This window comes from Brachycentrus maculatus, unplaced genomic scaffold (assembly GCF_059751285.1).
Source record: "Brachycentrus maculatus isolate JH-2025_06_01 unplaced genomic scaffold, ASM5975128v1 h1tg000012l, whole genome shotgun sequence".
Taxonomy (NCBI): domain Eukaryota; kingdom Metazoa; phylum Arthropoda; class Insecta; order Trichoptera; family Brachycentridae; genus Brachycentrus; species Brachycentrus maculatus.
The window spans coordinates 69,419-195,000 of NW_028280766.1; the positions used below are offsets into that span (position 1 = coordinate 69,419).

Consider the following 125,582-nt stretch of genomic DNA (forward strand, 5'->3'; position numbering starts at 1 on the left):
GCGCTTTGGGATACAAAATATTGTAACAGAATAACTGAACTGGCACTTTTTTTTTACTGAAAAAATTTCCTTCTTTGTATAGGTTCCTATATCCTATTATCCGATTAATATAACGTATCCACTAGTCTCTGAAGTTTGTGCGAGGGTTTTGTACCACTATATTTTTTCCAGTTCCATCTCCAACGCGAATATACCTGTGGTGATGTGTTTTAAATAAATATCTAAAATACATTTCTAAAAATTTCTCTTAAAACAAATTACTTTAAAAAAAGCCAAATTTTATTTAAACCCATTGAAAATTAAAGGGATTTGGGAAAAGTAATTAAGTACGATTTGAAATAAGGGTGCTTATTTTTATTTATATTCTGCTAAAATGTTATGTTTATTTCTGCCTTAAAATCTTGTTTACGAATAAACGCAATTACAATTAAAAACAACGTGGTGAGGTTAAATTAAGAATAGTTTTGGTCATGAATAAACGAGGTCACATTTGATAATTAAACGTTTGGTTGATAATTATATTTCTGCCAAACAATAAGCACACCAATACAGATTAAACTACATATACTATGATTTTTAAATTACTAAATAAAACATGCCATAATATTACAATTTTTTACCATTTTTTCCATATTTTAATTGATGTTAATAGTTTTCTAGAACAATACCTGTTTAGCAATCGTTATCGGTCATAGTTCATAGTGCAAGACTAAGTAGTTTTGACATTTCTGCTTCGTAAACATGTGTAATTGACCTTGATATTTTTCGTGGCTAATTTACACTTTACCCTTCATGAAACTACACAAAAAGAAGTTTGGAGTCATAAAATTGAGTAATATTAGTGACTTCTTTATGTCCCTAAACAATGTTGGTGGGTAGTTCATGTTGCTAAAAATAAAATCGGGTAAAGTTAGTGATGTGTTCATGTTGCTATATAATACCGGGTAATATTGGTGGCTAGTTCATGTTGATATTGCAGAATTTCATCATCTATTATTGATTGCACGGGAAATTGTTTTTTTCAACACACTTTGATATTTCTCTCGTAAGCCAAAACTCCCGTTACTAAAATAAATAAAATAAAATCAAGAAAACCACAAATCGCGTTTTGATTTAAAATAATAGTAGGTTTTTTTTACATTAAACATAAAAAAATAATCAAATTACTCTCTTTCTCGAATTAATTATTATTTGTTCCATTCTCAATTCATAAGTTATTGATAATTTTTCCAATGTAAAATTCCTTTTTTTTTGTTTAAAACGGTGCATAATATTAATATCGAACTTATAAATCGAGCATGTTTAATGGTATTTTTAATTTGAGCATATCTCTTAATTCAAAATAACATAAACAATTAATTATATCATGCAAAATTGAAAGCATTTAACTGGCAAGTAAATGCTGCCAATAAATAATGTGCAGGTGGAGGAAGAAATCTAACATTTCTATGGTTACTTTTAAAAAGTAGTTTGAAAGTGCACTAAATAAAACAACTCGTATTACTTTTTATTGGCAGAAATGAATATGTTCATGATAGGCGCCCGTAAGTGAGTCAATGCTTTTACATAATGGGATTTTTCAGGTTATATATGTTTATACAGCATATATCCAGAAGGTTCTTCAGTGCTGATGAAATGCTTAAAAATTTAGGCTGCTATTATTATTAAGATAATAAAATTAATAAATGGTTATACCCTTAAATTAAAATGTAAACGTTTGATTTCTATACGTCAATACCTTATATTTACATACATCTATCTTATTAACCTAAGTTTTTGGTGTACAAATACAAAATCTATTATCTACTCGTAATTCTATTTTTATTTTTTTTATTCATTTAATATATTTACATTTTTATTTATAACATAATACATTTGAATCATTTATACATATGGAGAACTTTTATATTTCGATTCGCTGTGCCTCTCCATAAAAGATTCTGTGCTCTTGTGCTTGGAAAGGGACTTACACTCGTGGTTTAATGTTATATAATAAAAGATATAATAGTTTTTTTAAATATTTTTTAAAGATTTAAATGTATAGAGCTTTAATTTTTTTTTTTAAGGATTTTTATATCATCCATTTTTTTATTTCTTTAGGGAGTTTATTGAAATGTTTGATTGCCAAATATTTGAAGTTTTGCTGAAATTGCTTGGTGTTGCATTTTGGAGTAGAAAAATCGTTTGAGAATCTCGATGATAAATTTTTTGTTAAATTGAAATAGTTGTCACCCTTAAGTATTTGAAAAACTGCAGTTTTTTTTTATAAATGGATTCTATATTTAAGACTTGAAATTTTTTAAATAATAATTTTGTTGGAAATATGTTTTTTTTTTTCAAGATAACTTTAATTTTGGTTTTCTGTACTATTTTCACTGAGTTCAGTATGTTGTTGTATGAGCCTCCCCATGCAATAATGCCATACTGCAGTATAGAAATAAAAATTTAAATGTTCGTTTGTTTGAAATCTTTAGTCTCCTAAAGTAATGGTATCCTTGAAATTTTTACACAACATTGCATTACACATGTTACAAAGTGACAAGTAAAATATTTTTTTATACAAAAAACAGTTCTTTAGACCGCAAAGTAACAGCAACACACAAAATACTAAACATTTCTCATCGCGGAAAGCATGCTTCTTGACACCTGCTGTCATTAAGCATTTTCAATGTGTTTCATAGCACTGTTGTTATACAGATTTTAAATATTCTCATTGCTTCAATAGCATTGTGAAATGAAATGTGTGTTTTCTATTTTTTTTTCTTTTACATTTAATTCGACTGAGCCAGAGCGACCCATGACCGGGTACAGCTAGTTACAAACAAAACAATGTGTGTTTTTTTTTAAATTTTAATGTTTTTAAAACATTTAACTTTGTAGAATGCCAAATAATAGAATGCCAATGTATCTTAATTTGTATAATTAATGAAAAGAAAAATATGTATCATTAAAAAATAAATAAACTCTAGTTACGTAATCTAAGTTTCAAAAGAAATATGAAAATATGAAATATGTGTCGGGTTGTGGTCCTGTGGTTAGTGTCGCGGACTCAGAAGTCAGAGCTTCTCGATTCGAATCCACTCTACTACAATTTTATACCTATTTCTAATAATGAGCCGCTTAGGCTCACAGAAATAGTATGAAATTGAAATATTTGTGTAAATAACACAAATATTTCTTTAAAAAAAAAGGTGATGAAGAACACCCGTCATAGTCTGATTAACTTAAACCAGTATATGAAATAAATTAAAAATAAATCCATATTACTATTGAAAACTTTTATGAGAGTTATCATAAAAATGTTGTTGCATAATTTTTTTTCTGGCAACGTAATTTTCTGTTTTTACTAGTTTATACTACTACTACCATCACGCCGTTTCCCCGCAGGAGTAGGCTGAGAGGATGGAACGCCACACTCTTCTGTCCTGACATACACTCCTCGCCTCCTTTACATCCATACATCTAGTCATACATGCCCTCCGATTACGCAGACTTTTGACACCGCCAGATTGTAGGTTCTGATTGATCTGATCGTGCCAAGTCTTTTTCGGTCGTCCACGTTCTGTTTTTCCTCTCACATTCGTCACATATACTTTCTTAGTCATTCTCTCGTTATCCATTTGCTCCACAAGTCCATACCACCTAAAAGAACTCTTCCTAATCTTTTCAATTATTCCTCGTTCAGCCTTACATTCCTTTCTTATATCGTCGTTTTTTATTCTGTCATACAATGATTTTCCACACATTCGTCTGAGGGAGCGCATTTCAACAGCGTTCACTCTGCTTTCATCCTTCCTTGTGTGCACTATTTTATAACTTTTTTAATATTTTACTTTTTACTATTTCTTTACTTTTTTATTTTTTTTTATAACGCAAAAGTTTTGTGCGTATAAATGTAAGTAAACATTTTAAGGTTCGTCATATATGATTATTATTTTTTTATAGGAAGCGCGTATTCTACAGAGACAGATGAAGACGAGCGATAATAACAGTCATTTCGGAAATCGGATTTCTACGGGAGAACGTATCCAAGTGCGCTCGTACTTGGCTCATCAGAGATTGCGGTTCGCTACGTCGCAACAGGTAGTCCATCCATCATAACTGACAAATCATCATTACACTATTCCCTAATTGATTGGACGATAACATTTTACGATTCCGCTTTCTTCATCACGAGCCAAACCGCAAGCGGTAAGGCGCACACTGGCACAGGTCCCGTTCGGATTTTGGGTGGACATTTTAATCGAAACATTTTGTAGCATGATTTTAAATATTTATAAAATTAAACATATTTTTGACCTTTATCCGTACCCAGTGGTGCATAGGGAACTACATCGGATCGATGCGGTCTTAATATGATTACTTATAACATTGTTTGCGGGAAAAGGCCTAGAATTCGTTAAATAGCAATTTTCTTTAAACCCAGGTAACATTTGACGTAATTGTTTTTTTTAAACGCCGTTTTTGTATGTTGAAAATAAGTTTTTCTTCGAAATAAATATGTGATTTTGAAAAGAAAAGAGTTATTGAATGGCAAAGAGTTAAATATATTTATTTTCTTATAAATAAAAAAAATATCCAATATATTCTTATTTAAAAAAAATCGTGCATAGACATGTGACCTTTCCAGTGGAATGGATTCTGTATGTGCGAATATCCCCTTAATATGATCGCTTAAAATATTATTTGCGGAAAACGCTTAAAAGCTTCTTTTACATACAGTAAAGAGTGGGAGACGCTTATAAACGATTTATGTGATTACTTTTGGCAGCGCGAGAGAAGACAAAAAAAATATACAAATCGGAATTGGGTTTGCGATTACTTGTGCTTGTGTTACTTGTAATTAGTATACGAACTTATTAGTATACTAATTATGGTTGGGGTTGATACAAAAAAACCTTTAACATATCGGCTGTCCAAACTTAAAACACAGTAAGGGACATTTTTTTGTAGTACGTTTTTTTTGCATTTTTGGACTAAGTAGAATCTACTTAGTCCAAAAATGCAAAAAAAAACTACTACAATAAAAATGTCCCTTACTGTGTTTTGAGTTTGGACAGCCGATATGTGTTAATATATGGAGGCAAGATGATTTTCAAAATATATTCACAACATTTTCAGTGTTGTTTAAATTCTTGATCACAAATCTGGGTTAGACCAATAAGGAGTTATTTTTAAATTTCTTTATTTTTACAATTATTTATTTAAAAAAAACTCAGATTTATGAACAAGTATTTGGACACAGCCAAAACGTTGTTTGTAAAATCAGAAGACGAAGAAATATTTAAATAATTTTTGTTTTCACTTTATTTAATATTTCGATAATTATTTTTATGATTCTTAATAATTCTAAAAAATAGTCTTTTGTTTAAAATTTACTTATGTTCATCTCAAAGCTGAACGTTGCCTGCGTGTGGTGCGGCCGCCTAAACATTCGGATGATTTGGTGGGGGAAAAAATAGTGAACGGGGAATTCCCGCCGAAAATTGACCTCCTAAACACATCACTTCATCTCACAAGAGCATAAATTAAATTTACTTCCACGTTTCTAAGGCAAGTGCTTATTATTTTTGTGAATTTTACTTCTGAAAGTCGTATGCCGTGTTGGATTTTCTATACATGTTCGATTACTAACTCTACTACTACTACTACTACTACCATCACGCCGTTTCCCCGCAGTTGTAGGCAGAGAGGATGGAACGCCACACTCTTCTGTCCTGACATACACTCCTCGCCTCCTTCACATCCATACATCTACTCATACATGCCCTCCGATTACGCAGACTTTTGACACCGCCAGATTTTAGGTTCTGATTGATCTGATCGTGCCAAGTCTTTTTCGGTCGTCCACGTTCTGTTTTCCCTCTCACATTCGCCACATATATTTACTTAGTCATTCTCTCGCTATCCATTCGCTCCACATGTCCATACCACCGCAAAGAACTCTTCCTAATCTTTTCAATTATTCCTCGTTCAGCCTTACATTCCTTTCTTATATCGTCGTTTTTAATTCTGTCATACAATGATTTTTCACACATTCGTCTGAGGGAGCGCATTTCAACAGCGTTCACTCTGCTTTCATCCTTCCTTTGCCAGTTCCATGTTTCGCTTCCATACATTAGTGTCGGTACTAGCACGCCGTTGTGAACCGCTAGCTTGGCTTCCATGGACATATTCTTATTCCCAATCACTCTGTTAAAAGCACCATTTATTCTATTCCCTATGTATGTATTTATTTAAAGTTGACAAATTGAATTAGATTTAGACAGGCGCCGTGTCGTAGTTGGGTAGACGCTCGACTGCGAAACTGGCGTTTTGGGTTCGATTCCCGCTAAGTGCAAAATAATTTCATGAAAGATTGGTCTGGGTATTTGTGTTGTATTTTTCATATTTACCTTCCCTATCCTTACTATCCTACCTGCAGACAAGCCTCTAGTAGAGGCTTAACGACTTACTCTTTTATAAAGATATAAATTAAAAATTGATCAAGAGAATGGAACTGAGAAAATGAAATGAATATCTTATAATTAAGTTTTACAAAAATTGTGCCAATTCAGTGTGGTACCTTAGAGAATATCATATTGAAAATTTTGCAACCTTGTTCTTAAAAAAATTTTGAAACACTGATTTTTCTTATTCAAATTGTTTTAATGTCAAAATATTGTCAAAATATTTTTTTATTTTTATCGAAAAAAATGCCAGATTTAAAAACAAGATTGTATTTATCATAAGTACACACTTTTATTCAGTTCTTTTCTAATAAAAATTCTAATATATTGCTAGATTTTCAACATCGACGAAATTAATTTACGTCTGATGGCGGTCAATGTATATAGTTCCCTAGCAGTTGTCGTACACATGTTACAAGAAAGTTACGTATATAATTTCATGTTCGTTAATAATCTCTTTGGGGTGCATTCAAATATAAAACATGCATTTATTTTAGTCGCCAATGTGGAGTTATGTCACTTCGCGTTGGTCCCTCTCTATACTGAAGAATAGACATTTTAAAATAGGTATCTACTTACCAGTGCCCAACCGGGGGCGGTATCGCCCCCTTTGAGAATCTATGGTCTTAATCTTAGACAGGAAAGTGTTATAAGGATAGTGTTATATGATGAATATAGTATTTATTATATTACCATACCATAACGTTAACATGCGTTTAATGTACAAAATATAAATTGTTGAGCTGTGCCCTTGGGATGTTTAAGGATGAAGAGGGGGTAGAAGCTATTTCTTACTTTATATCAGTGTGACGATAGGGGTGAAGTATTGGTCTTTGTCAAATTGTTAATGATGTATTTATTTTTACATTTTTATTTGTTTAAATGGCTTAATTTTAAAATGTTGAAGTTTATGTCGTTTTTCACATATAAGGATGTATGCTAACATTATTGTATTAACCACTTCGTTACCATGAATCAATCTATCAAAAATATTTATTTTTACAAATTAACTATTAGAATATAACACTCTCGAAATCATTCATAGCTCACTTTATGTCATTCTACTTAAATGTTGTGTTTTTAAGTGGTATTACAGTGAATGATGAATGATAAGGAGAATACGATATTACCATGCCACGAAGATAACAATAGTTTTAATATACAAAATATTAACTGTGAGATAATTGTTTGTGTAAAACCAATTCTTTATTAAAAGTGACCTGAGAAGTTAAACCATTATTATACGGAAAAAAGTATTTTTATATAGTGATTAAGGCGACCAGAATATTGAGTAATTTTGTAAGTCAAAAAATAACTCAATATTCTGGTATATCAAATACCCTTTTGGCATTTCGATTTAGTGGTGTGAAAAAATACATTTCAATAATGCTGTGATCATTTAAATAATACTGTAGAAATCAATGAACGATAAATGATAATTATTTCATTGAATTTCTTGAATACGAACCTATCTTAAATTGTCAATTGTACAGACTTTAAAAATAAATAAAACAAAATGGAACACAAAACATTATAAAAAGTTGAAAACAATAATATCAGAGTTGACCCCAAAACCATATGCACGATAGAGGCGGATATGTTTTTTACATACTAATATTATGCATTTTATCATTGAAAAAAATGTAATTCAAAAAAATATTATTTCACTTCAACTTTTCAATCTGACCTCATCTCTTTGAAAAAAAAGAGAAGGGAACATCAGATACTATTACATATTGAGTTACAGCCAATATTATGAATATAACACGTACAACTCGTTCTAGAGTAGGGAGCCATAAAACTAATTAATCACTGCTAATGGATTAATTCATCTTAACACCGATCGAAAATTCCATTTCAAACACAAAACCTCTCATTATAGATACGCCGGATTAACTAGCTGATGGGAAATAAGATGACAAACAATAATGATGACGTTACTGGATCGAAGTGAATGATAAAAAAATCAACCACAAAACATCCACAGCTATGGCCATGGTGTTAAAACGTATTTGAAACGGTACCTCCTATTTGGATTAAAAAAATGTTTATACTAAATAATGTAACAAGATCACTAATTATAGGAAAGATCACAAAATGCAATATTTGGATTCAGGAGAATCTTATTAGAAGAAATGCAAGTCTATCTTTTGAAAACTAGTTATTACACGATATAAGTAATACTGCGATTCGATAATTAAAAATAAAATAAGTTTAAATCATATTATTTTATTTATTTTTATCACAAATACATATATTTTTAAATATATAAATTGCTGCATCTGTCTTGATAGGCCCAACCCACCCGTTTCAAGCAAAACCGAATTATTTACGCACATAAATTCATATGATATGCACATAAACATATAAATACATGTACATAAACAAAAAATATATAAACATTCAAAATGCCAGGTAATAAAAATAAAATTAAACGTTGTTATTATATACGAGTATATTATATATAGATGATATAAATTTAATCGAGTGCTAGAATTGATCCATAAACTAGATGTTTTTAATTATTTTAATAATTAATTTGTGCATATATTTATTTAATTATTTATTTGTTTAATTATTATGTCTGCCTCCGTGGTGTAATGGTGTAAAAAAGTGTATTTAGCTACCGTGCTAAAGGTCCCGGGTTCGATTCCCAGGGGGGTCAAAATAAATATGGGTGATTTTCAGTTTCATATTTATTTACTATCGCCGTGGGCTAGTGCAAGAAGCGCAGGGCTGCTCTCATGCAATTAATGATCAAGATAACACTGCGTCGCTATATTGCATTACCCTATTTACAATTTCATGCGGATAAAGGTTAAAAAATATTATGTAAGACTTATGTCGAATTTGAAATTATTATAATTAAAAAGTTTGTTTTAAAATCATTCATTTGATTAAAATAAAGGTCTAAATATATTACACACATGCAATAGAGGACTTAAATTAGATTACATAGAAATATAAGAAATTTAAAAGGCAACTAATAATATTTTACAACTAATAAATACACAAGTAAATGATTTTGCTAAAAGTCCGTTATTAAATATCTTTCAAATCGCTCATCATCCCTGTTCCCTTTTGACTGTGACTGCCAATCAACACAAAAAAATAAAGCCACTTGAGATCTACCTAAGCTTCTTTCCCTAACCGTCAAAATATTTTGAATATTGTTTAGTAGTTAGTGTTTTAGTATTAATCAGTCTTGATAAAGAAGCGGTTAGCTTCGAAACCGGTAGACATTATTAAGTTATAATAAAATATTTATAATAATAATAATAAAACCCTCGTCCGCACCCCTGCGTCATATAAACGCAGTGTTATCTTGATCTTTTACCCATGAAGGAAAGGTGATCAGCCCTCCGCTTCTGGTACCAGTCCGGGGTAATATTGAATAAATATTACAGTGCAAAAATCACTTGTATTTATTTGCCCCCCCCCCCTGGGAATCGAACCCAGGACCTTCAGAACGGTAGCCGAGCGTGCTGACCATTACACTATGGAGACGGACGATGATTTTAAAACAAAGTTACATTTAAATTATACAATGGAAAATCACAAAGTTAGTGCTTCAAATACAAATTATATTCAAATTATTAATTGTTCAAAATCAGGTAGATGCTCGTTGTACTATAAATACATATGAATAACTGTACTGTTTCAGTGAAGTTTAAAATCGCATTTTTAGTGAAATGAATGTAGAGTCTCAGCATTCAAAACAGGATACATCGACGCCAATTAATTGGGTTTATGTTGTATTGCAGATGTCTGTGGGCGTACGGAAGAGTATGGAGAAAGGAATCGCTTGATTTGCGAGTTTAACAGACTTGCATGTTGCGTTATTATTTTGTAAATTAAAATTTATGAATTCAATTTGTAAAACATCTGTGTACTTATTAACTGCGTCGTTAGAGTTTTAATAAAATAGCAAAAAGGTGCATTATTTACGTTCAATCTATTTGTTGATAAAATACCGATAATTTTTTAAACATGGTTTTAGATGTGAAAGTTAATTGAAACATGCTTTTAGTTATTGGTGCGTTTGAATAACAAACAAAAAAGTATTTTGGAAAACAATTACAAAAATAATGTTCTGGGTGGACATTAACAACTTTGTCGGAAATGAAAATATTATTAATATATTCCTTGAATACCGCGAACAAAAACGAAAAAAAAAAAAACTCAAACTTTGTTTTCTACCATTTGTATTTTTTGTACTTTTTTCAAACTGGTTTCGACAAGCACCTTCAGTCATGTTTAGGGATGGATACGTACTCTCTAGTTATCCATCCCTAAAGATAAAAAGACGCTTGTCGAAACAGGTTGGAAAAAGTACCAAAAATAAATGTGGCAAATTTTAATAATTGAGCTTTATTTTTTAAAGAAAAAAAAAATCGTTATTTTAATGAAATTTATTTGAAAATTCTTAGATTGGTATTTTTTCCCATACAATAAAATAAATGATATTTTAAAATATAATTTAGGGGTCAGTATTCACAATTTTTTTTTTTGTGATAATTCCACACACTTAAACGACATGAATTACTATGATTATAATTAACATAAAGTAGTCAATGATAATCTTAATGATATTTTTCAAATCATCTTAATGCAAGTTAAAGAGTCAAAGTTAATATGCTTTGCTGGTAAGATGAATTAAAAGCAAAAAATATTAAAAATACTTTTTCGTCTTATAAAGAAAATTCCAAATCTGTTGTAAAAGTGCACTTGAATTCTTCTTAATAAAATGATGAACACAATTTCACGCACCGTTTTTCAAGCCACGAAATGTTTCCTCACTAAATGTCCGGTCAGCAACTACTGTTTAATAGTTATCAATCAAATTTGTAAAGACACAATTACTATGGTACATTAAGTAACACGCGTGAGGTTGTCATTACTGTGAACTGTACCTGACTTCCATCTTCATACCTATTTACTATATAACGTACTTACATATGAGTGGATAATGTGGAGTGACTCAGCTTCATACGGAAATCTCAAATCTGGGTTTTAAGAAATATCAACTCCAAATTCACTATAATCAAAAGAACGTGATTTTAAAATTACCAATCATTTATATAATAGTAATTTTCATTCATTTTTCTGTCGTGGGCTCGATTACCGCCAAGTGTAAAATTGATTCGAGAAATACATTTTTTAAATCGCTCTGGGTGTTTGTGATGTATTTTTTTACATTTAATTTCCGTATCCTTAGTATCGAACGTACAAAAAAAAGCCTCTAAAATAGAAGTTTCGCGGGTTATTACTTTAAAAATAAAAATAAATTACACAATTGTAATAATTTAAATATACAGTGGGAATTCGGTATTCTATTATATTCAGTGTTAAGATAGTAAAAATCCTTCCAACGTTTCAGTACTTATTATCAAATGTTAATCATGCTCGAATCTATACATATTTTCATTCTTCTGTTTTATCATATATTATGTCCAATTCCAAAAAAAATTATAAAACTATAAGTACTACATAAGAGTAAAATCTGTCATCTGTAACGGCAGCCTAAAATCTGTATCAATACAGATAAATCTGTATATATGGCAACACTGCTATACCTATACAAGACGGATATCAAAGACTTATTCCTAATACGTATATCGAGGTACCACTATATGTACGTAAGCGTGAATTCAAATAATTTGAGTGATTCTGCCTTCTTAATCATATTAACAAGTAGTAATCCACGGAGTTATTTGAAATGTGGTTACAATAGTAAATATTTTATCAGTGTTTGAAAAAGAAGGCATTCAAAGAGCATGATATATAAGTGTGTAATAGCTTCCGTATTAAACTAGATGACTAGGATTTTATTAATGGGAGATAAATAGACAATTTAATAACTACCTCCAAACGAAAGTAGAACACCAACTTTTTCCTAATTGAATGGCTAAAGAGCTATAAATATGCATGATTATATTATGCGATGAGAAGATGATTATAATAAATTTGAATATTATTTATATTAGGTGGTATTCCAGCTTGAGTAAGCTTCATAATAAAATAAAAAAAACATTAAAAAGAATATCTTAACAACTAGTCTAATAGATTTATATTATCCACTGACACTTCGTGGAGGAATTGCATTTTTAATATATTATTAGATTAAAACCAATATTTTTAGCTTTTCCACTTTATTTTTATTTGACCAGCGACCGGGTTTCGTCGTTACCGACATCATCAGTCTGATGATGTCGGTAACGACAAAACCCGGTCGCTGGTCAAATAAAAATAAAGTGGAAAAGCTAAAAATATTGGTTTTAATGAAATAATATATTAACAACTAGTATTTTTTGACATCTCATCAAAGATGAAGAAGAATATGGAAGTCTGGGCATTTACGGGTCTGACGACCGTCATAGGCTGGTTAAGTGTAAATCACTTTACACACGTGTAACATTCACCAATTCTACCCATTATTGACAACCACACTACTCAAATTCTTGGAAATTCTATATATATGAACCAATTTTGAAACATTGTCCTTGAATCACTAGAACTTCAGCCCCCGTAAATGCCCAGACTTCCATATTCGTCTTCATCTTTGATGAGACGTCAAAAAATAATATGAATATAACTTCTGTGATTGGAGATAATCCAGATTTTGTGAACAAGAATTCGGACAGACTCAAAATGTTGTAAACTTAACAACTAACTAACTAACTACCATTGAGCTGCTTCCTCGCAGGGGTAGGTAGAGAGAATAGAACGTCACACCAATCTGTTATTTTACACAATCTTCGACTCTTCCACATTCATACATCTTCCCATACATACACACCGATTATACCGACTCCTGGACTGATCACTTTCGAGTATTTGAAAATTTGATCATGCCAAGTTTTCTTTGGTCTTCTTCTGCTTCTATAACCAAGCACATTCGCCTCATAAATTTGTTTAACTATCCTTTCTTGACTCATTCGATTCACATGTCCAAACCACACTCTCAACATGTGTCAACACACATTTCTTAATTTTATAGATAATGCTTATCTCAGTCTTGCATTCCCTCATTATATATCTATTTGAATAATAAAAAATAGATATGCCGACACGACGATGAAATTTGAATATGTAATTATCATTGTGGATATTCTTCTTCGAACCTTCATCCGCACACGATGGTGCATAGGGCACCGCACCATATTAACGCAGTGTTATCTCGATCGTTAACACATGAAAAAAAGGTGATCAGCCCTCCGCTTCGAGTACCAGTCCGGGATAATATTGAATAAATATTACAGTGAAAAAATCACTTTTATTTATTTAACCCCTCCCGCCCTGGGAATCAAATCCGGGACCTCCAGTACGGTAGCCGAGCGTGCTAGCCATTACACTGCGGAGGCGGATAGCTTCTAGATATAAGCGTGATAATCATATTTTTATTCTGGTTTTTCGCGGTCAAGTTTGTGCATTCAATCAGCGTCGTTCCAAGTGAGCGTCATTTGGCACTTGACCCTTCCCGCGCTGACCGCGTCACCAGGCGACGCGTCAGTTCTCCCGACTCCACGCGAGAGCCAAGCCCCTCCTCCCGTGTCACTCGGCCTCCATTAAAATGCCACTGCGACAAAAAAGCCGCAATTACCGGCGTCCGATCCGTCCCATTCAGCCGGAGGAAGCCAACGGTATAGAAATAATTTGAAATTCGGCAAGTCGAGGCGTGACGCGGCCACGGAGTGACGCCACGCACCGTGCTGAATGAGGAAGCGTGGATAAAGTGCGGCCAAGTCTTCGGAATCACTTCCATTGTGGCTCGCCAGCGTGACGGATGGGCCCGCTAGCCTGGAGACGCCCAGTGCCGGACGACTCAAACCCGATCATAAAGATTTGATTGGTCAAACTCCCTAAACCAGATCATAAAGATTGGTCAAACTCCCTAAACCCGATCATAAAGATTGGTCAAACTCCCCAATCCCGATCATAAAGATTGGTCAAACTCCCTAAACCCGATCATAAAGATTGGTCAAACTCCCTAAGCCCGATCATAAAGATTGGTCAAATTTTGTTAATAGGTCAGGAACTGTAGTTAGAAATTTGATTTTACGTCAACTTTTGGTCTCAGGATTTGCGTACCTACTATATACTAAACTCAATCATAAAGATTGGTCAAATCTTGTCAAAAGGTTAGGAACTGTGGTTAGAAATAATTTGATTTTACGTCAACTTTTGATATTTAATAGGTCTCGGGATTTGTGTACCATATACTATAGAATCTGACTTACCAAATTGACAGTGGCAACCATAGAAACATTATCTCAACCAGATTCAAATTCTACCTCGAGTGATAGCTTATACTGTCACCGGTTCTAAAGTCAAATTTGGTGAATAGGCTAGGAATTGTAGTTGGGAATTTCAATATATTAAGGAAAGGTAGTCCTGCGCTTCAGATACCATTTCAGGGAAACATTAAATAAATATGTGATAAAACACTTATGTTTATAATGACCCCCTTGGAATCGAACCTGGGACCCCAGCACGGTTCCAAAATAACTTTAAACTTGTATACATCGATGTGCTGACTGCGGCTCTGTTTAATAAGAAATAAGAGTCTCTTTAACAAGATGCCAAATCGACATCAGCACAGTTGACGTCTTGAAACAGATCACTATAAAAAGAGATAAAAATACGTTTACGAACGTAATTTCGATCGAGACGAATCAGATCGTTTTTATGGCCCCCTCCCATAGCCACCACTTCATCTACTGCTACTGCTAAATTGACTTCTTAAAATCCCAATAAAAACGCGAAGACATCATTTTTGCCACCCACGCAATTAGAACTTATTTTTAAAAATGTCATTAGTTAAGTTTTCTTTACCGTGAGTAGTTTCCACTAACCACGCAAGTGATTAAATCACTGGTCCTTCGAGAGTACCATATTTGAGAAAGAGTTTGAGAAAGGTCCCTAAATCTTTCCATATCACTGTGACGAAACCATTGTTGTAAATTGTAAAACGTTAGAGTAAACAATGTGTATATTGAATATTATGTTATACTATATACATTCAATACATTGCTCTATATATAATATTATCAGAATCAAGTAAGATGTAAACGGAAAGTTTCTGTATAAAAATTGAAGGAAAATTCAAATAATTCAATATTTGTACTAGGATTGGCTTTCAGAACTGATTACACTTGCGTTATCTAATTTACGATCAGGAGTAGTTCTACGTTGGAGAAAAATTGAAAAGAAAAGTGGAGAAAAAAATAAGACTTTATTTTCAAAAAGCGATCTCAATTATGAATTATTTTGTGTGTTCTTACACAAATATATTGACATAAAAACATGTTTTATCTCATTTTGAAACAAGCTTCAATGTCTCATTATGTGTGATTGGCATAATAACCCAAAAATCGCTATGAGCATACATACATGTATGACCGGCCGTAAAAATCAGAAGTTTAATGAATACACTAGTGGAATGATTTATGATTTGCGATTGTTGAATTAATTGGTGCAGTTAGTTTACACTTCAAATCATTTAAATAAAAGAATGAGTTTTTAAAAGATCCACGAGGTCCATTAAAGATTGAACCGAATGACAGATACTGTTAGCTAATAAAAATGAGATATCTACATGGGGTAAAATTAATCCAAATATATGTAAAAGACCTGTGTAGAGTAAAATGTTACTATAGTGAGTGCTGCTTTACAATGGTGCAATGCATAAGAGATTCATCATAAAAGAGAGAAAACTAGCATATTCAAGAGCTTTTGCATTGTTATGTACTCGCATTTATTTATTAAGTAAGGAAAAAAGTAAGGTAGTTTTGCAAAATGTAGTAACAAATTCCATATCCATGACATTTAACTGTTTTTATAAAAGAAACCTGTAAAAATAATATTTTATCGTACTTAAGTATTTTTTTAAGTGTCATACGTTTTCATCCAATTATTTAAATAAATGTCCGCCTCCACAGTGTAGTGGTTACCACATTTGGCTACAATGTTGGAGGTCGCAAGTTCGATTCCCAGGTGGGTTGAAATAAATATAAGTGTTCGCTCTAATATTTATTTAATATTACCCTCGACTGGTACCCGAAGCACAAGACTGATAACCTCGCCTTTAGTGTAATAAAATGATTTTAATACATCCATAGTGACTTAGAAAGCCTACAGTGACATTTTGACTAAGTTGTTGAGTAGATATTCGATTGTCACCAATTGTAAAATTAATTGAAAAAATATTAACCTTTGATATAAAGGTTATTTTCAGTTGGTCTATGTGTTCGTGATACGTGAATTTTTCATATAATATTTACCTTTTTTATTTTTATTTATTTAACATAGTTATATTTTTAAGTACAACATAATACATTTTCTAAACATTTATACACTAAGCAAACTTTTAGTTTTAGATTCGCTGTGCCTCTCCAAAAAAGAGACTGACTTCTTGTGCTTGGAGAGGGACTTACACTCATGGTTTAATGTTTTATATAATTAATGGTAAAATAGTCTTTTTTTTCAATAATTTTTTTCGAGATTTATATGTAATGGACATTAATTTTTTTCTCAAGAATTTTTATATCTTCTATTTTTTTAAATTTTCTAAACATTTATACACTAAGCAAACTTTTAGTTTTAGATTCGCTGTGCCTCTCCCAAAAAAGAGACTGACTTCTTGTGCTTGGAGAGGGACTTACACTCATGGTTTAATGTTTTATATAATTAATGGTAAAATAGTCTTTTTTTTCAATAATTTTTTTCGAGATTTATATGTAATGGACATTAATTTTTTTCTCAAGAATTTTTATATCTTCTATTTTTTTAATTTCTTACCTTCCCTAACTACCCTATCACAGAGAAAGCTCTTAAAACAGAGGCTTTGCAGGTTATTGAACAAAAACTTGTGTAATACATATACATATTTTTTACAAACAATGAACTTTTTTTTAAATTATGAGATGCATCAAATCTTTAATTTTATTATAAAAATTTCATCCTTTAATAATGAACACCAAGCCTTCTTATAAAATCTCACCTATTGTAACAGGTTAGTGACCTTAGCTGAGGCACGATATTAACATAATGTTTTAAGGGTTAGGGATCGATTGGAAGGGTTTTAGTATACCTGGAATTTAGTACCGACCAATAGTACAGCGATTTGAGGGTGGTATCGATTAGTCCCATATTTTTTTTGTAAAAGTTACACCCCTTTTAATTATATATTTATTTAATGCAACGAAGTGTGCTTGATCTTCAATCTGAGATAAAAATGGAGCAATTTTGGTTTAGTCTGATGATGTCGGTAACGACGAAACCCGGTCGCTGGTCAAATAAAAAAGTGGAAAAGCTAAAAATATTGGTTTTAATCTAATAATAAATTAAATAAACCATTTATGGGAGAATTTATGGATTTTAAGTTCATTCAGAATTAACCCAGAATTAAGTTTTTAAGCTTCCGGCTTAAGTAAAAAAATATTATGCGCCATTATGGCTCGAATCTCTATAACACATTGCATCTTCCCAGTTTTCAATAAGGAAACGATGCTGCTTACCTCTCACTAATTTTTATTGAAAAATCAGTATCTATAATATATTTAAACTCAAATGATTTTCAATAGTAGGAGGAGGACATTTATTGACAACTTTTTTTATTATTATTAATTGTGATTGCAATTTTGTATAATTTGAATGTATAAATCTTTATTCTTAAATAAACTAATTCTTTACAATATTTTGAGTGTGTCCAAATACTTGTTCACAAATCTGGATTACTTCGTGTATTTTTTTATAAACATGTAATGTATTGGACGCGTCGCGTGCGCTACGTGCGCGAAGACACTTTGTGATCAGCGTACGCGAGCACTCGATGACGTCCACATTGAACAGGACACTTTAGTCCCCTTTTTGTCAGGAGGTAGGTTGGACTGAAGCGAGTATTAAATAATAACACGGTATCGACTATTTATATATTTGTTTATTTAAAAACAACAATACGGCAGTCAATACTCATGTGCTTCCAAACAGCTCTGTTAAGTTATGTTACACCCGACTCTCACGAAATACCAAATTAGACTATTTTAAAAACCCTCTTGCTTTAGGGTAGAGAATCATTAAATGCTGTACCGATTTATGGCCATGGGAACGCATCTCGAACCAAAGGCCGGACAACATATTGCAAGCAAATAACGAGTCCCTCGACTTTCTAAAAAGGACAATAAAAGTGCGAATGAGAAATGGCAGGGCCATTACAAACAAGAAATAAATACCTACTAGGATCATTTTATTTTTATTTTTAATTGATAGATTTCTGTTTAGTTTAAACTTGAAGCAAGAATAATCAAAAATGTTACACGAGTTAATATCTCCAGAAGCGAGAGTAGATTAAGTATCCGGTTTAAGTGCTCCTTGCAATACTTCATCTCCTGAGATTTTTCGTAACATAATACTGTAAGGCCCCTTTATGTTGACTACACTTGCAGGTTCATTGACTGTCTGCTCCGCTAGGGGGCTGCTTTACTTTTTATGTCATCATCATTATGATGAATCGATGTAGATATCTTTCTTACCCCCTCATGTTATGTTTACCTAGCCACTTAAGCTGTGATATAATCAATTCTGATTTTTTTTTTACGAGAAGTAGGTACCGTAGAACGGGGCTACTTGAACTTTGATGTGTCACTTGAGCCTTGAGATTAAAATAAAACAAAGCAAAAATTAAGATGACACTCTCCTTGTCATTTATCGTTCACTTTGTGTAATACCTTTGTGTAATATTTCGTCCGCCTCCGTAGTGTAATGGTCAGCACGCTCGGCTACCGTTCTGGAGATCCCGGGTTCGATTCCCAGGCGGGGTTAAATAAATATAAGTGATTTTTCCACTCTAATATTTATTCTATATTACCCTGGACTGGTACCTGAAGCGGAGGGCTGATCACCTTTCCTTCGTGTGTTAACGATCAAGATAAAAATACACATTTTTTACATGGATAATTTAGACATGAATGATCGAATAAAAACCTTAATTAATTCAATACTTTAAAAAAAAAGATTTCGTTACTTAATTCGGTTTTAAGATCCGATCATTTAAAGATAATCATGTCCTTAGGAGTTTAAATTTGGTTGAGCATTGCATATTTTTTGCTACAATTTGACAACAAAAATTTAAGCTAGAAATAAACAAAAACTGAAAAAACTAACGAGCATCTCAATCGAGTAACCGAAAAAGTAACGGTTAGCCACTAATCACATCTCTACTATCATCAAGTCACTTTTACAAAGGGGAGGACAGAGAATTTAACCACTCGTGCAAATCCTAATGTATGGTACATGTGGTCCAATTGTATTAAAGGTGTGCCCAATAGGTAACTGTTACTTTTTAGATACCTAATGAAGATTGAAGTTACTTTTTCTCAGGTTATATTTCTTTGTAGCTTAAGTTTCAATGTCAAATTGTCAGATATATTGAAGCTTTATATATATGCGATATAAACTTGTGCACTAATTTGAGTTATTACCTTTGAATAGTCCAATGTAAAAATCGAATGAAGTAACCACCTTCCTCACATAGATGCCTAAGCTACAAGAATAATCTCTATCAGAGGATTCCTTCAGCTACCCTCGTTTGTCAACGAGCACTATTTCTAGCACTATTTTTTAGTCGATCTAGCCTTTCCCATTTGCACTTGCTGAATACACTATTTTACTTATCATTTTGTCATCGTCCACTCATTTTGCTTGGCCAAACCATCTAAGGCACTTTCTTGGTCGTTTCAATTGTTTTAATGCATTTAATTTTTAAGAATACTGAATGAATTTTAGTTGAAAATGGATTAAAGATATAGTCGTATGTTTATTCGATATATATTTTCTTAATTGGTATGTACGAATATTTTTAGAAGGGTGAAGTTGTACATTTTACTCTCGTTCTCGAGGCATACTTTATGAAAAAATAAACTTCCATCTTTCGTCCTTGTATCCTGAAAAGCCTGTCAGAGGAATCGAGGCAAGGACTTAGTATGAAAATATTTCACATAACAAGTGTGGATGGAAAAAACATTTTCATGGAAAAACATGCGCTACAAAGCCAGCCCTAGAAAAATAAAGGATCTCTCCCTCGGTTTTTATTTCAGAAATGGTGTTTTTTTTAAACACTCCACTTCTATTTTTACAAGCCTGAAAAAACAGACTAATATTTTGAAAAGGAAAGTGAATGGTATGCGCCAATCCAGAAACGTAAAGCATTTCGTCTCTGTGTGTGGGTGTGTGAGCAGTGAGGACAATACATATACAAACGACTACTTGTGAATTATTGTAGTTTATGCCCAAAAGTATACAGTATATCTAAGTGGAAGTTCTTTTTTAAATAAAAAAATACTTTATATTCAACAATTTTGCAGACCAAACTAAGGGTCCACTAATATTTAAATGAAAAAAAAATTATAGTTTTGCATACTAATAAATATGATAAAATGAAATAAGTGTCACAATACAGGGTAATAATTACTGACAACAGTTTTGCGTCTGTCCAAATCCTTGTTCAAACGGACAAATTGGTCCTTGGTCAAATTACAAGCTGCATAAAAAATGAAAGTCATGTTTTTAGGCGTCTCCCAGTATGTAAAACAATTCGGTAAAGATCTTGAATTCATCTAAAGAAAAGGATGTCATTAATTGATTATGCAGTCACTTTGTGGTAAAATCTATCCATTTTTAATTAATGCTTTACTGAGTAAATACCACTATTTTTTAAAATCTACTGTGACACGTGTTTCGATGCATTCCGCATCACTAAGTAAAACATTAATTAAAAATGAAAAGGATGTCTGCTAAATAAAACCTTTCTTAAACCAACCATAGATGGTTCCCGTAAACTCAAACATGAAGCGTCGTGAGATTTATGATATGATATGTAAAAGTTATGTTTTAAAAATGATGTTTGACATTGTACGAAATAAATCGTATTGTGATATTAATCGTATACTACTATAGGTATTAAGATAATAATATTTTTTAATTAATGTTTTACTTAGTAAATACCACTATTTCTTAAAATCTACTGTGACACGATACGGTGTTTGAAAATGATGCGGAATGCATCGAAACACGTGTCACAGTAGATTTTAAGAAATAGTGATATTTACTACGTAAAACATTAATTAAAAATGCATAGATTTTACCACAAAGTGACTGCTGAATCAATTAATAAAATAATAATAGTGAATGTATATCTTAAACAAAATAATAAAAAAAATAATAAAATTGTGTTGTTAATTGTTTAAAAAAATAATAATTAAGTCAAAACTTCCCTGCACAACCACTTGAAGTTCGTTCTTCAAGTAGAATAAAAAAATATATAATGTCTGTTCCCTTTTTTGTGTATAAAAACCCTTGCGGTTCAACCCGTCTTATTTGTGCTGAGTTCGTGGGAGAAAAAGAGAAAAAAAATCCTAACATGTCTATGCATATGGAAGATGCACCTGTTTCTTGTAACAAGTTTAATACAGGGTGGTTATAATTAATTTTTATCAAATTTATGAAAAAGTTTATTTAAACAAAATACCGAAAAAAATTATAGCACTTACATACGTTAAAATCATTTACCTACATGGACTTGATACATTACTTATGTTATTTATTATATTAAAAAATATCATCGCTTATATCAATTATGAAAACTCCGTATGCACCAATCAGTTCAGATAAACGCATAAAAATAATTCAAAAAGTTTCACAATTTCTTTTTTCCATTTTCTACTTTTTTTCCTTTTTTTTACTGGTGCAACGCCTAAAGTTTTATCAATTCTTAAATGACATTTATTTTCCGGGTTTCTTTTTAATCCGAGAACGTACCTTAGGCGTTCAAATTGAGATATGACATTTCCGGATAAAAAATTCAATTCAATTTAGCTGAATTCGGAGCGTTTGGCGTTTTTGTTTGTCCTAAAATCGTTCTTCTTTCGACATTTTTTCATTTATTTCAAACGTTTAAATTGCTTAAAACTGTTGCACGTGACAAATTACAGATTTAATATATGGTTTTCAGTCCAAACTAAATATATCAAATAAGCAAATAAAACACTCGAAAAATACCACATTTTTTAGTTAATGTATACACGACTAATTTCGTCAACAAGGAATGCTCTTATTTTCTCAACAACAAAAAAACAATCTGTATGTTTACATGTTAATTATCAATTATTAATGTTTATTCGTTACATTTAAACGCTCTTTTAAAAGTTTTTATTTTTTTTATGTGTACATTTATATAAAATATATAATACTATTATTCCATCATGTTTATGCTAAATCAATTAGTAATATAAATATATGAATATTATTTTAATTTTAAATTATTATATTTGTGTATTTTCTGTCCAGGCCGAATTTGGGAATACTTCAAAACGAAACGAAACCATTTTTTTATCATTCATAATGTGTGTACAGATTAATGGTATATATAGGTTCCGCAAATATGAACCAAGGAATAATATAATTTGTTTATAAAATACTGTTATTTTTACTGTAATAATAAACATCGTTTATCTATATTTGCGGAGAAAGTAAAATATCATAAATTCGTGATAATAAATAGAATATTAATTGTTTAATAAAATTCGAACCACCCTGTTAATATGCGAGTCATCGTGCACCTAACTCTTTCAGTCTCATTTTTTGGGTTCATTAGTTTTTTTCTTTTATTTCAGCTTTTTTTCTTTCATTTTTAATCCTTTTTTATCGATTATGGAGAGGGAATGAGTACGAAAGGTTTATGAAGTTAATTCAAATTTATGTGTGGGAAAGGAATTAATTTATTCCGTTGACTTTTTTACGCATGGCTTGAAGGGTTTATCACGACCATTTGTTTCGGGTGCGAGTTTCATACTAGAGGATCACATGTGCTGCTAAGCTGCAGGAACTCAACCCAACTTCAGCTTTAATTCATTAGGGATGCGTTTATTTATTATGAGCCAAGAATGCAGTCATCTTAAATTTAGTGCAACACAAATGTACAAACATGTGTTATTCTTTAAACGATACAAATTCTTTTGGATGATATATATCTGCTTCAGTGAAAAATGATACTTTAATTTAATAAATATTATTTTCACAGGGAACTTATAAATAAAATTTCATTAATTACACTCGTTTGTACGAATACGGGTGTGCAATTTCAAACAGCTTTGCCATTGCTGCTATTTTATTTGTTCTATTTGGTTTTCTCATTCACTTCCTTTTCCGTATAACAGTAATGTTCATCAATCTTCTGCTCCTTCACATACGTCATATCGCTCACTCCTTTCAAGACGTCATTAATCAAAAATCGTCAATTTTCAGTTGTGCATGTTTTCGGATGCCCAGAAAATGTACTATATCCCAGCAACAGTGTCATATTTTAAACTTAATATTTACCCGCTACAGGGCAGAAAGTGTTGTTTTTGCATTTTGAAGAAAAGGTATTCTTTAATTATATTTTTAAATATACTAAATATTTTTCAAATAGAGAAAAAACCTTCAGGTTTTACCTAAAAAGATCTGCTGTACAATAAAAAGTTTAATAAGTGGCTTGATATTTATTTTTAATACATTGTATTATATTATTGAACTTTAAAAACGTTCTCCTGAAAATCAAGTTTTTTGATTTATGACGTTCTTGAAAGGAGTGGGCGATATGTATCCTATTGAACATACTCCATCCCTAGACACATGTATCTCAAGACTGATCACAACCTCTTTATAAAATCAATTCACAATATTTTTTAAATTTGAATTTTACTTTGTAAATACCACATTATCTTAAAATGAATTGTGACACGTGTTTCGACGCATTCGACATCATTTTCAAACATTGTTTGTTGATAATGATGTTGATTTTATCGAGATACGTGTCGCAATAGATTATTTTTAAATTATGGTATTTACTGGTTAAATTTAAACAAGAAAATGGATAGAAATGGGCACCGAATCAATGAATGATATAATAAATATTCAAGTAAACACCACATCGATCCGATGCAGTGCCTATTCTATGTACTATTAGGTAGATGTAAAATGTATGTGGGTAGATTATGAGTGGAAAAAATACCTTTTAGCTTTATCTCCAAATTTAAAAAATGCATCAACGTTTTAAAGTATAAAGAACCTTTATTTTAAGACTTTAAAAGTAACATTGAAAGCTCTCACTGCACTCCCAGATCTAATACAGAAGCTTTAGGCTTTCCAACAGACCACTTTTGTAAAAAAAAAAATTGTTGAGAAATTTGTGGAGAAAATTTTAAGAAAATGCCAATCAAATTGTATCCCTATTTAATTGTGAATTTACATTTCATAACTTTCAACATCTCTGTCACTGCCAATCTAAATATTTAAAAATAAATTTGGAAAACCACCAACGAGTTTCTAGAAGTACCTTAGTATAGGCAGTTAAAGGGAATAATAGTTAGTAATTTTAGTTAGTTAGTTCAGTCAGTCAGCTATACCAGCACTTTAAATGCATTATATAAATTTAAGAATAAAAAATAATCTCTTGTAATTATTAAGACCCACGGAAAATTGAACCCGAGACCTCTAAACACGGTGCCCAAACCTTCTAACCACTACACTATGGAGATGGATTAATACGGAGCGTTTTAAATTCATAACGCAAATATTATAGTAAATTTGTAATTCAATATGTTGCATACATTTACATGCATATTTATATATGTACACACCATGATCGTATTATTAGTAACTACACTACTTATGATTACATATTACATCTCTTAAATAAATAACGACTTAAGGTCGAACCTGCTTCCTTTCTCAATACTCTGCATACTCATCTGTGTAGCATCACTATACGGCCTATATTCACTTGGTCAGTACAACTCAACACGATCGTAAACCTTTTATTCAAATATTATTTTTTCTTCATGAATTTTTATTTTGAAATCATATCTTGTCTTTAGTTAAAAGCAAGGACCAAATACAAAGTTACAATAATTTAGAAACATTTCAAGATTGATGACCTAAAAATATTAATATGCAAACTATTCTTCCGGTTGTGTTTTTTCCTTAAATAAAATAAATGTAGGAAATATAACAGGGATTTCTTGTGCGTTGTTGCTTTCATTGCTGCATTTCATTGCATTTTCGAGAGAAAATGACTACATTTATTTTTGACTCCGCTGGGAATCGAACCCATGATGTCTAGTACAGTAGCTAAAGGCGGAAACTAATATTAAGATAGTTTTCAGAATACATATACGTATTTACAGAGGTCCCTTTATATAAAAAACAATACCCAGACTTCCATCTTCTCTTTTTTTTAAATTAATGTTTTACTTAGTAAATACCACTTCTTAAAATCTACTGTGACACGTGCTTTGATGCATTCCGCATCATTTTCAAACACCGTTCATACGGTGTTTGAAAATTTATATATGTATATAAATATATTTAAAAAAATATATTTATATACATAAATATATATATATGTATACATATATATATATATATATATATATACATATATATATATATATATATATATATATATATATATATATATATATATATATATATATTTAAACATATTTATTAGTTACTTTATTAGGCTCTTTTCTAACTTATTTGCGTGTTTAGCCTCGTAATGCTGTTTAATGTTATACTTTTTCAAGATGGAAACGGAATCATTGCATGATAGAAACGGAATCAGGCATGTTGGCTTTGTTTTAAATTACACAAAAAATATTTTATAGTCCATCGGTCTCAAAAACTTCTCAGTTCATCTGTTACTCTTCTCTTCTTTAGTCCAACGTATTTATGGGTCTTGAAATTTTCAGGATAGTGAAATACTCCCATATATGGGATATGATACGAACTACGCACGATGGAATGTTCTTTTGGTGGTTTTGTGTACACTAAAGGAAAAAATGTATGATTTGCTCCGCGGGCCGCAAGTAGACACCCGGCGGGCCGCACGAGGCCCGCGGGTCGCGGGTTGGCCACCCTTGCATTATATTATGTTGGTATTAAGCCTATATTGGTTCGCGGTGTTGTGGGATACGCGAGCGCCGACCGCGGCTTGCGGGGCATGGCAGACCTTAGGGTAGGCACCGGGGAGCGAGTGCGGCACCTACCCAGCCCCAGGTAGAGCCGACCAGAGGTCTGTCTGAACTGTGAATGGGGTTCAAGGACGGCACGGAATTCAACGAAAGTGATTTTAAGCTCTGTAAAAGCTTCATCAAGCGCATTCGATCTGCGGCGAAGTATTATTTTATCACATACAATATTTAACATGATTTTACGTATTAAATATTAAATCAAACATCGATTTTTTGAGTATACTAAGTTATATTTTATTGTTAAAAAACATATAAAAATCAATTTCGTAACAACTGTTTCGCCTAGTTATGGCATTTTTAAACGAATGTTACATATGAACATTCGTTTGAAAATGCCATAACTAGGCTAAACAATTGTCACAAAATTGATTTTTATGTGTGTTTTTAACAACAAAATACAATTTAGTAGACTCAAAAAATCAGTGTTGGATTTAACATGTAATACAAAAATTAAAATGGATTTCTACAAATTAAAAGCCAAATCTTTAAATATACATTAATTCAATTTTAAATTTAGGTTTTATTTGGTAAATACCACTGTTTCTTTTTATTTTTTTTTCAATTTGTTTGGCAGTCACCCGGTGAAATCATGTTTCTTCCAATTTTAAGTATTATTTTTAAATTCAAAATACATAAATAATGATAAAAAAAAATAATAACAGTTAATACAACATTTCATAGTTTAAATGCGTTTAGCTTTATCATTTGGGAAATTACGACCGCAATTCTAGAAGCCAAGTACAAACAGTTTAGTAGCTTCAAGGAATAGTAGTATTTACTAGTTAAAATTTGAATTAAAATTGATACATATTACCACAAAGTGACTGCCGAATCAATTAATGAAATTATTGGAGCTAGTACGGTTAAAAAAGCAAAATATATGTTTGAAAATGATGCGGAATGCATCAAAGCAAATTTGGACTTCAAGAGAGGTTGGTAAGTTTTACCATGTAAAATTTAAAATAAAAATTAATAGATATTACCACGAAGTGACTGCCGGATCGAATAATGAAAATATCAATTTTAGATCGTTTTTTTTTTACTTGGACCCTCTCTACACCTAGATGGTGCATAGGGTATCGCATTGAATCGATTCGGTGTTAAGTTGATCGTTAATTATACTAAGGCAATGTGATCAGTCCCTCACTTCAGATCAAGCCAGAGAGCTCGGGGTAAAAAATATTAGTTATATGGGAAATGAAATGGAAGAAGAATAATAGGTGTGAAAAAGATATTAGCAGTGTTGGCTGGGGGTAAATAAAAAATAAATACAAGATTTTAATTTATATTTTAATTGCGTCGTAGATTTTTTTAAATGGGAATATGCAGGTTAAAGCGTAGAAAAGGTATTAAAAAACAGCCGCGTCTCACAAATTAAGAAAATTGTTTACACTGTGCGTTTATATTTTCATCTGAATGGAATCTTTCATCTTTTTATTTACAAATTACAGTGCTGCCATCTGCTAAAATTCTTAAAAGTAATTTGTCCTTAAAAATGTATTTACCTATATCATTACTTATTATTACGGATTCATTACTACGCGATATAAATATATACTTTTACATAAATCTAAACTTCTTGGCATACTTGTATCATGTTGTCATCCTCATAAAACATTAAAATTAAGTTGTTATTATTCATTAAATAAAATATTTTCAAAGTTTTTATTATTTATTTCAGAGATTGTCATAAAAGTGGTCTTGAAATTATTTATTACGCTGACTAGTTTTGCAATTGAATAGACTACAACTGCACTAGTTTTGAAATTAAAAAGACGGTAATGTTTTTATTTTTATTTTAGGCAGATTTATAACAGTAATCATAAAAATGTCTCGTGATGTGAAATTACCGCAGGTAATAATTTGATTTATTGATGATAAATTGCCATTATTGAGTATTGTCATCACAGTCTTGTTAGTAGTAGATTTAATTAATAAGTTATGTTCTCCTTAACTTATTGGTAATATTTAAAATGTTTAAGAATAAATTGATTATTTTCGCATATACTTAGGTATATACGAATTGTATCGTAAAGCAGTGTTATTGAGTATACAGAGAAAAAATAAAGATTTATATTACAGGTGTCTGAATTAAAACAAGTCATTTTTGTACGAAGGGAAGATGAAAGTCTAAGTATACCAGGGCTTATGACCTGTCGTTCGACTGGTTTAAGTGATCACTTCACTATTCTGATCATTATTGAACATCTATATTGCATAAATGAAATTCAACATCGATCAAATTTTTCATCAAACATTCTAAAATTTTTATATGCACTGTTGTAATATTCCTTTCGCGTGTTGGTTGAAATTTGGTAAAATGTTTTACAGAATTATTTATACTAATGAATGTAAATAATATTTTATTTATACTAATGAATGTTCGTTGGTACGTATTTTGATAATATCGACGGCCCCTACGTAAAGTACTCCATCTGCAAATCTGTTACTTTACAGGAGAGAGCTTAGAAGATTTTTTCAACGTATTTTTTTTATTAATTAACGGTTGTATCCGAAATTCTAAACTAGCATTTTACATTAAAAACATTAAGGTTTGTGATACGTGTTAAAATTAATACTTAATGTCATTAAAATTATTTGACTTTATAGACAAGTATACAAAAAAGATCGCTCGAAGTCATAAACCGATTTTTTTGAAAATATGCAGGTATAAGTTAAAAATGTGTCGCCTGGATTTAACATTTTGGATAACCGATTAAAATTGTATTAGTTACTTTTTCATAATTTATGTTTCCTTCTAGCTTAAGTTTTTGATGACAAATAGTCGAATATGTCAGGAGCTAGAAATATAGAATAAGAATAAATCACTTACCGCACCCGATGGTGCATAGGGCACTGCTTCATATAAATCTGTGCATAGGGCACTGCTTCATAAAAATATAAATGCTCGATCGATTACACATGAAGGAAAGGTGATCAGCCCTCCACTTCAGGTACCAGTCCAGTGTAATATTGAATAAATATTAGAGTGAAAAAATCACTTATATTTATGCACTTATTTTATAGAAAAATGCAATACGAAATTAAATTTGTGCTTCGATAAGCGTGATTAGTTTTAAGTAATCGAACCCAAAAACCGAATTAATGAACTACATCTTTGAAAGAAATCATTATTTATTTATTTTTTCTCTTCTTAATTCGATCGCCTATCGCTTATATAAACCAACACTCCTTACTAAGAGAGTTTACATGACATTCTTATTTAATTAAACGAACAACCTGTTTTTTTTCCACTGCATTATTCGCAATATTTATCACCATAATTATATCTCATTGTCAAAATTCAGAATCGAAATTGCCAATCAATTGTGAATAAGTTCAAAATGCCATAAGGCATCATCTCCATAACATATAAATAACGTTTTTATCTGATTAGAAAATAGGCAATATGTGTGTAATAAATTTATTTTAGGATCATATAAATAATATTATTGTCAAACGATTGTAATTCATATTTGAAAGTTTTCAATGTATACAAAAAGGGAATAATACAATTTTTTATGACTTTTATATGAAATAAATTGTAATGATATTAACATAGTACGAGTAAAAAAAACATTCAGAAAATATGCATAACATAAAATAATAATGCAACATTTTGAGTGTGTCCAAATACTTGTTTACAAAATCTGGATTATCTCCAATTACAGGAGTTATTTTCATATTATCATACCAATAGATGTCTCTAGTAAAGTTCTAGTGATTCAAGAACAAGGTTTCTAAATTGGTTCATACATTTAGAACTTCCATGAATTTGAGTAGTGTGGTTGTCAATAATGGGTAGAATTGGTGAATGTTACACGTGTGTAAAGTGATCACTTAAACCAGCCTATGACGGTCGTCAGCCCCGTAAATGCCCAGACTTCCATATTCTTCTTCATCTTTGATGAGATGTCAAAAAATAAATAATAATGCCTTCGAAACAAAATATTAAATAAAGCTTAACTTAAATACAGAAATATAATTTGTTTTTCAATGGAGAGAAAATTCATAACTCTCTCATTCTGAACATATAGTGCATTTTTTACAAAATTTTAGTGTGTTCAAATTTTTGTACACAAAATATAGATTCTGGTCCACTTGGGAGTTATTTTTATCAATATTAGATATCTCAACAAAGCTGAAAATGAGTTTGGAGTTCTGGGATTTACAAGGCTGACGCCATGTCGTAGGCTGGTTTAAGTGATCACTTAAGACACGGTTATCATTCGCCATTATACTTATAATTGATAATTTAAATACTCAAAGTTTAATATAAAAATTATACAGTGACATATAATTTTTTCATTGTACAATGCTGGTGAAGCATTGAAAATTACTAAATAATTAAAAAACGATTTTGAGTCATGGTATCTTTATTTGGACCTTTAAATTTTTTTGTTAAGTGGAAAAGATGATTGATATTCGTCAAGTGGGTGTCGCCAGTGTCGAAATACATTTCTGCCCATTTTAAATTTTTTTGTATACTGCAGCTGTCTAGTTCACAAATTTCGAATATGATTGACGTACGACGCCATTTGCAAAAATTAAAACATCTCCCGATAGGGTGCTTAATTTTGCGCCACCTGTATATAAATTCTTACCAATAGACAGCTATTTACAGTACTAGTTGGCTCATAAAACCCTCTCCTTTCCTGGTATTGTTATGTCAGACTGCATTATTCTCTCGGGGTTCTCGCCCGACCTACATACCCATGTATGGCCGAAATAAAAAGAGGAAGACGAGAAAATAAACACACGAAGCCGTTGGCGGGAAAAACAAAATAATAATAAAAGCGTTTACGATGCAATGCATTCTTTTTATTTTTCCTGGATGTCTTATTTTTGTTTACCGTTTGGCTGCGATTCTCCTTTTGCTGTGAGCCGTACGAGGAAACACGGGGACTATTAACATTGTGAGTTTTGTTTTTTATACTTTTTCTTCCTTTTACTCAAGGCTGATTGAAGAATATGCGGTTGTGAATGGTTCCACGTGGGCTAGAGATTAAATGGAAGCGACGGGATTCCGCACATGAAGCGAACGGATGCACCCTGTTTATTGTTTATTGTACCCGTTCAAAAAGTGTGACGTATCAATCTAAAACGGACCGTTAATTATTTTTTTAAATATATTTAAGGCAAATTTATATAATATGATAATTTTTATACATTCGTACCCTTTTGGTTTTACAAAAATGAATTTAAAAAAATGATTAAGTAGATTTTTTCATCGAAAACAAAAGTTTCATTTTAAGTGGTTTAAAAATATATTATTTATTATATAGTTAAGATAAAGATATATCTATAAATAAATAATTAAAATAGCAAGTAAGAAAACGAATGAATCCGAAATATATACGTATTATCATACTAACTTTATCGCGTATCATCAAAAAAGGTTTCTTATAAGTATTATATAATTTACTTTCACGGTATTTATTTTAACTATTATCGTAATGGCACTGGAAATGGGAGGTCCTGAAAGTCCCATAAAATTAGGTATTCTAATCAAAAGTTTCTTATTTAAAATAAAATAATAAATTAATGTATGAATAAGAAAATAAAAACATTTACTTCACTACTTCGTATCGAAGTATATTAGAAGCGCAGTACTTATTACCTTGCCAAAGTTTAATTAGCGATGGAGTCACAAACCTGTGTTACGACTTGAATTTATAATATATGTAAAGTTTTTTTATAACTTCGAATAATATATGTTTATCAATTTTGAGTGCGTCCAAGTCTTTGTTCACAAATCTGGGTATGTCCAGTATAGGTTTATTTTTATATTAACATCTCAATAAAGTGTATGATTGTCGCGGACTCTTAAGTCAGAGTTTCTCAGTTCGACCCACTCTAGCACAATTTGACAATTTTAATTTTCTTTTTTTAATTTTATTTTTTAATTTTATTTGTTTCATAAAGTTACATTTTCCGCCTCCACAGTGTAATGGTCAGCACGCTCGGCTACCGTTCTGGAGGTCCCGGGTTCGATTTCCAAGGGGGGTAAAATAAATATTAGTGATTTTTTCACTGTCATATTTATTCAATATTACCCTGGACTGGTACCTGAAGCGGAGGGCTGATCACCTTTCCTTCATGTGTAAACGATCAAGATAACACTGCGTTTATATGACGCAGTGCCCTATGCACCATTGGGGTGCGGATAAGGGTTTTATTATTATTATTATTTAACATTTATACATATGGCAAACTTTTACTTTTAGATTCGCTGTGCCTCTCCAAAAAAGAGACTGAGCTCTTGTGCTTGGAGAGGGACTTACACTCATGGTTTAATGTTTTATATAATTAATGGTGTAATAGTATTTTTATATATTTTTTGCAAATTTATATGTAATGGGCATTTTTTTTCTTAATAATTTTATATCTTCTATTTTTTTTAATTTCTTTGGGGAGATTGAAATATTTAATTCCCAACTATTTCAAGTTCTGTTGAAATTGCTTAGTATTGCATTTTGGAGTTGAAAAATCAATTAAGAATACTTATTTTCTAATAATGAACCGCTAAGGCTCATTATTAGAAATAACAAAAAAAAACAATATTTCTTTAAAAAAAAGACGATGAAGAACACATCGCTCACTCCTTTCAAAAACGTCATAAATCAAAAATTGTCAATTTTCAGTTGTGTGTGTTTTCGGAATGCCCAGAAAATGTAGTATATTCCAGCAAAAGCGGCATATTTTTAACTTAATATTTACCCGCTACAGGGCAGAAGGTGTTGTTTTTGCTTTTCGAAGTAAAGGTAAACTTTAATTTTTTTTTTAATATGCTAAATATTTTTTAAATGGAGAAAAAACCTATAGGTTTTACCTACAAAGATCTGTTGCACAGTAAAAAGTTCAATAAGTGGCTTGATATTTATTTTTAATACATTGTATCATATTTTTAAACATTAAAAACGTTCTCCTGAAAAATCAAGTTTTTTGATTTATGACATTCTTGAAAGGAGTGAGCGACATGTCAAAGTCTGATTTAAGTGATAACTTAAACCAGCAATCGACAGGTTTTAACCCTGTAAATAAATACTCAGACTTCCATATTCTTCTTCAACTTGGTTGAGATATAAACACTAATAGATTTATTCTCAATATTATTAATATTTAAAGCATTTACTTTGTGGTTAGTCATTTTTACTTATTTATTTTTTTACAAAAATGTTAATAAAATTAGTATGTAACCACTCACCGTGAGTGGTTATATACTAATTTTATTAACATTTTTGTAAAAAAATAAATAAGTACTAATAGATTTCTAAACTATCGCCAAACAATCGTTTCCGTGCTTTCTGCTTTCAAGTATCGATATTCATTGTAATACACATAATACTTTTTATAACACGTACTGTATATATACACTCGTAATTTGACTAAAAAGTCGGACAAAATGTGAGTGGCTAATTACGGCTGTAATTGTCTCGTCAAGAGTCCATGTGATGGAATGTCGGATAGTAAAAAAACGTGCAATTTTAGGCTACTTCCATTCCTCCGCGCTGCTTCCTATATCTCGACCAGTCCGACTCGCATCTAACGGTTGTGGTTTTTTTGGAACGCGGTCCGAAAGTAACACTTATCCAACTAACCCCTCAAGGACCGGTAACTGATTATATTCTATCTAACATTACTCATTGGTAAAAAAAATTGAGATGTCCATTTTAATCGCACTTGACATTTAGTATGGATATTTTGAAGGTTTAAAATACTAGCGCACATAAATTTAGAAAATTAACAATATTTTGAGTGTGTCCAAACACTTGTTCTTATCTCTAATTATATGAGTTATTTTTCATATTATTTATTGAAATCTCATCAAAGATGAAGAAGAATATGGAAGTCTGGGCATTTACGGGGCTGACGACCGTCATAGGCTGGTTTAAGTGATCACTTTACACACGTGTAACATTCAACAATTCTACCCATTATTGACAACCGCACTACTCAAATTTTTGGAAGTATATATATGAACCAATTTAGAAACCTTGTTCTTGAATCACTAGAACTTCACTACAGACATCTATTGGTGAGATGAAGAGAAGCTTTTTTATTGAGCAGAAACTTTAATGCCCAGACTTCCATATTCTTCTTCATCTTTAATGAGATGTCAATAAATAATATTAGAATTAAGTGTAATTAAACTTGCGTTGGCGGTATTGTTTTTATTTTTATTTTTGTATATTTACTTCTGGTCAGCTACCGTACTGCAGGTACCGGGTTCGATTCCCAGGGGGGTCAAATAAATATAAGTGATTTTTTCACTCCAATATTTATTCAGTATTATTCTAGACTGTACCTGAAGCGGAGAGCTGATTTTTCCTTCACGTGTTTAAGATGACACTGCGTGTATATGATGCAGTACCCTATGCACCATCGGGTACGGACAAGGGTTCGAGAAAGATGTTTACTTCTTAAAAAGTGAGCAAATAAAATTTAAAAATAAATATAACAATTCTTTACACATACCGTATTCAATAGGATGATAGTAAAAATAACCATAATATAACCAAGTATTTACCAAGTGAAATTTAATTGAAAACGAAGAGAACGTTAGAGGGTTGAACTTGTAAGTTGTAATACTCGTAAATCTATAGTAATGCGAGAATCGTCAAAAGGCCAGCGAGGGCAAGAGCGATAAATAAATACTATTCGGACGAGTAAAAAGCGGTTAAGTGTCTGCGGAGCTAAATTACTACCTTTGTAATCTAATGAAATTGTCTCGCTGCTTAGTTTAAGATTGAATTCCGTACACATTTTGATCATCCAACACGATTCCATTCGCCCCCTAGCCGGGCCGAATTACGGCAAGGTAGGCGTGAGACTGCACACTGAGATACTATTCTTATAATTCAGTTACGACTGTAAATATATTCAATTATATTGTATGGACAACTCGAATCTTTGTTTATTGAAAGATAATTGTTATTAATAGTCCACCTTTCATTCGGACGGAAATTATATACGCAAACGGCGTTTGTACTATTTGTATATATGTGTGTCAGTCAAATTATTTTCTTGTTTTGTGGCCCACCTTCAAAATACTTGTACAATACTTTTGTATTGAAATACATCTCACTCATTTTGTTTTTTTATTCACACATTTTTATGTATTCGAAAAATACAGAATTTCGCCAAGGAATACCATTTTCTGAGTGAGTTCAAATCTTTGTTTTATATTTATTAAAAATTATATATTTTTTATATTAATATCTAACTAACTAAACTAACTAACCATCACGCCGCTTCTCCGCAGGGGTAGGCAGAGAGAATAGCCTTCGCCTCTTCCACGTTCATGCATCTCCTCATACATACCCGCCGATTTTTACGACTCCTACCTAACCTGACCACTTTCAAGTATTTGGCATACTTGATCGTGCCATGTTTTTCTCGGTTTTCCTCTTCTTCTTTTCCCAATAATATTCGCCTCATAAATTTGTTTTACCGTTCTTTCCTCACTCGTTCAACTATATTATATTAATTTCTCAACATAAAATGGAGAGCCAAGTGTTCCTCTCATGAAACATGGAACATGGAGCATGGACGCCTACAAATATTATTAATCTCATGACGCTTTACATATATACACATTCATCAATCCAACATAGATGGCTCTTGTGAACTCATATTTACAGCGTCATGATATTAAAGCCCAATATACGATAAATCGCAACTTAATTTTTTTTTAAACCCAGGCAACATTGCACGTAATTGAATTTTTAGCTTAAAATAACGTTTTTGTACAATTAAAACAAGTTTTTCATCGATATACATGATTTTGAAAAGAAAAGAGTTATTGAACGGAGAGGAGTAAAAAAATGATTAAATTAAACATTTTCTAAAAAGAAAATTAATTCCAATTTAAAAAAAAAAATCGTGTTCTGAATTCGAACCTCAGATCTCAGCCTTAATGATATATTATATACATATATAGAAGTTTCAAAATTTTGAGTATTGTGGTTGTCAATCATGGGTGAATGTTGCACGTGTGTAATGTTGCACTTGTGTTGCACTTAACCAGCCTATGAAGGGTCATAAGCCTTGTTAATATCTAGACTGCCATACTCTTCTTCATCTATGTTAGGATGTCGAAAAAATTCAAAATACACTGATACATGTACAGAATATCGACATACACGTACGTATATCGCTCACTGCTTTCAACAACGTCATAAAAAAATCGTCAATTTTCAGTTGCGTATGTTTTCGAAATGCCCAGAAAATGTACTGTATCCCAGAAAAGGTGGCATATTTCAAACTTAATATTTACCCGCTACATGGCAGAAAGTGTTGTTTTTGCATTTTGAAGAAAAGGTTGACGTGGTGAAACCACGTTTATCCTTTCAGGCTGGCTAAAAAAATCAATCGTAAATCCATTTAATTAATTAGTCTTAGGTAAAAAAAAATTCTGTGCGCGCAAATATTTTTTATGGCTCCGACCTTTTATAATTTACCTGTCGTAAAACTAAAATGTATTTAAAAGGTTTGAATCATAAAAAACTGTCGCCAACCCGCTGGCCTTTATAAAGGGATGTTTGCCGGTGGTCTTTATTATTATTATCCTAAGAGCATTCTTTATTATATTATAAATAAAATTAAGTTTGCTAATTGAAATGTCTAGACGTTGAAAATTTTGGGGGTGGATACAAGCGCACCGTCAGCCAATGAAAAATGGTTTCGAGGGCGTGATCTTCAAGGAGAGAAACCGAATATAACGGGAAGAAATCAGTGGGATCGGGGACTTGGAAGCCGGCAGTTGGTCGGAAAAGAGTTGGTCGGAATAGGGACTTGGAAGCCAACAATTGGAAGGATCAGTTGGAAGGGATCCATCGGATCAGAGAAGACCGACCAGTCGGACTGGTCGGAATAGTCAGTTGGAAGAATCAGTCGGGAGAAATAAGTTGGAAGGGCATTTGGGAAATCAGTGGGATCGAGGAGTTGGAAGGAGCAGTCGGGAGAGATCAGGGGGATCGAGCAGTCGGGAGAAAGGAGTTAGAAGGAGCATACCTACACCAGGTTTTAAGACTTAAGTGAGGAGAAGAGCGGGAGCTCTACGCAGGGAGAGAGAAGATAGAAAAAAGGGAGTTACTCATCCGGAGTATCAAAAGCAGACCCACGCCGGGTCATAAGCCTCAAATTAAGAGCTGAAGCTCTACTAGGAGAAGAAGAAGACAAGAAGCAAGAATCATCGCACGGCGGCCCGTCATAAGAAGAACCTCATCCCAGCATCCAACGGCGCAGCTTTTTTTTCACAAAGAATCACGGCCACCCCAGCATCACGGCGCATCCTTTCCACCAAAGGTTAGAATAAGTTTAATTTAAGATAGGGTTAATTAATTTTAAGCTAATTTAAGATAGCAATTTAAGATTGGTTTAAGTTGAAGTCGCCTTCGTATAATTTTGATATTTTTAATTAAATTAATTTAAGTATATTTTTTGTGCTGAATTTTCATTCATCTCCCTATCTCTCCTTCTAATATTCCCAAGGTTTATCAGCTTGATAAGGTGGGCGACGTCAAGGTATTGTTTAATTATTTTTTTTTAAATATACTAAATATTTTTCAAATGGAGAAAAAATATTCAGGTTTTACCTAAAAAGCTGGTTACACAGTAAAATTTTCAATAGTGTTTTGATATATGACGTTGTTGAAAGAAGTGAGCGATATGTAGGTGAGATGACTTCGGTATTCGTGCACTTCGGGTACGTGCAGCTAAATTATTTACTCTTCAAAATAAAGCATGAGTTTGCACAAATTAAATCATGACTTATATTGTAAGTACCTCCTTCCCGAACGATACACATTACACTTTTATCGCATCCATAACAAAGTGACGTTAATTATTTAGGTTCTCGGAAATCAATTTGGTTCACGCTTTGTCAGTACACAACTGATATTGAAATTCAATTTAACGATCCCGTATCGGACGCTCTGATGGAGACTCAATTTTGAGATTGAAAAGAGATGAAATGAACTGTCATCGACTTGCACATTGACGTTATCTTCACAAAAGATTCAATCAAATTAATTTTATACGAGGCGTCAGCGGTAAAAAGTGACGCGTAATGAGGCGTAATGTGTCGATATAAAAAATGTGCTCCATATTTGCGTCGCTGAAGAAAAAACCGGTAGAACAAATAACTGTCACTGTATAACACACGTATACAAGTGTAATACATTTAAATTGAAAAGTTATCGAAATATTTTGAATGTGTCCAAATACTTGTTCACAAATCTGGATTATTTCCAGTTAGGAGTTATTTTATTTTAGGAGAAAGGTGTGTTGAAATGGTTTGGACATGTAGAACGAATGAGTGAGGAAAGAACGGTAAAAAAAAAATATGAGGCGAATGTAAGTGGAAAAAAGAGCAGAGGAAGACCGAGAAAAACATGGCACGATCAGGTATGCCAAATACTTGAAAGTGGTCAGGTTAGGAGTCGTAACAATCGGCGGGTATGTATGAGGAGATGCATGAACGTGGAAGAGGCGAAGAATGTTTGCAAAGACAGAGTGGTGTAGCGCTCTATTCTCTCTGCCTACGTTAGTTAGTTATTTTATTGAATTTTTTTTGACATCTCATCATAGATGAAGAAGGATATGGAAGTCTTGGCATTTACGGGGCTTACGACCGTAATAGGCTGGTTTAAGTGATCCCTTTACGCACGTGTAACATTCACCAATTCTACCCATGATTGACAACCACACTACTCAAATTCTTGGAAGGCAGACTACCAAAGAGATGGATTAACAGCTGGGAATCGACATCGCAGGAGGCTAATCCTTCTTAAAAACAGGCCAAAAGGCTTACACCAAGCAGAAAAAGAGGAGAAGAAGAAGAGTTCAAATGAGAATAGCTTGAAATTTGATTATTAAGGGGGTTATTTTTACCATAGTAATAACATTTTAGTAATAAACTCTTCTTGTTGACAGAAGTGTAAAGTTTATTGACTCGCAAGTTAAAATTATCTATAATTAGTGTTTTTACATGGTCAAATTATGCATATCGTAGTTATACAGGAGAAAGTGACCAAGTGCAGTTTTTACAAAAACGCAATCCCTGACTATTTAATATCTTACTAGCTTAATATTGCCCTGAAAAAATCCTAAAGGATTTTAAACTTGAAAGTACGATATTTTGACGTGCTAAGAATGGCTAACTGCATTGATGTTTATTTTTTTGCCAAGCAAAAGTGACTTAAATGGCCCTCCTGAACATTTTACGTTTTGTTAGTTGGTTACTTTCTCCTGTACGACTATGATATGGACTGTTATCGACGTTAGAAATATGGACTGTTATCAACGATAAATTTTACTGCATAAATTCCGCCTTAGGGAACTTCATAAGGGAAGAGATTATTAGCAACTTTATTACTGAATTACCACTGCGGTACTTTTCTGCTGGTTAAATTAGCCGCGTTTATAAAACTGGGAAAATATTATTTTATACATATATATCGGATGCTGCGATCTCCGGTGCCGGGAATCACGAAACGGAAGTGGGCGGTATTTTATGCTCGTTGCAAGATGCTTCTGGATACAGCTTGTCGGATTCAATTGTGCATGCGAAGTTTACAAAAAAAAAAGTTTTGATATGGCAACTCCCCAGAGAGATTGATTTAAATTGTCTAATTAATTAAATCAACGACCACACACGAGAATGATGTTTCTTTTTTAAAACATTATTCATAATATTATTACAATATAATAAAATTTGAAAGTGAGATTTATATTTATAATCTTCAGATTTTACTTCAGGTTTCTATTTGAAATCGCAAAATCGTTTTAATTTTTTGGCTCCTGATATTCAAATAAATTAAAATGTTACAACTAATATTTATAATGAACAATGTATTGATATAAATATTTCACGTAAAATAAATACCAAATATTATTTCCAATAAACAGGCTGCATTTAAAAAATCTTAGCGTTAAAACAATCTAATGCTATCCCTGATTTCTTATAATAATACAAATACAAATTTTTAATTTGAGTTTCACTTGCTACATACCACTATATATTTCTTAAAATCTATCGTGACACGTGGTTCGATATATTCCGCATAATTTTCAAACACCGTATGTAAATACGGTGTTCGAAAATGATGCGGAATGTATCGAAACACGTGTCACAATAGATTTTAAGAAAAATGTATGAAATATGAATTAAGCTTAAAAGCTAAATTCATTTATTCGGTCTAAATTTTAGAGTTGTGTCCTTGGGACGCTGAAGGATGAAGTGAGGGTAGCAACTATTTAATATTTGTTTAAATTATAACATTTTGATTTTTCTTTGATGTCAATATATTCGATTACTTGATTTTTGTATACAATGAGCAAATTTTACAGATAAATCTACCTTTCTATATGAAAACATGAAGATAATTAGCAACTGCAGTAAATTTGTTTGAAAGTTGTGGTCACTGGTAAAACCTATCACGTCGAGCTATAGTCTGCTTTTCCCTGCGACTGCAACCTGCAGCAGCCTTGGACAGCAATTACTACTGCAGCGGAGACTCGCATCAAATTGTTATGATTAATATTCGTGTGTGATTTAATTGGCCGTATTCTGTGGTGCGTACTCCGGTGCTGTATAATTAGATGTAAACATGATCGATACCAATCGGTTACTTAGTATGACCAATATTAGATTCAAACCTTCTACGTGTCTAAAGAAAGCTAATGTCCTCACTTACGAATAATTTGGCATTTATTGCTTTATCATACAGTTGTAATATAATTATTATTCACAATAAATATTGAATCGTTTTAAGCAATATTTTCAGGTGGTTTCATTGGACGATGAATGCATTACATAGTTTTTTTTCCATCTGGACTCGTCAGAGTTCCAATGAGAACCTAAACATATGATATATTTATAGGATATGAGACACTGAGTCTCTGTATTGCTTGTGTAACATTCGGAATATGTATATATTTTAATTTGTAATGAAACAATATTTGTACATATGTTTCTCAATTACAATTAATACTTACAAGAAGTGTAAATATATTTTTGTAATCATTTTAAATATTTTAATAATATAGGTAACTAACTATACACCATAAATTAACCACTTTTTCATTAAATCAGAAAGTTCATTTTTCCTTTTTTATAATAATTTACTTTATTAGAATACTATGTATTAATGGACTGATCTCACATTTAAAATATATTATCGCATAATACAACTAAATAGCGATACAAATTAAAATAAAAAGAATATGAACTAAGTATTTTTTAAATGCATACCGAAATCAAAAACATAACACACAAGGTGGCTTGATGGGTCTCTGAATTAAAAAATAAATTCTTTAAAATTGTGATTTAAATAAATGTATACAATTTATGTAAATAATAAAAAAAAATAGAAAAAAATATTTTATTTTTTTCCCTTTATCAATGTTACTTCGAAATCATTCCTTACAGTGATATGTAAGTCAAAATATATTAAATTTTGTATTTTCGTTTCTTTATCTGTATACAATTGTACATAGGGCACTAAATTGCCTAATGATTCAACTTTAAAAAATATTTGTCAATAGAAAAATTCGGGGAAAGTAGTAGATTGTTTTAGCCGTAAGATTTTCTTTAATGCAGTTTTTATTCATGGAAATGATATTTGGTGTTTATTCTACGGGCAACATTTAAATAAATGGTTCTTTTTAAATCCAGCACCATATATATAATATTAAACATCCCTTCATTTCAACAATGAAATGTTGAAACAAAATCTTGAAATCAAAAAAACTAACTAATCTTCCATGCAGGGGCAGGCAGAGAGGATAGAACGCCACACCCATATGTCTTTGCAAACAATCTCCACCTCTACTACATTCATGCCCCTCATCATACACAACCGCCGATTATTCCGACTCCTGGCCTGACCACGTCCAAGTATTAGAAATACTTGTGAATTTTTAAATATTAACGCAGAGTTTGTTACTCTTGGTGTAATACCAGCAAGTTGCATGAACTCATGACGAATCGTTATTTCTGCACTAGTACCTACGAGTGCACACATCGCTCACTCCTTTCAAGAACGTCATAAATCAAAAAACTTGATTTTTCAGGAGAACGTTTTTAAAGTTTTAAAATATAACAGAATGTATTCAAAATAAATATCAAGCCACTTATTGAACTTTTTACTGTGCAACAGATCTTTTTAGGTAAAACATGAAGATTTTTTCTCCATTTGAAAAATATTTAGTATATTTAAAAAAATAATAAAACAAAACCTTTTCTTCAAAATGCAAAAACAGCACTTACTGCCCTGTAGCGGATAAATATAAAGTTAAAAATATACCTCTAGGATATAGTACATTTTCTGCACAACTCAAAATGGACGATTTTTGGTTTATGACGTTCTCGAAAGGAGTGAGCAACGTATTCATTATACTCCTGCGAGGGGTCACACTACATAGCAATGATTTGTCGTGTGCACTAACTAGGCTTTATTTGTTTTGTCTACGACTCCACGAAATGACCATTTAGCCGGCTGCCTTCGCCGTGAATGCATTTACAGTCAATCATTTGTATAGTGATTTGGTATTTTGTGTTATTTAGTTGCTGCAGCTTTCTGCAGCCAGATGCGATTTTATAAAGTCAGGAGTAGTCAACACGAGATCATCATGATTAAATTTAAGTATTTTACATTGAATAATTTTCACAATTCTCGTAAGATGTAAGATATAAAATATTCAAAAATTTTCAATTAAAAAAACACCCGAATAGAAGTAAGCTATATACATATCGAGTTTAGTTACCGTACTGGAAGTCCCGAGTTCGATTCCCAGGGGGGGGGGTGAAAATAAATATTAGTGATTTTACATAGTAATATTCATTTAATATAACACTGGTCTGATTCCTGACGCGCAGGAGTGATCACTTTGTTATTACTACTATTACTGGCCCTTATCTCTATTCAATGGTGCCTAGGACACTACATCAAATTAATTCATTGCATATTTGATATTCAATTGCATGAAACCAAGGTGCTTAGTTCTACGCTTCAGATACCAGCCCAGTGTAATATTAAATTAATCAATTAATTAATCTCCAGGATGGTAGCCAAAAAAGGTAACCACTAGACTATGATGCGGATAAAATATTAGTTGTATAAAAAAAATCGTTGTTTAAATTTGCCCTTGCAACGATAAATCTATATAAAAAAATGAGATTGGGCAGATTCCACCCTTTGTATTCTACCATCGTCCAGTTAAAATCATCATATTATAAAGCAAACTTTATTTTTAAAAAAAATGCAATGAATTACTAGCGCAATTAATCCCAAAGCGAAACCACAACGAGATATTTAATGATTATTTATTTCCGTACTTACCTGCGCTTTAATTTTTCCGTATTCAAAGTTTATTCGCTTTTCTATTGGCGGATACATTTCCTTCGCTTTATACATGACTAGTACACATTTATTTTATTAAAGTTAATGTTAATTACCCAAATTTTAAGCTTATGACGTGCTAAATAATTAACGTTTCAACCCTATTCATTTATTGTCTTGATAAAATATCATTTATTGACTTCTATTTATTCACTTTTTTGGAATTCCTGACCAGTATTTGATTAAAAAAATCACTTTATTGTCTGAATACATCGGATATTACGAAAGATTACGCACGTTGTCATCAGCTGACTATAGAATGATGGTACTAGGATGCATTTTAAAAGAATTTCTAATGTTAAAAACCAATATTTTTCCTCCAATTTCGTTTTGAGTATTAGCCTAAATATGTTCCCCTGCTTCAGAATCTAGCAAAATTGATTGAAGATATCAAAGATTCACTAACCTGTTTCTTGCTGATTACTGTTGTGGCTGATAATGACTGCTCCCGGTGGAGGCTGCGATGAGATTGGTTGTGATGAGAATCCTGATTCTGATGATGATAACTTGTGTTTTTCCCGATGAAGCTTCTGCAATATTCTTAATGGTGATATTCCTTTTGTGGGGCTGTTAATGCTTGTCGAGCAGTCGTGACTTTCCCCATGATGACTTTATGTGATTGTGATTATATCCTTGTTTAATATCTGCGTATCATATTGTTTATGTGTTTTTTTTGTTGCAAATTGATGATCATTCGCGATTTTTTTTCTGATGTGCATTCGAGATTTGTTTTGTTTGAGACTCCTGATTAAATTGATTCTTCTACTGTGGTATCAATCTTGTAGATTGGTTTGCAGCAACAAATGACACCTCATTCGCCATTCCGGTCTATATGCGCCACCCTCTTAGTGATTATAAAAACATAAAGTTATAAAGTATTTATGCTGATAATAACTGTTCACTTTTCCCAGAATTAGACCCCCGTGAGTTGACTTCTGATAAGCACATTTGATATTCTCCACTGAACACTTCTTGACCCTTCAAAATGCGTATGCTTTTCTTTTAATCCGATTTGAATGATGAAAAAATAAACAGAACTTTTAAAACGAATTTACTCTTAACCTCTAATAAATGCAAATGATTGTAGCTGAATGACGAAATAGTACATTAAAAACACGCACACAAAAATATGCAACAATAATATTTTTCAAGACAAGTGTTGATAATGCTCGTAAAATTAATTCGTTCATAAAACACGCATTTATTGGATGGGCAACATTGTAATCAGTATCATGTAAGTGACCACACAAATATTTGTCACATCAACTATTCGCATTATTTTTTACACCTCAACATAGATGAAGAAAAATATCAAAGTATGGGCATTTACGGGGCTTACGACGGGCATATACTAGTTTAAGTGATCACTTTACACACGTGTAACATTTACCAATTCTACCTATGATTGACAACCACACTACTCTAATTCTTGGGACTTCTATATATATTGTTCGAAACATAGTGCTTAAATCACTAGAATTTCACTAGAGACATCTATGGTGAGATGTAAGAAGCTTTTTATTGAGCAGAAACCCTTTCAATTGTATGTGTTACAGCCTATGACGGTCATAAGCCCCGTAAAAGCCCAGACTTCCTTATTTTTCTTCATCTACGTTGAGATGTCAAAAATATTACATAAAATAACTGTTATTATTGGAGATAATCTACTTTTATAAACTTTGTATTCTTTTGAAATATTTGCATGCTTCGCTATAATTAGAAGTTCAGAGCCATCAACGCCTCTTTGAAAGTGCATTATATTTATTTACCGCGCGAAGCCTTTATTATACCTAATAATCATTACATTTTATTACTTTGAAAATTTACAAGCCAGCGTAAGATAATAGTATACTAGCCGAAAATTAAAAGTAAAATTTGCCGGTAAGTTAAAATTTCAATTTAACTTCTATAATAACAATAAAAAAACGAAATTCTTAATGCGGGCAGAGTTAGAAAGATCAAATTCTTTACTTAGAACGATTTAAACGGTTGAATGATATTTTAAGCAGGCGCGAAATCAATCATCGGAGTAATGAACGAAATTATTAACACGAAAAACGTTACGAAAAATAAAGGAGTTCGAATTAATAGGTGAGGTGAAAATAATTTTACTCTATTTTCACTAACAAGGAATATAATTTTAATGTTGGCACCTTCTTAATCTATATTTAAGTATTTTTGTTAAGTTCGTGTAATTTGAGATAATTACACAGATGTTAAGAAGTTATAGATAGTATTTTTAAAACATTTCGAGGCTTTAAATAATTATAACAATGTACTGGTACTTAAAGGTTAAGACTAATTTTTATTTAATTTTATTTATGATCAAGAAAGCAACAGGCAAAGTAGTGTCCTATGTACCATTGTATACAGATAAAGAAATGAGAATACTCGTACGTAATAAATACAATACATTTTTACTTACATATCACTGTTTGGAATAATTTTAAAGTAATATCATCGAAAAATAATTTATTTATTTATTTATTTTATTTATTTTCATAATACATAGATACATTCAAATATACATATTCATTTCATATATACATTTATTATATGTATTACGGCTCTTTAGGCATGGCCTGTGTTGAGCCGAATACTAACATGTTAATACAATTTTTATATTATTTTTTATTTTTAATTAATATATATTTTTTTAAATTATTAGATTATAAATATAACATACAGGAGATACAAAAATAATTTCCAGTATAAAGGTTTTTGAATAAGATAATTACACCTGGACATTAATTAATTCACATTAATTTTTTTATTTTTAAAAATAATTTATTTATAAAATAACTACGGATTTTTTAGGTGTATTCATACAATATGTATTTGGAAGAGCATAAATTGCTAAACAGTAGACGATCTTATGTACCGTTAAATACAATACATACATATTGTTCTTAAACAATAATTTAAAAACATTTTTTTTAATCAAAGATGATTTTAACATCGGAAAAATTATTCGTTGATTTTTAGATTAGAAATTTTCTCGTCATACGATTCACTATAAACTAACTAACTAACCATAACGACGCAAGAGTAGGCAGAGAGAATAGAACGCCACGGCACTCTTTTTTTGCAAACATTCTTCGTCTCTTCCACGTTCATGCATCTCCTCATACATACCCGCCAATTATTTAGACTTCTAACCTGAACGCCTTTAAGTACACGATAAACTATACGAGTATATCTAAGGAAGGATTCACGATTTCATCAAGATGTTTGTGTAATGTTTATACTTAGGTACATTACAGTCAGCTATCTAAAAGATCAACACTTAGCGACTGTTTTTGCCTAGAATTTTCACTCATGAATTACATGAAATTATAGTAACTTTAAACATAAAGAGTAAATCCACTCACGAGTAGGCATAGGCTATGAAACTTATAAAGTTGAAGCCTGAGTAGGGACATGATAAACGGTGTTGCATAAGCCGTAGCTAGATTTCAGAGTCACTTGGACGTTATAATAATAATAATAAAACCCTTATCCGCACCCCAATGGTGCATAGGACACTGCGTCATATAAACGCAGTGTTATCTTAATCGTTTACACATGAAGGAAAGGTGATCAGCCCTCTGCTTCAGGTCCCAGTCCAGGATAATATTGAATAAATATGACAGTGAAAAAAATCACTTATATTATTTAACCCCCTTTGGAAATCGAACCCGGGACCTCCAGAACGGTAGCCATTAAAACTTGGACGTTAGCTAATTAAAAAAAAAGAGATCAACACATTCTAACGAATAGCCAGTTTTGTACTCTAGCATATTATGTTATGCACGGATATGTATTATCCTTGTCTCCTCCTGTCCTTTCCAGTTGGCAACTCCTGCGTCCTGAGTTAGTAGATCCTGCAGCTCGCGGCCATTTCAAGGTCGGCCATGACTGAGCCATCGTCTGGGATATAAGTGGAATCGAACAGGGAAGTCTCGTGCTCTTAAATTATTTATCAAATGGAAATAACACTTAATTCCATGAATCATGAAAATATAAAAAATATAAATACATACCCCTTGTATGGATGGTGGTATTAATTTACATACGTCGCTCACTCCTTTCAAGAACGTCATAAATCAATAAAACCTGATTTTTCAGGAGAACGTTTTTAAAGTTTAAAAATATAACACAATGTATTAAAAATACATATCAAGCCACTTATTGAACTTTTCACTGTGCAACAGATCTTTTTAGGTAAAACCTGAAGGTTTTTTCTCCATTCGAAAAATATTTAGTATATTTAAAAAAAATTAAATAATACATTTTCTTCAAAAGTATTTTTAAAAAAATAATTAAACGATACCTTTTCTTCAAAATGCAAAAACAACATTTTCTGCCCTGTAGCGGGTAAATATTAAGTTTAAAATATGCCTTTTTTGCTGGGATATAGTACATTTTCTGGGAATTCCGAAAACATGCACAACTAAAAATTGACGATTTTTGATTTATGACGTTCTTGAAAGGAGTAAGCGATGTATGGTTCACATAAAAAAAAATTAAACTCATATCTAATGCAAATTGGATTAATTCCACTTTCAATCCTTTAATCATTTCATTAATTCTTTCTAAGTTGTAGTAATGGGCAGGATATGTTACAAGACGAAACATCTCAAGATGGACACCTAAAATTTTAAGATGAAGACCTTGGGAGAACAAAAGAGGCGTCGAAAGACCTCAAAAAAGATGGTCTGACGACAAAGCCGCTGTGGGGGTAAAAACTGGCTGCAAGCAGCAACAGACCGAAAAATATAAGAATACAGAAGAGACCTACAGTATCTACTCAATGAATTAGGGCCACCCATTATTTTTTTGAATACTCTGAAATCTTTTGGATTATTATATTTATTTGACATAAATACTTTAAGTTTTCTATTGACATCTAATACCATGTATATTACCTTCAATAATATGTAAAATATACCTGGATTATTTAAGCCTTTACAAAATTTCAAACCCTTTTTCTGAGAAAGGTCCCTAATTAGCACAGGTAGACAGATAGTTGAAAGTTAAAAAAATAGTCCTATCTCATTTATTAGTGAAGTTTCTTGAGTTCTGGTTGTTGTTTTGTTCAGAGAGGTTATATAGTTATCGTGTCTTGTGAAAAAAACTTAATTTTTAATTTTAGTTCATAAAGTATAATTTTTTTTTGTAAACACAAGTGTTTTTTTTGAAAAGGACAAAATGGGAAAAAGTAAAGACATTTCTGAGGAAAAAAAGTCTAGTGTTATGGTGCTACTGAAATCAGAAATACTATCTACTAGAGAAATTTCAAAAAAAGAAAACGTTTCTCGTTAAACAGTGGCCAGAATTTCAAAATCAATAAAAAATCAGTCACCCGCCACCAGCAATCGGCGAAAGAACTGTCGTAGGATTAGAAAAACAACACCGAGGACTGATCGAAAAATCATTCAAAGTGCCTTAGAAAACCGTAGTGCATCAGCAAAAACATTAAAAATAAAATTGGAAGAAGAGGGTATAAATATATCGGTATCAACACTGAGGCGACGTCTTTACGAAGTAAATCTGAAATGCAGGCGCCCTGTAAAAGTACCAAAATTGACACCACGAATGAAAGCGGATCGATTAAAATGGGCCAGGCTACATCGAAATTACTCGGTAGATGATTGGAAAAAGGTATTTATTTAAATTGAATTTTCAACATATCATTTTAGTAAAAAAACTTATATTTTTGAATTAAACTCAATTTTTCATTATTTTTCAGGTCATCTTTAGTGATGAGTGCCGGTTAGAAGCCGTGACAGAGAGCCGTCGATTCGTCAGGAGAACACCAATGGAACGTTACAATGAGGCCTGTGTGGTAAAAGTTATCAAACACCCCCCTGCAACAATGATATGGTCATGTATTATTAACAATTTACCTGGGCCGTTGTTTTTCGTGGAAGGAACAATGAACCAAAATTCCTATAAGCAGGTCCTCGAACGAATTTTATTGCCCTTCTACCATACACTCGACCTAACAGAAGGTCCATACACCTTCATGCAGGATGGGGCACCTTGCCACCGGGCTAAATCAATAATAAAATTTTTGTCTAACAAAAATCTGCCTTTGCTCCCCTGGCCTGGAAATTCTCCGGACCTTAATCCTATAGAAAACGTATGGAGCATGTTAAAAAATAAGTTATACTCATTTCCAAATCCGACAGTAGACTGTCTAAAAAAAATATTCAAAAAATTTTGTTAGAAGACGAAGAAATAAAAAAACATGATAAAACAGTGCATTTTAACTATGCCAAAAAGAATTGAGGCAGTTATTTCTGCCAAAGGTGGAAATACTAAATACTAACTATATTTACATGAAAATATATGCAAAATTTAAGCGTAATAAAGTGTTCATGTGTAAATAAAATTCAATGTTGTTTTATTCAAGGTTTTCTCTGAGTTATTCCTGTTTGAATTGAGAAATTGCGCGAAATTCTGCGTGGCCCTAATTCATTGAGTAGATACTGTATATCCAGCAGTGAAGGACAGAAGTCTAAAGAAGAAGAATTTGTCCTTAAATTAAGGTGTAAACCTGCAGCCATAAGTCGAGATGCCAAATACCGACTAGTCGATTATTTTTTTTTAGCCGACTAATCGGCTTACACAATCGTTTAAAAAAAGGTTCTTTTCATAAGCAAAAAATATATATTCGTATTGTTTACCTGCCTCTCCGAATTTATTATTTTATTCTCATAAATGATAAACAAAGGGTTAAATTATGTTGTAGCTAAAATATGTCGATGATCTCGAGACGCCCTTGGGTTCGGCTAAACTAACCCTTGAATGCCTAGTGGCTAGCGGCCGCGGTCGGTCCGCTGCGGCCGCCACATTCCGTGTACCCGAATGCATCCAGCATGCATCTCGTCTCGCGACAGCTTCACGTGTGCATTGTGCATAATACGTACCTATCATTAGACTTGACTAAACTTGACAACTGCTCCGCTGCCAGATACCGAATATTTGTTTTGCCTGATTTATCATTCACGTGGGGTATAAATCAAATCTCGCAGTTTCACGGCCGCTAAAGAATATCAATAATTATTTATAAATAAGAGGGAGTTCAGGGGTCTAGGGAGAAGTAGCGTGTGATATGAAAAATATACATTATTTATTAATTGATTACCGAACTGGGTGATTTTAATATAGAATTTTTATTAAAATTTATATTACTGTTTATTTATAAACGTATTCTAATTCACGAATATTTTTTTAAAACTTGAAAATAAAAGATGATACCAGTCATGAATTGCGCCTCTCGTGATCAGACTGTCGTTAGGGAGAAATAACAAGTACTTTGCAATTTTTTTTACAGGAAAAACATGTTGGAATGAATTCAAGCGAAAGTATTTTTTTTAATTAACAAATAAAAACAGCTATAAAAATGTTTTTTTAAACGAGTTATAGACATAGACATTATTATCGTTAAATTTTTATTGTTATTCTGGTGGAAGTCTTAGCATCCGTCTGAGTTCAGACTTCCATCTCTTTCATATAAAAACGATAGATGTTGTATCTCAAGTTATGACACCTTTAATATTGACATCACCTTATAGGTGAATAATCCATATCTGATTAATAAGTTAAAATATTGTTTTTAAAACTCTTATCAGCACCCCAATGGTGCATAGGGCACTGCGTCATATAAACGCAGTGTTATCTTGATAGTTTACACATGAAGGAAAGGTGATCAGCCCTCCGTGTCAGGTACCAGTCCAGGGTAATATTGAATAAATATGACAGTGAAAAAATTACTTATATTTATTTTACCCCCCTTGGGAATCGAACCCGGGACCTCCAGAACGGTAGCCGAGCGTGCTGACCATTACACTACGGAGGCGGACAATATTGTTACAACATGATTAATGTATACATAATATTTATCCATATTTATAGTAAATTCCATTTAAATATTATATTCACAAAAAAAATATTAAATGCATTCTCTTAAATTTATTGCAGTACGAAAAAATATTTCTTTACCTTTAGGTTGATGTTCGTGATTTCCACTATACTTGTTTTTGACTTTTTACTACAGAGAAAGTTAAGCTTTTTCATTCGGGAAATATAACCGAATAGAAACCTCGTGTATCGAAGCAAGTTCCGTGTAAATGGACAAGTAAAAGAAATTAAAGTTCTACAGGTGTCCATTATCACAAAGCACTAATTCATTTCGATTATCATTCCAAAGCAACGATACGAAATCATCAAAAGAAACTCTTCCGCTGTACTTACTTTAAAATGTTTGAAAAATAAACTCGTTGGATTTTCGCTCTTTGAATTCACGTCAGAATCTCTGATTGTCATTTCCAATTAAAATTGTCGCTTGGTGAACGAACAAAAAAACTTATCGTAGGTCGCTAAAATGTTTCTTTGGCGATTTCGCGGCTTTGTGAGGTTGATAAAGTATTATAATATTATCTCGAATCTTGTCTCAGCTCTGGTTTGTCTCCTCTTTGTGTTCTTGTCTCTTGTCTAGCGGCGATCTTAAATTACATTATGTTAAATATATAAGAATATCTACGCCCAGGAAGACAATGAAACTATGAAACGTATTTTAGATAAAATGTTTGCGTTATGTCCGATTGTATTACAATTATTACTACCTCTTGTATCGAGAATTGAGACCGGTGAAAGATTCGTGCAATAAATTGTATTTGCTCTCCATTGTCCGTTTATTAAATTATCCTAGATACCAATGAGCTACCTCTTACCGGGAATTTATATTATTTTAATAACAATATACTTTGTAAACAAGTATGGTAAATTATATTATAAATATTATTATTATTAATTAAGTTTTATCTTCAGGCCCTATCCTTACCCGAGAGCTGATAGGGAACCGCATTAAAACGACGGTGTGTTAACTTGATATTTGATTTTGTTAGACAGAGTGATTAGTCTTACTCTCCAGATTTTTGAATCAAGGATTGGAATATACCTGATGATAACATGGAAAAACACTTATAATTATATCGTATAACACCAATTTGTTAATTGAGTTAAAAGTAAAAATCAAGAAAAAAATATGGCAAAAGTTAAAAAAAGCAATTTAGGCAGACTTAATTTAGAGCTAAAGAAAAAAAAGTATTGTGGTATTAAACACATTAAATGTAATATGTGGCATTTCTTTTCTTTCTGTTCCATTTAACCATACTGAGCCACAGCTCTTTTAAAAATCATTTTGACGTCACAAAGTATTTTTCCCCGCCTGATGTAGGGATTTTTTTAAATAAAAGTTAAATGATCAATAATTTTTTGAGATCTTTACTTAGTTGTGAGAAATTTTATTTCTTAGATGCAAAAAATACGGCATAAATAACAAAGGATATAAAAAGTGAGAAGAAAAAATAGCTACGAAACTTTAAAAAAACATTTGTAATTTCATCACATATTTATATAAGAATAGTAATAGTATATGTTTTTATTTATTAATCTACTTCCTTATAAAATAGTCATAATTCACTATTTTCTGCGCACTTCTTAAATCTTGGTCATAATTTTATAGAACAACCAATATAATAAATAGTACTTATACTTTTGGACATCAATATTGAACTTGATTTTTAAATCTTAATGTGTTTTTTGTGCAATATATAGAGACAGATAATGTATTCTCAAAACAATTGAAAAAGAAAAACTTGATATTCTACCGTTACAATAACTACGAGTGGCATTAACTCAGCTCCGTTTGTAATGTAGGTTTAGTCGTACTTACTGAAAAAAGGAGTAAGTTTTTAGTGCCTATACTTCCATCCTCATACATAATACAATGCTAACTGGAAAGCAGTCGTGAGCTTCTCGAGTGAGATAAAACAAACCATAATATTAAACGGATAAAAAATATAAACCACGATCGCACAACTTACCTATAACTATAAACATATGTATTCGAATGATATTATGCATCATACACTAGCACAGGGATCCGCAACCTCTTGGACCAAAAGATCCAAACGTGAGTAGCAAAGCGATTATTGAATTTATTTAATATTTATAGAATGTCTAGAAGTATTTTTTTAACATATTTTTTCTATCAGTGAGACTTTTTTGTGCAGATTTATATACCTATCATAAATGTATAATTGACGCCCTTCCTATTAACCTTTAGCTACTGAGGTACTTTAGGTGACGTGGGGGCTTCAGAGGTCCGTATATATATATATTTGTTTATATTTAAAAATGTTTACGTTTTTTAGGGTTAAGTGTTTAATGATTAGCTTTAGTGGATACATTTAAATTAAATTAAATTATTTTTGTATAATATTTTATTTCAAATTATCTATTATTTCAAAATTAAGAAAACAGTAGGCATTTTTGGCAAAAATCAGATGAGATCATAAAAAACAAAGTTTTTAAAAATATATATTTTAAAATATCAACAAATTAACTTAGAATCTTAATTTCTAATAGTTTTTCTAGGAAATGGCAAACAAACAGTTTTGGTACCATAGAACGGGGCTACTTGAACTTTGATATGTTACTTGAGCCCAGTACAAAAAAATATTTTAATCTGTATTTGGTCTACAATTATGAACGTATCGACATGATTCATTGTTTCCCTGACAGGCGACACTTATTGTCACGATACTTCGATAGATACCACGATCTAAATATTTTTTGTACTGGGCTCAAGTAACACATCAAAGTTCAAGTAGCCCCGTTCTACGGTATGTATATTAACTTTCCAAGCATGAGAATGGTTGTCTATAGTATAAATAGGTATGTTTGCTAGCAAACTAGGTTTTTATTGGCATATTGAACATGAAAGTGGTTTGAACCTAGTGTGATTTTTCAAAGATTGTTTTCTTTTTAATGTTTTTATTTTTAACAAGATAAAGGTTTTATGAGGGCTCATATGTGCTTAAACGGCACTATCCACCCTTATCCAACCGAACTAAAAATGAATATGCAGAGATTTAGAAAAAAAATCCGTAAAAACATCATTTTGAATTTGACAAAGAAAGAACCACACAAATTGCTTACAGAGGCACGTGTGGCTCGCGAGCCAACCGTTACCGACCCCTGCACTAGTTCGACTACTTTAATGTATGCCCGAAGGTTCGGAAGCATATATTTTATTTGATATTATTATGTGTTTAGTAAAATTACATGGTTAGAAGCTTATTCCTTCTACCATAATTTATTATAAATTCCAATATATTACATTAATGATATCATCATATACTTTGATTACTGCGAGTGCCTGTAATTCGTGTGAAATAACCCACAAAAAATTACAATTTTGACATCTCAACTTAGATGAAGAAAGTATGGAAGTCATTTAAAGCGCTTACGAACGTCATAGGCTTGGTTAAGCGATCACTTTACACACGTGTAACATTCACCAATTTTAGCCATGATTAGCCATGACAACCACACTTTTAAATTTTTGGAACTCCTACATATATTGACACAGTACATGTGAGTTTATCCTGGATTAAATTCACTTACTTGAGACCTGCCTAAAAACATGATAACCTTTTTATGTAGCTGATAGTGTAGTGGTTAGCGCGCTAGGCTACCATGCTGGAGGTCCCGGGGTCGATTCCCAAGAGGGTCAAAATAAATATTAGTGATTTTTCAGTCTAATATATATTTAATATGACCCTGGACTGGTACCTGAAGCGGAGGGCTGATCACCTTTCCTTCGTGTATTTAACGATCAAGATAACACTGCTTCTATACGATGCAGTGCCCTATGCACCATTGTGGTGCGGATAAGGGTTAGAAGAAGAAGAAGAATAATTTAGATGAATTAAAATAACTATTCACAATTTAATTGTACCTTCACAATTCTGACTTAGAATGGGGACTATCGTACAAAATAAAGCAATGTAATAAAAATGAAACATAAAATATAAATATAAAACAAAATAAAACAACCCTAGATGAAGAAAGAGATTTTCTCTTTATACCGTATAATTCCACAGTAAATTGTTTACAATACCTTTGTTGATGTCATTTGAATATTTGGTAAATTTTCAAATAATTTTTCGATACTTCAATGTCATTCTAATAATAATAATAAAACCCTTATCCGCACCCCAATGGTGCATAGGGCACTGTGTCTTATAAACGCAGTGTTATCATGATCGTTTTTACTTATGAAGGAAAGGTGATCAGCCCTCCGCTTCAGGTACCAGTCCATGGTAATATTGAATAAATATTACAGTGAAAAAATCACTTATATTTATTTTTACCCCCCTTGGGAATCGAACTCGGGACCTCCAGAACGGTAGCCGAGCGTGCTGACCATTACACTACGGAGGCGGACTATTATGTCATTCTAACGGATAATTATTTACATGTTTTAAATCTCAACATAGAAGAAGAAGTATATGGAAGTCTGGGTATTGACAGGGCTTATGACCTGTTAAAGACTGGTAAGATATCACTTAACACACATGCAACATTCACCAACATAGATGGCTGTTGTGAACTCATATATACTGTGTCACGAGATTGATCAATATATTGGAGTTCCAAAAAATTTAATAATGTGGTTATCAATTGTGGGCAGAATTGGAGAATGTTGCACGTACGTAAAGTGATCACTTAACCAGCCTTTGGAAGATCATAAGCCCTGTAAATACCCAGACTTCGATATTCTTCTTCATCTAATATTTTGAGAAGTAAAAAAAATGTAAATATTACTCCTAAGTGGAGATAATCCAGATTTGTGAACAAGTATTTGGACACTTTCGAAATGTTGTATCTAATTATTCAATTTAATATTTCACCGTCAGATTCAAATACATAATATGAAAATTAGTTTTATCCAATGTACCTATTCTCGAACACCGTTCACTTACCTACTCGTATCCGTATATTATATTATAATTATTATATATTATTATATATTATCATATTATATTTTGAAAAAATTACTTTCTCCATCCGATAAAAATATTTTAATTCATATAATTAGGTACAGCATTTTTTCATCGATTATTGAACTATACATTTTTTTTCGATGGATTCACTTAACTAAGCTTTACTTAATTGAGGGCAATGGAGCAAATCGTATACAATTTAATTAAATTAATAGCGCGAAACAATAAAAACAAGCTTTTCAGCCGATTTATTGTTGTATTTAATCGTTATAAGATATTCCATTCAGAGATTATTGGGCTATTAGATTAGACTTTAATTACAATATCGACTTAGTTCGTTTGTTAATCGGAAAATTGTAGTAGAATACGTTTATATGCATGATTCTTTTTTTCTAAATAAAAATAAGTTAGTTTTTAGACATTTAGACCTTCCTTATACCATGGACGGAATAAGAGTGAATAAATGACGTATTGACTGTAAATTTTTGAGTGTGTCCAAATACTTGTTCACATATTAATAAAAGAGTTTCTGCTCAGTAAAAAGCTTCTTTTCATCTCACCAATAGATGTTTCTAGTGAAGTTCTAGTGATTCAAGGACAACGTTTCGAAATCGGTTCATATATATTTATATATAAATAGAACTTGCTAGAATTTGAGTAGTGTGGTTGTCAATAATGGGTAGAATTGGTGAATGTTACACGTGTGTAAAGTAATCACTTAAATCAGCCTATGACGGTCATCAGCCCCGTAAATGCTCAGACTTCCATATTCTTCGTTATCTTTGATGAGATGTCAAAAATAATACGTATTAACTGTGTACAATGTACCTATGATAGTTTTTTTGTAAATGATACTTTGTGGCACATTTTATAAACATAAAATAAAAACATCAAACAAACATTGTTTTTAACCACTTTTATATTTGAAACTTTTCCCAGCCGGTCTCGACAAGCACCTTATCATCTTCAGGGTTGTATGTACATATCCATCCCTCAAGATGACAAGGTGATTGTCGAAACCCGTTGGAAAAATGTACCAAAAATAAAAGTGATTAAAAAAGCTTGAGTTTTATTTTGTAAAAAGAGATAGCATTCACTATACTTCTGTTTTGTAAAAAAATGATACTGCAAATTTTAACTACCTGAAAACAAGTTTAGAAAATTTGTTTAAAAATACAAAGAAGATATAGATATAAAATTCCAGTAGAAAGTTTAAGCATTAACTTCCCTATTTATAACATCCAAAACTACAGTAAGGTATCAGTATCTAAGGTTATGATTATTTAAAATTTTAATAATCGTGTACAGAGTACATCATCTTCTCATTTTATAAAAGTGAATACTTTCCGAATGATTGGTAATAAACCAGTTAAATTAATTTAATATTCATTGTTTTTTTTTCAATTTTATATAAGCATTTTAAAAAATCCTGTTACAAATACAGGTAGCATTAACTTCATAATGTATTTGAGTAAGTTCAAATACTCTTAGAAAAGTTTCATATCTTGAAAACAAACTACACGCCCAATAAATTGGAATAATTCTGTAACATTTGGCGTTTTGCCTATATTGACGCTATAATATTCTAGCACTAGAACAATAAAATCATAATTTCAAATAACATCATTGTCTACTCTTCGTTTTATGGATTTGTAGTTACGCTCTTTATTGTTATTTTATTATGACATGTCGCTCACTCCTTCCAAGAACGTCATAAATCAAAAATCGTTAATTTTTAGTTGTGCATGTTTTCGGAATGCCCAGAAAATGTTCTATATCCCAGCAAAAGAGGCATATTTTTAACTCAATATTTACCAGCTGCAGGGCAGAAAATGTTGATTTCGCATTTTGAAGAAAAGGTATTTTTTAAATTTTTTAAAAATATTTTAAATATTTTTTAAATGGATAAAACATCTTCAGGTTTTACCTAAAAAGATCTGTTGCAAAGTAAAAACTTCAAAAAGTGGCTTGATATTTATTTTCAATACATTGTGTTATATTTTTAAACTTTAAAAACGTTCCGGTGAAGAATCATGTTTTTTTTATTTATGACGTTCTTGAAAGGAGTGAGCGGTGTGTAATATAATCAAATACTTTACCATAATATAGCGTAGAAATAAAAGTTTGACTGCATTGTAATTGCGGGTGAAAAGTACACATTAACGCCATCTATAAACACGCAGAGAAACACTACAAATTTTCCGAAATAAAAACATTTTTATTAACCAAAGGAAAAAAACAAAAACAAAAAATTACTGAAATTAAAGAAACGTTTTCCTTTCCAGTAGATCTGAACATCTAATTTTGTATATATGACGGCATTCAATTGATGTAATATAAACTTGTTACAGACTGCTTGAAATCATTTTGTTCTACCAGTTTTAAAAAATACATCAACATCAATATTTGTTGAATAAAAAATAAATTGATGCCTTATTATCTTGATATTAAACGATGCAAGCCTAGGAGATCCATCCTAGCTAGGTATTATGCCTTGGGTATCAAATAAATTATTATAAGTTTACACATCTTTTTAATCATATGTGTGTGTGTATACATGCATAAATAATGTTGTTTCTTGGAATGGGTAAGCTTATTGAAGTGATATACAAAATTGTAAGTGTATAAAGCTGTGTTTGTACGTGTTTGCCATATATATCTTCTCCTTGGAGTAGACCTTGTGGCCTGTTTTAAGAGGGATTATCCTCCTGCGATGTCGATTACCAGCTGTCATTCCATCTACCTTGGAGTTGGGCGTGCAATGCAATGTGGGGCAGTCTGGTTGGTTTCATTCTCCTCACATACCTTGTCTTCTCCGTTGCCTTCCCCAGCTAATGACATCTGCGATCTCGCATATTACTCTTACCCTTGTGTTCCTTATTCTATCTCGTAAACTCTTGCCAGATATGCTCCTTAGACTCTTCATTTCTGACACTCCTCAACCCCCCAGTTTAGAAAGTGAGCGTTGCGAAATTTTGCCATTGAGTCTGTTGCATCTTCTCTTTCAGAATAAGAAGCTTCATAGATTTGAATGAATGATTGCCTAGGCCAGTCCTTACCTATGAATGCGTCATGCTTAAAACATAATCTTATTGCACTGACATCAGGCTTGTATGTGTGATAGTGATCAGGGCTGTGATATTGACTAGGATCTGATTAGAGCAAATTCTAGTGTCATGTTATGGGTAAAAAACAAACTAATGTATAACATACACAGTAAAAATTCTCTTCTCGAATAACTTTTAAGAAACATCTGAGACATTACTATTTATCATTAGAATCCTAGCTGTCCATCAATCCTCCTCCCTTAGATTTTTCCTCTACCTCCTTCCCTATACTCCCTTTTTTTGCCTTCCTTATTATTATCAATTTGTAATATATGTTTTTTTAAATGTTCAAGTACTATCTACCCCTTGATTGCAAACAGCTATATATGGTATTAAACGTTTTTGACCAATATCACTAGTCTGTTTTTGGTTGATTGGAAGATATTGCTTTTTAGCAATAAGCCCACCAATGTGCGTATTTCATTTCTGGGCATGAAATTTTAATAAATAAATAAAAATTATGCCTATTTACACTGCAATCTTCTTCCACAAAATGGTATAATATGGGTGGTAAAAAATAAAATAGTAAAATTAATGCAACAAATATATATTTTATTGAAATAAATAAATCACATAATATCAACAACTTTCACAGGGTCACAGTTGTTTGTTCTTGTCTTATAAATATACAATATATAAGGTAACTCTTAAGCCGCGGTCACAATGTGAGCACTGAGCGATGGAACGACAGGCGAAGAACAAAATAATGAGCACTGTCAACACTGAACCATCTTTTTTGTAATTACCAAATTCGCTCATATCACGACTGGGGCTATAAAAACGATTACAAATAAAGCTAAATCAAAAATAAACTTCTTTTTATTGGACTTAATTTAAACTCAAATCACATCCCCAGTTTTACATTAAATATAAATAAAAAAATATTTCTAGACAATTGAATTTGAAACTTCTCTAAGAAACATTTTTTTACTTGTCTTTGTGTAAATTTAAGGGTGGGATTTTTATTACTATACCACTTGAACTAGTTGTTTTATATGAAATTAGTTTCAACACGAAAAATGTTTATTTTTCAATTTACCGGACACTTGGTAGACAATAATTAAATATGGGGACAAAAATAGGAATACAAAATAATCTTTGGTTGATATTAATACTTTCTCAGATCTATGATTCAATTATATAAATTTATAATAACCGGTGTATGTTGTTAAACTACAATTGTGAATTAAAATTAACAAAGCTCATTAACAGCAAAAACATTCAATAAACATACATGCACACAATATTATTATTTAAAATATTCAAATATGTATTTATGTTCAAATCCAATGGAGTCAGATCAGTAAAAAAATGTAAAAAAGATTTATATTGGTAGTATTTGAAAAAACATTTAAGTATAAAAATATTAACTCCTTGATGTCTTTCATATATGTATTTCATTCAACTCAGATATAAGATAAATTATTTATTTATTTAGTTAATGACAACATTTGGACTTGGTTGAAATGTTCATGTACAAATGTAACATTCGCCATTCGCTGATAAAAAAACACGGTATCTATAAAGGTTACGCCATATTACTTTAACAGGACAATGCGTCCATTAAAAGGTAAACAAAATGGGCGATAAAACTGACGAAAATTGTCTACACTTTTTTTTCAAAATAAGCTATAATTGTTACATTTCATAAATATTAACTGAATTGCCATCTTGTAAAGAATTGTTTCTGTTAAATCCACCTTTATCCATTGGACTTGTAAGCATAATCATATAATTCAGTTGTACATAATAACTGATGCCACCCACAACATTGGCTACAATTTTAATAAATGGATGAGAGAATATCATCTCTGTCACCATTTTAGAAATAAAGTTATCCCTCAGTGTTTGCGTTTGTTTTGTTTCTAGAAATGGTCACAAATAGCAAAATACAGAATATTGGACTATTCTCATCTAACAAGTCACCTTTTATAAACACAGACCACATGAATATTGGAAATATTTAAATAGAAAATAGCATTACTAAAGTAAACGATAAAACTGAAAAATCCTAAATACCGATGTAACATTATCGTACAAGTTTGCATAATATTTCCAAAGCAGACAGATTACTTTGTTCATTTATCAATATGCAATATTTATATGTTTTTTTATATACACATAAACAGATGTATGGTTTTTCAATAATTTTATATACTCAATGGAAAAATAATTTTACTTAATAGCAATGACAAATATAGTTCAAGAAAAAAAAACATAAAAAAGATAATAGAGAAACAATATGTAACTCGGAAAGAGATATTTCAATGAAGCTACATTTTGCCTGGTTTTAGAGAATATAATGTCATGTTAAAAATAAAATGGCCAATTTTCATAACCCTATTTTAAGAAAAAAAAATATATATTTAAATTTAAAACACAAATATAGATCTAACTGATTTTAACTTGTATGTACCGTGTTTTCTGTACATCATTTTTTAAAGTATTGTAAATATGTATAAACAATAATAAAATAAAAATCTTTAGTGCATCTGTTACACAGATAACATGTGCGTGATTATATATTATTATTATTGTACATTAGCAAACAGCAAAATACATAAATTGAAATTACTTATTCTTTATTCAAATTTAAAAAGGTATGTAAAGCTATTTATTAGTATAAATGCATTGAATCCCCGTAAATATGCGCAAGAATTTTATTTTCCCTTATTTATTGTGCTCAAGACATTCAAAGATTTTATACACAATTTATAAACGATGAATTAGAAACATTTGAAAATAGTATATAGGTGATCATTTTTATTTCATTTTTAATAACTACCTCTAAATATATTTTGCATAGAATAAATATATTTGGTTATATGTTTATACTTAACATAAAACAATTTACTGCGCATAATAATATGGAATACGTACAATATTATTTTTGTAAATAAATACTATTTTTGGCCTTGTATTCATGTAACATCTTAAATCCGTAGTTAACTAACAATGAGAGTAAATATATTTTCTCGCAAGGATATATCAAAAGCACTAATTTATAATATATGCCTTATTTTATCGATAGTATTTTTATTGATATTTTAATTATTAAACACACTGTGAATAGTTTACAACCTATTCACAGCTTTTTGAAGAAATTGTCATACATATGCGCATATTTTATATGCATACTAATGTTTCACAAAAGTAAGTATCTGAAAATAGTTGATAAGATAGTGTCTATAAAAAGGAATAATATATTTTTCAATCGTAAGGAATTTTAAAGCCATCTGCACTAAATTCATAGTCTTAGGCAATATTAATATTTTCATACAGGGTGGCACAAAATTAATCACCCTAACGGAAGATGTAAAAATTTTTGCAAATGGCATCGTACGTCAATCATATTTGACATTTGTGAACTAGACAGCTGCAATATACAAACAAATTGATAAAACGGGCACAAATGTCAATCAACACTGGCGGCAGCCACTTGACGGACACCAAAATGTTTCACTTAACAAAAATAATTGTAAAAGTCCATATAAAGATTTCCATCACTATTTTTTTTTAATTTAGTAAAAAAGTAATTCAAAAACAAAATTGGATGATAATTTTACGCCACTCTAAATTTGTTTATATACTGCAGCTGCTTAGTTCACAAATTTTAAATATGATTGACATAAGCATTTTCAAAAATTATAACATCTTCTGAGAGGGTGATTAATTTTGTGCTACCCTGTATATGAGTGTATCACAATTAATTAATCTATAAGCACATTTTTACATAATGCATATTTTTATAAATTAATAGAGGGTATATGGATGGATCATGCACTGTAGATGCCCGAATTACGATCACAGAAGCACAAATTTTTTAGTAAGTATTTTATTTGCAAACCCCGATGATAAAGAATTAAATGAACTCACTGAAAGAAATTTTCAGGGTATGATGTGTCTGTAGTTTACACTCCCCCCCTTATCCCTGACATATATACGTACTGTATATTTGATTATATACTGGCATATATAATATTTGAATAAATAGTCTACATATAATTTATCCCATTTGAGAAATTAAATTTTTACTAAATTCAATTACAATTTTTTAAGTATATGAAACGGACCTTCATGAATTATGTCCTGTCATAGATATTCCTCCCTTACAGCAGTTCTGCTTGCATACATTAAAAATCACACATAAGAACTAATGTCCAGTATTTTAACAGTTTGTAAATAATATTGCAGTAATGTGACATGTAACATTAAATTGATTACGAAATACATATCGCTCTTTCCTTTCGAGAACGTCATAAATCAAAAATTGTCAATTTTCAGTTGTGCATGTTTTTGGAATGCCCAGAAAATGTTCTATATCCCAGCAAAAGCGGCATATTCTTAACTTAATATTTACGCGCTACAGGGCAGAAAGCGTTGTTTTTGCATTTTGAAGAAAAGGTATTGTTTAATTATTTTTTTTAAATATACTAAATATTTTAGAATGGAGAAAAAACCTTTAGGTTTTACCTCAAAAGATCTGTTGCACAGTAAAAAGTTAAATAAGTGGCTTGATATTTATTTTTAATACATTGCATTATATTTTTAAACTTTAAAAACGTTCTGAAAAATGAAGTTTTATGATTAATGACGTTCTTGAAAGGAGTGAGCGATATATTACATACAATCAGAAGCAAATGCACAAATTACATTTACTTGAATAACTATATTAAAATAAGCTTTATAAATGTGAATATTACATACACCGTAATACTCTCTTTATATAAAAAGTGGCCCATCTGAAAACATCAAATTTGAGCACTTTTCAACAACAACACAAACTTTAAAAAAACACAATCATTCTTAAAGTATTAAAATACTTATTCTTAAAAATTTTATATTTCAAGGTTATGATTTATAAAAAAGTATTTAAAAAAATCAGTGAGGTAGACAAATTTTGAAAAAACGGATACACTGGTAATTTAAAATAAAATTTAGCAGCATATTTTGCATTCATGGTGTGATAAAATTATTTTTATTTATGAAGTTTTTTCATGCTTAAAACTAATTAAACAATTCCTTAAAAAATAAGCTGTTTCCAATATTTATTTCACAACATTTAAATAATACTGTAGTACATAAAAAATACAAAAATAAGACGCTCTAATAAAAATAAATATATGCTCTACACTGACTGGTAGTTTGCCAATAAAAAATCTCAATGAATTAATTTGAACGAATGAAAATTTGTGCTAAAATTTATTGAAATAGCTTAAGGCAGAAATAGCTAAAATTGCAATAGTAAAATGGACAAATTTTAGTATTGGCATTTAACGTGTTAAATGTTTTCAATCACAAAACATTAATTTATGCTTACTTTACACTAATTTGAGCCTTGATAAGAAATATGTACAAAGTGTAAATATGTTCTGCGATATTTGTCACAATTCCACCAAACAAATCACATAATCCATTAGTAAATGGGTGAGTCCGCTGCTCACGGTCATAGTTGCTAGGAAAGCAACCTTAAGTGACCGATAATTAAAATTTAGTACATGGCTTGTGACAATGCTCAAAATATTTTTTAGTGTAACGATACACAAACGGTAGCAGAACAGTAGCCCAACAGCTACAACAATTTGAAACATCAAACTAAGAATATTGGTCTACTTATAGGAATTAAAACTATATTTCGACAGCCGAGAAAAAATAAAAAACTTAAGCTAAGGATAAATATATTAATAAATCACAATTGCGGTAACATCCAAATTAAAATTACACAAAACATACGTAAAAACTTTTATCACAATCATATAGGACCATTTGATTACAAAGATGATTTCATAAAAAATAACATACAATTAGCTTTAATAAAATTCTAAAATCCTTTTATATAAATTCTAAAACAGTGATTTTAAACTAACCGCTTTTACAGGTTATAAAATAAAAAATCACAAAGTTTGTGTTGATTACTTCTAACACCTTCAGATATACAGATTTGTATCTAGAAAAACTAAAGGTTTTAAACAAAACTGGTATCAAATTGAAATGTGCCAGAGTTGTAGCAAAAATATGTGCATTAACTAGGCTAAAATAATAATTATAAAGATAATAATCATTGGTAGATAAAGATAATTACACATTCGCAGACATTTTTTATACAGGAGTCACTTGTAAAGACATATATTTAAAAAAAATTAAACAACTTACATAGTGGAGCATATTTATTTGATAAAGGAACCCAAATAACTTCCCATCATATCATTGAAATAAATTATAACCACATTTCCTATACAAAACTAATGTTTGGCTGGTGGCTGTAGCTGTCAATTCCCAAATGAGAGATATGAATTCGACCGCTTCAATAGTGATAACTGTTTACGTGTTAAATCAATGAAATAAAAACATAAGAATGTACTTTTGGTTTACCTAACATTGTCACTGGCACAGACAAATTTGATAAATATTTGATAACGATTCGGTGGCAATTTTATGAAAGTTCAATCAAAGCGCCGTTAATTACTTAATAATAAGTAATCATAGTTTTTTTTTATTTGCTTGCTAATAAGACGAGTTTATTTCGAGAATAAAAGGTGTCATATTTTAATAAACGAAAAATTAAAACAAATATCTGAAACCTACTGACGGTGTTATAATTTATATTTGCAAATAATGAGAATAAAACTACAGGATATATTTGAAATTGACGTTAAAAGTGAACATGTTTGAAATCGAGCATTGTATGTTTTTTAACCACCCTACCTTCGGGTTATTCTCAGGCATATTTTTTATAAACAAGCAACAAAATCCCAACGTTTGTTGTTAAAAAAATATTATCAGGTATGAAACCTGACAAAAATTTGTCAGTGTATCCGGTACGCATGAAATATTTTTGGAACAGAAATATTTTCTCGTGCGTGTAGGCATTATGGGTTAGCGCGGCGTGGTGTAGAAAAACCGCGCGTATCACGAATGTTCGTATGTGTAGGGCAGTTAAGTGCGTATTATATATTGTAGTGCCTAAGCGCAGCTTGAATAAAAAACACAAAATCCCGCGTAATACAGCACATGTTTTTCTAAATTAAAATACATAACAAATGAAGAAAAAAATCACAGCATGAGAACTGTTCTCTAATTATAAAATGTGGACATTTTAAAATTGATATTTTTTGGCATAAAAAAGATGCCTATCGTCTTTTGAGCAGGTAAATTAAATAAATTAAACTCACCTGATACTTAAATTCACAAGCTAAAGAAAATCTTTTAAAAGTTAAACAAAAGTATACAGAAGCGGAGAATCGTGGAAGTGATGCGCGTTATTAATGTGCGCAATCAGCCTTCCTTCCAGTAAGTGGCGTCCGTACGTAACCGCCTCTGCAGAATCTTTAGCCAGGCCTATACTGCATATCCAGTGCACCAAGCAAGAACCTCGGAACACTCCCCGGTAGGTCTTCATGCGCCATCTGAATAAATTTAATTTCATTAATTGATTCGGCAGTTACTTTGTGGTAAAATCATTCCATTTTAAATTTTAAGTTTTATTTGGTAAATATGTACACACTATTTCTTAAAATCTATAAAAAATTATCAAACCTTTAAAACTAAATTTAAAAAACATATAAGACTCACCCCTACCTAGACTCCATACCAAGGAATATTTTTTATTATTTTTAATTTACATTGTTTTAATTTACTTTGTTTATAAAATTTTTTTTTAAAACGAACTCCCTCTCTAAACACAAGTATCTAATTTATTAGAGAGGTAGAAATGTTATTTTTTAAATGTTTAACTATTTTATATTGTTTAAATATGTACAAATTTTGTGAAAAAAAATTTTCAATAAAAAAAAAATCTATTGTAACACATGTTTCGATGCACTCCACATCATTAACATTACATTACGGTGTTTGAAGATAATGCATTGAAACACGTGTCACAATAGATTTTAAGAAAAAGTAGTAATTACCAAGTAAAACTAAATTGAAAATAAATTAATTTATATCACCATTATTTAAACCCTGACTTGATTATTAAATATATGAAGCCAAGGTGCTCAGTTATGCACTCTGAATCTACAAGTGGAATATATTTCATGGAATACAGATGAGGACATCGAAGATGTCATTAAATGGGGAAGGCAACAAAGAAGACAATCCTATGCACATGTGAGGAGAATGGAACCATCCGACTCACTGGATTTCACAGCCAATCCTAACGTAGACAACTTCCGAGCAGACCACCTAAGGGATGGATTGCCAGCTGGGAATCGACATCACAGGAGGCTAATCATTCTTAAAATAGGCCATAAAGCCTACACCAAGAAGAAAAAGAAAAAGAAGATGAGATTGAAGGATCTGAGGGTGCAGGGCAATACTACCATAAAATAATGAAAAGGGAGGAATAAAAATAGGAACCATGAATAAAAAAGAAAAAAAATAATAGAAGCTATTCGACTGTCCAAATTTAAAACACAGTAAGGGACATTTTTTTTGTAGGTCTTTTTTGCATTTTTGGACTAAGTAAAATGTCCTTTACTGTGTTTTAAATTTGGACAGCCGTATTGTTGCATACCATACTTATAAAAGTCACTGGAAATTTATAAAGAGCAAGTAAAGTATAGTATCGTCCGCCTTCTTTTGTACAAACAACGAAAACTTTTGTGCAACAAAATTATAAAGTTGTACTTTATAATTTTGTTGCATTGACAAGTAAATTTGTCAGTGCAGGAAATTGTCACCCACTAGTGCAGGTTATTCAATAAAAAAAGGGTTAATATTTGACTCGGGTAAAGCAGGACTGAAGAGTCGGAATACAACTTACCTGAGCAGTGCTCAGGCTCGTCAAATTCAATATAAATTCTTTGCATGAGTCAAGTTCGGGCGAGTCAGGGAACTGGTTAAAAACACGGATAAGTCCATAAGAAAAAAAAACAAACATACAAATGCAACATTTAAACTGAAAGGTTAAAAGAAAAGTAACCATGTCCTTTATTTTCATCTGGGATTGTGGTAGGTTACTTGAAAGTTTTGCCAGAAGATAAAGTGAAAAGGCAATATTTGAAGAAGAAAATATTAGTAATGTTAATATGTAATAAAGTGCAATTTGATGATACCTTGTGTCTTTGGCAATGGCGTCTTTGCATTTTTCTAAATGATGAGTGATGAACTGTTCACAAACATGCTTAGTTTCGAATGACAATTGATCCACGGGTGTTAATGTCAACACATCGGCTCCGTACCTAAACAAAAATTATCATTCAACAAACATCGTGAAAATGTGAAAGGCAACGAGAATTGCGATAATAATTTTGATCAGCCCCAAAGGTATTGAAGCAATACGCGGATTCTCCATTCTCGGCTGTTGAAAATAAATAAGAGAAAACTGCGTAACAATTTATATAGAGATTCAAAAGTGATTTTAAATCTTCCGCCTCATGTTGCAATGAATATCGGTAAAAAAAAGTTTTATAAATGCTGCATTGCATGGAAACAAATAACAACAAAAAATATTTACCATATGCGTCTCCAAAATTTGGTCAAAGGCACAATAAGTTCTTGCGGATCTATACCGAAAGTTGCCCAAAGGATTAAGCTTTGCCCGTAGTTTAGTATAATATCCAAAAATCGGAGCTCTACATATATTCCAGACATTTCATCCAGCAATAAACTCCAAGTAGTGTATCCTAGACCCTGAAAATTTATACAGAATGATAAAATTGAGATTAAAACAAAGTATTAACATTATTAAAATACTACATTTATGTATTTAATTCAAACTGAAACTAAAGAAGGGGGTAAACAAAGTTTCATCAATGTAATTATCAGTAAAGCTATTTTACACATGCATGAATTAATAATAAAATAAAAAAAGTTTTCAAAAGTTAGTTTTGATATGGCTGTTAACCCATTGCACCACTAATAAAGATGACGTAATTTGTTCATACCACACACTATTTAATTTTGACACTTTTTTTTTATTATAATAACATTAAGATTCAATTAAAACAAACTAAACACACAAAATAAAAATGGTAAAACATAAAAGCATAATTTTACTGTCGTTTGTAAGTTAGATCATTATGGCTGATCCCAAGGTAGTTTTGGAAGAGTGTGTTCAGTTCAGAATTGTGAAAGTTACTGACATTCAGTTTTGATGTAAAAAAATCAATTCAAGGACAATCGCCAGCTTAATGAGTCAGTGACAAATTGACCTTGGCTGGCAATTTGCCGGCTTTGCGTTGCAATGGGTTAAAGCTGGTGATCCTAATATAGATAGTGGGGAATCAATCGGATGCACCATTAGATGATGATAAGAGAGACATTGAAGTAAAAGAAAAATTACCAGGAACATAGAAGCGGTGTAGGCCACAATGATAACAGTGTGTCTCATCAGTTGCCCGCCGCGGCCTTCCGACTGCTCTGGGGGCGTGAGGCCGAGGGCCCCCGCATCCCTCTCCACCCCCTCCAGGTAGGGGCAGGGCTGCGCAGAACCAGGAGCACATGATGCGTTGATACTACCAGGGGGGCAATTGCAGTCGCTGAAAATAAAACAAATGGGAATTGTGTCTAAACCGTGACATCAATTTTAGTATTGCTTTCCTCGAGAGATGATAACATTCTTAGCATCATACTGCCACTGTTGTAGCAACTCTGTGCGAGCAAGCTGCTAGACTATGAATTGAAATGGTATTATTAAAAGTATCAACGCTAGGAAAACAGTAGAAAAAAATTTAACAGAGTCTAGCCATAAAACATAAAAAGGTAATATTATTTATTGATTCGGCATTAACTTTGTGGAATGACATGTTAATTTTTTATTTTTATAATTAAACACTTGTATAACCACTTAATGAGATTTATTGTATTACACATGACTAGTTTTGAAAACTGACAGATGTTTTCATCTACATGATTAATTTTTCACCTGTCTCAAAACTAGTCGTGTGTAATGAAATATAACTCATTTAGTGGTTATACAAGTGTTAAATTATAAAAAATACTTAAATAGGTAATAGTAAAAAATAACTCATTTTTAACTAATTTGCCAGAGTTTATGGGGTTTTTTTACTTTTCCAGTGTAAGTATCAAATGAAATTAGTCAGCTCTGACCGGTTCATAAGGAAATATCTTACTAAACCTCACCATGTTTGTGTGATGAGAAAAATCACAAAAGTGTTATGAAGAAAATATATGTATTTGAATGAAATATAAACCTTGTATTTTTTAATAAATGAATAAAAGTCAGACATCTAACTTTAAAAAAACTTCAGTGCTGTTCATTTAAAAATATATTTTATTATGTGCTCGAAAATTGTGTCATTACCTTTGCACGGGTGAAACCAAATCTTCAATGTCGACAGTTCTAGACGTTCCTGGAGTAGGAAGACCAGCATTTTCACAATTAGCATTTCCTCCACAGCAGCTAGTTTTTGTAGGTGTTCCGGTTATAGTGCCGTATGTAGCAGCTGCAGATGAAAGCGCATTAAAGAGATTTAAAAAAAAAAACAAAAATTAAAATGTAATAAATATGTATGAAGGAATGAAAAAAAATGTACAAACCATTGCCATTATTCATGGACCCCGCGATGTTAGGAGTTTTAGAGACCTCTTCAATATTCTCAATTAAACTTGTAGTCTCATTTTCACAAGGGTTGATCAACTCTTCTTCGCGCCCTGACACATCAGCAGAAAGTGACATGTATCTTGCGTTGCGTTTCCAATAACGAACATAAAGGACAAGGCTGATAATGGATACTGCAATAAAATATATACTTTCATTAATTGATTTGGCAGTCACTTTGTGGTAATATGTTCTTCTTCTTCTTCTGACCCTTATCGGCACCCAATGGTGCATAGGGCGCTGCATCGTATAGAAGCAGTGTTATTTTGATCGTTAAATACACAAAGGAAAGGTGATCAGCCTTCCGCTTCAGGTACCAGTCCAGGGTCATATTAAATAAGCATTAGACTGAAAAATCGCTAATATTTATTTTGACCCTCTTGGGAATCGAACCCGGGACCTCCAGCATGGTAGCCTAGCGTGCTGACCATTACACTACGGAGGCGGTATGTATCCATTTTTAATTTAAGTTTTACTTGGTAAATACCATTTTCTTAAAATCTATGTTCCCGCTGATAAAAAAAATATATATCTCCTACCCCAGTTTCAATGTCCCAAGGACACAACTCTAAAATTTAGACTGAGGAATACATTAAAATACGTGTCACAATAGATTTTAAGAAATAGTTTTAAAAAATGTTTATATACTTTGTCTTACAAACGTAAAAAAGACATGGTGATAATCTATTACTTAGTAATTCTATACATATAAAATATTTTTAAAGTAATACTTGTAAAAATTATGTCACATTTATTTTATTGTTATAATAATGTCAATAAAGTATGTATACTATAAATATTGGCGTTAAAACTTAATGCTTTGTTATTATTTTACATACCTGATAGACACAAAGCTAACCAAAATACCGCAACTGCATTCATTGCACTCCCTTCGTTCAAATCGCCGGAAGATCTTTTGACAATAATCATAACCGCAATGATTATTAGTGGCAGGCCCCATCCCGCAATGCACAGCAATGGAAAAATTTTAACAACAAAACACGGTCCACGACACTAGAGAAAAAGAAATTAAACATACAAATTAGGATTTAAGTAAAAAATTTACAAAGAAAGATTCAATCTCGTATTTTTACAATACTTACTTGTAAAAACACAAGAACTAATGCCAAAATAGCAGTCCATGCGCGGCTTGCCATAATTCCAAAATATTTCACAGCTTCAAAGGATATTTTTGCTAAAGGGAGCGCATTTTTGGGAGTCAAACCACCCCAAATTATTCCAATCGACATTATCAGCTAGAAGAACGAAATATATACAAACATTATTCATACTAAACAATAAAATAGAAGTAACAAAAATATAATATGCTGATGGTATTCATGAGTGGTCTTTTGGTTCCTACGCAGACTCAATAATTATTCTAGTAATATTGGACAGTCAAAAGGAAATCCTTTTCTGTTAAAGGTGTGTGAAATAAAGAAACATGATACACATGTATGTACTTTGTGTGTATACGTATTTGCTAGATATATTATACCATATAATAAATAATAATATAATAAAAACCCTTATCCGCACCCCAATGGTGCATAGGGCACTGCGTCATATTAACGCAGTGTTATCTTGATCGTTTACACATGAAGGAAAGGTGATCAGCCCTCCGCTTCAGGTACCAGTACAGGGTAATATTGAATAAATATGACAGTGAAAAAATCACTAATATTTATTTTACCCCCCTTGGGAATCGAACCCGGGACCTCCAGAACAGTAGCCGAGCGTGCTGACCATTACACTACGGAGGCGGGCATCTATACCATATACCGGGATCTTAACTATAAGTCATCAGAATTAAAGAAACCCAGTATGTATTTTTTTTTTATAATTTGCATATATGCTACATGATAATATTTTATTCCGAATTCCTAACCTGAGTAACAGCCAAACAAAACGTGATTCGATGAGGCATTCGATTATACTTTTTAGTTATGATGAAGAAGATTATCATCCACAGTGATGCAACAGTTGCGACAATGGATACATCAAAACCAAAAGCCGAAAGTTGTGGAGCATAATCTTTGGTAATGGTGACCATATGCGCTGATATAAACATCAGGGGAGCTGATATAAATGTACACGCGACCATGCATGAGGCAATCTGAAATAAAAACAGGGTTTTTTAAGTAAAATTGTAAATATAAAGTTAAATACTTTATTATATATGTATGTACTATTATTTCTAAATGAGATAGCACTGCATTAGTAAAATTTCATATAGTAACAAATATGCATATCTAAGTTGACAGATGTGGAAAGATGAATTCTGATGGACCAATATAAACGGCAAAATTGAGAGATTCGGATTTTTTTTATAATTGTGGATTCATAAAATTCTAATAACCACTGCAGTAATATTACACAGTATCAGAATGCAAATATTAAAGTTGCTATTTCAAGAGATATAATCAAAGCAATTTTCGCTCATATTTCCATGCATAATTTTTGCCGATATAACATTCTGACATCAATGTTATATCGGTTATATGTTATATATATATATATATATATATATTAGGAAAAATTTCGTCTTTTACCTAAAGAGTCAATATAGATATGGAATCATAAGAAAATCTGCGAAAAATTCCATTTGAAATATAGAAATAATAAAAGATATTTGTTTGTATTACCAGATCAACATCTAAGGAGTACTGTGAAGCAAAGACAAAGACAGCCGGAGCGGAAGGGAAGGTTCCATAAAGAAAGCCATACGTGGCCAGTTCCTGCGTGTCTGTTGTATTTACTCCAGGACGCAATAGACTTACAGTCTCGCGCATTATTATAGGTAAAACCATTCTGAAAGGAATATTCCAATTAATACAAAATTTGCGATTTCCTTATAGGAAAAGTAGAGATCTCTCGGGATAACTTACAATTTAACAATGATGAGAACAACTGGTAATAAAAGGGCCGGTCCTCTTAATCGGTGAACTTTTCCCACCATACGAAGCCCAAGCAAAAATAGTGCAGTCCCAGAAAAGGCAGAACCTAACACCTAAAAAATCAGATTGATACACATGTCAGAAGAAGAAAAATAATTGGATGAAATTATTGATTAGAGATGTGAATAATGGCTAAATGTTACTTTTTCTATTACCCGTTGGGACAGAATTCATTATTTTATCTCGGTCCAAGTTTCTTTCTAGCTTAACACACTGTTTACAGTGTGTACATATTTGTGCATTTAAGAAACCTTATGTTCTAGTGGTGTGCATAATTTTGTGTATTTCTGTGACCTTCGACTTCACAAAAAACAAGTACTTAGGGTCTAATATCTTATCATATTTGTTTTGTTGTGTAGCAGATAGGTGCAAAAATATTATTGATTAATTTCTGACATCATTCTTTCAATGCAATCTAAAAATGCCTGCATCAAATTACATTTCATTGACAAACTTCACCGTAGCCAATGTGTCAAGTTTTTTATGTCAAACATATTAGTAATTAAAAATTAACTACGGAACTAAATTTGTTCAATGATTGGTGTTATCATCTTTTAACGATTGAACCCAAAAATTAAATTTAGTTACGACTTAATTTAAAGAAGTCATTTAATTGTGCTTTTCAATTTGATCACCGATGTTTATTACTGAAACAGTTTAATTCATACTTTTTTTTGCAAATTGTGTGAATCTGACAACATTGCTACATTTTAGCTATCAAAATTTGTCTCATTCTAAATAATTAAACGATTTTTGGATATACATATATAAAAAAATCATGTATTGGTTTTTCCAAATAACCAGTTGGGAATAAAATGAGTAAAAATCAGTCAGGATAAAGTCAAAAAATAATATTAAGTCAAGGATTAAGTCAAAAAATACTTTTATTTCATATATGATCTTTATTTCTACTGCTTCAAAATGGCATTTAGAAGGCGAAACCATTGCTTCGAAAATTAATAAAATACATGGAAAAAAATAAATGCCATCTCGATCAGTGAAAACGAAATACCTTTAATATTCCTGACAGAAACTCGGGCAATGTATGTTTGAAGATTGCATTTCCAACTATCCCAAGCGTGGTCATGAAGACAATAGGGTTTGTGGCTATTCCTTTCAAAACTTTGCAAGCCATTTTGATGTTAGAATGTGGAGGCTTTGGCGTTAGATCCGATTGGGTTGCGGCATTAATTTCTCTCTCTTTTCCAATTTCCATCATTATGAAAGCGATTGGATTCAATATAGCGAGGGAAATAGGGGCCATTAGGTAAAGATAAGCTGCATACTCCGGATGTGTTTGTTGATAAACAGCGACGACTGGGGATAAAAAAAATCAATACTGATAAGTGAATTTATTAGCCAATAAGTTAAGCAAACAGAAACTAATTTGTAGATGTACAAATAAAAGGTGCTTAACGTAGGCTAATTATGCACTTTTTTAATAAAAAAATTTCCATGCATAGTATGAATTTTATCATAATACATCAAATAAAAAGTATGATAAACTCATAAAATCGTTCTTAAAAAAGAAGGCAGTAACTGCTACAGAATTAAAAAAAAAAAATAATGAAAATAAGAGTAAAATCATAGTTACAGTAGAATGTAATGTAAGAATAGCATATTGCAACATCAATCAACTGCAATGTGGTCAAAATTAGCAAAAAATGTACAAAACATCACAAAAAGATTATTGACTGGATTTGATAATTGTGTACATTTAGTTAAGACACAGGTATTTTAAAAAGACTAATAAATATTTGTCCGCCTCCACGGCATATCCGTTCCCAGGAGGTCCCAGGTTTGATTTCCATGGGGGGGTCAAAAAAATAAAAGCATTTTTTCACTCTAATATTTATTCAATATTACCCCGGACTGGTATCTGAAGCGGAGGGCTGATCACCTTTCATTCATTAGTCAACGATCAATATAACACTGCGTTTATATGATGCAGTGCCCTATGCACCATTTGGTGCGGATAAGGGTTAGAAGAATCAAATTAATACCTTTTATTAATTAACAAAATCAAATATTGGTGACTAAATATCACTTAATAAATAATATTTTTTAAAATTACATATATCTTATGAGTATTATATAATTACGAGTATTTATTTACTTACCTATAGGATATCCAATTGCAAAATCATTACTTTGTGTGCAGAATATTGCCAAGAGACCTGCCCTTCCCAAGTTCATAGGTCTAGCTACAATAAGGCATACAATGATAACTATGAAAAACACAATGGCTTTGGCAACTAGCATCGCTAGCAGGAACCACCAGTTGACAATTCCAAAATTGAGTTCAGCCAGAGACAAGAAAATCAGCGACGGCAATGCGAAGTTGCCGACAAATGTACCGAGGCCTTTGGCTTCGGTTTGTGAGATGACATTGAATCGGCCTGCAATATATCTGGAAATAAATAAGAGATAATTATTAGTTTTTTTAAATTTAATAATTTCAATGTATTTATTTATTGATTTGGCGTTTTATTTGTAGAACTCCATTTTATTTTTATTTTTTATGTTTTTTTGTTAATAAAATGCAACTTAGTAGACTCAAAACATCTGTGTTTGATTTAAAATGAAAACATAAATTTCAATGTATCTTTATATGGGGTCAAGGAATAAGTTCGAAGCGATTTGTTTTCTGTTTGGCAAAGTATTTTTATGTATTCAATCTTTTGAAATAGATAAAGATATATAAATTAAGATAAATAAAGTATTTTGTAGAGCAAGAAGAGCTCTTGCTCTTTATGCTCTACAAAACTGTGCTAATCATTTTCCGAAAAATTGGGAGCCTCAGTGCCGCATGAGCTAACCGAGACAAACAAACAGAGTCGCCTTCAAATTGCTTCATCTTGCCTACCACCGAGCAAAACATGGACACCAGGAACATTTTTTATACCGAATTGTCAAGGGAGATGAGAAATGGTGCCTATATGTCAATGCGGAACAGTAAAGAGTGGATGTATCCAAGAGATACGCCAAAAGGTGAGGCCCCATTAGTGCTATGTACTGCGTTGCGTCGTCGCAAAAATATACAGGGTGGCCCATTTAGATTGGTCAATGTGGGCAAGTCTGAAAATATAGCACATACGAAGATCTGTTATCAGGAACCATGTCATCGATTTTAATCACAAGAAAAACTACATTCATGGATTTAAAAAAAACTACTACTCAGTTCGGAAATCAAATCTGGACCTTTTGAAAAATAAAACTTATATCATTTCTATTTGGATATTGATTGTTGTCTGTCTGTCTGAAACTGTTTAAAATTCTGTTATATTTATTCAATCTATTGATTATATCCACAGAATATGTACCGTAGAACGGGGCTACTTGAATTTTGATGTGTTACTTGAGTCCAGTACAAAACAATTATTTAAATCTGTATTTGGTCTGCAATAACGAACATTTCGTAACAATAAGTGTCGCCTGTCAGGGAAACAATGAATCATGTCGATACATTAATTATTGTAGACCAAATACAGATCTAATTTTTTTTTGTACTGGGCTCAAATAACACATCAAAGTTCAAGTAGCCCCGTTCTACAGTACTGCAGATGTACTCCATACTGAGTTATATAATTACTAAAGATTTAGTAACCAAATATTTTCGAATGTTTTATGTACATAAAATATTGATTACAAATCCAACAGAGTTAACATACATAATTCACTATCAGAGTGTTAGTAAGTATTGAATGAATAAACAGACAAATGTGTTACAAAAGCAAGTTTTCAGAACTACTATTTGTGTTTATCATACAAGAATCAGCAATATGATGTACATATCTAAAATAATACATTAAAATTTTTAAAAATATATATTCAAATTGCTAATCAAGTCAACATGATTATATAAAAAATAGACCCGATAGACTCTTAAACCACTTTCGTCACTTAAACCAGACTATGACGGTCGTAGGCCTGTAACTCCTTGGTGCGAAGTAGACTCGATGATTTGGGGGGCACATGAGCTTAAGTACTCTTTTATGGTAGAGAAAGTCCAAAAGAAGTTTCTGAGGTATCTCTACATGAGAGAGTACGGCTATTATCCTTGGCTCTACCCAACCGAGTTTCTCCAGGGTATGCTTGGCTAAAATAGTTTAGAGACTAGAAGGAATGTGTATTTGATTATGCATTTTTATCGATTGTTGCGCGGTATGATTGATAATCCTAAAATTATCCAGAGCATTGGTCTGTATGTTCCCGATAGTTACCTAAGACAGCGTCGGAATAGATAGTTTCACATTCCTATACACAGGACCAACCTGCCGATGGTTATGCCTGTAGGAAGAGCTACCGCTATGTTGAACAATATCTCATTGGATATTGATCTGTTCTATGTGTCTGAAGGAGTTTTCCTAAGCGGGACTCTTCTACACCTTTAGCAATAGTATTCTTGCATATTTTCGATTTTAATGATTACGCTTTAAATTTTAAGTTTGTAATGTGTATGTTAATTGTAAATAAATTGAATTGAATTAAAGGCTTAGACTTCCATATTCTTCTTTATCTATGTTGAGATGTCAAAAAATATTATGAAAAATAACTTGATTGGAGATAATCCAGATTTGTGAACAAGTATTTGGATACATTCAAAATGTTGTTAATAAATATCAATTTGGAACACTTATTATGGGATTAAAGACGGAGATCCATGAAAAATATTTAGGGATACCCATGTTATGCAGTCTGATGGACAAGTTATGAATTCAGGGTTAGTTGACTTAGACACTATCACCACAAGTCATTTCCATTAAATGACAGGAGTGCAAGAAAAGGGAAAACTGATTAGTAATAATAATTAGTCCAAAAGACGCGCCGAATGGATTGGCCACATGCTAAGACAAGAGGGGTTCCTGGACCAAATAAAAAAGGAGACGATCGAGGGAATAAACGTCAGAGAACGCCCACGCCACGAATACCTAAGCAACTTATACGAAGACATGGGCTGCTCGACGTATGAGGAGCTGAAGAGGACTTCCGAAAATAGGCGAGAATGGCGAAAGAGATGTCATCTATTGCTACAGACCAATCCGCAGGATTGAGACCAGAGAGAGAGATTTTATAGATATTCTATTGCATAATTAAGTATAAGAAAACATTTTTGGAGTTCATTTCTATGTCTCTTTGAAACTTCTTATTGGAGAGTTTTAAGAATTTTGTAAAAATTTATTACAACACGGTTTAAACTTACCCGCATATGATAACTGTAAAGCATTCTAGTAAAGCTGGATACAAGTTGTCGGTTGTATCATCAGATGAAACTGGAACTTCCATCTTGAAACTAAAAACCACGCAGCAAATGAGCACAGAAGTAATCTGATATAAATTTAGTAGAGTTAGAATAAAAGACTATATTTCATGACTTGCATCGCAGATACATACTTTTAATGTCCGGCAATATTGATGGCGAAAATACAAACTATCTTAAATAACACCATATGAAGTCAACAGGAGAAGAATGAAACTCTTTTTACACAGTATTAATTTGCGAAATCTAGGATGTAAACCATATAAAGCTTAAAATAATGTTTAATAACAAAGCACAAAATGTTTCGTTTAATGACGCATAGTCACAAATGGATTTGAATTTCCGATTAAATAAACATTACTTGATATGATTTACATTCATAAAAAAAAAAACAATTTTAAGAGTAAATAATAAATTCTGTAATACTTTAATTACCAGAAATATAGAACGCACTACTAAGAATACAGTTCACTTTAATTTTATTCAATTTTTAGTAACTGACATCGCCAAATTACTGATAAAACGTCAACATATCGAAAAGATGACTGACAAAAGATCGCAATCAAAATTGATCATGAAACGGAGAAACTGTGACCGTGTGACGTATGGCTACCCAAGGATAGTGATGTCAGTGACGATAATGACAACCTTTTTGAATTCATAGTCTGCAAAAGAACGATGAAATATCAAATCTAATGATAAATTAACCGAATGATTTCATGATCGAATAGTCAATATCGAAATATTATTCGAATAAAAATACTTTTTGAATAAGAATATGCCTTCCACCGAAAAACATGAAACTACCGCCGGGTCACATAGTCAAGCAAAAAAGAAAACTTACCTATTCCTTCAAAAACTTCTTCCGAGCTTTTTTTAATGTTTTTTTTTTAGAAGTTTCTAGCGACGATCAAACAGTATGTTTGTTTTCGATTTCTAGTTTTAGCCATCAAGTGAATAATTTGAATAAATTGATCGAAGAATATCGAAGATCATGGTTTTTCAAAGAGATGAATGTAGATTTGAGTGTGAAATATTGGTTTATGGGGAGATTTTGGAACTGGTAGATAATTTCGTTTATTTGGGTAGTATGTTTTCTAGGGATGGAAAGATTGATAAAGACATAGAAAGGAGATAGAATGCTGGGAACAGAGTGAATGATGCACTGAAATCAGTTTTAGCAAATAAAAATCTATCAGCGAAATCTAAACTGGCAGTACACAACGGAGTTCTGGTTCCAACCCTTATGTAAGGGTTGGAACCAGAAGGGTTGGAATAAGAAAATAATGTAAGACTGAGATAAGCATTATTGATAAAATTAAGGAAGGTGTGTTGAAATGGTTTGGACATGTGGAACGTATGAGTGAAGAAAGAACGGTTAAACAAATTTATGAGGTGAATGTAGTTGGGAAAAGAAGCAGAGGAAGACCGAGGAAAACCTGGCACAATCAGGTATGTCAAATACTTGAAAGCGGCCGGGTCAGGAGTCGTAATAATCGTCGGGTATGTATGAGGAGATGCATGAATGTAGAAGAGGCGAAGAATGTTTGCAAAGACAGAGTGATGTGGCGTTCGATTCTCTCTGCCTATCCTTGCGGGGAAGCGGCGTGATGGTTAGTTAGTGATCGAAGAACCCGCCGAAGAACAGCCGAATATTATTGAAACAAATGGATTATTCGAATCATTCAGGCTGTCAAAACAAATGGAAGTGACTCACTCGTTCGTGAAGGAGCTGGGTTATTGAATCGGGTTTGCCATTTTCATGAACCGGTTAATTTATTTCAGTTGACCATAGATATTTTTAGAAAAAGAGCAACTTGTCTTTAGAAAGCACAACAGAATAATCTATGGAATCCGGATGTACTTTTTTGACTTTGACGTTTCTTGTGCGGTTTACCGCATTGTAGCGTGTTCTTTGATTTTGTTGAAATATTGATCTTAAAATTACAAACAAATATGAAGCTCATAACCCATAATATGCTGACCTCCAAGTGTGTCAAAGGTGTAATTAATGGCTATCCGCTCACAATCAAAGCTAAGGAATGCAAAGTGACAGAAGTAGTTTTTAATCCAGATTTCATATGCAGATTCATACCGAAATTAGATTATCCAGTTTTATGGAACGCGGCAGACAGTCTCGGTTACAGCGAAGATCTCCCCAAAACAGTTGTTGAAAATTTCGAGGAAGATGAAGGATTTCTCAAAAAAGTACACAGGGTTTTGATGGAAGTCGAAGTTATAGAAGGATCCCTCACTTGTCCTGAGACTGGAAGAGAATTCCCTATTGTCCGAGGAATACCAAATATGCTCTTGACAGAAGCTGAAGTTTGATTTGGATTTGAATAAAATAATAGACAATCTACAATACAATGTTTTAAGCTGTTTTAAGTTTAATGTGATTAATAAACAACCTGTTATAAAACTAATGTATTTTTATTATATCACCTTATTAACCTAACACCATTGAAGTTCCTTTGATAGGTTTTAGCACACCAACCGGTTTAAATTTTAAAAAAGCAAAGAACTTACTGGAAAAACATCAACGTTTTATATTTAGTTTGTCACAATTGTAAACATGGGTTGTAATCATTTGTGTTTTGAGAGGAAAATTAAATTAAACATGTTTTTATAACACAAACTGGATTATCTGAAATGTTACTCGCTTGGATATATAAGGTTCAGTGCCTTAAGCCTGCGTTTTATTTTTACTTCATGTATAGAAAAAAATATTACATCAGCGGGCTTATTGCTAAGAAGCAATATCTTCCAACTAACCAAAAATCTTTTGTAAACAAAAACTGTGTTTTAATTCCATAAACTATTTCCCAAACATTTTGTGTAATAGGTAATGGAAATCATGAAAGAAAGAAAAAACATGATAATTAATAATTTGTTTATTTCAGATGTGAACAATAAATTATTTTAACAATATACAACATAATCACATGAATATTTTCATCCTACAGCATACATTTTAATAATAAAATTAAAATGTGTTTCGGAAATACATCAATCTAGCAACATTCCTTTATAAGATGGAGAAAGGTTTAAAAATAAAATTAACTATTGTGCCTTCTTACTAAGCAGGTATATTTACAGATATACAGTTTATTGTAATTCATCCACATATGGCACATTAACAAGATTGCCGGCAGCTCCCATGGACATTTTTCCTCTGCTGATTTTGCTAGCAACCTGTAAAAAGTAAACGTAATTGTAATTCGGGGAAGATATTATTCACAATTTGTAATTTATTTATTCTAAAAATGGATTTTTCACCCCACGGATGATATATCAATATATAAACATGTAAAAGTAGCTTAAGCCAGCCAAATGCCAGGTCGTAAGCCCTGAAACGCTTAGACTTCCATCTTACTTTGTATGAAAAAACAACAGATGCTTTAACGCAGTTTAGGAATCTGTAACATATATGAGATATTATTCAAATTATAGTATTTATTGGGAAATCTGAGATTTTTTTAACAATGTATGACGGGATGAAAAGATGCTAATTACCTTTTTTACACGACAAATCATACTGTATGAGCTATCTTTATTCTATCAAATTATTTAAAAAAAAATGTATTGTCATTTTATTACCTCAATTGGGCTTATTTATTTAAAATGCATCAATTAATTTTACATATTTATAAAAAGTAAGTTTGAATGTATCACTATTACTTTTGAACCTATATTCCCCAGCAGAAATGAGTCCTATCATTTATTAATGAATCTGTTGATTTCGGCGCCTTCTTAATGCTATGGTAGACACCAGTTTCATGCATGTGATGTGCTTTCACGGTAATGCTGCACTATTCCGATCCACCATCTTATTATATTAGATTGAGTGTAAATAAATATATAAGAATAGCAAAATAGGTACACAATTCTTACATTGTTGATTTCGCCGTCTGTAATCTTGCAGATGATATCTGCGACATCGCAGGGTTTGTTCAGTCCCCCGGTGAGCAGGCCTTGGAGAGCCAGGTCTTCAGCTTGAGCGTACTGCGTGTCTCCCATGCACAGAACTTCGGTCAGCAGCTGGGCGCGTCCACGCTTCAGGTTATCAGCTCCCACCGACGAGGCCTTTGAGAGGACCTTGGCCGCGGTCTGAACAGCCTGAAAAAAGTATTAACTCATTGTAAAACAAGTAACTTGGTTTGCGTATCGGCTGGAAAAACTGTTTTAGCCGTCTTGTGTGGCCACTGATGTAGATAGGCTGCTTGCTAGGAGGTTTGTGTGGTGGTTAAGTTGTTTTGTATACTCCACTTAATTTCCTGACCTTCTCTCTCAGGTAGTCATGTTTCTGGTTTGGGTGACGTTGTAATATTTCAATGTTGGAGACTCGCTGTGCACCATAATTGATTTATTGGTCCATATGCAGTTTTCTGACTAACTTATAGATAAGAAGTAATTTGCTATGTAGTGAGAGGGTCGAATATCTTCCTATGAGCTAATGGAGTTGCGAGAATGAAAGGTTTAGTTCATCTCTTATGCCTTTGATGTATTGGACAGCTTATCAAAATAGGATAATGGGAAAAAACATAGGAAAATCATGTCTGGAAAAATCCAAACAATTTTTTTTTCTTGAGAAAAGGTGATTGCTGAGGGGTATGTCTAAATAACGAGGTTCTCCCTCACACAAGTTCAATAAAATATTTAAGAATACACACCAATGCGTGCAAAAAAACACAAAACAATTAAGTAACTTTTTCAGTTAATTATTTATTCGATATACCTTCCAGAACAGGTATCTAAAACAAAATGGCAATTCGTGTCTCCAATTTATGGTATAAAACCGTGATATAAAATGACATTTCTAATGCTTTATATGTAAAATGCTTACTTTTCCTGCTGAGCACTTGGGGGCAGAAATAAGAACTCCAAACAGGCCATCGTCAGAGTAGGAAATGTTAAATGCATTTACGGCAAATGGCATGTCACCGAGCTGGGAGGCCACAGCTGCACCAAGGGGAGATGCATCTGTTCCCCATTTCACTTTTGGTCCACTTCCGAGAGCTATAAAATAGAAAGGATATTAATTTCATAAAACAAAACGTCCATCTTGTGTATACTGTGAGAGCTAACAGAGTCCATGTGAGTAATTCGAAATAAATACATTTAAATGTATGAATATTATGCAGGTTTAATATACACTAAGACCCCACTTCGGGGTCGCAACGCTAATTGAAATTTACAAAACGGGAAATTACCTTTTAGAAAATTTTAAAAATGATTCTCTGAATAATAATAAAAAAAACGCAATTTGAAAACACAACAACGCACAACAAAAATGAGTTTTAATTCAGTAACGAAGCAATTTCGAAAAAACGCAAAGTGAAACGACGCAAAGCGAGGTCTGAGTGTACTGAATTCTTAAAATCAATTGTGATATTGCTGTGACATTACAATAAGGTCTTAAACTTTTTCGTAATCTAAATTATTTATTTATTTCATGTCTCTTTTCATTTGTTTTTTACATGATCAATTTTGCAGTATGCTTACTGCATACATAGCACTACATAAATGGCACGGTAAGGCACTTTGAAAACTGGTGTTCAGATATAATGGCTATTTTACAAGTATGAAATATGTTATAATTTTGTAAAACTCAAAAACTAACTAAATTGTCATATAAATGACGATTTTAACCCTTCAACTGCCACACCCATGTTAAATTTTTGCAAAATAAACAAAAAAATTGCACTTTTCAGTGATTAAAATAACTGGAGAGCAATGTTTCATGTATAAAACTGACTCTTGAAAATAGTAAAAAAGGGTGTTTTTAAATAATCCACGCCCCTACCTGTCGTAGGTCGGAATAGCAGGTAATAAGTAGTAGGTAAAATGCATCAACATACGATACAATCCAAAAAAATTCCAGGAATTCAAGAATCGTAGTATTTAAAGACATAAACCAATTCTGTAGGGGGTGCCTAATACATATGGCCAAGGCTGTAAGTGATTATTTCACAAATATCTTTTATTATTTCTATATTTCATACGCCTCCGTAGTGTAATGGTCAGCACGCTCGGCTACCGTTCTGGAGGTCCCGGGTTCGATTCCCAGGGGGTCAAATAAATTTAAGTGATTTTTTCACTGTAATATTGATTCAATATTACCCTGGACTGGTACCTGAAGCGGAGGGCTGATCACATTTCCTTCATCTATTAACGAACAAGATAACACTGTGTTTATATGATGTAGTGCCCTATGCACCATGGGGGTGGGGATAAGGGTTTGAAGAAGAAGATCTAAGGGTACAAACCTCTGGCTAGGATAGACAGGGCGATGGCATCCTTGGCGCTAGTGAGTGCGGAGCCCTGAGTTGCCAGCGCGACATGGGCTAGCTCTCCTCCCATCTCCTTCCTGGCAAGACAGTAATATCAAGTTAATATTTGATAGCGGTCCATCACCAGGAGGTCCTTCAGGCTTTTTTCAGATGGGAAAATATGGTTGAATGTAGCTATTAAAAACAACAAACTATAATGATTTTAATTTACAATACATAATCTAAATATGTTATATTCATGGATGTACACAGAAATCAATTGGAGCCAATAAATTTATTTAAAGTTTTGACAACTTATATTTCAAATATTAGTTATTTTAAAAACTATAATCGGAAAAGTTCCATGGTTTACATTATTGTCCGCATTTCTACATAGCATTAATTTTAGTAATAAAACATATCAAGCAATCTAAGCTATCAGATTTTTTACTCCTATTCAGATGCTGATGGCGGTTATCTAAGTTATTACACAGTGTCATTAGCTCTAGCCAAAATTTTAAGTTGTGCTGATGGAAGCTGCCAAATGCCAAACTCAACATATTTATTATATTAAGTCATAGTTTTTTTGCTGCAGCGTGTACCTGACTTCTCCTCCCTTGTAGGGAGAGGGGCAGCCCTGTCCGCTGCTGCTCTGGTTGAAGCAGATGGTCTGGGCTACGGCCACAGCCCTATCCAGAGACAGGCCGGCCACACCGACGGCGCAACGGTCAGCCGTAAAGTTGGCAGAGACAAAGTGCTGGAGGGACTCCGATGACACGCTGCCTGCCCGGCGGGGAGAGCAGAACAGGGAGTTACCCAGACCGCGACGGAAAGCGGCCTTGTGTAATAGATCCAGGGCTCTAACCTGGAAAATTAAAAATAATCTCATTATAACTCCAAAATAAACAAAATTATTTCTCAATTGCATGTTGACGGTGTCTTCCTAGGTTGTTATGCCACTTCTTGCGGTACAAATCAGAAGTAATATGGAAACATATTGCTCACTCCTTTCAAGAATGTCATAAATTAAAAAACTTGATTTTTCAGGAGAATGTTTTTAAAGTTTAAAAATATAATACAATGTATTAAAAATAAATATCAAGCCACTTATCGAACTTTTTACTGTGCAACAGATCTTTTTAGGTAAAACCTGAATGTTTTTTCTCCATTTGAAAAATATTTAGTATATTTCAAAAAATAATTAATCAATACATTTTGTTCAAAATGCAAAAACAACACTCTCTGCCCTGTAGCGGATAAATATTAAGTTAAAAATATGCCGCTTTTGCTGGAATATAGTACATTTTCTGGGCATTCCGAAAACATGCACAACTGAAAATTGACAATTTTTGATTTATGACGTTCTTGAAAGGAGTGAGCGATATACATAATTACATCTGAAACAGATGGTGGCTCTCATAGATTGAAAAAATAATACGTAGAAATGGCACTAACCTGATTTGCCCATCCACATACGGTTAAAAAAATGGGCCTTTGGAGATTTCACCGTACCTGGTAAAGGCAATCCGGTGAAGAAAAAGCCCAAACTGATTTTACTATATTATTTTATGAGCTGTACGTATATGGACTGTATTGGACTCTCGCCCAATGCCAGTATTATTTTGTACGATTTGAACATATCTCAAAAACATATATTTCAAATAAAAAATCTATTCTTTTTCCAAATATGTATAATCACCATTAAAACTCTTCAGTCAAAGGGTAAATCAAATGATAATAATTACATGAGTTAACACGTTCACTGTATTAAAAACAGAAGTGATTTCTTTAAAAATTGCCAGTTTTTTTTTCTTATTTCCAGTAGTAACAAGTGTCATTATTATGTCTTTATTACCAATTAAATAATTTTTTTGTAATTTTTTTGCGGTATTTTTGCACATTTATACCTATCACACGGATTTGTGTATCCAACTCTCGCCAGCAGTGCACGCAAAACACTGACGCGTTTGTATGTTTATGGGCGCGATCACGGATCCGTATAGTGGGCACCAGGCGCTAGACGTATGATACACGGATCCGTGTGATAGGAAAGCAAAGTGTTAATATATGAGTTATTCCATTAACTAAGTTCAAACATCAAGTTCATTTCTAATTTTGTCTTTGGTATTTCCTTAAATATTATAAATATAAAATGATTTTCAAAACAATTTTTTTCTAACAATATTCTTTGTTATAATGGAAATCAAATTGAAGCAGAAGTAGGCAGAAAAGCTTACTGCAATACCAACAATCACAACTTGACTCTTTCTATTCACCTGATCTTCTGAATAATAGCGATACAATTATAAAAAATTAAGGTTTTTCATCAGCATATTTACATGATATATTAATGTATGTAAATAACTATGATATATCACAATATGAGTGCTCATCCTATTAGTCACATGGTGGTTTGAATTATTGTTTTGAGCATCTTAAAATGAATATTTACCTGAGGAGCTAGTCCGGCAGTTTCATACTTGATGCGGGAGATTACTTCGTCAAACTCCCATGGATTGAATACTTGCTTTGAGGCCACATCATTCAAGAATTTAACAGCACTTTCAATTTTATCTTTGGTAGCCTGAAAAAATAATTAGTATTAAGTCTATGGTAGGTACTTGCAGAGTACAGGGCGATTCTGAAACCTGTCATTTTATGTTAAACATAAAGAAGGAGTCAGAATTATCACATCTTTTGTAGGCAAGAAATTTACGAGTTGTCATGGGTATCTATTGATAAGGTCTCGGGTAAATTTAGCAACCCTACTCAACAAATCTCTTTTGAAGAAATATATGTTATGGTTTACTGTAAATGTAATTATTTCATGCCAATAATTCATTTTACGAAATTTTTATAGTTGATTAAGTTTTAACATCTTTTCTTACATCTAGAGAAGACTATCCACTGCAAAAATAATATAAATTATACATTATATTACACACTAAGGCAGCTTGTGCACTACACGGAATTTTACCGTCCGGCAGTCCGGTTTTGAAAAATAAAAGCGACGACAGTTTAGCGTGATCGAATTTACGCGCAACGCGTTCACACACCGATCAAGAGCACCGATCCGAAGAAAGATGGACAAAAGCACAAGCCAATCATCGTTTTATTACGCTAACTGAAGTGCCGGACGGTAAAATTCCGTGTAGTGCACAAACGTCTTAAGATGGGAAAGGTATTTCTACCCGTTCGGATGATTGATGCTTAAATATGGAAAGGGTATTTTTACCTCTTGTGGCAGTTTCATTTCAAAGTCAGAAAAGAAGGAATTGTTAAATGTTTTTCTATGAAAATTATGGATCAATTTCTTTATTAAGGTCTAAACTATATATGCACACAAGTATCGAATCCGGTCGCCAGCACTTCACAGGGGTAAAAAATACCCGTCCTTAGTGTGTTAGCATTGATGGATACATTTCTAAATCCCACATGTAACCTCATTCAAAAGAAATTTTACTGAATACTATAAATGAACCCGGGTGATTAGAATTATTAAATGATCTAAAATCTATTATACCTCGAGGGTGTAGCAGATAGTCTCCCTGTCGACGGTGGCTGACAAGTTGGCACCGAACTGTTGAAGGTTCCTCATGATACCATACGCTGTGGAGTCAGCAGTACCGAGACCTGCAGCAGTCCGGAGGAAGTGAGACAGGCCAGGCTCATCTCCTGGCTCATACCTCGAACCACCCCTAGAAGTAAATTGAAGGCATTTTAGAGAAAGGGAGAATAACCAGGAAAATATTATATAGAAATGTCAATATTTTAATAAGAATATTGGTGCATTTATTCATAAAAATAATAATGTAGTGATCAAACATATTTACAATTATAAGTATTCAAACTTTTTAATTTTACATTGTTCATTAAGTCTAATTTTTTATCTTGTATTGAAGGGAACAGACCTTGTTTTAACTTAATCTTAAATCCTGCCACGGGTAAAGCGTCATGTGTGGGACGTAAGAGCAACACACTCATACTATACGTTACTCATGGCCAACAGCGTGCTTATTGACGCTTAGCATTTTCTGTTTTCATGTTTTGGAATGCATTATTGTTTCATTGGTTATTACTATTTACATTGCTTCACAAGCATTGTAAAATGAATCATAATAGAATTGTGTGGTATCATTTTTTTTCTTTTGACCAAATTAAGCCACAGCAACGCGCGGCTGGGTACAGCTAGTAACTTATAAGTGCATTAATACACATATGGCTTATTTGGGACCAATTGTATCACAACTCAAAATCTAGGATTTTTTTAGAGTAGTGTATATTTACGTAATGCTAAGGCTTCACTCCCTCACATTATTATAAAATAGTATAGCAACATGACATGACAAAAGCAGAAATTAGCTATATATTGCCATGTCAGATGTCCCAGTTTGACCGGGACAGTTCCGATTTTCAGACAAAATCCGGTCGGTTTACTTAACTTGTTAACTGGGTAGGACATATAAATACATCATACGTAAACAATATCGGGAACAGGTAGGACTTATGAATACGTTCGGTAAATATATGTTGCGCCCTGGAATGGGCGGGACTCATACTTTCTAACAACAAAGTAATATTAGTCATACATATATCACTCACTCCTTTCAACAACGTCATATATGAAAAAACTTGATTTTTCAGGAGATCGTTTTCAAAGTTTAAAAATACAATAGAATGTATTAAAAATAAATATCAAGCCACGTATTGAACTTTTTAGTGTGCAACAAATCTTTTTAGGTAAAACCTGAATGTTTTTTCTCCGTTTGAAAATATGAAGTATGTTTAAAAAAATAATTAAACAATACCTTTTCTTCAAAATGCAAAAACAACATTTTCTGCCTTGTAGCGGGTAAATATTAAGTTTAAAAAATGCCGGTTTTGCTGGGATATTGTACATTTTCTGGGCATTCCGAAAACACGCACAACTGAAAATTGACGATTTTCTATATATCGCTCACTCCTTTCAAGAACGTCATAAATCAAAAATTGTCAATTTTCATTTGTGCATGTTTTCGGATTGCCCATAAAATTCACTATATCCCAGCAAAAGCGGCATATTTTAAAGTTAATATTTACCCGCTACAGGGCAGAAAGTGTTGTTTTTGCATTTTGAAGAAAGGGTATTGTTTAATTCTTTTTTAATATACTAAATATTTTTCATATGGAGAAAAAACATTCAGGTTTTACCTAAAAAGATCTGTTGCACAGTAAAAAGTTCAATAAGTGGCTTGATATTTATTTTTAATACATTGTAATATATTTTTAAGCATTAAAAACGTTCTCCTGAAAAATCAAGTTTTTTGATTTATGATGTTCTTGAAAGGAGTGAGCGATATGTATCCACATGAATTTTTTTCTATTTCTTTGTTATTTTGTATTTTCATTTGTGATTTATTTATAAATAAACGAAAATATATATACATTTCATGGTCTTTTAATTTATTTTAAGCATAAATAAAATATATGAAATCACGTCCACCGGGCATGACGTACTGACACGTCCTAATGAAAGAGTTCACTCCCGTTGTATGCTGCATAGTTAAAAAGTGACCTTCCTGGTTAACAAGTTGCTATCTTGTTATATGCTTGTGTCATTTATGATTACTTCTAGTTTAGGTTCCTAATCGGTAACCACGTATTCATATCATAGATAATAAACTACCCTCTAAAACAGTGCTCCGCAACCTTTCTTACCTACGACACACTAAAATTCTTCCTAGAATTCCGAGGCAGACCAAAAGCTTAAGTATATAGATCATTAAAAAATTATTTAGTTTTATTAATTTTTATAATCTACATTTTGAAAAATAGACAATATCATGAAAAATAATTTGTTATTGCGTAATAATGAAAAAATAACATAATGAAAATTGCAAAATGTCAAATACATTGAATTTGATCGCGGCACACCTCGGCTGTCCAAACTTAACACACAGTAAAGGAATTTTTTTTTTGAAGTACATTTTTTTTGTATTTTTGGACTAAGTAGAATCTACTTAGTCCAAAAATGCCAAAAAAATGTACTACAAAAATGTCCCTTACTGTGTTTTGAGTTTGGACAGCCGAGTCCTGTATCCGGCTCACAGCACACCAGTTGCAGAGCACTGCTCTAAAATACTCAAACCCTACCTAGGGTGTGTACCCTTGAATACAGGCGACGTTGGGGGCATTCCGGTGTCCCGATTGAATATTTCAAAAACGTGGCAACCCTAGCTTATTTATGAATATGTATAGCTGCTACCTTCTGGCACTAGACATATCTTAGTAAAACAAATAGATCTTACTTGTATGCAATGGTAACGCGCGCCAACGGAGCTCCATTATCCAAAGCAGCAACAAATACTTTGTTCTGCAGGACAGTTGAACAGATGCCCACTGGTGCCTTCCCTGTAGCTGTTTGTTGTGATGGCTGAGCTGATGCGAAACTCCTCACCTGGAAATATTTTACAAATTATAAAATATAAGATATTACGTAAAAACTCACAAAACATGTTATAAAGTGTTAGATTCCACTCAAATACTCACAAACCTTCACATAGGATAATCATTGGCAAACAATAATAAATAAATTAAATAAATAAGGCAAATACATCACAATTAAAAGTTATATTGAAAGATGAAATAGACATATTTCAGTTCATATTTTAAAGATATAGACGATAGACAGATACCTAACCTAAAATACCAATGTATTTTTGATTTATTTTTTACAATAAATATTAGTATATTCTGATGAATTGAGGATAGCTAAACTGTTATTTATAACGAAAATAAGAGAAAATAAATAAATACACAAAATATCACTTAAGACAACAGATTTTTAATGTTTATGTAACAGGCCAGCAGATTTAGTGATATAAGTTATGTCAAATAATATTCAAGACTTAATTATGATGAGTTCCTGAAAAAATAATGAAATTATTAAACTTACCGAAATAGCTCTAAAAAGAGGTAGTTTTGAGGCGTTGCAGGCCATTTTTACGTTTAATATATCTCGGGACTGACAACAGGCCAAATACGCGGATTTCAATGGCCGACTAAAGTGATGGCGCTGCAATCGGATAATTAACAAAAGCGCGTTTTTTCAAAAACATAACGTCATATCTTATTTTAGTATTTTTACGAATTTTAATCACTATTATAACAAATTAATATTACACAAACCCTAATTGTATTTTTAATTAATCCCTTTCAAATTGTGCCTATATTCATCAAACAAGTCATAAATTCTTAACGTTGCGCGTTGGTACGTTTTTAATACCATGGTAGACACATTACAAATGATTTGTTGGAAACGCTGGTCCCCTTAAATGAATTTCAGGGTTCTTATACAATAAATTTCAGAATGTTTTCATACTTTTTGGGATGAAAAAACTCCAATTTAATTTTTCAATATCACAAAATAATTATTGTCTTCCATATAAACAACAGATGATATCTTTTGGTAATGGTTTTATAAGTAGATTGAATGATTCATTCTAGAATTCTATATAATACGCCATAGCAGGATGATAAATTAAAGTTTGTTAGAACTTTTGAACTTCCATATTCTCCCAATAATAAATTTTTATGTGAAATAAGAATATCTTTCACGTATTTTGCCCTCTATATAACAAATAATAAAAAACATTTTTGTTCAAATCTAGAGTGGAGTAAAATATTATACAGTGTACTTATTTTTTACTGTTATCAATCACATTCACATTATGGAAGTTGTAACTTGTATTGCACATTTTAAGTACAACACCTGTCCATGCATTGCATATAAATACATGGGTAATTCTTCCTATAAATACAAACTTGCAAATTTTACTGGTCTGATGTTGTGAAATTTGTAACTGGTCAACAAAGCAAAAACATAAATCATTTTACTAGTTTTATTCACTTTTTTTAAAGGTGATCTGAATTGTTTGATTGACTCGGCAGCCGTCTTCTTCCCAACACTACAGTATATAGTGTTGGGGAGGAGACGGCTGCCAACCCATAAAAGGCTGAAAACCAAGCCTCGGGGCTTGGTTTTCTCTTCAAGTGCTCTCCAATGGCTCTTATCGCTTGTAATCTTACCCCAGGTCTCATTTGTTCTTATCCTGCTGCAGTCTTCCTCCACATAGTCCATCCACATCATCCTTCTACTCCTGAGCCGCTTTTGTTCTAGAACCCATTTGGTCTGGACTTTTGAAGCTTAATTCAGATTATTTGGTTCCAAGTTGCACACAGTGTTTGATAATTTTTTTAATTTCATTTTTACTTGGTAAATTTAGACAAAACTATTTTTTAAAACCTACTATGACACATTTTGATGCTTCCAACATTATAATAAATAGATATTACCACAAAGCGACTACCAAATCCATTAAAGAATTTCAATGTTAAGCGTGTAAAAACCCGTACCACAATATGTATAGTGTATTAATGAGTGATAACTAACCAAGTACCAATCAAATTTTAAAGTGTAAAATATGACTACCAGGGAATTAAAACACGAGGGAAAAGAAATAGGAGCAAACACATATCTTAAAACATTTATTTTATCATATAATTATGTTATACAGAATAATGTACGAATGCTCATGTCATATAAACTTTTAAGGTAAATGTTATAAAGAAAATAACACAAAATACTAACAAGGATCAGATGTGGACTACGGAAAACAGAATTTGAGGATACATATATGCAGTTTCAAATTTAATCAATATATTTACTGAATGACAAAAGAAAATTATGAAAATAATTTTATAGGCTAATAAAACCATGTTTTCTTAAATTGGACAATTTCAAGAGAGCTTTTTCCAAATTCTTTTAAAATATTCAATAACTTTTTGAGATTTTATACAAAAAACCATTCCAGTAATATTAATGACACAAATTAGTTTCTTTTTTTTTTATAAATATAATGTTGTGCAAATTTACAAAATAAGGAGCTATTTATTAAATTCAAAATTGTAATATACTGAAACTTCATCTTATGGGAAAAATGAGTTACAAAGGAAACATCTAGAATTGAACTATTAATCATCCATATTATCCGGAATGAAAACAGTACAACTTTTTGTCATAAAATAATAATAATAATTATTATTATTTTATGACAAAAAGTTGAACTGTTTTCATTCCGGATAATATGGATGTTTAATAGTTCAATTCTAGATGTCTCCTATAATATACAAACTGTAAGATCATCTTTTGATATTTTTTTTATTATTAACATTTGCCTTATACAAACACATTTATAAAAAATAAAGCACATACTTGAATTGCAACAGAAGATAATAGAATTAGCTGATTTACTTCTGAATTCAATGATTATCCCAAAAAGTTTAACCCAATATTTTTAAATGAGTACTGTGAACTAAACATTAAAAATAAAATATTATTTTATATATATTATATCTGTAGTGACACGGAGGAGGGGCACAAGTCCTGTGGTACATGTTACAGACTTGTGCCTTTCTTCCAATTCACTACAGATATAAACACACACACACACACAAATATATATATATATATATATATATATATATATATATATATATATATATATATATATATATATATGTGTGTGTGCGTGTGTGTGTGTATATAAAGCAGTGTGGAGGTATACAATGGAGCAAATAAAGTCTGTAAAACACTGACATAAAAATTTTCTGTATTACAGATGTCGATATCAATTCACATTTGTGGATTATTAGGAAAACTTAATAATGATGAGAAAAAATGGTTTCATTAATGCAATAATGCAATGTATATTGCAAAAGCACAGAATGTGAAATAAAATTTCTATAAATAATATACGATGAGAATGTTAAGAACTGACAGAAAAATCAAAGATACTTTCTAGCAAATGAATCCTAATAAACAATTTCTAAATTTAGCATACCAGTTTTATAAAACTGGTTTCAAATTCAGAATTATTCTTTTAGAACAATATTAAAGCAAGAGTATTTTTTTTCCAATATAAATGTACAAATCTAAGATTTTTGTTTTTCAGTACAGTAATTATGTCAAATGAATATAGCATTTAAACAAAATGAAAGAGAGTAATCAATGAACGATCACTGTAATATGTATAATCCTTGATTCATAAACGTTTGTCTGACAGACCACACAATATGTATGAATTATGTAAAAAGTGTACTGAATAAATGCATGTTTTGCTTTATTATCATTTAAAAATAAAAACTAGTGCCCTGGCGCGTTCTTTGCCGAGACCATTGTGAGTAAACTCTGGGGCAAATACTGTTTGCTGCAGAAGGTTAATATTCCAGGTTATTTTTTGGACCTTACTAAGGTTTAAAGATATCAAAAATAGAAAGTGACCATCCGGCAGTTTATGAAGAAATGACATATTTAAATATACATAGCACGACATAGTGGGTTCAGGCCCATGTGCCGACACAGTGGGTTTTGCCAGGGCACACATATAGATAGATTGACATAACGATTTTTATGCACTTTTATTAATAATTAAACACGTGTCAGCTTCATTGTTAATAAAATTTAATTGCCATCCTGAAAGTGTCCGTCTGAGAGATTAATGTTTATGAATAGTCCCAGACATGACTATGAATCTAGGGTTGAATAGAATTATCCACATTTGTTCTGAGACTCATGAAATATATATTTTTCTCCAATGATTTTCTTTACAGCACTCACGACATGAGAGAGATTGGTAGACAGATGACCAGAGTGTGCCGAGTGCCGGCTTCAGTTCAGTGGAGGTACACTGGTGCTGGATCCAGGGGCTTCACCTCCCTGCGGTCCGCTCTCTCGTATCATATTCTGGAAACAAGTTAGGCTTTCTAAAAAATACTTGTCAGGTCTCAGTAACTATATTATTTTTTAAATATCCTAGGCACCTAAATACCTACTGTAAAATGTTGATAATGGGTACATAACACTCACTCCTTTCAAGAACATCATAAATCAAAAATTGTCAATTTTCAGTTGTGCATGTTTTCGGAATCCCCAGAAAATGTACTATATCCCAGCAAAAGAGGCATATTTTTAACTTAATATTTACCCGCTACAGGGCAGAAAGTGTCGGTTTTTGCATTTTGAAGAAAAGGTATTGTTTAATTTTTTTTTTTAATGTACTAAATATTTTTCAAATGGAGAAAAAACCTTCAGGTTTTACCTAAAAAGATCTGTTGCACAGAAGAAAGTTCAATAGTGGTTTGAAATTTATTTTTAATAAATTGTATTATATTTTTAAACTTTAGAAACGTTCTCCTGAAAAATCAAGTTTTTGATTTATGACGTTCTTGAAAGGAGTGAGCGATATGTGAAATTAGGGTTGTTGATTATGTTTTTGTAGGATGCATGTCATGTATTATTTGATCTAAATGTAATACAAATGATGGCAAGGCATCTTATTATAAAACTTAAATGAAGTTTAAATAAAGATGAAGACTAAACTAAAACCTAAAATAATAGTAAAAATGTTATATAGAATCAACTTTTCTTAAAGATATGACAATAATAAATGAGGCACTCAATGACAAAAACGAAAAATAATTTTGACTCAAGCGTGATAGTTGACCCGTACCATATGACCGGCTCATATAAATCCACTTGATATTAGCAATACTTTACAAAACAACCTCGATTTTTTGTTGCAGCAGATGCAAATAAATTGAAGAATTTCTCTTAGAAGTTATGTCATATTAATTTGTGCATTTTTTCTTCTTTAACATTCCGGCTAAGCTGCTTCCCAGTTAAAGTGATCCTGGTAAATGAAGAATCAACTGTATGTTAATTCAGCACATCAACAACATAATAAAAATGGCATAAGATTTGAGGAATAAAGTCGTTTGTCTGTCATTTAAAAATCATTTCCAGGACACTTAGCAGGAGCGGGACATCAGCAAGAGAAATCATGAAAATAATTGTGGAAATTTGCAGCTGTGAATACAAAGAGAGTTTAAGTAAAACAAAATAGAATTTCTTACTAACCTTAACATGTATTTGGCTTTTAAGCATCGCTGCTCTAAGTATTAACATGGATGTTCTTCTTTGATATTCCTTTCCGACAGCAAGACTCCTTTCAAATGTGGTACTACGTTGATCAACATCTTTTGCGTACAATATTTTGTTATGTGAATCTATCCGAGCTTGTATCTGTCCATCTAGAATGAGTTGCATGAGTTCGTCTTCCAGCGCACTCACTGTTCTATTGAAGGCTCCAGCCATCTTGCGCATATCTGCGGACAAGTAGGGGCTGAAGTATTGTATGAGGGCGCGGTTCCGGATCATGGTGTACAGCGCCGGCAGGTGGGGTGCTAAGTACATATCCAGCAGGAGGTTATCCCGCACGTCGTCCAGTAGCCTCAGACACGAAGCGTACTTAGATTCGTAAAATTTGAAAATAATATCTCTCAACTGGGGTTCGAGCTCCAAGAAAAGCTTGAAGGAGCTGCTGAAAATGACTTGCTTCTGGAGCTCGGCCCGATCAAAGGTGGCGAGAGCGCACAGCCCCCCGTACAGCGCCACGTTGCTGCCGCTCAGCAGCTCGGGGAAGTCCGTGTGGTCGAGGCTCGCGGCCAGGAAGTGCTTGGCGGCCGACTTGTACTTCTTGGTGGCCAACTCCGCCAGCCCGGCCGCACATTTTAATCTCGTTAGGATGGTTTGATTCGAATCCTTCCCGTGGACTTCGTTGAAATCCGGAGTGCCCTCCGCCTTGGAAACATAACTTAAAACGTGAGACCAGTTTTGCAAATAAACTGAGACTTTAATTACATTAAGACACATATTGACGACGTGCTTTCCGCTGGTGCAGTAATCTCTAGCCCGGGAGTAGCACTTGAGGGCGTTGGAGAGATCGCCGCAGTCCAAGTAGTGGTCCCCGAGGTCGTCGTGACCTCTTCTAATGCTCTCTTTTATTGAATTTGATTTGTAATTTTTTAGATCGGTGTCTAACTTTTCTAACTTCAGAGCGGCTTTCTTGGTTTTAGCTTCTATCCATAAGTTATCTAGAGCGGGGACATCTTGAGAGGTAGATTGCGCGGCTATGTCAGGTAGGCTCGGCCCGACCATCATTTCTGCCAGCTTCTTGTGGAGCGTCTGATAAAGGTTCACATTGTAGGTTGTCATGACGTATGTGATAGCCATCTTCAGAGCCTCGAGCCTTAATGTCGGACAGTGATCGGCGATGTACATTAACCTGTACAGTTTGGCTAGACCGGTGTAAGAGCTGGCGTAAACTTCTAAATCCAAGGAAGGATTTTCTACAATATAACTTTCGGCTTCATTATTCTCGTTGTCTTCCGGCGGCCCATCCACCTGCATTGGTTCTACCGCATTCTAAAACAGAAAATACACGCACCATTTACACAATGATTATATCTGACAATGACGACTTAATTTAGTTTTTTACTAAAACCAAAGTAAAATTTTATACCATTTAAGAAATTTATTGATTATCCGTATAATAATAATAAACGTGAACAGAATAACTTTGGTGGATTTGTCAAATAAAAGCTGTCATTATAGATACCCAACCTAAAATGACAAGCTATATGTATGCGCTAAACACGACGAAAACAGGTTAAAAATGGCTGTAATTTCTTCGGTCAATTAATAAAAATAAAACACTCTTAAAAATTCCTCCAAAATTCCATAAATTACGAGATAAATTTACCTGCAATAACGCATTCTGTATTTGCAGCGGCATTTTCGCTATTTTCATTTTCTATGCTACTCCATCTGTCTCTTTCTTATCCGGCAATTTTGTCGCGAGTATACTTACAGATTTCTACAATACCGACATGAATTATATGGCTATAAATTTTATGTTCAATAGCCAGCAACACTTTTTTTCATTTAGGTAGGTCAGTAGTTTTCAAAAAAGAGTTTTGAAATGAATTTATTTTCGATAAAATAAAACATTTCAATGAATGACGAAGAGAAATAAAAAGAACACTTAAATGTACATGTACGATGGGAACATTAATGTTCTGGGGGGAGGGGTTTTGAGTGCTGAACTGTTCTACAAATATAAATTCATTGATGGTTTAAAATATTTTTGGAGCACAACATTTCGTCACAATTTTACTCAGTTGATGTGAAAATTTAAAATAAAGTTGAATTATTACTGTTTAATTTTACAGTACAAACTGATCTATTTTGTGTTTTTATTTTTAAATAAATTAAAAATAATGTTAAACTATTTGTGTTTAATTTTACAGTGCAAACTAATCTATTTTGTGTTTTTATTTTTAAATAAATTAAAAGCAATGTCAAATTCAATACTTCCTACATATCTGGAATGCCAGAATGCCTCCGATTTTTAACTCCTAAAAGGCATAGGAAAGTGTAGGAAATATAATTCAACCAATAAAAAGCCTTATACGAATTTATAAATAAATTCTGATTAAAAGTTTTACCAACCTCTTCGGTCAATTCAATTGATTATTCATTTCAAGCCCTACCTCGAATATAAATCTTGCAACGGAGTTGCAACAATCTTGTTATCCAAAAATATTTATTTTATGTACATCTATCAAACGACAGAAAATGGCTACATAAATGGATGAAATTATTATGATTAAACACTCCAACTTTCAGGGGGAAACCGCATAAATACAGATAAATATTATTCTTTTTGATGTTTAAAAAACATTTTTTTAAATTTTTTTTTATTTAAAGTTGACATTGGCAATCTAATAAAATAACGATTTTCCTCTAAAAAAGTTTAAAGCTAATCGCGTCAGTCAGTACAGAAATTTGGTTAGGCATTGCGTATTTTTAACTCCTAATTTAAGCTGTAAATGTGCGACGCATGGACGTTTTTACAATTTATATTATACTAAAAAAAAACTTTCTTTCAATGCTCGTTATAACCACGTTCGACTGTAATAGTATACCCACTCCAATAAGTGTAACGAATTTAATTTAATGTATATTAGTGAGATATAAATTAGTAGTCTGTGGTACGTTGTTACAAGTTAGTCGTCAGCTCTGTCTGATATAACACTATCAACATGAATGTGCTAATATTGTTATCATCGGTTTTAATTATTTATTATGTAAATTTGGTTTCACCATTACAACTAATTGAGTCCAATGAACCGGAAAATAAACGTCCTATAATCGGTGTTCTAAGCCAAGAGATGTCGGTTAGTCTCGAGACTGCCTATCCAGGAATGTACAGCAGTTTTATTGCAGCTTCATATGTGAAATTTATTGAAGGGGCTGGTGCTAGAGTGGTGCCAATATGGTGATTTTTTGGAGCATTATTTTTTACATTTTTTATTATCATTTTAATTTATCTTCTTTTTTATTCATTTCATTATATGTCGGGTACCCACTTCTCCGATGAAGACTTTGTTTTTGTTGAATTTTGTATAATAGTCGATATCCGACTTTCTCTGGGGAGTGAGTTCTTTTGACATGATTTTTTTTCACGTAATCTATATATTTTATAGTATTCATATAAAGATATTATGTACAAAAATAAAACTATGGTTAGATTTATTTTTTAGAATGAATGACGAATGAAAATAAAGTATTAGAATAAAGAAAACCAAACATGTCTTTATACTAAGCCCTTTTGATTTACAGTTAAATTATGAAATATATTATCGTATAATATTATTTAAAATAATGTTTAAATAAAATTTTGTAGGATTGGGAAAAATGAGGATTACTACGCAAATACTATGAGTAAAATTAATGGGTAAGAAGTTTAATATAAATCATTAAAGAGATCATTCACACAGACAATTTTCAAATATGATTTTGCATCCATTTTTTAACGATATGTTTGAAAATTAAAATTCATTGTATTGAAAAAAACTGAAACTCTCGGCACCCTAGCGTAGTTAGGTAAATGATCAACTTGGAAACTGGCTCAATTCCCATCAATTACAAAATGAATTGAAGAAATAATTATTCTCAATTGATGTGAGCGTGCATAATATATTTTGTCATCCATATTTCCTATTATTAGTATTCTACTTGTATAATAAAATAATAATAAAAACCCTTACCACACCCCAATGGTGCATAGGGCACTGCTTCATATAAACGCAGTGTTATCTCGATCGTTTACACATGAAGGAAAGGTGATCAGCCCTCCACTTCAGGTACCAGTCCAGTGTAATATTGAATAAATATTAGAGTGAAAAAATCACTAATATTTATTAAACCCCCCTGGGAATTGAACCCGGGACCTCCAGAACGGTAGCCGAGCATGCTGATCATTACACTACGGAGGCGGACAAAAAGTATTCTAAAATTCTCTGAAATAGAGGCATAGCGGGTTATTCCTTTAAAAAAAACTCATAATACAAGTCGGGGTTTTGCTCCGTGATTAGTGTCGCTGATTCAAGTCATAGTTTCGAGGTTCGATCCCATTCTTCCACTTCTTGATTCTTGTTTTCAGACACAGGTTGTTTAAAGTCCAACAATCAGAAGCCTTCAACTAAACTTTTGTTAAATCCCGCTAACATTTTGCTGCTAGAATTCAATCGAAACAACCTCGTTCTCGTCTTCGATTTACCATCGTACCTTCAATTGAAAAGGTATTTCATATGTAGTATGCTACGCATTATTTATCTCGTTATATAATTGATTTACAGAATCCTATTTCCTGGTGGATCTTCCTGGTTTCCGAATCCAGATGGGTATGCTGATGCTGGAGAACTGATTTACAAAATAGCCCGAAAAATGAACGATGATGAAGAGTATTTTCCCTTATGGGGCACTTGCCTCGGTTTTGAACTACTCACATATCTTTCTACTAACCGAAGAGAACATAGAGCCGATTGTTACTCCCAGAAACAAGCACTGAATCTTGAATTTCGAAGTGGTAATTGTATAATCATTATCTAGGTATTAATATTATTTTTTGACATCTCAACATAGATGAAGGAGAATATGGTATCATCCACTGCTTACATTGTGTAATACCACTTTAAAAAAAAACTGGTATTACACAAAGTAAACAATGGATGATAAGGAGGGTGTTTTATTACCATACCACAAAGTTATCAATTAACAAAATATTTTTTTGTAATTTGTTTTAGTACTTATTTAAATAATGCTTATCACTGTTGCTTCATTTATCGATAAAATTGTAAATTGTTATTTATCATATATTAGACCAATCACAGCGTTTAAATTTTAAATGTTAAGTAATACTGAATATCATAGGAACTAATGTCTTTTCTTTATTTTTTAGATTACGGTACGAGTAAAATGTTCAGTGAAACATCAAATGAAGTAGTATCAATACTCAAAAAAGAACTGGTTACATCCAACTTCCACAGCTTTTGTGTGACGGAAAAAGTAATTATTTTCTTTTACGTATTATCAATTGTCAACGAAATAATATAGCTCATGTAATATTTAAATAACATATAACTATTTAAATTTAACAAAGAATTTATCATCGAGATTCTCAAACGACTTTTCTATTCCAAAATGCAACACCAAGCAATTTCAGCAAAACTTCAAATATTTGGCAATCAAACATTTCAATAAACTCCCTAAAGAAATAAAAAAAATAGATGATATAAAAATCCTTAAGAAAAAAATTAAAGCTCTATACATTTAAATCTTTAAAAAAATATATAAAAAAAAACAATTATATCTTTTATTATATAACATTAAACCACGAGTGTAAGTCCCTTTCCAAGCACAAGAGCACAGACTCTTTTATGGAGAGGCACAGCGAATCGAAATATAAAAGTTCTCCATATGTATAAATGATTCAAATGTTAATGTGTTATAAATAAAAATGTAAATATATTAAATGAATAAAAAAAAATATAAGTATATATATTTCTATAAATGCACTTTATCGTGTATGGGTGCATTTATCTTTGTGTGAATATCTTGAATCAATCTAATATTTTAAAAGAAATGTTATCGATTATTTTAACACTTATCTAAACACTTAAATCTTATTTAAAAGTGATTGGCTCATGGCTTTATTCTCTAAAAGCGAAAAAAAACGTAAAAAACTTATCCTATGATGTCACACGTCTTCGATTGTTTCTTCAATTTTCTTAAATTTTATTATAGGTTTTGTGTGTACGTATTAAGAAAAAACAATACTTTTCATCCAATATTGGCCAGGAAACAAAAAACGTAAACAATAGCAATTCAACGGAAGAAAATCCTCAAAGTCACGTTCGATCTTTATGCACATAACGTTCAGAAAATATGGGTAGTTAATCGATTATTTTTTTTGCAGAATTTGACTGAATTCAATATTGATGACGAATGGCGAATAATCTCGGAAAACCATGACTTAAATGGGTTCAAATTTATTTCAACGATTGAATCTCGACGGTTAGTATAAATATTTTTTAAATAAATTTTATGTATATAAATTTTTGTCGCAGAATTTTCTCGCAGGAAGATATTTTAAACCATCAAGGGGTATAAACGTATAAACCCCTCACCCAGGTCCATATAATATGCTGCAATCAGTGGATTTGTCTCAAGTCTCGTAAGGGTTGGTCGTCACTGTTTAGATTATTCCTGTTTGTGGATAAGAGAGAAGTGATTTTTATTTTTATATATTTATTTATTATCATAGTATACCAACTCTTTAATAAGCACAGTAAAAATGATTTTTCTTAATGCAAATATTTTTTTATACTTATTTAAAGAAACAAGCCAAGCATGAAAATATATCAGAGAGGGTATCAAACTAACGATTTAAAAAAAAAAAAACTTGGTGAATACCCCAAGATTTTTTCTTAAAATCTAGTATGACACATGTTTTGGTGTATTTCGCATCATTTTCAAATACCGTATACACATACGGTCTTTGAAAATGATGCAGAATGGATCAAAACTGATTTTAAGAAATAGTGGTATTTAGCAATTAAAACATAATTTAAAAATGGACATATATTACCGCAAGGTGACTGCCGAATCAATTAAAGAGATTTATTTTTTTATCTTAGGTAGATAGGACTTCATATAATATCTCTTCTATTTAAAAAAAGTGATTGTTTATATGAAAACGATGAATAATTTATCAATGGCATGATCAATAAAAGATTAAAAAAATAACAATTAATTTGTCTTTGAATGATCATTCAAAGATAAGTCATACAAATAAATGCTGATTCTAAGATAAATTGGTAGACAATCATTATAAGATGAGATAATTATTATGACAATTATTCTAAATTCTGAAGATATTTTAGTATAAGTACACCCATAATTTAAGTGTCAGCATATTATTTAATTATATCCAGGGCTCTTTTAAAAACAAAAATGTCCCGGAACTCACTTCATGTCAAGCTTTTTACTAAAACAAATTTTATTCAAATATCATTTAAATCAGCATTTCATTTCATTTTGACGAATTATATAAATATAAATTGAAATTATGCAAGCGCAAACATTGTTTCGTCTAAATAACTTTGAAATAAAAATATATAATTAAACGTTGAAAAGGTGCCGTAACGCCATTCCACCGCATTACATGAAAAAAAGCCCTGATTATACCCATACCCAATTGTAAAAATATAAAAATTGGTAATTTTGGAAAAAAACTTAACTACTTCACAATATCACAGGTCATTCATAATTATCTATTGTAATACCATTATGATAAATAAATATTGTTTAACAGATGCCATAAATGTTTGGAATTAAATACATTAAATATATTCAAATGTAATTTTAATAAATAAAATAAAAAATAAATGAAAAATTGCATATAACCACTTTTTTGAGTTTATTAATGTAAGAACGACTAGTTTTGACATCTAAAGATGTCTTCTACAGGTAAAAATACAAAACAATTATATTCTCACCTGTTGATGAGACAATCTGTAGTTTTCGAAACTTGTCATGTTTATATTAAACTCCAAAAGTAGGTATATACAAGCGTTTAAGTTTTATATTTCAATCATGTTATTCCTCGAAATTAATGCTACATAAAGAAATAATTGTAGTGTAATAATAATTGATTCACTGGAATTCAATTGACTATGAGCACGATTTTATGAAAAAATGCATTTAGTTAGTAACATGATAGGGATGTTGGATTACATAATTTAAAATATCTGTTCACAATCCTGTTTTGTATCCGATTTTTTGTTTCATTTATTGAATCGGCAGTCAATTTATAACAATTGTTTGTAATTTTTAATTAAAATTTTACTCCGTAAATATCACTATTAAATATCTCTATTCAATTTTTCATTATGACACGTGTTTCAATGCATTTTGATGTGTACGGTGCTTGAAAATGATGCATAATGCATAGAAATACGTGTCACAATGGGTTTTAAGAAGTATTAGTATTTACTAAGTAAATCTGAAATTCAAAACATTTTTAATACTTGAAAAAAAACGATATATTGTGTAAACATATAAAGACCGCTTTCTTAAGAAACAAATTTGGAAACCAAATATTGAGGATATCAAGATATATACAATAAGCGGTTTTCCATCTTTCCATTCCACCAGAGTCCGTAATGTTATTATTATTTCCCGCAGATATCCTTTTTACGGAGTACAGTTTCACCCTGAGAAGAATATCTATGAGTGGGTGACAGACAGGAATATTTCCCATACACGTAACGCAGTTAAAGCTAACAGCTATTTCGCCGAATTTTTCGTCAACGAAGCCAGGAAGAGTAACCATAAATTTGACAGTGAAGATGAAGAGCAAAATAGTTTGATCTACAATTTCCATACAACATTTACGGGACTAATAGGAAGTGCTTTCGAACAGTGTTATTTGTTTCAGTAAAATTAATCCAAATAATATTAAGCATCCATTTTTAGTATAACCTACTAAAATAAAACAATTAAAATAAAATAAAAAAATAAAATAAAATAAATAAAATAAAATAAGATGCCAAGTGCATACATAGAATAACTTTCCACTAAAATTGATAAATAAATGAGTTATCTATGTCAAAATAAAGGTATAAAATAAGATATACCTAAATAATAAAATTATTTATTTTATTAATTAATATTTATTTTTCTAATACATTTTTTTATGAACGTCTCACTAAATAAGATAACGTTTGAGTTTATTAATGCAAACACATGACTAGTATCGAGAACTACAGATGTTCTCAAAGACAAATGAAAGTAAAAAATGTTCAAAACTCTCAGTGTTAACACTAAACTTAAAACTGGTCTAACAGAAGTGTTTTGTTGAAAAACACAGTAACTTTAAATCTTTTTTTACAAAAATCTGACAAATTTATTTTATGGAGAATACTAAATTTGTATATAAAGCTTCCAGTTATATGTCCTGTCTAAACTGTAATATTGCGTGAAAAGTTTTTTTTTTTTAAATCTTATAATATTATGGTTGTATTCAATGTAAATTGTAAAATTTTTAGAAAGTAAAATATTTATTAACACATGGAATACATATACGAGTACTAACTGATATGTGAAATTAAAAATATTCATACTGTTTGAAAATATTTTTAATTAAAAATTTTAATAATAATAACACCCATAAAATGAAATGGATACGGAAAAAACAATATACAATAGAAACATTCGTAATATTTAATGCACATTGTAAAAATTTTAGTAAATAAAATATTCGTACCTTCTGCTTGAAAATATCTTTTATTTTAATTTTTAAATAATATATTTATATTTATATATATATATATATATATATATATATATATATATATATATATATATATATATATATATATATATATATATATATATATATATATATATATATTAATATATATATATATATATATATATATATATATATATATATATATATATATATATATATATATATATATATATATATATATATATATATATATATATATATATATATATATATATATATATATATATATATATATATATATATATATATATATATATATATATATATATATATATATATATATATATATATATATATATATTAACATCTACCTGCAATAATGATATGCTTTTTCAATCAAGTGCCTGGACCATTATTTTTTTGTTGAAAGAGATATGAATTAAAATTCATATAAAAATATTCTGGAAGCGGTATTTTTTCCATTCCACAATACACATGAACCAAGAGAAGGTCTATACACTTTCATGCCATACCAAAACGTACAATTTCAAAGTACAAATTTATTTTATTTTATTTAGGAATGACACGCATGCGTGTTTGTGTTTGTGTACTCAGTTTGTATTCAGTGTCACATCACGCTGAAGTGAGCTGCCTAAAAATATAGCTATGTGTTTCAAGTTCCGAGTAAAAATGGTTAGTTCTTTTCTATTTAAATATAAGGTAAGATTCGTGTATTTATTTACACTATAAAGCATTATGTTTAATTAAAGCATTATGTAAGACAAATAATATTTTTTGCAAACTGGTCTTGAATTCTGTATAATTTTAGATGGTTCCATCGAATCAGAACTTACTGAAAACTGTAGCGAAAGCTTTCATTCAGAATGCACAGATGGTGCCAATGCGGGAAAATTATAATGTCATAATCCATACGACTAAGTACATCACTTGTAAACGAATGGAGGCTTAATAAAAAAATGCATGTATATTTGTAAAAAAAAAGTGATTCTAGTACAACATTTTTGTAGGATTTCAGATAATAATTTCAAGTCTTACAGTTTACTAGTTAATATAGTCAAAGTTTCATATAATTTAAATTAATATTTGGATACATTTTTCTTCTTCTCCGTCTTAATCCTCATTGCTGAGGGTTGTGACCCTTGCAGAAGCAATGACTCTTCTCCAGTTATCCCTTGACTGCGCTGCACGTAGCGCTCCAACCACTGAGGTGCCTGCTGCTGCCTTAATTTGATCGGTCCATCGTGTGGGGATCTTCCTCTCCCTCTCTTTCCCTCCAGGCTACCGATCACAACTAGTCGTTCCAGGCTATCTTCGTTGCCACGCGCAACGTGTCCAAAGAACTGGAGAATCCGTCGGGTACAGATATTGGCCAGGATACATTTTTAAAAATCTTTAAAAACCTTTTCACAAAATATCGTCTTAAGGACGTTTTACATTTTTCGTATGTACTGTATCTTGTACTGTGTAATATGTTTTTCTTATGACAAAGAGGGAAGTCACAATAGACCTAATATGGTCGCAGTGACATAAGAGATGCAAGATCCCTTGACCTCTTATAAAAATAAAAATAAATGATGTTGGAAGTTAATTTAAATTTTTTGGACTGCTTTAGGTTGATTATTAAACACTGTATTACATTACTATCTCTATCGAAATATTATGATGTGTCGATGATTTGGTTCAGAAATGTAGGTCCATATTATTTAAATAATAAACAATCCAAGAGAATAACTTGAATGTCATACATGATATAAATAAAAAAAAAGAGTAAAGTTAAAGTAATTATTTTTAGATCATCTAATAGACATATACCATAATATAAATGTCAAATAATAACAGTGTTTTAGTTGATAAGAAGATAAGAACAAGTAAGCCCACAATTTAATCAAATAATAATAAAAATGATTAAGAAATGAATAAAACACAGAAAATACTAAGAAATTTGCAGAAATGTGATAAACGATTATCCTTTATTATCGCCTTAAAGAGTACGTTTTTGAGATAAGGTAGCAGTGCTTATTTGATTAAGATTTTATATCGTATCACATAACACAAAGGTTGTCTGCCAATTTTTTGGTTGGAAGAATTTCTAACACCTATGGTATCGATTAAATTAAATAATGATTCAGACAGCTCATTAAAAAAAATGCTGACGCCCCTACATAGCCTCATAGTTTGAGCACCACAGATTTAGAGCAGTGGTGCTCAAACCATGGGCCACGACAGGCATCGATTTTTGCGACACACTGTAGGATTTATGTACCAGGACATAATATACTTATGCATCATAGGAACGAAAAATTTGCAAGAAAACCTTTTTTTATTTGTTTTAATTTACAATAATTACTTTAAAAAAAATATAAATAATTCTGTTAATTTTTGGGTAGTATATCCAAAATTTGAAACGGTTATTGAATTGAATTTTGCTTTTATTTACATATATGATTGTCATAAATAAAAGTAGAATTCAATCCAATAACCGTGTTTAATTTTAGATATATTACTTAACAATTCAATATGGAATTCCACCAACTGTCTGCAGTTAAAATAAATATTAAAAAACTCCGTTAGTGTCCATTTTGTAAAACACAAAATGTTCTTAAATTTTATGTGTTTCTTTGATAATCTCTAGGTAATATTGATATATTTTTATTTATTGAAGTTCAGTAAAACCTCGATTGACGCAATAATTAGGGGGAGGAAGTGTCCGTTATAACCGAAAATCCGTTATTTAAAATAGGTTTAAAATAAATTATTAAAACTTTAAAAAAGTATGAACACTGTATTGAGATAAATAAACAACACAAAATCCAAACAAAATTCTATTTATTGTCTTCGGACACTCGTCGTAATTTGATATCGCGCGCTTGCTTTCGGTAATCCTGCTGTGAAAAAGGAATCAAGTTTTGTTTGCACTTTTGAAGTTTGTTTTTTTTTCAATTATTACAATCAACTTTCCAAAATTACGAAAATGCGTATAATATAGTTGAACTTTGTTATCTGACGTTTAGTCAATAAATGTTATTAGATCGTCGAGATTTGATCTTACCACTGATAATTCCATTTTAGCAGTGTTGTTGTTCCGGCTAGGTGCAGTCTACGACCAGGACGGCATTATGTCTCAATTTCTAGTGCCACTAGACGCTTGACGTATGATGTGATTTTTAAATGCGGCGATACTTCAATTCAAGGCCCAGTATTAGTTAAGTCGCAACATAATTTTCTCTTTATCCAAGTAACAAAACACCGTTTTGCATTGAAAACATAAGCCTTTCTTTAAAATAATTATATGGTTTTGAAAAGAAAAGATTGGTTGAAAGGACCTTTTCTTGATTTATTTTTATATTTTATATCTAAAAAATATGTTTTATTCTCTACATATTCTAAAAAACTAAAAAATATATCCAATACACATTACTAAAAAAAAATCGGGAGTGGAAAGACGTATTACCTCTCCGGCTATCAACCGTTGATTAAATTCGTTGTGTCTCCTTAAACATGTATACTATTAATAAGACGTTTTATTCATTTCATTTTCCGGATTTTTGTCCGCTGTATCCGAAGTTCGTTAAATTGAGGTCCGTTATATCGAGGTTTTACTGTATAATTTCGTCACTGCAATAAATTCATCTGTATTATGATTATTGCAAACATCGTAATTAATCTGTTAATAATTGTTGCGATAGTAGGCTTATCAAAAGTAAATTAATAAAACACAGATACATTATCAATAAGATTACAATGCTTAGATATACCTGCAAATAAGGCGATGACTTTCGTGAATAAAATCAGTAATTCAGAAATAACAGAGGAAGTGAATTTATTTTATTATTCGATACGATTTCTTATGGTTTTTACAAAATATTTTCAATGGTGGAACATTAAAAAGTAAGAAAGTTAATCAGTAAAAAGATATGTTATGTAAAACCGGTATATATATATATATATATATATATATATATATATATATATATATATATATATATATATATATATATATATATATATATATATATATATATATATATATATATATATATATATATATATATATATATATATATATATATATAATTTAAATTAATTTAATTATATCAATATAATTTAAAATATAAAAAATGGGATACGTTGAAATAGGTACCAAGTTATCGGAGGGAACGTTATAAGGGTTCAATGTTTTAATTTGTATTTTTTCATTTTGATCAGCGGAAATGACTGAAATGAGTCATTATTGAATTTAAATACAATTTAAAAATATTTACCCTCTATAACGTTGTCTCCGATATTGCGGTACTTATCTCAACCTTATAAGGGGGTCAATCTGTTATATATCTTTGTTGGTATCAATTGTTGTATAGAAGTGTTGTTTTACAAACATTTACGGCAATTTTACTTTCCGTTGCTGTGTAAGTGATGTATCAGAAATGTGTCAGTATTACTTAAAATTGCATTTTTTTTTATTTTGAGATGGCGAATTTTTAATATTCAGTGAACTCACATAAGACAACGGCTTGAAAAGAGTTGATTAAAAAAATCAATGTGTATTAATTACATTTTTGACATCTCAACAAAGATGAAGAAGAATATGGAAGTCTGGGTATTTGCAGGGCTTATTGGTCTTGGTCACTTGATTATTTGACACACGTGCAATACTCACCAATTCTACCCATGATTTCTTCTTCTTCTTCTTTTTAATGGCTTTTCACCCATCTTGGGTGTTATAGCCAGTGTCGAGTTATTTACCCATGATTTACAACCACACTACTTAAAATTTTCGAACTCCTACATATATTGATCAATCTCGTCACACAGTACATATGAGTTCACATAAGCCATCTATGCTACTAAAAAAAGGTCTACAAAAAATCAGGCAGTTCTCAGTATGTGAATATAATCCAGAGTTTGAATCTTACATACGAATAAAAGAGTTTCTGCTTGATAAAAGCTTTCCTTGATCCATCATAGATGGTTATTGTGAAATCATATATACTGTATTATAAGATTGATCAATATATCTAGGAGTATAAAAAAATGGTAGTGTGGTTGTCAATCATGGGTAGAATTGGTGAATATTGCACGTGTGTAAAGTGATCACCAACCAGCCTATGACAGCTCCACAAATACCCAAACTTCCATATTCTTCTTCATCTATGTTGTGATGTAAAAATTTAAAAAATAACACCTATGTGGAGATAATCCAGATTTGAAAACAAGTATTTGGACACATTCAAAATGTTGAGTATTACGTTATTTTAGATGTTATTTTGTATTTATATACTAATTGATAAATCCAATAGTTCATCAATGTTCTTGAACATATTTATTTTAAACTAGTTTCTTATATTTGATGACTTTTAATATATTTTTTATATTGTTTTCCCATTTCATGAGATTACATACAAATAATACAAAAAATGGAATGCAAGGTATCTTTTATATTATTATCTTTACGGTATACGATGTTATTTAAACAACGTGAATGCATTTATCAAGTGGGTATTGAAATTAACAAACAAAAAATACAATAAAGCTATTTTTAAGCACATGTCTCACGTCTTTTTTTCTGATATTTAAGCGGGAAAAGCGGCAACGGAAACAAACGTTTGCAGAGAGATGAATAAGTTTTTGAGGCGCCACTATCGCGTCCCTCCTAGTCGCTCACTGCCATTTCGATACGTAGGACACGTGTACATAAGGTGAAATTATTCATTATTTTCATGGCTTAAAAATAAAGTTTTCTTAAATTTTTGCCCGATTGTCTAAGCATGTGTTCACATAACAATGCCTTTTCTTTAAACTGCACAATTTACTTTATATTAGTTAAAATACTCATAACAACCCTAGTGTTTTGTAATATTTGTGTGTGTTAGGCAAGGTTATACTTATAAAGCAAATGCAATACATGGCACATTGATAGCAACCCTAAAGTGTTGTAATATTTGTGTGTTTGAGATTAGTTTGCTGTAATCAAGCAAATACAGTACACCGAGACATTGACGGCAACCCTGTGTGTTGTGATATTTCTGTATTTTAGACTAGGTTACAGTAATCAATTTAATGCAGACTCTGAGATAATGATAGCAACTCTAGTGTGTTGTAATATTTATGTGTGTTAGACTAGGCTAAAGTAGCTAACCAAAAGTAATACACTGAGACATTGATAGCAACCCTAGTGTGCTGTAATATTTGTGTTTTACACTAAGTTACAGTAATCAAGCAAATACAGTACACCAAGACATTGATAGCTACCCTAGTATGTTGTAATATTTGTATATGTTATACTAGGTTACAGTGATCAATTTAATGCAATACACTGGGACATTGATAGCAATCCTAGTGCGTTGTAATATTTGTGTATATTAGAGTAGGTTACGGTAATTACGCAAAAGCAGAACATCGAAACATTGATAGCAACCCTAGTGTATTGAAATATTTGTGTAACACCGCGTAATTTTTCATATATTTATTGATCATATGAGTTTCTTTTTTGATTCCTAAATAATCTATTTTATCTAACGAAATACTTTAGAAAATAACAATAACGTTAAAAAAAATCTTATCCTTCACGGTTATCCCACGTGGCTACTCTATAAAAAGTTCATCAACACTTTGATAGTTCAGTTTTCAATTGTTACCCAATTATTATTTTGAAATTTTATAAGACTTGTACGATTAATTTAAAACACTCTCCTTATCATTCATCGTTCACTTTATGTATTATCACTTCAATGCACAAGGTGAACGATGAATTATAAAGAGAGTGCTATATTACCATATTACAATGTTAACAATGCTTTTAATATACAAAATAGATAAATTTAAATATTTATTTTGACAGGAAGAAGGGTGGATTTCTTAGAAAATGAGTGAAAACAATCTCCCCATCATAGGTGTATTAGCGCAAGAGGTATCGCATAAATTAAAAGAAATTTATGGAGAAGTAACGTACGACAGTTTCATTGCAGCTTCATATGTGAAATTTATTGAAGGTGGTGGTGCTAGAGTGGTCCCGATAAGGTAAATATTAGTCTGTTTACAAAAGTGATTTTCACTTTTTTTATGGATATTTTTATATGTGCGTGATTTTTAGACCTTTAAGGCTTATATCTCAAGCTTGTCCCAAGCGCTCAAATCAGATTGTATTGGTCGTGTGCTCATAGTCAATTTTTAAAAAGATATGTACCTTGGATATTTTTTGTTTTTCAGAATATATAATGTATGGAAAAATATTTTAAAGTTTTATTTTTAAACACCTTACCTTTCAATAACTCCTTTCCTTGTAATAATTAATAATAATAATAAAACCCTTATCCGCACCCCAATGGTGCATAGGGCACTGCGTCATATAAACGCAGTGTTATCTTGATCGTTTACACATGAAGGAAAGGTGATCAGCCCTCCGCTTCAGGTACCAGTCCAGGGTAATATTGAATAAATATGACAGTGAAAAAATCACTAATATTTATTTTACCCCCCTTGGGAATCGAACCCGGGACCTCCAGAACGGTAGCCGAGCGAGCTGACCATTACACTACGGAGGCGGACAAATAATTGTAATAATTACGAAGAAAAATTTACTTTTTCAATGCAAAAATGATGTTTAAAGAAAAAATCGTTTGCAAAAAGTGTTACCTGGATTTAGAGAAAATAAAGTTGCGACTTAACGAATACTTGGCCGTAACCATATATTTTTTTTAAATATTGTGTAGGTCGGAATTCGTTTAAATATATAGCAATGTGAGAGTCCGTCAATCTAGCGTTTCTTGAATGAACAGAAGCTTAGGAAATGTGCAGAAATTATAGAGCTTTTCCCAGTATCTACATTATTTGAAATTATTGTCATTGAAAATTTCGTTGTACTTAATTAATTGATAACTAATTGAATTACATTAATATCCTTTTAAAGCATATGTGATACAGATCTATGGAAATTTCATGAAATATTATAATTTTAAATTAATGATTGTAGCTTGGGAGTATTTTTACCTTGTTTTATTTATTCTTGCATTACATGAAATTACTGTAACTTTGAACACAAATCCAATCGCAAGTTAGTATAGACTATAAAACTTATGACTTTGAAATTTTGAGTAGGGTGATTATCAATTATGAGTAGAATGGTGAATGTTGCACGTGTATAAAGTGATCACGTAACCAGCCTATGATAGGTCACAAGCCCTGTAAATATATTATTCTTCATCTATGTTGAGATGGCAAAATGTGAAAATAACTCCTAAATAAAGAAAATTCAGGTTTGTGAACTAGTATTTGGACACAGACAAAATGTTGAGAAGTTAAATATTATAGTTTTACTCTTTCCCCTAGAGCTAGGGGTCACACGTTATTACACTGCACCATAAAAGTTTTTTTAGCTATAAAAGGTTCAGGTATCTCTCTCAATTCTTGTGATTTTATGTACTTATTTTAATTTTCAGCATTGGAAAAGATAGGAAGTATTATGAAGAAATACTTAGTAAAATTAACGGGTAAGGTCTTATTTTTATACATTATATTAGTAAATATAAATATATATAAATATATATATATATATATATATATATATATATATATATATATATATATATATATATATATATATATATATATATATATATATATATATATATGTATATATATATATATATATATATATATATATATATATATATATATATATATATATATATATATATATATATATATAAATATATATATAAATATATATATTTATATATACTATTTTATCTTTTCATGAATTATTTACTGCATGAATGAGTTAAGAATTTTATTTATCTTAATTGTTGCACAGAGTATTATTCCCAGGAGGATCAACGTGGTTTGATCAATCTAACGGCTATGCTGACGCAGGGGAACATATTTACAGTATTGCTGTAGAGCTTAATGACAAAGGTGTATATTTCCCTCTGTGGGGTACATGCCTGGGGTTCGAACTCTTGCCTTACCTTTGGCTGAAGAGAAGAAGTGAAGGCTACAGGACGAATTGCAAATCGTTTAATCAAACATCAAATCTTATTTTCGAAAATGGTAAGTAATAACATAAATATCAATTTTTTCTATTAATATTTCAACACAAACTTAGGAATCTTAAAAAATATTCATACGAAAAGTCATAAACTGTAACATTTTGAAACAATAGAAATTCATAAAAAATTAAATAATAATCAACCTTTTATTACCTGTATGACAATGAATTAACCCTTCCCCGCTATTGTCCATGTTCTTACTGATAAAAAATAAATACGAGTAATATGAAAAAACAAACAGCTCTTATCCCCTCAAACGAATCCAATAAAAGTGAATAATTTATTTTGTTTTTTAAAAGCATTGAACACAGTGGGAATATTTTTAAAAGTGGACTCGAAGTTAAATTTAGTTGGTTATTTATTCCGAAACCGGTAGTTACGAATAGGTGTTTATAAAAGTGGTTTTACACAAAGTTAACGATGAATGATAAGGAGAGTATTATTTAATCATTAATCCACCACGAACATTCAATAATTTGCAGAATGGTGAACGTTACGCAAGTGTAATTTTGAGACACCTATGATACAATATATTAATATATGGTAATAAACACTAACTTATTTTCATTCACGTCAGGTTGGGATATCAATAAAATTGACTTTTTTCCAGATTACCAGAACAGTCGATTATTCGGACATATTCCAGAGGAAACTAAATCAATTTTATCAACACAAGATGTGACGTATAACTATCATCAGTTTTGCATAACGAAGGAGGTGAATATGCATGTATTTTAATTGAAAAAATGTTTATGTATTTAATTAAAACCGATAAATAAAACTCTTTTACCTGTATATTTATTGGATGTACTTCAAAGTTATTTTAAAAGGGTTGGTCACACAATATTTGGTATTTGAATTGGCATAAAACAAAACTTTTTATTTTGAAAAAAATGTGGATTGAATTAAGAAATTGTGCTTTTTTATTTATGAATAAAACACAACATCATTCAAATGACTTCTAAGGCTGGCCATTCACTGTCAAAATCTCTGTTTTTTTTTAAATATGTACGAGCCTATATATATTTTTTCAATTTTTATTATTATGACCAAGGACGATTTGTGAAAAATACGATTCAAATAGTATCGTCGTATTATGTAGCTAATATTAAAAAGGACTTTCATAAAGTAAGTATTTTTTTCAAACAGTATGTTTTTTACGTGATTTTTATTTGCAGACATTTAAAAAATTCGAATTACACAAGGAATGGACGTTTTTATCAACGAGTATCGATCAAGAAAAATTGGAATACATTTCTACTTTAGAATCAAAAAGGTATATATACATTTACTGGCACGACCAGGTTTTAGGTTTTAATTGATTTAGTCCTGCCAAGTCTTTTTTGGTCGTCCTCGTTGTGTTCTTCAGTTTACATTTGCCTAATATACTTTATAAGTCATTCTCTAGCTATCCATTCGCTCCATATGTCTTACCCACCCTCTACCCTCTACCCTCTTTTTTTTCTCCTACAAATTGCATACTGGAAAGCACGATAGTAAAAGTGTAAGAATCCCTTACCCGTAGCATGACCTTGCATGTACAAGCAGGATGCAAAAATGTGAAAGAGAAAAAAAAACACCTCAAATATTTTTCCTAATATTTCAATTGTTTCTAGTTCAGCCATGGGGACTGACCGGAGCATTTCGTCATAACGTAACGTTCGCGGCGAGCATTCGAACATCGGATGGAGTAGATACTCGGAACGATCTCGGCTTGCTGTATTGATTATAGGAATGCTCGCATCGTAACATGTTACGTTACGACGAAATGACTCCGGTCAGTCCCCACCACTACATTCCACTCTAATATCTTCATTTTTACTTTTGTCATACATCGATTTTCTCTGCTTTTATCCTTCTTTGGTCAATTCCATTTTTCGCTTCCATTCATTATTGTTGATTCTGGCACTCCATTGAGAAAGCCAGTTTTGCTTCCATGGACATGTTTCTTTTACAATCACTCTATTTAAAGCACCATTTGTTCTATTCCCTACATTCACCCTTATGTCGGTATCTATATCCACTTTTCTATCCTTTTAGAGTATGTTTCCTAGATACAAAAATTCCTGCACTTGTCCCAAGCTCTCACCATATACGTCAATTTTGAATTCTCTTATATGTTATTATTTTTTGACACCTCATCTGAGATGAAGAATATGGAAGTCTGGGCATTTACGGGGCTGACGACCGTCATAGGCTGGATTAAGTAATCACATTACACACGTGTAACATCAATTCTACCCATTATTGATAACCACACTACTCAAATTCTTGGAAGTTCTATATATATGAACCAATTTAGAAACCTTGTTCTTGAATCACTAGAACTTCACTAGAGACATCTATTGGTGAGATGTAAAGAAGCTTTTTATTAAGCAGAAACTCTTATATCTTTCTCAAAATACGTTTTTTTTCAGTTATCCATTTTACGGGGTACAATTTCATCCAGAAAAAGTTATTTACGAATGGGGAAAACCCGAAATCCCTCATTCTGGAGATGCAATAAAAGCGAATCAGTATTTCGCTAGTTTCATCGTTTCAGAATGCCGGAAGAATAGCCATCATTTCACAGATCCTGACGAAGAATTGAATTCGTTAATTTACAATTATCCTATTATTTATACCGGGTCCAAAACAAAAGTTTACGAACAATGTTACCTTTTTAATGAAAAAAAATAAACAGTTTTTTCATTTCGATTAAAAAAAAAATTATGTACATTTTTATTTTTATTTCTCGACGCTTAATGCTTTTGAAAATTTACTGGAAAGGACGTTATTTTTTTGATAGCTGATTCATTTTATAATAATATTATTTAAACAATGTTTTATTTTAGGAAATAATATTTATGTCACAGGATTTAATATGTTAATTTATTATTATTATTTTAATGGTAGTTTTTTTAAAACTAAAATTGTTTCATATTTATTAATTTAGAATATTTAATTATTGATAACCATTGCCAATTTTATACCAAAAATTTAAAAATTGTATGTCGTGTTGTTAAGTGGTTAATTTTGTCAATAAAACCATATTATAACAAAAAACTATTTTTTTTAAACTTTATTTTTAGTTATAAGCCCATCAAAGTAGAATTTTAATAAACAGCACGGATTCCGTGTTTTGCCAGAAAAATACATGAAAGTAGTAGTTATTATGCGATTATTTCGATAAATGTATTCTTTTCCTTTGGTATCGAAATAAAATGAATAAAATTTAGCAAAAAAACGTCAGTTTCATATCGATGCACCTAACATAATTCTTGAGATACTTTTAGAAACAAACACATGCAAATAATGATAAAAAAGGGTTCTATTTTATACATATATGACAGGCAGCTGATAACTTTGGGTATAGGCAATACAAGCATATTGTAAGGACCTTACTTCAAACTTAGTTGAGTTTATCGGCCCCTCATGTATTTTAGTATGCCTCGTGTATTATAATAATGAATTTATAGGTAAATTTGGTTTGGTGTTGCTGTGAGTCATTTTAAACATTATTTGAAGCATTGTTGAGAAATGCAAAAATGTATTATGTTAGTGTTCAAATACATATCTTTTACATGAGTGTTGTACGGTAGACGAAACATATTTCTTATTGCTCTATTTTGTATTACTTGTATTTCGGAAATTCTCTTCTTTGTAGGGGAACGCTAGATCAAAGGTATGACAGGTGGGGATGCATCATGGAAAAAATATATTAATCGAAGCATAGATAAAGAGAGACTACCTTATCTATATAATATTCCTGTTATCGGGACAATTTTATCAATTTTACGTTTGTATTATTCTTTTTTCGCGTTGTGTAAACCTTCTGTCAGGTTGGAAACAATACGAGACATTACGAGAAGGCTTTGTGGGTAGTATTCATCTCGTGTCGAGCCACCTGAACAGTACCTATTATTATTGCGACAAGCACTGCAGGCATATTCATATTGAACTTTACTCACTGTCTGGACTATTCCCCTATTACACCTTTTTTATATATTTCAAAATAATATTTGTTAGTTTAGAAAATTATCCTGGCCTATTAGTAAATTAAAAGCATATTTCTAGATTCCTAAAAACAATACAATGACAAAATGGAACATTTTATTTTACCATTTTACTTAAATTCAATGGATTATTATAGCATTTATTGCGTTTATCGATAAGATAAAAAATGTAACGATAGTACAGTTGTATTTAGATACTGTGTTTTAGTATTTTATTAGCTTCGTTTTGTATTCTTGTTAAAATAGTTAAAGAAAATTGTGAGCGATTTGAAATATAATAGTTATATAAAAATGTTAAATAAAAATGATTTATAAACTTTTTTTAGTGTAGCTCTGAAAGATCTTTGATATTTACAACAGATTCCGGTATCTGTAGGGACTTTTTAATCTATACTTTTATTAAATATTTATTATTGAGTAGGGCAGGAGAATAGCTCCGTTAAGGTTGGTTATGTAGCTCTCTCCCAAGCACTGTCTGGGATCATTACATAACAAATCTGAAGAAAATTCACGTGGCCGAGTATGGTGTCTAGATGTGTATACCTATTTTTAGTATGAAATATTCTGAAGAGGTAAAGCGTATTCATTAAAAAAAATCTCTCACAAGGACTCTTACGACTGACTCAATTTTCTGTTCCTGTATTACAAAACTCCCCTTTCAAACCGTAGAATCATCCTTCTTATTAAAACAAAATTTGATCAGGACTCAATTTACATATTTCACGATACTATATTTGGAACTTAATTAATTTACCCTAATAATCTTCTAAATGTCAAGTCAATTTTGATAGACTGACCAAATAATAAGTTTTCTTAACTGGACTATTTAATATGAGCTTAATAAATCAAGTTTAATTGGAATATTTGTATGCTTCCTTAAAATTTTATTTATTCCATTAACTGGATATAATTGAATTGAATCGGTTGCCATTTTTCATCAGAAAATGAAACATCTTCCATGTAAAAAATATTTGAACCTGATTATAGATTTTATAGGGAGGTTATCGATTTCACCACTTTACGAACTTCACTATTATAATTTAACAGAATAAAATTCAAAATAAAATATGCATTGTAACTCATTTGAGCATTTGCCGAAGTAGGTATATATTTTGCTAATAGTTCGTGCAGGGAGGTTTCTTTATGCAAAAAATGATATTTTTTTTATAACTGAAGCACAGATATTGATAAATTAATTGTATGAAGACAAGTATTAGATTTATTTTTTATTTTTATTTATTTATTTATTTATTTTCATAATACATAGATACATTCAATATACATATTCATTTCATATACACATTTATTATACGTATTACGGCTCTTTAGGCATGGCCTGTGTTGAGCCGAAGACTTTGCACGTTTACATATATTGAGAAACCACACGTGGAAATACGTAGAAGCTGTGTGGAAAAATATTGAGGTTTAAAATAAAGTAAATTGATCTGTTTAAAATTGTTTCGGTATGTTCATTGTTAATTCCACTATTTTACGTGGATTTATTGATAAAAAATAAGAAGCCGAAGAAAGCATTTTCCCAAAAAACAAATGACACTAAGTAAATGTTAAGTAATATTTATAAGTATTTACAAGTAAATACCACGAAATAGTGGTACTTATTAAGTAAAATATTAATCAACTTGACGTCGCCCACCTTATCAAGCTGATATACCTTGGGAATATTAGAAGGAGGGGTAGGGAGATGAAAGAAAATTCTGCACAAAAAAATATATACTTAAATTAATTTAATTAAAAATATCAAAATTATACGAAAGCGACTTTAACTTAAACTAATCTTAAATTGCTATCTTAAATTAGCTTAAAATTAATTAATCCTATCTTAAATTACACTTATTCTAACCTTTGGTGGAAAAGATGCGCCGTGATGCTGGGGTGGCCGTGATCCTTTGTGAAAAAGCTGCGCCGTTGGATGCTGGGATGAGGTTCTTCTTATGACGGGCCGCCGTGCGATGATTCTTGCTTCTTATCTTCTTCTTCTCCTAGTAGAGCTTCAGCTCTTAATTTGAGGCTTATGACCCGGCGTGGGTTTGCTTTTCTCGCAGCGTTTTCTGCGTGGGATACTCCGGATGAGTAACTCCCTTTTTTTCTATCTTCTTTCTCCCTGCGTAGAGCTCCCGCTCTTCTCCTCACTTAAGTCTTAAAACCTGGTGTAGGTATGCTCCTTCTAACTGATTTCTCCCGACTGCTCGATCCCCCTGATCTCTCCCGACTGCTGATGACAACTCCTCGATCCCACTGATTTCCCGAATGCTCCTTCCAACTCTTCTTCTTCTCTGTGTCTTCTGACTGACCAGCCGTCCGACTGGTCGATCTCCTCTTACGACTTACTCCCTCCAACTGATCCTTTCAATTGTTGGCTTCCAAGTTCTGGCTTCCAAGTCACTATTCCAACGAACTCTTTTCCGACCAACTGCTGGCTTCCAAGTGATCGATCCCACTGATTTCTTCCCGTTATATTCGGTTTTTCTCCTTGAAGATCACGCCCTCGAAACCATTTTTCATTGGCTGACGGTGCGCTTGTATCCACCCCCAAAATTTTCAACGTCTAGACATTTCAATTAGTAAACTTAATTTTATTTATAATATGATAAAAAATGCTCTTAGTATAATAATAATAAAGACCACCGGCAAACATCTATTATCCCTTTATAAAGGCCAGCGGGTTGGCGACAGTTTTTTATGATTCAAACCTTTTAAATACATTTTAGTTTTACGGCAGGTAAATTATAAAAGGTCGGAGCCATAAAAAATATTTGCGCGCACAGAATTTTTTTTTACCTAAGACTAATTAATTAAATGAATTGATGATTGATTTTTTTAGCCAGCCTGAAAGGATAAACGTGGTTTCACCACGTCAAACTCTTACGAAGAATCTTTAGCCTTCCATAAATTATCTTCACTTAGTAAACGTAGGAACATATCAGATTTATGTTTTTTGTATAAAGTTATAAATAGTATAACTGAGAGCCCCTATCTTTCAATTAGAATCAATAGACATAGTCATACCTTTTATAATCCAGCACCATCAAAGAACTATTTAAAAAAATCCTTTATTTATCGAAGTTGTGGGAAATTTAATGAATGTTGTACCCACCTTGATATGTTCTACTCCAATCTTTCAAATTTTAAAGCTAAATTGTTCGAAATCTCATAAACCTAAAAAAGTAATTTTATTCCCTGTCCTTTCCTTTTCCTCTTTTCCTATCACTGCCATCTCCTTTTCTCTTTATCCCATCCTTGTCTCATGTCTCTTCCTTTATATAGACCTCTCTTATGCATAGTTGTGAAGAACTATAATTGGTACTCATGATTTTATTTGTTGTATTCTGTATGTATCATATATTGTAACTGTTGTTCTTCCTTCCAATAAAATAAAATAAAATAGATTTTACCAAAAAGTGACTGCCGAATCAATTAATGAAAATATTTACAAGATCAGAAACTGCGTTTAAATGTTTTATTATGTGAAACTCGAGTACAACAATTATTTAAGACGTGCAGAATTACAGGTAAATTATATCGTATTGAATATTTTCCGATGTACGTACGATTTCATTTGTTTCCACGTGATATAATTATATTGTACTTAGTGCAATAGACATACACGTGAATTCGTTACGTATTGTGAATGACAGGATGAACACGTATCAATTATGTATTAATATGTAAATATCTCTTTAATTTGATATTGAAACTGATTTTCTTTTACGTTACTCGTATCATGTCATCGGTATAAGCGAATGAAAAAAAATGAATATTTTCCTACGTGATTTCAAATCACGAGAAAACTTGAATGTTTTTAAAAAAAAAAATAATTGCATTTCGAAGCATAAATATTTGAAAGTATTTTTTACATTATATTTCTTTGAATACATTATGTTAAAGTGAGTTTTATGAAATTCGATCACTGTTATTCTAAAAACCCATTTCTTTGGATTATTTGAGTAACGGAATAATAGAAGAAAATAATATGAAGAGTAATTTCACGAATATTGAAGCTTTTTTCCCAAAAATCAATCGGTCAGTTATCTTTTGAGTATTGATGGCCTCTTTTAGTCTTCGAATAAACACAATTTACATTTGTATAGTATTGAAAGGTTTGTTTTTAGATCAAAAAAGGGGTTATTCATTGTCATAAAAATGTGAGGTCATAGGTCAAAAAACTAAATAATCATCAATGCCACACCACCCTGTCTTTGGAAACTTTCTTCGCCTCTTCTACATTCATGCATCTCCTCATACATACTCTCAGATTATTTCGACTCCTAACCCAGCCGCATTCAAGTATTTCAAGTATTGTCAGTAAGTCATATTATTATAGTTTTTTTTTGGAATTTGCTCTTAATCGAATATCTGCACTACGTTGTTGTCGCCTTTGTAATACGAACACTGAAGAATACTACTTTTTTAAAAGATAAATATGTACATCTTAGCATTTATGTTAAAATAGAATTTTAAAAAATAGTATTTCATTTCGTAAGACGCATATCTTTTAAATCAGTTTAAAAAAATACAAATGAGTATTTGATGAGCTTAAAAATACATGTTTGATTACATACAATTAAAACAAGGTTTCTCAAAATATATTGCATGCTACTCACATTCAGCACAACATACATGTATCATGTTTTTATTTTATTTATTGTTTCGGCATTAACTTTGTGGTAAGACATGTTACAATGATTAAAGAAAACACTTCGTTTTTTACCACTTGAGTTTTGTTATAGACTACATGTTTCAAGTTATTATACAGACCTGAATGATGGAAGTTTAACTTCTGAAACATATAGTCTATAATAAAACTCAAGTGATAAAAAACGAAGTGTTTTCTTTAATCATTGTATCATGTCTTTAATGTAAGCACAAACCATCTGACCGTTCAGATGATCGAATGAAAATCTTTTACAAACGATTGATAAGTGATTACTAACAAATGCACCAAATTCTAGTGTAAACTGCACTAAACGTGTGAGTATTTATTCAAGTATTGAGTTCAAGATCAAATCAAATCAAGAGTAAATTAAGTAAATTT

At 31.5% G+C, this 125,582-nt stretch overlaps 6 protein-coding genes across 9 annotated transcripts; 3 read left to right on the forward strand and 3 right to left on the reverse strand.

Moving 5' to 3' along the window:
- Positions 1-66,509: 66,509 nt before the first annotated feature.
- Positions 66,510-80,282, reverse strand: LOC148313397 (lysosomal cholesterol signaling protein-like). The gene is made up of 15 exons (XM_088262777.1): positions 80,094-80,282; positions 79,602-79,691; positions 76,519-76,808; positions 75,411-75,715; positions 74,330-74,451; positions 74,087-74,252; positions 73,330-73,557; positions 72,545-72,697; positions 72,281-72,455; positions 71,381-71,575; positions 71,145-71,286; positions 70,164-70,359; positions 69,336-69,511; positions 68,935-69,060; positions 66,510-67,284 (listed from the first exon to the last, which is right to left on the reverse strand). The coding sequence occupies exons 2-15, from the start codon at positions 79,682-79,684 to the stop codon at positions 67,092-67,094; spliced, it is 2,550 nt and encodes an 849-aa protein (XP_088118903.1). The 5' UTR covers positions 79,685-79,691; positions 80,094-80,282; the 3' UTR covers positions 66,510-67,091.
- Positions 80,283-81,504: 1,222 nt separating this feature from the next.
- On the forward strand, positions 81,505-82,080 carry LOC148313398 (multifunctional methyltransferase subunit TRM112-like protein). Its single transcript, XM_088263218.1, has one exon. The coding sequence runs from the start codon at positions 81,615-81,617 to the stop codon at positions 81,987-81,989; it is 375 nt and encodes a 124-aa protein (XP_088119344.1). The 5' UTR covers positions 81,505-81,614; the 3' UTR covers positions 81,990-82,080.
- A 457-nt stretch (positions 82,081-82,537) lies between these two features.
- On the reverse strand, positions 82,538-92,977 carry LOC148313399 (cytochrome b-c1 complex subunit 2, mitochondrial-like). The gene is made up of 9 exons (XM_088262807.1): positions 92,865-92,977; positions 92,218-92,366; positions 89,454-89,628; positions 88,383-88,514; positions 86,533-86,795; positions 85,928-86,028; positions 84,505-84,677; positions 83,553-83,777; positions 82,538-82,853 (listed from the first exon to the last, which is right to left on the reverse strand). Exons 1-9 carry the CDS (start codon positions 92,907-92,909, stop codon positions 82,767-82,769), a joined length of 1,350 nt encoding a protein of 449 aa, XP_088118933.1. The 5' UTR covers positions 92,910-92,977; the 3' UTR covers positions 82,538-82,766.
- Positions 92,978-95,875: 2,898 nt separating this feature from the next.
- On the reverse strand, positions 95,876-99,676 carry LOC148313400 (COP9 signalosome complex subunit 1b-like). 2 transcript variants are annotated; one of them, XM_088262787.1, is made up of 3 exons: positions 99,571-99,676; positions 97,887-99,233; positions 95,876-96,713 (listed from the first exon to the last, which is right to left on the reverse strand). In XM_088262787.1, exons 1-3 carry the CDS (start codon positions 99,616-99,618, stop codon positions 96,639-96,641), a joined length of 1,470 nt encoding a protein of 489 aa, XP_088118913.1. In that variant the 5' UTR covers positions 99,619-99,676; the 3' UTR covers positions 95,876-96,638. The 2 variants fall into 2 exon arrangements, with proteins under 2 accessions (XP_088118913.1, XP_088118921.1); XM_088262795.1 differs by having other exon boundaries at positions 95,876-96,733; positions 99,571-99,669.
- Positions 99,677-100,843: 1,167 nt separating this feature from the next.
- On the forward strand, positions 100,844-106,805 carry LOC148313401 (gamma-glutamyl hydrolase-like). Its single transcript, XM_088263232.1, has 6 exons — positions 100,844-101,148; positions 101,557-101,607; positions 102,512-102,741; positions 103,114-103,220; positions 104,131-104,228; positions 106,401-106,805. The coding sequence occupies exons 1-6, from the start codon at positions 100,913-100,915 to the stop codon at positions 106,654-106,656; spliced, it is 978 nt and encodes a 325-aa protein (XP_088119358.1). The 5' UTR covers positions 100,844-100,912; the 3' UTR covers positions 106,657-106,805.
- Positions 106,806-107,995: 1,190 nt separating this feature from the next.
- Positions 107,996-119,505, forward strand: LOC148313402 (gamma-glutamyl hydrolase A-like). 3 transcript variants are annotated; one of them, XM_088263252.1, is made up of 8 exons: positions 107,996-108,189; positions 113,066-113,186; positions 114,329-114,507; positions 115,926-115,976; positions 116,300-116,535; positions 117,145-117,251; positions 117,713-117,810; positions 118,952-119,505. In XM_088263252.1, exons 3-8 carry the CDS (start codon positions 114,353-114,355, stop codon positions 119,211-119,213), a joined length of 909 nt encoding a protein of 302 aa, XP_088119378.1. In that variant the 5' UTR covers positions 107,996-108,189; positions 113,066-113,186; positions 114,329-114,352; the 3' UTR covers positions 119,214-119,505. The 3 variants fall into 3 exon arrangements, with proteins under 3 accessions (XP_088119378.1, XP_088119387.1, XP_088119371.1); XM_088263261.1 differs by having other exon boundaries at positions 107,996-108,162; XM_088263245.1 differs by lacking the exon at positions 107,996-108,189 and adding an exon at positions 111,294-111,378.
- Positions 119,506-125,582: the final 6,077 nt, after the last annotated feature.

Coding starts and splice junctions, on each gene's coding strand:
- LOC148313399 (XM_088262807.1), bottom strand. CDS start 92,909: ATGGCCTGCAACGCCTCAAAACTACCTCTTTTTAGAGCTATTTCG. Junction 83,778..84,504: donor CCAAGTGCTCAGCAGGAAAA/GTAAGCATTTTA, acceptor TACTTTTTTCAG/GCTGTTCAGACCGCGGCCAA. Junction 82,854..83,552: donor CAGACGGCGAAATCAACAAT/GTAAGAATTGTG, acceptor TACTTTTTACAG/GTTGCTAGCAAAATCAGCAG.
- LOC148313397 (XM_088262777.1), bottom strand. CDS start 79,684: ATGGAAGTTCCAGTTTCATCTGATGATACAACCGACAACTTGTATCCA. Junction 74,452..75,410: donor TTCTGTCAGGAATATTAAAG/GTATTTCGTTTT, acceptor CTGATTTTTTAG/GTGTTAGGTTCTGCCTTTTC. Junction 72,456..72,544: donor TAGTTCTTGTGTTTTTACAA/GTAAGTATTGTA, acceptor CTTTTTCTCTAG/TGTCGTGGACCGTGTTTTGT.
- LOC148313402 (XM_088263252.1), top strand. CDS start 114,353: ATGAGTGAAAACAATCTCCCCATCATAGGTGTATTAGCGCAAGAGGTA. Junction 114,508..115,925: donor GCTAGAGTGGTCCCGATAAG/GTAAATATTAGT, acceptor TTTAATTTTCAG/CATTGGAAAAGATAGGAAGT. Junction 116,536..117,144: donor AAATCTTATTTTCGAAAATG/GTAAGTAATAAC, acceptor ACTTTTTTCCAG/ATTACCAGAACAGTCGATTA.
- LOC148313400 (XM_088262787.1), bottom strand. CDS start 99,618: ATGAAAATAGCGAAAATGCCGCTGCAAATACAGAATGCGTTATTGCAG. Junction 99,234..99,570: donor TACAGAATGCGTTATTGCAG/GTAAATTTATCT, acceptor TTTCTGTTTTAG/AATGCGGTAGAACCAATGCA. Junction 96,714..97,886: donor AAAGCCAAATACATGTTAAG/GTTAGTAAGAAA, acceptor ACTTGTTTCCAG/AATATGATACGAGAGAGCGG.
- LOC148313398 (XM_088263218.1), top strand. CDS start 81,615: ATGAAGCTCATAACCCATAATATGCTGACCTCCAAGTGTGTCAAAGGT.
- LOC148313401 (XM_088263232.1), top strand. CDS start 100,913: ATGAATGTGCTAATATTGTTATCATCGGTTTTAATTATTTATTATGTA. Junction 102,742..103,113: donor GAATCTTGAATTTCGAAGTG/GTAATTGTATAA, acceptor TTTATTTTTTAG/ATTACGGTACGAGTAAAATG. Junction 103,221..104,130: donor GCTTTTGTGTGACGGAAAAA/GTAATTATTTTC, acceptor TTTTTTTTGCAG/AATTTGACTGAATTCAATAT.